General features: G+C 34.7%; 2 protein-coding genes across 7 annotated transcripts; both read left to right on the top strand.

Annotated features, from left to right (window-relative positions):
• The first annotated feature begins 8,404 nt into the window (after positions 1 to 8,404).
• Positions 8,405 to 14,221, top strand: calca (calcitonin related polypeptide alpha). 6 transcript variants are annotated; one of them, XM_088934784.1, is made up of 5 exons: positions 8,408 to 8,487; positions 9,468 to 9,559; positions 10,285 to 10,419; positions 12,230 to 12,414; positions 13,056 to 14,221. In XM_088934784.1, the coding sequence occupies exons 2-4, from the start codon at positions 9,474 to 9,476 to the stop codon at positions 12,387 to 12,389; spliced, it is 381 nt and encodes a 126-aa protein (XP_088790910.1). In that variant the 5' UTR covers positions 8,408 to 8,487; positions 9,468 to 9,473; the 3' UTR covers positions 12,390 to 12,414; positions 13,056 to 14,221. The 6 variants fall into 6 exon arrangements, with proteins under 6 accessions (XP_088790906.1, XP_088790910.1, XP_088790908.1 ...); XM_088934782.1 differs by having other exon boundaries at positions 10,282 to 10,419; XM_088934783.1 differs by having other exon boundaries at positions 8,414 to 8,487; positions 12,227 to 12,414.
• A 9,257-nt stretch (positions 14,222 to 23,478) lies between these two features.
• Positions 23,479 to 89,014, top strand: insc (INSC spindle orientation adaptor protein). Its single transcript, XM_088935088.1, has 14 exons — positions 23,479 to 23,579; positions 37,358 to 37,406; positions 46,713 to 46,807; positions 62,569 to 62,914; positions 67,074 to 67,126; positions 67,593 to 67,716; positions 70,266 to 70,379; positions 75,749 to 75,874; positions 82,641 to 82,812; positions 83,211 to 83,389; positions 86,395 to 86,461; positions 87,216 to 87,371; positions 87,765 to 87,841; positions 88,676 to 89,014. Exons 3-14 carry the CDS (start codon positions 46,752 to 46,754, stop codon positions 88,802 to 88,804), a joined length of 1,599 nt encoding a protein of 532 aa, XP_088791214.1. The 5' UTR covers positions 23,479 to 23,579; positions 37,358 to 37,406; positions 46,713 to 46,751; the 3' UTR covers positions 88,805 to 89,014.
• The last annotated feature ends 38,305 nt before the right edge of the window (positions 89,015 to 127,319 follow it).

Below are 127,319 nucleotides of genomic sequence, written 5' to 3'. Positions count from 1 at the left end.
ACAGTATATAGTTTTCCAGTGTATAATATTGTAGGTCTTACAAACTCCGGTACTTCAGACCTAACACTGCACTATGAAATATTAAGGCATACCTGGACTAGTCTGGACTTTACCTACTACGAAACAAGAGTAAACAAGTTAAAATCTGCTATTTAAGAATTATTACTCACTGAATGTGTCCTAAATAATTGCATGGATTTCATTTATCACTGTGATACTAGATATGATAATTTGGGTAGACTTGTACGTTGCTTGTTTTTAACAAAAAATTGTCTTTTTTGTGATATGCTCTTGGCCTAACTAAAGATTGGAGTTGTTTGCCTATGTCTTATAGCCCCAAGAGTACTATTATAGAGTCTCTGTTTAATGTCAGGCGGACAGATTAATTGCACTAAACATTGACTACCAGTGTTGCTTTTTTCCATGTCAAGTGTCTTTAACCAGTCATACTGTATTGTGTACTAAACATTTAATTTATAGTTTGATTTTTAAATCTTCATTAGCTGAAAAACATAAATAATCGCAGTGGCTGGCGACAGGTCACATGTTTTAATTGCCTTCAACTTAACCTTCTAAAAGACCTGCCAAATTTGAACAGCATTAATAAACTCCTACACAGCCCTTGAAATTATGCCAAAAGATAGAGTTTAGTAGAAAAAAAAGTACTTTCTTTATTCTCGTTTCACCTCACTTCCCTTTCTCTCAAATCCTGACCTATTGTGTTTGATTGATTCACTATTCTCCTGGGTGGAAATGGTGGAAATGTTAACGAAACCCCTTGTTGAATGTAAGCACTACAATGTTCCCTTTGGCATGCAAACAGATTTTGTTAAATTTCCTGTTCACTGACTTTCTTTGAAATTGTTCCTCATTAGCACAGATGACTATTTACTGTGCTGCATATCCTTAGAACTAAACCAGCTGGTATTTAGCTTTCATATCCAATACAATAGTTTTCCATGGGTTTCTTTTAATGCACTGCTCATCTAAATTCAATATAGCATTAGACTTTATTACAGAATGTATTTTACAAAAAAGAAGGTGTCAGGATCATGAAGCAATATTAAAATCAATATTCATCAGAAGAATCATGCCAAAGTATAAGCCACATTTCAATAGGGAATAGTGAAAGTACCACAGAAGAGGTTTACAGACAGTACAATTGAGCAATCAACAAATTTTAAATACCATTGAGCTCAGACCCCACAGATAATGGACTCAAAGCACTTTCATGCATTAATGTGAAGCTTCTGAATTTACACAAAACTAAAAATTTCCCAGAAGACTACAAAACAAAAAGACAAGAAGCCCTACTAAATGAAGAAATTGCACTGTAAGGGGTAAGCAAAATTCAATCACAATCCTAACCTGATGCACGTTTGCAAGCAAAACACAACAGATTATAACAGATTTTCTTAAAATTGTTAGTGATTCACTATGACTTCATTGTCCATTGTTTATTTACTATAAATCATAAGCAGTACAACTTACTTACTGCAGCTACACTTATCCTGTTGCCTTAATAATGATACAGCTATATGCCTGCTTCTGCTACAAATTCAATTTCCTGAGATACTGATAGAGCTAATAGTAATAAATGCGTCTCTTAACCCATAGCAGTACTTTTTTTTCCAATCCAATGCTTTCAGGAGAGCCTTCATTTCATTTTAGTAAGTGTTCAGGTGTGATGAAAAGTTTTGTTTTCATACAGAAGGATAATCTAATAAATGCACTTGAGACATGTCTCTACTGCTTCATATTGAATCTGTCAAATTTAAAAATGAAAAAGGGTAATTCTTAACATTCAAATGAACAATGAACATGAATCACGAAAATCTTTTCTTTTATACTATCATCTTCTACCATTTATACATCTGGTAGCCATGGAGATGTGCTTATTTTAAATATATAAAATATTAAATAGCAATATTAAGTAAATAAGTAAAATATTTTTATTCTTGTATACATATGTTAAAATAACACTTTTTAATTCTTTAAGTGGCAAGCCATGTCATTTTTTAAATAGCCAAATTATTTTTTGTAGACCATTTTCGATCTCTCCCAATATGGCAAGACCAGCTGCCAGTCAGTATTGTTTGCTGCAGTGAAGACAATTTACAGACCTGAGAAGTGAATTCTTAAGCCATCTGCCTCTCTTCACATTGCAAAGCAAGTTGTCTATTTTGTGACATGCAGTTCTGCAATTTGTGGGTGTATTTTCTATGTGTGCAAATGTTTGTCATACACTTTGATCTAAATTCTCTGTTTTGTTGAGTCTTTTAACCTGAGAGAATTAGGGACAAGGCACCTTGGTGCCTCACCTTTTATATTATATTTGGCAATCTGTCATTAAGTGCATTTAGCTCTTGAAAATGTAATAAAAATCACTTGGAATTGTATGCCATTTTATATTCTTTTTTTTATAATAATTTGTTGCAGTTTTCATCCACGTTTTTTTATGTCAGAGATGCAATTAGTGAGAGCAGAGACAGACACATAAGAGTCAGGCTTGGCATGGATTTCTATGAGTATCATCAGCATAGACATGATAATTTAGACCAGGTGATCTTAATAGCTGACCAAGTGGGAAATTCTGAAAAGTGGGGGTCCAGGATTGAGCCCTGAGGAATGCCAGACTTAACGAGTCCAATTTCAGAGTTAAAGCCATCAAGAGAGAGAGAGTGACAGTGGTCAGTGAGGTAAGACTTTAACAAACCATTTAAGAGCAGTGTCAGTAACACCAAACACATTCCCCAGACAAGAAAGTGAGATATCATTGTTAACAGTGTCAAAAGCAGTACTGAGGTCAAGAATAATTAGGATAGAAACCAGAAGAAGATCATTAGTGACTTAACCAGAGCAGTTTCTGTGCAGTGAAGTTGTTGGAAACCAGATTGGAGGGGTTCAGAGAGGTTTTCTGCGAAGAGATGGTTATTTAACTGAATTGTAACAGTGTGTTCCAAGAAAGTTTAAGTTGGAAATATGGCAAAAATTGTTTAGGATGTCCAGAGCCATATTTATTTTTTTGGCACAGGGGTAACAGCAGCAGGTTTGAAGATCACAGATACCACACCAGTGCTCAAGAATTCATTTATTATGGTGAGGAACAACGGGTCAGAGAGTAGTGAACCAGGATTGAAATAAAGCAGTGGGAATGGGATCTAAAAGGCAGGCGGTGGATTTCATATGCGAACGTCAGTTAACTGAGGCATGCAGAGTCAAGCAGAGAGAAACTAGAGAGAAGAGAACCAGTAAAGCTGGACAAGCAGGGAGGAGTCATGGAGAGAATGTGATGCCAGATGTTGTCAATCTTGGAGCTAAAAAACTCTAAGAATGTCTTACAAAAGTTAGGATGAGGCAGGTAATGTGGTGGGGCAGTTTGGCTTTAGCAGTCTGTTGATGGTGGAGAATAGGTGTCTAGGGTTAGTTATGTTAGGTTAGTTTTCAATGATCTACTGTATGAGGCAATCAGAATTAATCAGTTTTAAGTAGTTCTAACAAGGAGCCATTTTATACAGCAGTTTCAAAGAAAAAATACATACAAAATAATCCAAGACGTACAGTTCCCCCCAAATGTAAGCATACCCCTGATGAAATAGGAACAATAAACATTAAATAAAGATTTGCTGGATAATGTTTCTAGTATTAATTAAAAATATTTTATATAATAATCCTAATAGCTTTGAACAGAGCATAGTCATATTCGTCGATGTGACTTAATTCAAGTTCAGAAAATACATTTAGAATCACATTTATTCACACCCCTCTAGTATTGTGTAAATCCACCTCTGGTGGGGATTACACTATAAGGTTCTGGCATATACAGTAAATAAGGAATTGTCTAAATATTCCTCAATGTAAATTTGCTCCAAGTCCTTTAGCCCTTTTGGTTTCCATTAGTGAACTGCCATCTTGTGTTAGAATCACAAATATTCAATTGGACTGGAGATTGAGATTGAGCCAGTCAAAACATCTACATTCTGCAGATGCAAAAAACCCAGAACAAAACACAATAAACATCCAAAACATTTCACAGTAAGCTCTCCTTTTTAACGCCAACCATAAACCTGCTGAGCACGTCCAGAAAGCTCAATTTACATTTCCTCTGACTATAATACAATGTTTCAATCCTTCAAATGTTGTCTGGTGAGTTTGAGTTGCCTCGTTTTTGGTTCATCATGAGAAGAGGTTTCTTTCTTACCAGCCAGCTATGAACGCCACATCCATGCAGGGGATTTGGAGAGGTAGGTGTCAATGCTTTGTATTCTGAAGATGCCAGTGTGCGTTGGAGAGCTCCAGCTGTTGCTTTTGGATTTACAGTCACCTCCAAACCACTTGTTCACAGCTCATGGTAGCAAGATTGCGTCCTCATCCTGGCAGTGTGGTTACTATATCAGTAGTCTTAAATGTATTAGTAATGAAAACTATAGTGGAAAGTGGTAGATTACACGTTTTATCAATCTTTTTACAGTTTTTTCATTTATTACGTCCATCTATAACCTGGGAGAAACAGGAAACCTTTAGAGGTGGAGGCCTCTCTACAGTTCAGGAGTCTGCCTCTGCTCTTCCAAATTATATACAACAGTAACATTAGTAGAGGATACTTTGAGGTGTGAATAAATGTGACCCAATAGGTTTCTGGAATTCAATTTTGTATCACAAATATGAATTTGTTGTCTGTACTGATACTATGGTTAAATTTTTAGTTACTATTATAATGACATTATAACAATTTAAGTGAGGTATTATCCAATCTGGGACCTATTCTGCTATATGAATTTTTTTTCCTATTTAACCAAGAGTACAAATAAATCTGGGAGCAACTGAAAATGCTGCTGAGGACCTGAAGCACATTCGTCTCAGAAAAAAGACTGATGTGGAACATCTAAAACATAATGTCCCAGCACATACACAGATAATACTTTGTAAACACAATTGTTTGTATCTAAAGTTAAGCTGCACTTATTAGGAACCCATATATAAAGTCTAATTACCTCTTGTGCCAGAGAGCCGGATCTGTATAGTATTTTTTTCCATTTTTAAGGTCTGACTGTAGTTCTGGCATATGTAAATATTAATCCCATTACAACTCAAGTCTGCAGGTGCACAAATGTTAAACATTTTAAACTGATGAAAGAAACACAATAGAAAGAGCACATGTACACACAGATTGATTTGTGATTGGTAAACATTCCACTTTGTGACTCGGACTGATTAGATTTTGAGAGTAATTGATCAGAGAGTTTGCTACAAAGGCTTAAGAGCTGAATGCAGCTAGTTTTTGAAAAGGAAATTGTAATTCAGGACCATGCAGAGGTCTTGGGCCATGAGCACTTAAGAGTGAAAGATAAGGTTAATTGCAGCATGCCATCCTCTACAGATGTCACTGTCGTATATTACTGGTTATGCTATATTGTTTAAAACCACATTTAAAAGGTAGAGTAGAGTAGTTCCCTTCCATATCTATCAGTTATATGTTTGATCAATCACAGCTATCTATTGTATATTTATAAAGTTTGCAAAATACACATAGAGATTTAGTCCTGTTTAAGACCACAGGGAATTAGCATTAGATTCCCTACTTCAGAATTGCATTTAGCAGTTCATTGCTGTTTTTAAGACTACAGCACAGCTTACCCACACTGTAAGATTTTTTTATTGGATTTTACCAAGAGCTATGAAAAACAAATTGAATGGATGAGCAGTTACATATTGCATGTTTTCTTTTAGTTTCAAGACACTGTATTTACAGTTCTATATGTACCTATAAGGGACATATACATTTATAGTGCATCATCCATCAAAATAAGCTTACTATGCTTATTTAACATTGGAAAAATGACGTCTGATACAGTAGTTCCATAAAAATGTAAATAATGTATAGTGCTGTTTAATTGACCATTCTGGATGAATCAGGTAAGACTTTAAAGCTTCATTGTTGAATATCTGTGTTGCAAAATCAGGGGTTAAGTGAATATTGTAGGAAATAAGTTTTGAATAAGACTCATAGTGGCTAATTCTAATATAGAATAACAAGCAGAGGTTAAGTCCTTTGCAGCAGCAATGCTCCCTATTTGAGCCTCTGATTCTGATTTAGCCTGTTTTTTCTGAAGCTAGATTTACTGGAAAACCGCTTCCGCTGCCATTTGGAACAGAAAACCTACTGCAAAATTTGTTTCATTGAATTACAGTACATTGCAGATTCAGAAAGTACACGTTGTCTTTGCACACATAGTTAGCATACAAAGATACCACAGAGCATGCTTACAAAAATAAAAAGAAAACAAGCACTTATGTATAAATGCTTTTTTAAAGAAATTATGTAAATGTCAAAGAATAAAATACTGATTATTTGACAAGATGAAAAGATATTCCTCAATAAAAATAAACAAAAAAACCTAGATACACAGCTTTAGCCCTTATTTATGAATGAGGGAAGTAAAATACTTATTTCATTCATAAGACTCTGACATCACTTCAGATCGAGAAAACATCTTTAAGAATAAGGCAATAATGCCCATTTGGGTGGATAGAAAGATACAAAAATAAGAATAGCTGGAAAAGGTTACAGTATTGACTTTAAAAATGTCTTCATTAAATGTATCTTCTTCTTTAATGCCAGATGCAATAGATTTCATTGAGAAATAGTCATATCCATTTCTCCCTCTCTATGAATATATATAATAATTTTACCTCTTTTATCCTTACTTAAAGGACATAAAATTGATTTTTATGTGCTCTATTCAATTTGTATACATACTGTATAACATATATTAAAAATGAATGTATGCAATTGTCAGATAAGGCACAAGAAACAAAAACATTTGCATATGTTTATGTAGTGTCAATATTCAACAAACAAGGTTGTTCACTGATTTATATTTATTGAAAACTGTAAATGTATGTTTAGGTGATGTCTGATCAACATGTTTCATTAAGAAGAGTTTAGACATTCAAAGGAATTTCCTAATGATAAGACCATTATTATGTTTTCAGTTTATCCTTAATAACCTCTTTGTACAACTGGTCACTTACTGAAATCCTAAAGCAGCTTGCAGGAAAATTAACAGAGAAAATCTACTTCATTTTATGCATCTCAGTGAGCTGCTATGTGCTCTCATTCAGGAATTTTATCTAGGCTGAAAACATAACTCTAAAAACAGGTTGTTACTAGTGTCCCTAAAGAATGGGTTCTGGACATACAATAGAACTACATCTTAAATAAAAATAAAGGAATTAATTTTTATATACCTCCAGTTTACATCACGCTCCAGCAGAGCCTGGATGCCTGCCTGTGTCTAATTCATGTGATTTACTAGTTCTGTCATCTGCTTAGTTCAATAGCACTAAAAGGCTCATCCACACTAATGGGGTTCTTGTGTGACGCAGAGGAAGCCTTTCTGCTGGAATGCTTTATGATACACTCCCCAATAATGAAAAATAAAAGGAATTAGATGATACCACTCAAAAACAGCTTTATAATTGGCTTTAAACTATTCACATTGTCTGCTGTATAGATATGCATTAGAACTACTAAGGATTAATGCAATTCAAGAAGATAACTGTGAAGAATTATAAGATACATTTTTTCTCAAAACGTTAAGTAAATAATAATTCTAGAAATATACTTACATACCACCATTGAAAACTCCAACAAGCACAGAACTAGCTCCGAGTTACACTCAAAGTAGATTATTTCACGTAAAAAAATAATATACTGTTAATAATAGACAAAATATGTTACCACTAATACCATGCTGTAGTTTAAACATACATAAAAGAGCTTAATTTCTATCCACTTGACAAAGTGTGATTTTAACTATTTCAGATACTTAACAGTAAGAACATCCTCAGTTGTGGTCCCATATCCAAAAATACACTGAACAATACAATTTGTGCACACTGCTGCTTCAAACAAATCAGTGAGCAGCCTGCTTGTATCGATGAGTATGGATATATGAATGTGCGTCTGCAGTATGCTATGCTCCACAGCAGATGGCTCTGCTAGCAAGTGCTACATCTAGTGCTTATTGATTTGGCATTTGAAAAATAGCATGCAATGTTACTTTTTTGGAAACCTATAAAATATTTATTGCATGGCATGATTTCCATGGTCGTTTATTTGATTTGCTCCTGTTTAATTAATGATCTCAAGGTAAATTTAGATATCAAATGGTTCAAATGACTGGCAGATTTTGTGAATGGAGCACTTAGTGACTAAAGAATGACGTAATCTGAGTGCCATATCCCTTGTTAGTGTGGCAGATCCAAGAGATGGGCGTCGATTGGCTGGCCTTTGCAGCCGAAGGCTGTGGTTGGCTGATGGATGATAATTAAACACCTACACAGTGGATACACAAACCTTTGTCATACATATATAGGGATGTACACCTTAACTGCAAGCAGCAGAACCAAGAGTTGGTCTACCACTTGAAAGACGTCAACCTTACCAGTTTTCTCAGAGGAAGATCTGATAATCAAGACAAGGTAAGCATTTTGTCTTAGCTTTTCTTTATACTGTGATGTACAAAGTATAATACACACCATTTTTGGTTCTATGACTTGATGTTATGATAGACAAAATGCTATATGACAAGCCACTTTCATTGCAGGTGTATGTTACACAGAGACAGCAAATATTCACGTTGTGTGCTATACATTTCAACTGATAAAACAGAATTAAGTTTCAGATTTGAAGAGTTTAAATTTGTAGGGCTACAGTCAGTTATTGTGTATCTGTGGAAGAACATCTATTTGTGTGCATTTGGAAGAAGTATTCTTCAATACAGCACATGTCCTGACAAAGCAGCCTGTAGTTCATTAGAGTAATGCACATAATCCCAGTGGGAGGCTTAAAAGAATCAATAATCTTGATGATACTGCTAATGCAATATTCCACTCTTTCTAGCATCAAAACCTGCAAGAACCATTTGGTCTTGAAAGCTGTTAAATTTCTCTTTCTCTCAGTTATGGAGAAAAAACCAAGTTAGAAACAATGCTGTACTCTATAGGTACTCTCTGCTTGTCTTTCACTCGTAAAGCACAATTAAAATACTTTAATGCTTCAGCTTTGAATTATAAAAAGAATACAGAAATGATCATACCATAGAGTAACAGATTGTTTAACATCAAAAAGTGCCAGCCTTTCTTTAAATGGTAAGCACATACTAGCTTTATCCTAATGTAGAAATGATAGATGACTTGATAAACAGCCAACACTCTAGAAGACATTTTTACAGATAAAACTGTTTAACCAAGTTCGGTTGCCTTGCTTGTACACTTTCCTAGAACTGAATAAAGCAATTGTGAGAAGTAAATTTCTCATTTCTCAGTATTTCAGGAATACCTGTAAAGCTAATTAGCAAACATCTTTATCTGCATTTATTAAAGATCCTGTTAATGACCCATGAAATTCCAAGTGTTTTTTTTTTTGGAATATATATACAGTAACTGTATCTCCACTATAGGGAACAATGGTTATGTTGAAGATCTCTGCTTTCCTTGTCACCTATGCCTTGGTTATATGTCAGATGTACAGCTCACAAGCAGCTCCAGCCAGGTGAGAATCAATGTACTGAAATATACACATTCAAGAACAGCATAAGCATTATTGAACTTAGAAAGTAAGTAGCCTAGATCTGGAAAATGTTAAAGGAATTGCTTGTCTGCTTTTAAATGTTGAACCTGAATATAAATTCTGGGATTCACAGTTTGGCAGTATGTGTTTGACAATTTCTAGATAAAAAAATAATTTTCAGATTGTCTTATGGATACACCTACTTAGGCTTGTACCCTATTCAAGATCATAGACATAGACAGCAACTATCGACCAGAGAAAACTTGAGAAAAAATGATCCCCCTAGTCATGATTTAGTACATAATGTAAATTACTGTAGAAGACTTAATCATGTAAAAAATGAAAATAGATTTAAGTGAAAAAGAAAGCCTAATTATGGCAAGGGCATTTTCACAGAACACATTTACAAAATTAAAAAAATGTAAGTAATTTATTCAGCAAGGTTAATAACATAAAACAGAATAAGTCACTGCTCACTCATAGTGCTTGCTACAATATTGATTTTCCCATAAATTCTAACTTGGCTACCTTTCAACTTTTTAAAATGGAATACTTTTAGCAGATTGTTGTGTTGTTGGCTGAGGTCCCTTTTAACAGGAGCCAGTTCCTTTTAGCATTAACAATGTTATATCCAAAATTGCTATTTTTAATCTTACGGTGATAATGTTGAGCCATTCTAATCAGCATCATTAACTATTTGCCAGCAGACCTGGTTTAGAGTCAATGACAGATCGTGTCACACTCAGCGACTATGAAGCTCGGAGGTTACTCAATGCTTTAGTAAAAGAATTTGTGCAAATGACAGCAGAAGAACTGGAGCAACAAGTGAATGACGGAAATAGGTATGAAATTTTTTATAGCTCTTTGCTAACTTTGTTAACTTCTTCATACTAAAATACATAATGAGCATAAATTCTGTTAAGATCATATTTGCAGTTTCAAACCAATACAGTATATTTGCCTTTTTGTTTTTGCGCAAAATAGCTGGAACATTAACTTGACTAAGACATTTTCAACGGTCAAATGCTATTTGTTTAACTTTTATTCTTTTCATGCTGTTAAGAAAAAAAAAACTGCACAGCTTCCTAAAGCAGTTTGTGCTTCAGATTTGTGATTAAAATGTTCAGGATGTAGAGGTATGTGTTCATAATTTAGATTGTTGGATAATGCACAAGGAAGGAATAAAAATAATGCCATATAATTCTCTGTCATATTCTTTTTTTGTCTGCATGGAATAATTTTATTTTACAAACAATTTTAGAGAGCTTGTTTGCCTGCTGAGAGCCTCAAGTATAGAATGCCTAAGGGAATGGATGCATGATCTCATTTATTCCAAGAAGAATGGTGTGCATGATAAAAGATATGTCAATGTTCTTGAAGCCAAAAAAAATTAAAGGGACAAAGGCATGATTATTGTAATTTTCCCTTCCCTTTAGACATGCATTTTGTAGGATAGAAGCCAGAGTTACGGTGACAAGGAGAAGGTGCATGATACTGTATTTGCCTGTGATGAGAGAAGGTGTCTAGCTTTAATGGAGAAACTGAGCATGCATGTGCATGCACTTCTTTTTTTATTATGAGCTTGTCTCTGCATGTTGTCTTTTTCTACAGCCTGGATAGACCTATTTCCAAGCGCTGCTCCAATCTGAGTACTTGTGTCCTGGGCAAACTGTCGCAGGAATTGCACAAATTGCAAACTTTCCCTCGCACTGACGTCGGAGCAAGCACGCCTGGCAAGAAAAGAAGCGTTGCGAGCGGGCTGGAAAATGAACGCTATGCAAACTATGGAGAAACATTTGACAGCATCTAAGAATCTTACTTTCCTTCTTCCCGCTCCCTTCCTTGTTTTTTTAATCTTGATGCATGTGGATCGACCCTGCTTGATTGATTTAAAGCCCTGATTGCATACCTTGTTAGTTTCTTTTTGACCCCCTGTTGATTTGGCAGAGAATCTTACTAGAAAGATACATCATTCAATTAAACACCAAACAGTATTAAAAAACAAACAAACACACCGAAGATTAGTTTAAAACAACTGTTTCCTTCAGGTCATATTTTTTCTGATAACGTAATATTGCTTGACTTCTCTGGTAATAACAATAGTCATAACAACGAGAATCTTAAGAATAATAAATGCTTCTTTCATGCGTGACTATGTTTCTTGTTTAATAAACTTATTTTTCTACCAGGAAAAATTCTTTCTCCTTTATTCAAGTGTAAATAATATTAATATGTTTGCAAAATGATTTTACAGTTGGCCAATTAAAAACAGGTAGTTATTCAAAGTCAAACTATGATCTTATAGTGGTATTTAACTGAAGTAGCAAACAGTGCACCTCACAGTAAGCTAACAAATTACAGAATAGGGTCCTCTAGATCCTCAAGATGGCTTTCAGGTAAGATTTATGTATTATATAAATAATTTGTTTTTAAATGAATCCCGTAAATTTTAAAAATGAACAAATCAATTTAAACATATATGTTAGTTGTAGTACATGTGCTGACTCTTATATTTGATTCAACATACTTTATACAAGGAATGTTTTTAAAAGTTGGCTTGGTATTGGATTTCATCATTTTGAAACTGTGCTTGCATATGTTTTCCTCTCAGAAAGCAAACAGCTGATCCTTGTTTTCCCTTTCTTAAAGCAGCGTTACAGCACAGAAACGAGCCTGCAATACAGCCACATGTGTCACTCACCGCTTGGCAGATTTCCTGAGCAGATCAGGAGGCATGGGCAACAGCAACTTTGTACCAACCAACGTGGGATCCAAAGCATTTGGGAGGCGAAGGAGAAACATTCAAATGTGAAATCCGAATGCTCTTCAGGGATATGGTAAATGGATGGCACTATGGAGTGCTAGTCTCCCTTGCTTGCACTCTCTTCATCAGTGTTAGTGTTTTGCCCTTGCTTGGTTTTCTCCCTTATCCTCTCTCCTACTCCTCTGCATGATGCCTGTTTCATTCTGTCACTCACTCTTGCTCTCCCTGTGCTTACTCTTGATCTGTGTGCACCATAGCCTCTGCTCGTAATTCACCTTACTTGGTGAATCCATTATCCGTCTCAATTGCTCAGCCACAAGAACCATTTGCAACGCACATGCTGTATCACCTTGTATTCATAAGCCTTCTTCTTTAAACCCATAGGTTTTTGTCCCATTTGAAAACTGAATAAATGTGATACAGAGCCACGATTTTTCATTCAGGACCCCACAGAGATACCTTTAGTTGCTGTGCTGAAACAGGAAAAAAAAGATACTAAAATCACAACCTCATTAATGCAAATGCGAGATCATGCAGAAAGAGAAATACAACAGGAATACAAGTTTTGTAGATAACTCAAATATTAAAAAAATATTTCAAACTATAACATCTAATAACCCTGAATCAAATATGTTAATGTTCGAGATGTACAGATTGCTCATGTGCAACCTGCTGCTTGTTAATTTCATTACATTTTGTGTTTTTCTTTTACAGATCCACACTCTCAACAAAGCAGCATTACATATCTTTTGGAAAAACGAAAACCCTGTCTTCAACTCTCATACTTAATCGAGGAATGGCCTAGAGACCATAGGATTGACTTCTCATCCTCCTGATGTTCTGAATATATTTGCTTTTGGCAAAGAGATAAAAAAAACGAGCACTTCAGTTCTGTATATTACACGTAAATCCTGAATTCAAAACTATATTCATTTTTATAAGCAACTCTATTTCAAATAAAAACAAAATAGCACTGGTTATTTATTTAGTTTTTGGCCTAGACTGCATTTGTACAATGTGATCCATGCTACTCAAACATGTCTCAGCAGTGCTCTATAGAACCTCGGGGACTACATTAAACTCCTCCTTCTCTTGGCTTCCCTGTAAATGGCTGTGTCTTGTGCCTTGATGTAAAACACTTTACATAAGATGATTGTACATTATGTTAAAAAAATCAACTCAATATTGTAACAATTGTGAATTTCGGCAAGATTAAAATGTATTTTAGATACATTTGGGTTGGGATACTTGTTTTATTGCAAAGACTTAAAGTGATTGAGGTTACTCACATCCAAACAAGATCACATCCCAGTGTAGTCCTCTAACCAGAATTCTTCACTTAGGATGATTATTATACAACCAGTCCAGAATAATAGATATTTATACACTGGGCTTTTGCCAGTGCATGCACTGGAAAATCTAAAATGCCTCCAGTAGAGTTGGTGCTATAATTAGATATGAAAGCTATCTAAAATAATTTCCTTTATAGGGCTGGCAGTCTGAGCTTAGACTCTTTTAAATTGTAAAACTGGATAAAGGTTTTAAATGTCCACGATGCACCTTTCTAAATCCATATTTTGCTTGATGCAATTCATTGGATTAAATACTTTAAGGATATGAAACATGTATTCTACAGATCTGTAATATCTGTAGAAAAGGTTATTTACATCCAACAAAATATGAATCATAATAATTAGCTCATATTTTGAAACAGCTTCAGCAAAACCCTTAGAAAAGTTGGCACAGAACTTCATTTCTACTGCTGATCTATTAGCTTATGATTAATAATGCTCTCTGTGGCTGGCTTCTGAATTTGAGAGAAACATAATGTAAATGTAATTCTCAAGAAAAGTGTAAATAATAAAGAAAAAGAAAGAAAATGTTATGATATTCTTTGCGGATACTGCATCTTGTACATGTAAATTGGGAAAGGTGCTATATAAATATAAGATATTAACCTGTAATTCCAAATGACTACAATACAGTATACAGATGAAGAAAACTAAGAAAGCACAATGTATTCTATTACCTATAAAATGCAGGAACCTGTAGATCAACCTGAAGAAGAACTGACTGTTTTTAAGCTTTCTTAAACAGTTTTAACTTGAACTTATTAGTTTAATAAAAATATCCATAAACCCCAATTGATCTCTCACTCATACAATTGCAGAAAATAAAAAGTGTGAAGACAACAACAACAAAACATTCCTCTCATAATATCGGATACCACATTACACATTTCCTTTAAATACAGTCTGAGGAAGAAGCTAAAGTGTTAAACTTAGGTTGTTACCTTATTCTGTTCACCGCCTACAAATGCGCAAACACATTCATGCAGATTTCTGTAAAAACCACCAAAACAAAAGTTGTGGTTAGAAACCTTCAGTGTGGATCCAGAAGACCATCACGAAGGAAGACATTCAAAGATATTTCCCATGTACAGGTCCTTGGCCTCTCCAGATTTTTTTGCCCTGCTTCCATCAGCCTTTCCAGAAAACATAAATGCCTCATTTATGTCATTTGCAGGAAAGTTAAAAAAATAGATACAAAGACTTTAAGTCCCACTTGCTTTACAGGGTGTTATCACACGTCAGAAGACTGAAATCACTGAGGATTATTCTAGAGAGGGGTGTAATCTTTTAAGTAATTTATTATAGGTTTTTCTTGGTACAATATCTTTTGTCCTGTCGGAATGATACTTCAGAATAACATTTTCACATGTGTTGTAATAAGATCCTAATGCTAATTAATGTTAATTGAGGGATTGAAAACAGAATTTAAAACCTACAACATGATAATCATAATCATCAATGTAGCATTTTGTAAAAGGCAGTGTTACATGTATGTCTTGAAAAGAATCCAGTATATTAAAACTAGGTTGAAGAGGTATCACTGCATAATGTAATGAGGGCAAATTGGTCAGATACTTATTTATAATTAATCACTTTTTAATTGAGTATATTAGAAACTTTTTTTCTTGCAGGCCTGATTACATCATGTACCTACGATTGATTTAAAAATGTGAACTATATTTAGACCCCAGAACTGATCAAATCTGAACTTTCATGCAAAGTGTGAATGTTACATTAAATGGCTTCTTCATGGAAGCTACAACAGTTGCACTGGGAAATTGAAATTACTGTAAACAAAAATCTTTGATAGTTGATAGCCAAGGAAAAAAATGATAGTGATAGTGATAATGATAGTTGCATCCACAAACAACAACAGCTAACATTGGACCGCCTGACCAGGAGGATGGAACATCTTTTTATCACCACCCCCCAGGTCACTGAAATCACCCCAAGACATGGGGCAATGATGCAGGAAAGAAAAACCATGGCAACACCCACTAGTACACAAAGAGCAAAACCCTAGATGCATCTTGACACAATGTCCCCAGTGCAGTGTAATAGAATAACAGTTCTGGAACAGGGAACATTAGAACACAATAATAAAACTGGACATGCAAAAAATCGTTACATTAACACAAGAATACGTAATTATTTATATAACACGAATGTGTACGTATATATTAATGTATAGTTGCATGAACCCATTGTTATAATAAGACCTCCTGATGCTCAGTTATCACTTTTTGACTCTAGGAGATACTGCGAAGTATCATAGTCTTTGGTCAAACACTGGCTTAGGACAACACGCTGCCCCACTAATAACATAGGACACCATTGTGGGACGGTTCTCTGCACTGTTTCCACACCACATCAATTCTGTAGAGCCAACGTGCAGTGATTGCGCAACTCTACACTTCTAGTAGGACCTTCTCACGTCCCAACATCAGCTGTTTTATGAAGAATGGTTTATACTCTCCTTTCATGGATATACTGTAATTGTGGCTCAGCTATGCAGCACTTCTCTCTCTAATGCTGAATGACTGGAAACCATTGGTAGCAGAGGCTCAACCTTCTCTCCAAGGAATACCTATAGACTGGATCTCTATCTCTATTGACATTCATTGCTCCCTCTCTGCCTATACTGCAGGTATATTGACTACCCTGAAGTTATGGTTGGTGTTCTGATTTGACTATCCTAAAAGTTCTGCCTGTTCTCCCTCTTGCTATGGCAGAGATGGCCTCCATGGCTCCCCTCTAGTGCTTCTACAGCTGCAAGCCATGCTTTGTGCTCTGTCCATTGGCAAGAACGCTGATAGAGGGACCACTCTCACTGGCATTCCGACAACTTCTGCCTAACATTCACCTGAAATTGCCTTCCAACCAGATCGGAGTAGTAACAAATTCTCTTTCCTATGACAAGTCCAGAGTCCACAGCCCGTAGCCACTACTCCATGCTGCTGCCCACAGTATTGCTTGAAGAGGGACATGCTCCCTGGGCTTGTTAATACCAGTGTGAAAATATAGAGTGCCTGTATAACCACTTGTGTGGGCTTGGATTCAGAAACTTTATAAAAAAAGATTAAAATAAGTCCATGAAAACAAGCCACCTGAAATTGTATTGTAAAAGGGTAGATGTGTGTGCTCGGGTAATTCGTGCAATTATCCTACACAGCATTATTTCTCCAGGGAAAATTGATGTTTACACTTCAGGTAAGCCTGAATGTAGGCGTTCTAGTATAACCTTTGATTATTCAATCTTAAACAATGAATCTGTATATTGTCATTCATAAATAGTACACAGAATCCTCCAAATTTATTCACACCCTTGATGAACTGTAATGAATCGCTTTAGAAAAGAAAATGCTGGTGTACATAAATATTTATCTACATGTGTCAATTAACATGGATGAAAAGGACTAGTGAATACAATAATAGTATTAGTGCAATCCATATCTAAATACACAATGTTCAAATTTATTCACACTTTGAAAATGAGCTAAATAGAAGCGCAACAAATGTGATATTGTAAAGAATTTTATTATCTAGTAGTTTTTCACAACTCCTCAGGAAGTGCCTATTGACGTTGTGGGCATCACAAGTCAGCTTGATTGTGACTATGTACTATATTAAAACAGAACTATTTCAACATGAGGAAATGTCAGAGAACTGCCCCAGGTTAGAGGCGAAAGACTAGAAGATTTCTAGTGATAGCTGTTAAAACACCAAAAGACATCCCAATTTCAAATGCAGTGTCCATTACCAAGATGTTTAAGGCTAATGTGATGATTACTGTATACAGGTTTGCAACAGCGATAACTGGGCATCAGTGAAATCACAAGGATACAACAAAACCAAGATAATGACAACAAAATCAAAGACGGAAAGGTAAAGCACACCTTGACAAAGAAAGTTAAGTTATATAGGTGGGTCTGATTTGCCTTGGGGTCATTCTACATTCTCTGGTCCTGGTTCCCTTGTTAGAGGTGAAGGATAGACAGATGTTATTCAAAAACCTGGTTCCCCTCCAACTAAGACGTTCCAATTTAATTGCAAAAATCGACTTTCACTCAGTCACCAGAATAATCTTAAAGTTAAAGTTAAAAGAAAAGAAAAGGAGAAGTGTTCTTTATTAAAGTGAGAAAATGGTGAAGTAGGAATTTTGCAATCTAATGACTAATGATGTCAATATAGGAAGTATAGAAAGTTTATTGATTGCATTAGATGCAGTCTTTACTAATAACTTTCTTTCTTCTGCATGGTATCACCACTAAAACAGTACCTGACAGACCACTGTAGTTAGACAGAAAACTCACTTGTCACCTTCAGCCAACCACTCTCCTGCCTGACAGTGATGCAACAGACAAAGTCTGCAACAGTAAGGACTGGTGATAGATATACAGTATATATACTTGTAGAAAACATCAGGCTATAAAAAAGAAAACAGACGCTTCCATCAAATGAGACTCATAATATGTGAAGGATGATATCGCACATTTGCATGAGAAGTGGACAAGAGGCTAATAAACTCGTTTTTCAGTTGATAATGGGTGTCATTTGAATTGCAGACATTTTTTTATTACATATGGTAATAACAATGTTATTTTCTATAAAATTTTCTATAATGGAATAATAATTGCTTTTATTATATATAGAGTGTGCCTGTACACAGCATGACATTATTTTTCTGCTTAGTCTGTTTAAAAAATGTAATCAGTTATCCATTTATTTTCCTCTGTTTTATAGCATAAAATGTTTAGTTCGGGTCTGTTAAAGTGTAATTGACATATACAGAATTTATTAGTTGTGATGGTATTTCATATGAATTAAAGGTTAGCACATAACATTCAATCTGTGTGTAAGTAATGCATACATTTTAACAGTACACTTGAACTTCTGCTATTAAGGCTTCTGCTATTAGGCAGCACTTCAGTGAAGTGTTGCTTTTTACATATCAGTGTGTCTCAATGACAAGATGAGGACTCTAGATTAAAACCATAATACTACTTTTTCAGCTGCCTATAAATGGATGATTTTCTAAATGTTTATTGCCACGTCCTTAAAAACAAGTTTCACTGTACTACTATAAAATTACCCATAAAATAATTTTTGGAGCTGTTTGAAATGACCATGCTCTGAATTAGTTCTACCATAGTGTGAGGGGGAGGTAAAACCTGTAATAGATATAGTGTCTTTTCTATGACGGATGTTAACTGCGTTTCCCTGTGTAGTGGAATTCAAGGAGCTGTAATCACTGCGGAGGGTAGATCTGTACACAGCAGAAAATTAAGCCTGTTTTAAATTCAGAGATTGTTTTTAACTAAAACTGTAGAATCACAAATACAATCCAGACATCTCACCATAAGATATTAAATATATCATATTATATACTAAAAGGCTCATACAAATCCCGTAGGCTTGCATTGAAAATTGTTACCTGAACAGGATTCCTACTTGTATTAATATCAACCTATTTTCTTACCATTCTATATTCTACAGTCTATCTCGGCAAGCAATAGGCGCAAGGCAGGGTACACCCTGGGTGTGACACTCATCCAATGCAGGGCACGCCACAGACACAAACACACACACTAACACTTGGGCTAAATATCTCAGAAGACAATTAAACTACCAGCAAGCCTTTGAGCTGTGGGAGGAACCCAATATGAACATGGGAAGAATATACAGAACAAACTCCATGCAGATAGCAACCCAGGCCCAGAACTGAGCCAAGGGCTCCAGTGCTGACAGGCAGTAATAATAACCACTGTACCACCATACCATCCCAGTATTAAGATCCCTGATTAGCAATTACACTGTAAATTGGAATCTGTAGGTTTAATTTTCAACAATGCTGTATTATAACTTCCTTATAAACTCATGGGGTCTTTACAAGTCCATTAACCTTAGATTAGAATCTAATATGTTAATGTTCCCTAAATATGACAATGGTTTTATAACTGAGTTTGTTGCATTATTAGGGGTTATTTCTTCATTAAATCTCCCAAAAGACAGATATTACTTTTGTTATGTATTCAGCATAGGGATTGTTAGTATTAATATTATGAATACAGCAGATTTTTTTAAAAATAGTATTAATGTTAGTGGACTTACAGAATTATGTCACCCAAAACTCTCTTGAAAATGAAAAGTACATAATTTTCAATAAAAAAGTTTTCTTTATTTGAATGTCTCACAATAATAAAAGTACTGCTTTCCAATAAAGGTTAATAATGTTTTCAAAACTAAAGCCACAGTATAACTCATTTACAAGAATGCAACATTTGAAAGATATATTTTATCTAATTTGTTCGCGTGAGTCTGTCACAGCGTTAGTAGCCATCCCAAAGCGTGTTTTAGTCTGGGTCTGAATATAAACTACTATAGCTTTGCAATCTCAGAATTAACTGCGTTTACACTATTCTAACAAGAAACACTCTCTCCAGTAGATGGCAGTATCAAGAAAATTTAACTCGGATGTATTCTTGTTCTGTGTACTTTCAGCAATGTGGAAACAAATCTTCATTGTTATAACATCATCACGCAGACTGTAAGCTCCTGATGAATTCTGCTTTAAAACATGTACGGAAAAGACAGTACATTACTGCATGCATGCAAGCGTGCAGAACCTACAACATTTGTAATTTGTAAGGTTTGTGAGATGTCCGCCAAGCTTTTGTAAAATGTATTACTAACGTGAAAATTAGTATTTTTTATGTGCAAACGTGCCGTGTTAGGGGAGTGACTCTCTTGATTCCAACCTCCACTTTCAAAAAAAAGTCAAAAATCTCCTTTGCAATAGGAGACATGTCTTGTTTAGAATTCATTCAAAATCAAAGACAAAAGTTATCAACTTCTTCACATGTCCTCTTTTTCACACAGAGGTGTTCGACAAAACTTACCAAGCTCCGGACTGAAGTTCTCCGGTAAGAACTTCAAAATACACTTTTGGTTTCAACTGATTCTAGCTCAACTCCTCTTGTCCTCGTTTCTTAATTCTCCAACACTACCATCATGCGTTATCACCGTGCCATGTTAGCCATCTTGGCTCCACAACAGTTTTTGGACGCAGAGCCAAAATGGTGGGAGGGGCGCTCTGTTATAATGTTCTTTCCTCGGATCCTAAAACACAGTGGGTTTTGCGAATGTACGTTAGATACAGTCCTCCAAAACTATGGGTCTCGTGGGACAACTATTTTCTCCTTAATTTGCTTTAGTAAAAACAAAATCTCTAAAAAAGCTGAATGGGATTTAAACATGATATCAATCCTGTACCATTTTCTGAGTTTCCAGAACTGCCCCCATTCAGGAGTTAAATGAGATGTAACCAGCTGAGCGTCTGGAAAAATAGAGGCAGAACAGAGGAACATACAGTGATACAGTGTTATTCCCATGTTTCTGTTCATCACATATTGATCACCTACAGTATTCAAAGCAGTTTAATTAAGGAAAACAGGCTTATGTCTAGCTGCTTAAAGTTCTGTGTGTTGAAGCTGTTGGAAACAGTTCCCTTGAATAAGGGTATTTGTGAAACTAGAAATCTAAAGCATGCAGGTCACTATAGGTCATCTATTATTTTTTTTAGCTTAGAATGAAAACCAGCAGAAACCTTAGAACAAGGGTTAGAATCAAGTATTCTAGAACAGTGGTTTTTGGTACTGATGAACCCCTGTCTCTTCTGGTTTTTGCTCCAGATGAGGTCTTAATCACAGACTAATATATTTCATTTTCTATTTCAGCCCTATTTTACAATGTATTTCAGTTCTTTAAAAAAATTCTCCATTAAATCTCCCAAAAGACTGTATTTAGCATTTATATAACATTTATATGCATTTAGCATAGGAATTGTTAGCATTAACACTCTGGGTTTATTAACCCGCTCAGTTTCAGAGTTGCCCTAATTAAGTTGTGCTAAGTGGAATTAAGCAAAAGGAAATTGTGGTGTGGAAATTGAGTGTCTGACACATTGTCATTCCCACCTGTGTGTGTTCATCATAAATTGATTGCTTCTTAATGTTTTTTTTAGATAAAAGTAAAGAAGCAAATGCTTAATTAGCATGTTGAGGAGAGATCTTATAAAACTGAGTGTAGAAATAAAAAGCTAAACAAGCAAATATATCCATTACAGGCATCAATTCGCACCTGTTATTACGTGTCCATTTGGAACAAGAACTAGCGGACACAAGGGTATTCCAGGACATGGACTGAGGAAATTGAAATTGATGCGTTAATTTAAAGTCCAGGTTTGTTTGGACAAAACACATACGGTACCACTTACACACAATACAAAATACATAAGAACTTGTGGGGATATTCCCAGCACATTTAACTAGAAGAATTATAGACACGAGTCTACACCGCACTCTTGCTATGCTTTTGAAGACACCACCATCTCCTTAGCCTGCAGTCCATGTCCTTTTTTCATTTCATGTGATAGAAGGAGAGGCAGTAGAGCTAGGCAAACAAAGTAGTGAGCAGCTCAGTGGTACTAGTACTATGTAATTTGTATTATATAACAAGTGACTTATGACTTCCTTTGACTGAAGTACTGATCATTTAAGACAATTATCCATTTGCCAGGGGGAGTCAATTAATGGGCTGTGGCTCATTCTTTCAGCTTACATAGTTAAGTTAATAGTGAAATGTAACAGAAAACTGAAAACTCCTCATACCAGATAAAAACAATTTTAAAACCCCTATTTTGTTATTTCCATTGAGTCAATTCTCATCAGTATCATTATTCATATTGCTTGCAGACGTAAACCCTTTTTTGTCCTTCCATGTTATTACAAGAAGCTTGTATGATAAGGGGATATGGTGCAGTTGTTCTTCCTTCTTCAGGATGGTACTGTACTGTATTTCTCCTTTCCGTATCTTGTCTTATAATTGTAACTTAGGGTTCCCCTGAATAAAAACTATATATACAGTAAACAGCATGTATTAATAATCGTTCAGGTGGGGAGCTGCGTCAGCATGCGTAGGCTGCAAAGGAACAAGTAATAGGTTTATACCATGCTGGAAAAAGAAGAAAGAGAACACGTTTCGGCCTCACACCTGAAGAAGGCTCCACGGTCGAAACGTTGTGTTTTCTTTCTTCTTTTTTCAGCATGTATTAATAATGTCTCATCAACTAATTAATCATATGAGTATGTGGAGCAACCTCAATGCCACCCCCTTAAACACTTCATGTATTTCTGAGTAATTCAAACCACACACAGAAGTTTCAGCTCCTTCAGTTTTCTAAAAGATAGCCGTTTTCAGGACTGCCCTGAAATAAGACACCCTGATACTCATGGGTGAAAATAATAATAAAACAGTTTAGCGACCAAACTTCTTTAAAGTTTTGTTCTGTAGAAGAGGTTCAGTACTTTTTCACAGCAATATAATTCACGCTTAAGATCTGCTGTGGTGGCATTTCTGCATTTTCTCCCCCTTCTGTTCCACATCTGGATTTTAGTTTCAAAATTATTTATGTGGTTTGTTCTTTTTTTACACTTTAAAGTTATTTACCTTGCACTTTTGGCAACTTACTTAGATCAGATGAGGTCTACAATTACACTTGACCATAACTGGTCACTGTGCAATTACATGCTTGAAAACAGAATCTTTAAAAATACCGTCTTACTACTCAGATGGTTGACAAAAATAGAATAGTTTCATGTCTGTTTGGACGGCAGCCCAGCTGAAACTATGCACTGCTTGACTGACAGAAGGATGTGGTCTTTTCTCAAAAGAAAAATCCTAAGGTCATTTTAGACTTTAAGTAAACTCCAGTATGTTAGAGAAATCAGACGGATCTGCAGAAAAATGACTGTGCTAAGCTAGGTTTGCGTGGCTATCATGATATGAATGGGAACATTTAATCTGTGAAACCAGGGCGGTTCTTTAGGTAAGTTTACCAAATATCTTGTTTTGTCTAAAAACCTGTGTTCTTTTAAAACAATTTGGATTTTTTTCTTAAGAATTTTTTTAATGTCTTTCTCACTGGGCCAGAAACTACTACATCATTTGTGTACACTGTACAAATAAAATCAGGTGCTTGCTATAAGCTGCCAACACTTACTGTAAATACTCAGAAAGTGAGGTTTGTGATGTGTTATGGTAATTTTTAATAGTACTTATACTACTGTAGAGTTGACTTAAACAGCTTAAGTTCAGATTTCCTGTAAATCAATCTTGCACCACATGATAACTTGATTTAAAGTAACTGCTATCTCATTGTGGCTAAGGGTTTATGCAGTCAGTCAGAAAATATTGTCTGTTTTAATGAAATACTCTCAATTTTTGGATGGAAATAAAATATTCAAATGTAAGCATGATTGTTTATTTCTGATACATTAAAATAATACTCAACATTTTGTCTCATTAACTGTACAAGGTTTACTTTCAACAAAAGTCTGCCAATGTTAAACCAAAGCTGATTGATAATAAAGCAAAGGAATGTATGGTATACTGTACATGGTATAAGAATAGGAAAGCTGCAAAAATGATAGAAGCTGCAAGACGAACATACAGTACAAGTGCCTAATATGATGGAAGTAAATATTTAATAGTCTCTGGTGTCTTTGTTTATTCTATTTGGCTTTGTTTTACACAAAACAATAAACCCAAACCCAAAATACTACACAGCCAGTCTCCATTTGCATTGGGATTTGTAAACATTTGCTTCTTTGAAAACATAAATGCGATGCATGCTCTTCACAATGCACAGGCAATTGAGTTTCTATTCAAAGAGAAGTGACTGCAGTTTTTTGTTGTTGTTGTGACTACGGTTGTCTGGTTACCTGCAGTTGTCTCTGCATTATGATATCACCTTGTGCTTACATGCACAGGTTGCAAGACGTTCTGCTTCGTTATCATGTAGTCAGCAGGACTTTTAATTATTTCTGAATAAAGTTGCAGATGCCTGAAAACTTGTTTGTGTATGTGGCACTCCCTTACAGTAAATGTCCTGGAATAAAGATACACCACTAATGACATGTGCTGAAGTGGGTGAAATCTAGATGGGAGGAGAGCCGTTCCTCTCTGAATACAGCACTGTTTGCGGCTTACAGCTGAGCATATGCATGAAAAGAGCTCGTGGTATCTGGTTTCCCTTTTGTGTTCATTGAGAAAGACTCTTTGTTTTTCATTTTGCAGCTTAGTACGAGACTTGCTTCTGGTTGGGCAACAATGTTTTTCCTTAAATATATAAAAATCCTATTTGCCACATTGGTCCCTGCACACTGATGTTTCTGTGAGGCTTACATTCTCACCTGCAGAGCTGTGTGGCCACGCTCTCTACAGAGCTCAGAGTTCTTTACTTTGTCGCATGTTGCAAGCAGCTGGGAAGTTCACATTTAAAAGGCACCATTATGTGCCACATCTTGGCATTCCAGTCCGGTTATGGCGTATTGTTAAATTATACATTTTCTGCAGGGCATTAAATTAAGGACCTCCTCAATTAAACTGTTTATTTTTACTCACCCATAAAGCACTGCTAAGCTCTGTGTTTTGACTGACAATATTCATTCTAAATGATCTGAGGAAGCCTATAGTTCTTCCCTTCATAGAGCCACCAGTCCCATTCTCTAGGAATGTCAATTTGATTTAAATAGTGTTCACTGTTTAGCTGTGCATTTCCACAAATTAATGCAGCACCCCAGTGACCACTCCACGTTATTAGACTGTCAAGGCTGAACCATGAGGTGCTTTGGCAGTAATAGTAGTCTGGAGGCTAATGCATAGTTTTATAGCTTTGGCTAATTTTCAGCAACAAAACAGAAATACAGTATGTGCGAAATCTCCATAGCTTTGTGTATGCACTGTAGATCAGTACACATAAAAAATATGAACCATTGATGTCAACAGTGGTGTACAGTATATGCAACTAAGTCCATTACACAGCACAGATACTGTATACAGTATAAACCTGTAATGTCTACAGAAGTTCCTTCTTTAACAGTAGGAGAATCATATTTTGGTATAGTGAGATTTGTTTTCAGTTTAGACAAGTAGATTTAAGTTTTTAGAAGTATTATTTTTAGAACAAAGATAGTTCCAAAATGTCCACGACTCTCAAGTTGTTCTTGATTCCCTAATCTTAGTATCTCAGAGTGAGGAAATGTGGATCAAGTTCATTTCAACAGATAAGAAGTAATATTTATGTGTGGACTAGCACTAAATATTAAAAAAAATGTGTAGGTGTCCACAAAGTCTTTGTCTATTTAGTTAAAAGGAATTTGCTGCTTACTGCTTCCTGAATTTACTTTGCCTCTTCAATTCTGAATAGAAATATGACTATTAAATGCAATGAAAAACTGTACAAGAAATGTTCAACGGAAAGGATTTCAAATTCCCGCTGACTGAGCTAGTCAGAATTGCAGGAAAGCACGTTTAGGCTGGTTTAAAATGATTAATAACACATTCTGCGACAGTTTCAAAAACATTCCTTTCTGTATTGCCATAGCAACATCCACAGCCAGTAGCCACGGTACGCAGACTCACAGCTGTTGACCCTCATAACAGGAAGAGCTACATAACATAATACTTGAGAACAGAGGTGTATTATAATTCAGCTAATGATTTATTAAACAAAATGAGGTTTGGTCTAGAGGTATGGCTTAATTACATACTGCATGCAGAGACATTCCCTTCACGTTGAAAGTTTTTAAATTTAGACAAAATAAATTTTAACTTCCTTGGGGCACCTCATGCAGTTTTTAAAGCACATTATGTGAGCCTTATACTCACTCATGAGCTTCTGTACTTTTACTTTGGACACTGATCTGTAGAACAGTGGTATTCAGGTACTGTACATTTACTGGTAATCTGGATTTAGCTAATTTCAAGACTTCAGGAGTCAAGTCCTTTACAGTATATTATTGCAGCAAGTGTGGTAGCATCTAGACTAAAAGGGAACTACTGTATAATTGTAAGCATATTAATTATTTAGATCAGTTGTGTTTAAATACAGTTTTTTTAAATAAATACATGGCACAACAGGAAACAGAAGAGAGAAAAAAGAAATTCCAAAAACTGCACCTTTTGGAATACCAGAAAGCATATCACATAAGATCCATCACTTTTATAACCTATCTCATGAAATTAGGTGTGTGCCTCGCTACTTACTGTATATAACAAAACGAGATTATATACTTGTTTTTAGGTTACATAGATAGATATACTATATATATAATTCACATTTTAATCTGCAAACAGAGCAGGCTAAACAAATAATAAACGTTGCACATATACCTTGGTTCATTGGAGTGTTACCCAACCAAAGTTTCAAGCAGCTTGAAGTAAAGTTGCGTTCTGTCCATGCTGTTTTACTCGCTTGGGTTTTATACAAATGTCTGTTTCATTCTACTAACACTTGGGACCTGAACGCCGAAACAGGGCCAGTGTGTTACAGAGTAATGAGTGCGTTGCTGTCAACATGGAATATAACCCAAAATGCTGCTTCAAGAGGAAGTGGAATCCAGCTTCTGACAGCAATTATGCTTCAGACTTGGAGCACGGAAAGGAAAACAAAGGTTGGATCCCTCAATGCATCTTATAACTACAGAACTAGAGATGACGTTCTGTATCACAACAACAAACGGCTATAGTGACATCGCTTCATGTGTCCTTTATTTTGGCACTTTACTGATTTTGAAACCATCAAGGACTGTACACTACAAAAGCTGTTCTTGATGAAGTGATAGCTGACAAGAAGATTAAAGCCACTGTCGTTGGCACTGTTGGGTAAACGTCCCTGTCAGACAAGACCACAATGCAGGGTGTCCAGAATTTGAGAATTTGAATGATTAAAGTGTTTTGTTCATTTCGGATTGGTTTGAAAGAAGCTTAGATTCTGTCACCAACTGTCAGCTAATCAGCAGACTCTAATGAAATAGTGGAGTTTTTTATGTGTGTGTGTGATACACACAATTACCAAGTCTTCCAGGTTTCAATGTTGGGTCTGATTCCTCTGGAAATTAGTGTCAGCGATAATGGTGTATTTGAGTTTAAGGACACTTTTTAATCAATAATTGCATGTTAGTGACGGAAGAAACACCTGTAAGTTTTGGACAAGTGAAAGGCTTTTGCCACTCAACTGATATAAGTAGTACCACAGGTTAAAGTCCAGCACTGCATAATTCACCAAAGCATGCTGGAATTTATTAGTACAATAATAATAAACCAAAAGTTGCAGGCAGCTTTAATGCTTCCATGGCATCACAGCACAGCAAGGTATGGTTTCACTCATGAAAACAGAAAATTATTTGAACATTTTGTTAATTAGCATTCTTAAATAATTAAATTTTGTAGTATTTTGTAAATGATGATTAACCACTTGTATAATTGTACTATTTTGTAGGTTACAAATATCAGATATGACCATCAAGACCTACAGTATCATTCTTTCTTTCACAATCCAAATATTCCTAGAGCCTCAATCATCCTGAAATATGAGAAAATAACACTCCACTAAAGAAAAATAGACAGTATAGAAAGCTGCAATTTGATTAGCTGTTGGTGGCAATAATTTTTCATGTACTGTATTAAGTTTTCTTAGTAACACTAGTAGCAAATAGTACAAATTTAATACATATCAAGATTCTTTTCCATTTTAGTGTATAATACAAAATACAACATAGATGCAACATATATAACCTACCTTTTTACCAAAAATGGAAAATGGATTATGTACACGAAGTTTCACAGATGTACTTTTTACCATTTCTGCTAAGAAAAGTCTTGAAAACCTTCAACATATTACCAGAATCCAAAATAGCAGTCATACCATGTGACCCAATAGCATGATGTTCACGCAGATACAGGTCTGCATAGGACTTTCCCAAATTCTGAAAAAGTATTTTGATATCTGATTTTTGCTTGTCCATATTGTCCATCTTGGATTGACAAAATGAACACTGAACCTACTTATGTGTAATAAGAAACCTACAAAATATGCTAAATCAGCCCAGCGGTTGTAGAGTTGCAGTTTAAGGCAAATTAAATGGAATTCCAAAACATTGGAAATCTTTGTCCAAAGAGATACTGCTGAAAATAATTGAGGTCAGGCAGCATGTCAGTGCCTTAACCACTGAACTTTACAGTGCTCGGTTTTGAAAACACATATATAATTTTTTGTGTAGGAAGAGTGGAAATGGCAGTGTTTCTCATGAGGGGATAGAGCAAAATAATCAATGCCAATGAAAAGGCATTAGAGACATGGGATGTCACGTGCCAAGTTATCTCTTCCTTTAATTTATTTCAAGGACACAAACCAAATATACAGTACTGTGTCATTGATATAAAGTACATTCTCTAGAATTCAGCCTTGTAGGAAGTTTGAACTTTGCATTTTGAGAAGTGATGATAGATGCCATGAATTAAAACTTACCAAGGGGCAGGATGACAACATGTGATGTATATTGTTCAAGCTTATCCACTGTGGTCAGTGCTACAGTATATGTGCTATTTTAAATGTGTCAAAACTGCAGTTCCTCTGCAACAGCGTAGATGTGCCTCAATACTTCAATACTACAGTGGATGCTCTTATATACTCTAATTGCCATATTAACAGTTCTCATTATTTTGACCTATCTACCTTGGCTTCCTGTGTTATCCGTGTTTTACTTGCTTCCATAACAAGTACAAAATAATTTCAAGTAATTCGCATCCATTCCAGCCCTCCGGGGAGCAATACAGATGTGTGTGTAAGTCATTGTGTGTGTCAATTTCATTTTACTGTTGGTGGAAAAGCCTTTTCACTTCAGACATTCTAAGTGAGAAGTTCAAAACATATGCTCTGTGGTGATTTTTAGAGTTGTGTAACAGTCTATATCATAGTAGTTCAGGTGGGTAGCTGCGTCAGCATGCGTAGGCTGCAAAGGAACAAGTAATAGGTTTATTTCATGCTGGAAAAAAGAAGAAAGAGAACACAACGTTTGTGTTCTCTTTCTTCTTTTTTTCAGCATGGAATAAACCTATTACTTGTTCCTTTGCTGTCTATATCATATATACAAATATAATCGTTAAATACAAACAATAAAATTACAAAAAAACTTATGGAACTACAGGGATACTTAGTTTTGAAGTACAGTACATGGTATAAAGCTAGCAAAGCTCAATGGTTATGTGTATGTGGGCCAGTTAATATCCTCAGCAGGCAACATAGTGACCCAGTGGTTAGCATTGATGCGCTGGTAGACCTGGGGGGCTATCTGCATGGAGTTGTGTATTCTACCTATCTTTGCATACAGTAGGTTTTTGCCAGGGATGGAATACTATCAGCTGAAAACCAAAAAAAAGCAATGGACTGGAGTGCTTTTGGGAGTTGAAGTATGATATTAAAAGGGGAAAGCATTTGTGTGTCATCTTTGAGTTACTGTATCAGTAAGCTTGTTATCCCAGAGAGGGAGATGGTAAGCCTGAGGATATCCTACAAGCGTAGGGTACAAGGCAGGGCAAGGAGCCTGCAAATCCCTCTCACTAGATGGGAGGGCTATTGAGGAATGGGGGATATGGGGAAATGGGGGTCTTTATGAGATGGGAGAAACCATGGCAAAACCAGACAATCAAACCCAGAAGTCTGGTGCTGTGAGACAGCCGGACTCATCTCCATACCAATCTGCTACAGAGAGCGGCATACTGTATGTGTGGGAGCATAAGGATGGCATTGCTGTTGAATAAAAGTTGCACACAGGAAGCATGGAAAGGTGCATGCTTGGAGTAACTAGAAGAGGCAGAAGACTAAGTGAATGAGCTAGAGATCAAACCAACTGGAAGACATGATAGTAAGAGAGAAGAGACTAAAATGGCACTGACAAAAAGACGAAAGGGAGGGAGTTGGAGAGAGTGAAAGAAGTTCTGAACTGAATCTCAAAGGACAAAAAAGTGTTCAAAAAGAGGGCACCTCATTAAGTGGCACGATTTAATCAATGGGTCTGTATGAGTAAGCTGGATAAGGGGTGCCAGTGACAGTTCATAGGAATAATCTAGTGTAAGCCTTCTTCCAGCACTGAATTCATTTGTTAAAGGCTGTTTGTGATGATTCATTCTTAATTTCATACAACTTTGATCTTTAGGAAACTTAAACTAGGGGGAGTGGTGAGGAACATGGATTTCTGTCTTTCTTTTTGTTATTGCTGGACTAGTTTTAATTTCAGACGCTCTCCACTGCCTTTTTTATTTAAAGGTGAATATCACATCAAACTTCAAATGTTCCATTTGACTCTATGCAATTTCTAATGCAGTCGGCATCATAACAGTGCAAATGGAAGAAACTGATTTTAAGACACTTAAGTCCAGAAGAAGATGAAATATGTATAGATAAAAATGATCCTTAGTCTCTGTGGTTTGTTTACTTACATTAAGAGGGCTTCATTTAATTTACGGTTATGCATATAGTCTTACAGAATATCTAAGATTTTCACTACAAAATATTTGAAGCAAACCAGACTGTAATAAAGGAATAGACTGAAATCTGATATGCCCAATTATGTTGGTAGGCCTAGATTTCTTCTAAACACCCCTGTAATTATGAAAAAAAAAATCTCAATCTAAGTCACTCTTAGTTTGTGAAATGCAGTGTTTTTCTTAAACCCTCAGAATTATCAGACAGATCTGCATTTTCTTCCTTTGGTGGTGTACAATAACATTTTAGAAACAAACTGCAGGAATTCTGGACTTTTCTGAAGTTCTGTCTGTTGAATAGTTTCATTTTTTTTAATGCGAAAGAGCTCAGAATCTGGCACAAAATTAAGCCAAAGGGTATTAAATGACAGAAATTTCACCTTTAATTCTAACCATATGCTGTTCTAGTCAACACAGGATACTGTAGGTGTGCCTTCCTTTCTAAGCAGATGCTGTGGTGCTGTAGTCACTTCCTCAGGTGGATCGGGTGGATTCCTTATCTGAGGTCTTTCAGAGAAATCCTTGGGAATCCTTTCATGAGTTTCAACATTTTATATATACCTAACAACCAATAAATACCTCCATTGTTTGGTTTCTAGTGCTTCCTCCCATTAGTAAGGCAGCTCTGTTGCTCAGTAAAAACTCAGAGAACTGGCTAATATTATGATGTGCAAATAAGAAGGAAGTTAATGGCAGGAAGGGGAGGACATATGGGAGACAAAATCCTTTGACTATTTGTCAATAGAAAAAGAATGATTACTGTGCATATAGTTACTTATAAATACCTCACATGTTTAGTTTTATCCTGGATACATGTCGTTTACATTGGGTAGGGCATACTCAACGTTTTGTCCCTTAACTGAAAAGACATGCTCATACCTGATTTGAATGAAGTTTTCAAAAGCTGTATGTATATTTCCAAGTATTTTAAAGGAAGAGGTGTATTCTAATATTTTCAGTTGGATGTCATTTTAAGTCAGTATGTACAGTATGTCGGTGTTAGGACTACGTTTTTTTTTTTCATGGTTTGCAGTACAGAAATTCAAGGACATTAATGAACACCATTATATTGTACTTTAAATATAAATTATTGAAAAATAGATTTTTTAATTATTTGTTAAAGCCATACTCAGTAAAATGTGATAAATGAAGTGAGCATGCTAAAGAAAAATGGCTAAATGTAGTGATTGCTATGTTGTAAAAATGTATAAAGAGTAGTGTATCAAGACATCCATCAAACAGTGGAAAATGTCTCATGATTTAAACTGGAAAGTATACAGTTATCTTTTTTACATCTAACCAGTTATTATGGATAGATACAGTATAATACATGTACAGTATCCATTTTCAGGGTTTTTCTTCAGGCTATGATTTATTTCACATGGGATGTTTGAGCTATGGACACTGTCTAGAACGCAGACCTACAGTACAGATAAATGAAAGGTCATTTTAAATGAAGGATTTGCCATCTTCTAGCTTCATAAGTACAGGATTTACAAGGCTGTTCATTGTGACAATAAATATTCATTTTTGTGTCCTGGTAGAAATAACCTAATAAGAGTATTATTATTGTTATTCATTATTGTTTTGCTTGCTAAGACAGTTGTACACCTTTCAGAAACACATATTTTCTTATTACAGATGATTAATGGCTTTAATGTGCAAAATGATCTAAGACACATACCTGGACACATGCAAGATGGTTTTTCTTTCTAATCCTTTATTATTCAGCAGCTCCTTGAATAGTTTACTAGCATTCCCAGGAGGAGATCAGTGTCAGATAACCATACTATCACTTTACAAGGCAGAGAGCCAGTGGACTAACCTGCAGAGTGGGGAGCCTTACCTTTACTTAAAATTGTTACTAGCCAACAGCAGTCTTTTTGAGCTACAAGGTCTATGGAGAGGATTAAATTATTGATTTTATTAAAGTCTTTTTTTTGTCTACGAAGTGTGTGACTTCTTCCAGGAACCTGCATGTGAGGACTATTACTCTTGCTCTATTTACTTGTATAATGTGGTAGGAAAATGATTATCTTCTGCAGCTCATACAAAATCCAGTTGGGTTTTAGTCTTTGTCACTACATAGGGATGTTGTGAGGTCTTGTACATTCCTATATTTTTGCAACTGTTACTGTTACTGTTATAATTCCTTCTGCTGATTACTGGATAAACATCTGGGCTTTAAACTACTGTGATAATATTATAAATTGAAAGATGGCATACAAATTGTGTGAGAGAGCTACAGCAAGTATTTTGGTTTCCTTTTTGAAGCCACTGTGTGTGGAAAGGGCTTTACTACGCATCTTTTCTGCAGGATGTTGATTGTACCATTCATAAAAAAACGCTTGTTACACTTATTTATAAGCTGAATTGAGATATTTGATCGATAATTTTTTTTTGTAAGAAATATGGGCTTTGAGGTTGTATTTTTAGAACCTGCTGCTTATAAAGGTGATTCTCAAATTATTGTTTCGGTAGCACAAGAAATAAATCACTGTGGTGTCTATGTAAATAGTACTTCATCCTGGAAATGGAGGTTACTTGTGTTCATGTATTCTGCAGAGAATGGAGCTTCTGTAAGTTTTCTCTTCTCATGCTATTATATAATAAGCATTTCTGGTACTGTATTTAGAGACACTGACTTGCAAACATCTTTACCCAAATGGCTTATGAAAATATAACAGTATCGTACCACAAGCAGTGAAAAGCAAAAAAGTTTCATGTTCCACTTTCAACTTGACATACGCAATTGATTGCAGTTTGTATTGGAATTCCCATCTCTGTTAATTTTGGAGACTCTAGTTGCGAAATAGTTTGATGTGAGAGAAGTACAAATATCTTGTTAAAAAGAGCTGAATAAACTGCAGGGTATGTATTGATGACCCAGAAGTGGGTGGATAGAGGTCTAATGACAGGGGAACGATGGAGGTGGTGAGCTGTACTGTTACACGTTACCAGTCTCATCATTAAAGCCTCTAGGGAATGGACTGTGGGCATGTATTAATTCGTTAACAATACATTTTGTCCATTACTGTACTGTACTTGCTAAACAAGCTCTGGACATAATAACCATGCTTGGGTTTATGTTGTATATAAGGAAAAAAAATATAATCAAACACTTTCTAAAATGTGTCTTCCTTTCTCTAATTACAATTAGAGAGCCAGTTGAATTAAGAGCTTTCTCTGTGCTAGTGTCCAATAACATACGTCTCTATCTTCTGGCTCTAATGAACGCACTACACTGACATTTCAACCACATGAATTTCATTGTTGCTCTAGTTTTCTACCTCATCATGTTATTAATTTTCATAAGTTACTGAATATTTTCTATCCATCCCCCTCTCTCTGTTTTCTGCATCTTCACACCTCTTGCATTTTTAACCTTTTTATGGTTTATTTTCTTTCCCTTCTATACATTATGCCTTTAAAACAGTTTTCTTTGGGCTTCCTAGACCCCTATATTTCACAATTCACTCCCATTTTATGCTCCTACATTATAGCTTTTCCTTTAAAATATATATACACCTGTACAAGGCATTCCCTTTCAGTATGTCACTACTGTTCTCACTTCTTTCTGTTTTTCTCATTATCTTTAGCCTTTATACCCACCAACATCATATTCTTCAGCATCTAGCCCTGATATTTGCTGCATTGCACTATGTCTTCCTTTCCCATGGTTGAAGTGCACCTTACTGTGTAAAAGGATTTTTTAATTAACCTCTCTGCACTCATTGCTGTGATTCATTTCACGTTACTTTGTCTCCTTTCTGCTTCTGATGAGTTTTTTTCCCCTAGTTTTCAGTGATTTAACAGCTGTAGCTAATGGAAGACAAACAGTCCATCCTTGTCTAAGCACTCTCAGTGGTGTGCGTACTGTGTAATTGTTTTAAAACGTTTCTAGTTTATCTGAGCAATTTTTGTCATGTCCTGGATTCTCAGAATCTGACATAATAGATCAGTTCTCATTGTGCACAAACAATACTCAGAAATGTTTACGTAATTTTAGGCCAGCAACAACCAGTTTTTGACTGAAGCAAGACTGGCCTTAGATTATAGTGATGGCTATGAAATAATCAAACATCATTCTCATGTTAACATATCGAAATGTTTTTTAATTAGACTATTATCTACTTCAGCGTATGGTTAAAAAAAAACCATTTTATATGTTTTCTGTGTCTGTATGCTGTCATCTTTTCCAGATGTAACCATCCTCTTCCACAGTGATGTCTGAAATGATTGAGTTGCTCTTTTATATTTTTATGACGACCTGACTTCAAGACAAGTGGTGGGTGGTTAAAAATAAATAAAACGTACTACTGCTGCTATTTTAATGCCAATTTTATAATACAGTGAAACTGGAGGAGTGGGTATTTCGTGTGGAAACCTACACATCATTTAACCCGAGTTCAATTAATTTTGAGTGTTTACGATACATCTTAAAATCCATTTCGTGTATTGTTTTTTTTGGACTGCCACTTTTTAAAATGAAAACAATAACATTAAGAGTGGAACTAAAGATGAGGAAGGAAGCTGATTCCAGAGATTGCTAGTGAAGATTTGTCATTGTTTTTTACGCAGGCTGCAGTCATATAATATAATTGATATTTTAAAAAAAACATTACATGATATTGAAACAGGGAACAAGCATTGTTTGACATAACTGCTTTTTATGCTTGGGGAGGTCTCTACATTCTTTAGAATGTCACAGATTTTTTGTTGGGCACTTGATTAAGTGATTAACATTTCCTGTAATCAGGAAATTTTCCCCCTAATTCATTCATAAGCTGTATTTGGTTTTTGATATGTCATGGCTGGCTGACCTTCTGATTGTAATGTAAAGGTTTCCAGATTTATGATGTAATCGACACTGTGCTAGCTTGACTGGGCTAGGTGTTGTGCTGGACTCGGAAGTTGAAAGTTGTGAGTTCAACTCCTGGGAGGGACACTCAAGCTCTACCCTTGAGTCAGATTGCTCTAGTAAAACACCCAGCTGTATATTATAAATGAATACCAATGTACGTTACTTTGGATAAATTCATCAGTTAATTAGGTAAATGATACAAGTAAGTATACCAATAAATATGCTAACAATCACTAATATTCTTGAAAAAAGATTGACTGTATTCATTAAAATAACACTGGAATTGTGCTATGCTGGAAAGACCGGTTTCACCTTAGTATAATATTTATATTGTTTTATTTAATTTGTTCTTATTTGGTGTTGCTTAATCTGTCAGTATTCTGTCAGTATCTGAATTTCAAACTTTAGAAGCTATTTTATTAGCTTATTATTATTAAGAACCATAAATGCCGAGGTGAAAATATTCTTAATTTGCTGCTGTTGCTTTTTTGCAGGGCTTTGCAGGCCTACAGTATGTAATTTAAGTTTCCTGACATTTTCAGTATTGACAGGATTTTAATTATCATTACTGAGAAGTTTTTTTGTTTATTTGCGTGGACTCTTTAAACAGTGTGCTGTCGAGAGCTGTTGAGGGAGGCAGTGATTATACTTGAGTTTCTGTCTAATGCAGATCTCTCCTAGCATGTGGAAAGGCTGACTTCTGGCTGCTATGAAGACAGTGCCAACATTCAGCCTATCTGAAATGTGTAGGATTGGAATGCTGAACATGAGCATTGTTTCCTATACATTCAACTGGCTTCTTCTCACACTCTCAGTTAACTCTAATTATGTACTGACTGAGGCTGAGAACACTGCTTCTGTATGTCAGCCCACTTCTGTGGAACTGCACTAGTTTTTACAGCAACTTTGGGAATTACCTCTTCGGTCAATTGATGGGATAAATCAACTAAATTAATATTAACCCAGAGGAAAGTTCACTGGCGACATAAGAGAAGTTTGTATGTCTTGTTTTATTTGTTGTTCCAGATTAGAAATATTTTCTTGCTATTGAGTGGCATATTGATATGGTGGTTAGCACTGCTGCCTCACAATTCCTACCTTCAGTTCTATCCCTGGGTGCTTCTTTGTGTGGAGTTTGATTGCTTTGCTTCTGTACTAGTGAGTTTTCCCCTGGTAAACCAATTTCCTCCCTCCTCCCAGACAGGAGGATTTTACTGGCTTTTTAAAAACGGTCCCACGTAGACTTCAAGCCCTGAAAGGGATCTGGAGACAACACCTCAGTCCTGTGCATTGTGATGAGAGGCTCTAGCGTCTGTCTACACTACGTTTGCAAGCCTTGGAGAGATGACGTGCAGTGTCTATCTTTTCCAATTAACAATCTAACAATGGGGTTTCTCTTTGCTTCTCTTTGCCAGGTCCAGTAGAGCTTGAACCAAGCTGAAAACATAAGAAGGTGAGGAAAGGGTGAGTTACTGTACATCCTGTGACAATGGTACAGCTAACCAGTTCATCTGAGACAAACCTAACCTGGATAGAATGCAAATCCAAAAAACACCATGTGAGATGAAATATATAGATTTACTATAGAAGTCCTTTTCCATATCCTTTTAATCCAGTGTGTAATTGCATAAACTCAGAAAATATAGTATTGTACTGTACATACTGTAATTTAATAACGCTATATAGGCAATATATAATTAAACAATGTAATTTCACAAATGCCTGTTCAAGTTGAATTACAAAAAAATATATACAAAAAGACAACATGGTGGCGTAATGGTTAGTATTTCTGTCTCACAATGCGGGGACCCTGGGTTCAATTCCTGGCATGTTATCTGTGTGGGGTTCGTATGTTCTCCCCATGTTCACATGGGATTCCTCTGCGTACTCTGGTTTCCTCCCACTAGCTAAAGAGATTCTGGTAGGCTAATTAGTTAATTAATTCCTGGGGTGCTAATAACAGATGAATGAGAGTGAACTTTTACTTAATCTCACTGCATTGCAGGTTTAAAACAACTTAAAATTTGTTATGGAAAATTCCTTTAGTTAGTTAGCTCTTTCACCACATACAGTACAGACTCACTTTTCATATCAGCTGTGTGTGAATGGTTTTTTTCAGTATCAGAAAAAAGGTGATCTGAGTTTTTACATTTTTAGTGGGCATTTTAGGCTAATAGTTGATTTTACTGCACTGCACTCACTGCCCCATAGTGAATGTGAAAAATACAGTACGTTCTCATCTAAGGGTCTCATCTTGTGTCGTCTCTATTCCATGTAATAATCCAAAGCTGTCACTTTATTGCATTTGAGAACCAAATGTTAAAAATGGAGCTTTACTTTTTTCACTTGTATTTTTGCCTCCCAATAAGAGTTCTGTGCCTAGGCAATAATTTACAAGGGCCTGTAAAACTACTCTAAAATATATTGCCCTATCTTATTAAAATGTATTTTAAACTTTGCTTTGTAACATGAGCACTTAAATTGACCACAGACAATGTAATGTCTCATGTATTGTCTGGAACTACTGTACGTTAAATTTTGTTCACTGCCTCTCTGCAAATATTTAGCCCTATAAACTATGTTGAACTAGTGTGAGTTGGCAACATTGTTTTTTTGCCGAGATGTCTTATTTGTACTTTCTGCCATCACAGATTTGGCTAGTGTGAAACCTTTGTACTTTTGTGCTTGTATGAGCAAAATATTTAGGGTAGTTTGTTTGCTTCAGTCTGTTTTCAGTTTCTGCCAAAGTGAAATGCATCTTGCCAATAGATGGTCAGCAAAATCTCTGGTTTTAATATTTTGTTCTTGGCATTTGGGATATTGTACATTACTTTGTATCTGCTTTCAATTTGATTTATAATTTCAGTGCTCCATAAGATCCTACAAGATATAGGATATAATTAATGAATAGAAAACAAAGGGGGCTTCTTGAGAAATAAATGCAAAAGCTAGATAGCTTATGGATGCAAATGTAATGCTTTTGGCCAGTCCTTTTCTTTTCAAAAGGAGGGCACTCAAAACCATCATGCTCATTTGGTTCTTTAGTAGCTACAGTAGGTAAAGCTAATATTTCAACCAGCTTTTTCCTCAAAAAGCCGAGGATTTGGGCCTCAACCACCATGTTGATGGTCTGGCAGGTACAGTAGTTCTCCGAGGATCCTGTGCATAGCCGTGAACTCTGTGGGATGTGGAGGCAAACAATCCAAAATCACAACCCAGAAGCAAGGTCGATAGGAGAAGCTAGAGATCAGTTAACCAGAAAGAGCTGAGACAAACCGAGAAGACAACCCAAAAGGCGAAATCCAAGATACGAGGTGAAAAGGGAAAAGTTAAGTCCAAAAACCGGGAAATCCAACAAGAAAATAACGCGCGCTAGAAAACACTAAAGGAGGCTTTTCTATAGTGAGCAAGGTGTGGTGCGTGAGGGAACTTTAAATAGCGAAGGGAGAGGAACGTGGTTGGATAATTGGTCAATTGGAGTGAGAATCTGTGGGATCTGGTGCCTGTGAGAATGTGATGGGTTCAGTCAGGAATGAGATCATGAAGCAGTGGGTTTGGGAATGTAATGGCATTTGTGAGGGTGAGTGCGGGGCGTGACAGGGGAGAAGCTAGTTTCAGATATCCAAATATTCAGTGAAAACTGTGTATTCTACTCTCAATTAATAATGAATCCCCCTTAAATTTCCTCTTGTGACAGTGTGTTATTTTCACTACTGAGTGTGAAACAGCTCCCAGGGTTGACTCTGGGATTTTATATGAAAGATATATAAATATATATTTACTGTATATTATTTTAGATTAAATCTCCCTTTAATGTTTTTTGCTATAGGCTGAAGCAAGTTACAGTAGCTTCCTTAATACATTTGTACATGATAATCCTAAAGCTACAATATCCTTTGTGTGGTATGCTGATCAAAACTGAATATCATATTCTGTTTGAAGATTTATTAGAACATTAAAAATGTATTTGTATTCTATGCTTTTTGCTATATACCCAAGCATTATCATAGTAGACCTACATTATCTTAAATCCCTACATTGTACATCCTGCAATCTAGCCACGTATAGTGAATGTCTATACTTCCTATATGGATCTCTTTGCACTTATTTTGGACTTTGCACTTATATGTATACTTGTAAAATTCCTCTTGCCAAGTGCTACCAAATCCACGTCTTTTTCTCATTTCCTAGCTACCTGTTTCTGTTTGCTGTTCCCTGTTTTTTGTGTCATCTGGAAATGTAATTAATTTACTTATTACCCCAGAATTTCCTAAAATGGATACCTGATGCACACCACTGATTACATCTGTTTCATTTCCTGCTTGTTAACCAGTACTTGATATATCCAGTATGCATACTGTACATTATCTTGGATTTGTATTGCTTTTAAGTATTAAGACCTTTTGTGAGGCATATTATCAAACGTTGTATGGAAATATATACTGTATAAAGTACAGTATGTCTACACACTGTTGTCTACAATGCTTGTTGCTTTTCTGAAGAATTCTAGAAAAGGAATTAAACACCACCTTTCCTTTCTAAATGTTGATGGTCTCTTGACATACAGTATCACTATTATATAATTATTCTTCTAATTTAGCTGTTTTTTCAATATCCTTACAGTTAACAGAAATAATATTGATTTATAGTATCCTGGATTGGGTTTCTTCCAAAGCACAGCTGGCGGTCTATGAATACCATCAGGGCCTGGCTATTTATTAGTTTTTAACCATAATTAGTTTTGAAACCCATTAATATGAACCATTAATGTTCATACTGAATTAAGCCTTGTTGTTTGAGCTACTACAGTTTTCAGGAAAAAGTCAAACTAAGGTGAGCAGAAGAATTTTGTTTGTCCTTTTTTTTCCAAGCTCCCAAAATCAAGGTTATTGTGCTTTGAAGTTCAAGGGAAGAAAAATAAGATTTGTTTACCAGTGCTTCAAGAATTTTAGAAATCTGACTGCTTATTTACCACTAAGTGGATTGAATTTTGCTGTAATTTGATAGTGGGTAGCAGACACTTTAATTAAAGCAAAACAGCAGGGTGGAGTGCAGGAAGAAAGATAAAACCTATAGTTTCTTAAAGGACAACTGTAATTTTGCAGTAGACCTACAGTACTCTGACATCACTTCATCCTTTGTTTCATAACACGATAGAAGCTTGATGATTTTCAGCATTTGAAATGTTTTGCTGCAAACACTGGTGAGTAAGTCAAATACATATTAATTATGATTTTTTTTCTGTGTAGCTGGAGTAATTTGCTCTTCCACAGACCTGTCACCTATAAAAGAGAATTATTAATGGATCTACATAATGCAGAATTAATTTGTATAAAAGTCTAAGATTATAATGTAACTGTAACCAGACTTACAGTATAAGTGGAAGACCAGAAAGGTTATCTGGAAAGTATTTGGTTCAGGAGCCTTTCAATTAAAGATTTCACATTACAGTGAATTAATTACCTTCGTTTGATAGCTACTCTGATATGCAGCACAATAGGTGTCTGACCGATTGTGATTTGTAACATAGATGAGAAAAAGGCCACCTAAACAATTGATCATATGCAATCATAATGGATGCACACTTCAAAGCTCACCAAATGAAGTCATATTTAAAACTGGCTTTAGTGGAGAGCTATATCAGTGTGTAGGCTGCAAAGGAACAGGCAGAGGTTTGTGCTGAAAGTAGAAGGAAAAAAATGTTTTGGCTGTTGAGCCCCGACACCTGAAGATAGGGGTGAAGGAGAGAGAGAAATATGAAACAAAGGGGCACGCTGACAGAAGATGTGAGGATGGGTAAGGGAGTGGGAAAGGTGACTACAGAGATGGAAATATGAGAGATTTTCCTGACAGATGGAAATTCCAGAGGAAGTGTGGAAAGCAAAAATGTATAAATCAATTAACAGAATTATTAGGATTTCACTCTATCATTGAGAACTGAGTGAAGGTGTGAACGCTTTTCAGAATAATTTTAGCTTCTGATGATTTTCTGGTTTAGGAGACTTTAAATCCCTGTGAAAGGATAAAGGCCTTGTCAGGTCTGGAATAAAGCAACTACTTTGAACCGTAACAATGAATCTTCTTTGATAATGTTTGATGTTTTTGCGAAAATACTTGTCATTCTTATTAGAACTGAATTGCTTGACAGAAGCACATCAGACTTTTTTTAAATTCCAGATCATACAATTTATACATAAGCAAAATAATTTATTTTATTTACTATTTCTACATATTTTATGAATTATTTGTAATTGTGTTATCTTTAGAAAACTAACCTCTATGATTTAATTGGTGCCATTCATTTTGATCTTTTTAAAATCAAATGTAAACCACTACACCAAGAAAATAATTTAAAGCAGCACTGCACTCAGGAAAAACACACACAATTTCAAAAGGAAAAAATATATATATGTGAAAATAGTTTTCTGAGTATTATTTTTAAAACCATTTTTGCCCACCATAGATTTTGGCAACATTTGCAGAACATTAAATCAACAAAGTCAAGACACTGGTTTCAAAAGATAAGTGCAGCCAAGTGTAATGGCCTTCAGTAATCCATAAGCACTATTCTTACTCCACAACGGTATGTGGAAAATAATTTTGCTGTTGGGTTTGCTTAAAGAAAAGATGATTTGCATTTTTATATGGTTATAAGCTTTTTGAGTGCTATTGCAAATCCAGATGTTTGTATTGTGTTAAGGCAAAGCAGATGGCATTTATGTGCTGTACTATACAGTATACTGTAATTTGCCCTCATAAAAGTAATTTTATGATACTGGTAGATTTCCATTTGTTCAGACTTCTTACATGCAGTTTTTTTAATTTCATTTAGCTATACACAGCACAGTCAACACTGCTGAAACAGTAAAGCATAACCTAAAACACCAAGCAGATCTCCACTTACAGTACTTCTGTAGGTTTGTCTTCTATAGGTAACACGTGAAAAATTAAAATAGTACATAAAACCAATTGTAGTCAGAAGGAAGAAAATTATGACTGACAATATTGTAAATGTAAAGTGTGTGGACGTCTATCTATCACAATGGAAGAGAGATTAGTGTGGACAAATATATTTTGTGATATGTGTAAACAGAGGTGTACAAAAACAATGACAGATGACGGTTTGAATTTACTGAAGCAAAAAGAGATTGCAACAGTAAATTCCAAGAGTGCTTTATGTGAAATAGGAACAATAAAATGCTAGAAGTTTTCTTGCACTATACAGTATATTCATTCACTATACATTTTGCCAGATGAAGAATATAATTAACCATACAAAACTGAATACAGTATACAGGACATTCATTCTGCTGTGATACAAATGGCTGATCAATCAATCAGGAATGTGCATCACACCATGTGCTAGAAACAATGCTAAAATAAATGTCATGACCTCTTATACACACGTTTTGTCATTTGTGGATATCCCTATAAAGCATTGTGCATGCTATTAGAACATCCTGCATCACAGTTATGAAGGTATATAAGCTTACTGTATATGCAGCAATATTCCAATAAATTGTGACCAAAATGGTAACAAATGGTATCTAAATGTATTCCCCCAATAAAATGTACAATCCATACTGAATAATAAGTTACAGTACAGTACAAGTGTTTTACTATTTTGCGAATGTGCTGTAATTGTCTTGCCTGGTTCTTGCACTATACATTCATTCGCTCTATATACTGTATATTTGCCAAATGAAAAGGTATTCCAAAAAAGAACACAAAAAGTTTTATATCCCTATGTTGTTGATTGAAAAGTTAGTTATTATGCTCCTCTATGCTAATTGAATATTTTACTGTAAATAGTAATAATTTAGCTTCACCACTGCAGGGAATCATTAGCTAAATGGATGAGAATAAGTCACATCCCAAATGCTTTGGAGGTTTTAAAATGAGATAATCTAAATGGGACTCATCAATAAAGAATGTAGAATAAAGTCCCAGGCACTTAAGAGTGTTAAGCCTTTTTTCAAAGTGTACAGTCATTGAATGGCAGTTGTCCAAGAAATTAGAAGATAAGAAATAACATTACATTGACTTGTTAGACACTTGCTGTAACTATTTTAGAAAGGCTTATTAATAATTGAATTGGAAGAAAAAAACAAGAATAGACCTTCCTGACACACCTCATTTGTGGAAGATGTTCAGTATATCTCATGTGGGGAATCCTCAGCATTTTGTATTATTAGAAGTAATTTAAAAAAAAAGGCTTGCATTTTAAATAGCGGCTGTACAGGGTGATACAGTACTGTGTATTTATTCATCTGCCCACTATATAGGGTTATAATATTTGAAAACGAATTAATTAGTAGGATAATAAGTATTTAAATTACCCTTAAACATTGAAAAATCCCTATTTCAAACCATGCTGTATATGTAGGACTCTCTGTATGTCTGTTCACATTTCTTAAGTGTACAGTGAAATTCTGTAACACACCATCTGATCAACATTTGTCTCAGTATACTGTAGGCTGCTATTAAAAGAATGGTAAAGTCTTAAAGAGAATTCATCAACAGCTGTGTCTGAGCCTTTTCCGTTCCCAGGGAATGTGTTTTGATAAGTGGTTAGCCTGGCAGTTCCAGTGCTTGTGCACCCTGGCATTTTCTGCGGAATGTTGAACTAGTTGCAAAATTGTGTTCTCACCTGATCTGTCACAGATTTCAAATTCGTTAAGAAAGCTTCTTTGCACACTGGCAATGTTATCTGCACTGTGATGATACACTGATTTAATGATGACATCAAACAACAGGATCCTCTCAATCTTGGGCTGCACATGGCAGTCCAATGGGAATATATTAATTGTACCCCATTGCTGGGGTTAATTTTTACAAACAGCCAATAGCTGCCATGCTGTCTGCTTAATTATTTTTCCGATGAATTCCCTTGGTTTTCCATTAGTTACCTGACATTTTGAACTAATTGACAGGTTAGTAATTTGTGTTAATCCTCTAATAAATTTCACAATACCTCAGATATGATGTTTAGAAAAGACTTTTACATTTATTTTTATTTTCACATTATTCTTATTTTTTGTTGCCACATATCAGTTGCCTCAACCTCCTCATGAACCTGAAGATTGAAAGTCCTTATCAATCACTTCTTCTGAAAAACACCCTCATCAGGGCAAGTTTTATGGTATAGAACAAAAAGAGTAAATCGGCATTTTAGAAGTCATTCATCTTATATGACTCTTTATTAATTTCTGTTGTTTTTATAAGGGTTTTGTGTGAAAAGCAGTGGCATGTGTTGTTTTAGTGACCCTTAAATTAGGTGAATTTGCTTCATACACTGTGTAGTCACAGTAAATACTATAGGGGTGTGGTTGTGCTCTTCAATCTATAGTGTCTCAAACTGCAGCATGTGGTGTGTCCCCACTATCAGTACAGCATGCTGCAATCACCTTGTAGATGATAACATTTTAAGGCACATCATTATAGCATATTAATCTGGCTAGATATGTTGAAGGCTCCTTTTGTCCACTTACTGTAAGCAGGATGATCATAGTGTTTGTGTACAAAAAAAGCCTAAAAAATAAATTCAATTAATTTGAGAAAGTGTTTTTAAAAACATTTGGGCTTTTTTATAATGGGTAGATGATGTAAGCTTTTAAAATAAAAAAATATGATGCCAAATTTCCCATCTACATAAACATACAAAAACAATCCTGGGTAGTTTGCAAAAGATGTTGTACAAAGGACCTAGAAATCTGCAGACTCAGAAAGTCTTGGTTTGTCCCAGGCCCAAAGGAAATTCCTTTGAAGACATATTTGAGGAGGTCTGAGTTAATGTTTTTGAAAAGCTAGACACAATGTTTGAAAGCATTAGAGTGGCCATTAGTGGATTCCTTGTTTAAATTTTTATGCTTTTAATAACTTGTATGTATCACAGGACAGCACAACTCTGTATATTGCCATTTTGGTTTGCAATCTGTTGTCAGCATTCATAAGCTGTGGTAAGGCCTATCCTAAACACCTCATAACATTTACTGGTTGTTCTTGTCTGGATTACGATAAGGCAGCACAGTTCCAGTAAAATCATGTATATTCTATTACTGTTCTTATAAAGGCTACACAAGATATTTTGATATCAAATATTTATTACAAGTAGTAAATCATGTACCATATAATTATCTTTATTGTCTAATAAGTGTGCCTAACAATAATTATTGTGTCCCTTTTATATATTATGTGATGTTATATTTGTGTGTGAATGTTTTTGGTCTATTAATTATTTCTTAGTTCTTATAAAAATCACAATTAGTTGTTCAGAAGAACAGTGAAGAGACTTTATTTTAATAACTTTTGTATTATAAAATGCCTGTGGCAGGAATTTGTAGTATACTGTATATTTTCTGTTTAATTAATATATTGTATATTAAAACTGGCATCCTGTGTTATAGCTGAGGTGCTAAAATAACCTCCTCTTACTCTTGTCACAGGACTTTTGAAAACATTTTTTAAAAGTAGTTAAATATCTCCTTAAAAATATTAATGCTGAAACACTTCAGTGATCACATGAACTCAAATTCTTCTTTTTTGTGTCTTTGAGTTGTAACATTAAATCCTAAATTTAAATCTGTTGTATGTTAAAGAAATAAAGAATGTATGCTAACTACAATCACACAAGAAAAATGATTGTGGCAGGGAAAGTTTATGCACAGAATTAGTCAGCTTGGATATACAAAACACCTTTTGGACTTGTGCTGTGTGTGCATCAATAGTTTCTAATAATGCCACTGCCATTGATAGTATCAATCTTTTCAGTTCTAGGTACTATGTTAAAGTGGTCTACACACAGAAAGCATGGCAGCTTCTCACAGCAGCAGTCGTATTAATTCTCTTTCATCACCAACTCAGAGGTAAGTAGTAATGCACTTCACTTTTACCAGCAGACTGCATGCATGCAAAAAATTTTCTCTGATAATAACTGAACAGCATTAAAAATTGACTTCCATCTTGCTAAAATGATGCATAACACACATCCATGGAAGTGGTTGTGACAGTCAGTGAAGCCAGTCAGGAATTTATATTCAAAATATATACATAGGTTTTAAGAGCTGGTTTAACAGCATTGCACAAATAAATTAATGAATGAGAAAAGGATGTTTTTGTGTATACAAGGTTGAAATGATTAAGAATAATTTTTTTGAAGATGATTTGGACAAAGATCTTTTTCCAGCTGTTTAGATTTAGTAAAATGTCCTTTCGGTTGTCAGTTACCGTACCTGTATGTACATTAATGGCTATGTGAATACTACTTGCTTTGTCCATTTCACATCATGACCCTAAAAGGTGTGACCATGATAGACAAGTACTGTCCGTCATGTACTATATATGTATCTGTTTCACTAGTAAAAGTTAGTAAGACAGCTGTTCTGTGCTGTTGGTGCTGATGATGATGTTGGTAGTGGTAATGAAAAAACAGCTGTCTGTATCTAGAAAGAACAGAAACTGTAGCAGTAATATTTGATTTAGTCTACACATACTAAATCTGAGTCATTAGCCGCCAAACCCAAATGATCTGGCAAATGATCTGACCAAGAGGCAACATGTAAATATTAAAAAGTAAAGGTCCCAGAACAGAACCCTGTGGAACATCCCAAGTAAGTGCAACAAACTCTTCATTGTCAAATAGGAGCCAAACCAATGAAAGAACATTAGTGATCTATAGATAATTTCGCATGTAATTAAAAAATGTGCTCTGATTGAAAATAACAAAAGCTGCCCTTCAGTCCTGAATGAGAAGACCATTAGAAGAGGAAAATTGCTGGCTACTACTTTCTAGTAAAGAAAACTGTAATAAAATAGTTGTCTTAATAATGTACAACAATGTTCCAATTATGTTGCAGGTGGTTATCTGTTTAATGGTTTGTTTTTTGCACTTTCATTGTAGGTAGAAGGACAAAACATACTGTATATTTGAAGGACTATACACTTATCCACTGTATATGTCATTCCAGTGAAAGCCATCCTAAATCTTAATGTGGTTTTCACTTTAATCTAGGATTCTATAAATTATGGATCTTTTCTCTTCTTTTATGTCGTACATACCTAGCTCACAACATTAGGAAAGAACATTAGAAATTGCCCTTTTCTTTCTTGCCTTGTCATCTTTTCATGGCCTACTGCAGGACCTTCTCTCTCCAATGAGTAAGTACCAACATTAAGGGAGTAAAACCACAGAGGCAATTACAGAAGCTAAGAAAGGATTTTAAGATGAAGCCAGAGAATAAAATAAAGAAAAAAGCAAGACAGACACTGATTCATATGTGGTAGACCTGTTGGGTCTTCACAAGGGATAAAAGAACATCTGGACATCAGATGTTTTTCTGCTTCCAAGTGTGAGATCTAAAACTGAAACTTCTTGTGTTGACATTTTTAACATTCAAACTGAAGTTGTTACCTTTGGGAAAACATAATGTTTTTGCTAAAAGAACATTCTGCTCCATACTGTACGTTTCTGCATATAAGAAGTTAAACGGCTTCATACAGTATATCACAACTTTGCAACTATCACAGTTTTAAACTTTGTGACATTCTATCATCATTGAACTTGTTAATTAATAACAAAAACCCCTGTTCTATTTGTGATAGTGAGAATAATATGGTACTTCTTGGAATGGTTCAAAACAGAGATTATTAACAGGTTTTACATTGAAGCTGTCTTTATTTCCTATGATTTACATTACTTCAGTTAATCAAAATATGTAAGACGTGATAAAATAAGAAATATGAACACAAATACACAAACCAGAAATTTTGTATCGTTCAGAAACAGTAGTTAATAGTGTGTGTGTTACGTCCCAGTGTGTGTTCTGTGTGTGTTTTTCTGTTATGTCCACACTGCGGACCCTTGATTGTTCTCCCTTCCCCATTGGCCCACCATTACACCACACTCTCAGTATGACATCATCATCAATCAGCCTCTCAGCCAATCAGAGTGCATCTTATTCAGTATATAACCTGGAGGTTTTCAGCAAGGAGGGGCCTTTCGTTTGACTTCGGTCCCGTTTGGTTATCGCTTCGCTTCTGGTTATTGCTTCGGCTTCGTTTGTTGGTTTGTTTTGCTTTGTGTGTGTGTATTTTCGTATAGCTTCGGCTTTGTTGTTTTGTTGGTTTTTTGTTAGATTCTTTGTACTTTCGTTTGTTAATGTGTTCATCCTTGTTTTGTCATTACCTTGCCCCAGTGTTACATGTTCAACTTTTGTGTTCTTTTGTACCCTGCTCCTGTTTATTACTCTTGTTTTCCCTTATTTGTCTTCCTGGTTCACTTGTGTTTTTGTGTGAACTTTTGTATATAAGGTTAGTTTAGGTTGTTGGGTACACTTACACACTTAGTTGATTTTGTATTAGTACACTAGTTTAGTACGGGTGAGTGCCATTTGTCCTGTATGGTTTTGGGTAGTCAGTGCAGGTCAGCTAGGGTGTTGAAGACGCCGAAGACCGTGTGTTTCGGGTTTTCTTTTGTAGTCAGATTAGCTTTCCCTCACTGTCCTAGCCAGCTCCATTTTTGTTTGTTATTTTCTTTCCTTTGGCACCGCTCTAGTTCCTTACCCTTGTTATCACGCTTCCTAGTCCTTCACCAAAACCCCCCCTGCTTCCAAAAGAATTATCCTAAATGTTACACCCCTTTTCCCCTAGACACTTGGGGTCGTAACAGTGTGTCATCCATTTGTTAAATGAAAAAAATGTTTTGATGGTACTGTAATTCTCTATGTTTATAGCACTCTTTATTTTTTAGTTACGAATAAATAAATAGGTTATTAACCTATAAGAAATAGGTTAACACTTAAGCTCAGAGGTTCCAAATCACATCATGAATATATTACAACCAAGCTATTTATTATGCAGTAGTATTATTTCTAAGATCAATATGACTTTTGTTAATAAACATGCATATCATCATTAGCAGAGGTCAGTTATTGACACTCAGCCAATGCTCTGTTAATACTGTATACTATGGCCTATAAAGAATTCATATATGTAATTTAAAGGCTCTAATACAGTGCTGTCCAGTCCTAGTCTCAAGAGACTCAGGGTGTCTGCTGGTTTCTTTCCAACTCAGCTCTTAACAAAAGCTAAGTCAGGTAGCTGCTGTCTTAAGTGGACCGATTTAATACCTTCATCCAGCTCTTCAGGTGCAACAGCTTTAAATACAGTAGACCTAAAACACTTGAAGACACAGCCCTCCAGCACCAAGATTGGACGACCTTGCTCTAATTTGCTAATTTGTCTATGCCTGCTGTCTTATCAAGTGATATCACTAAAATGTAGACATGTACACATTATCTACATAATATATTATATTATGTATATTATACAGTATACTGTACATAATATATAATAATATGTCCGATCTCCTGATCTGAACAGTACTGTAAATACAATGGATTTACCGACTTCAGCTTTCTTCATAATTACTAGAAGAACGTCCTTCAATTTTGTTTTTTTACTTTTCATTTTTTGCAAGGTTCAATATTAGGTATATGGAAACATTGGATTCTTTTTGGAATAGTACTCTGAAAATACTGTTAAATGAATGTTGATTAATTAATTATTCTATCTCAGTAATGGCTCAGCAGTACATCACCAGAGCACTTTAATCCTTAGTCCAAAACCTACACCCATCTGAATTTCCATTAGAAGGTATTAGCCTCACTTCTTTTCCAGGAATCCAAAAGCATTATTTAATAGTGGTTCTTAAAGTAATATGCTTTTTCTTTTGAGATATTTAATTCATCCAGTCATTAGACGAGCCCACACTCTCTTTTTCTCATTGTATCACTTATCTTCAGACACCCAGATACTGTGGGTGTGTTCACTATTATGTGAACTGTACTGTAGGTGCCATCAGGCATAAATAATACTATTTATATTATATTAAGGTATCCAAAAAAGTAGACAGAAATTAATAGGAAAAAAGGTTAAAAGGAATATTTACTAGGAAAGTTATTCAATAATTATAATGGTAGTAAGTACTGTAACTACATTGTGAGACTTCCTAGAAGAGTCTGAATTTTGGTTTGGTTTTTTATGTATGATTATGACCTTAATTTGTTACAATGCTGTAATTTTATGTAATAGCTGACATTCCTGTGATAAACATGCACTGGATCACAGCTATTTTCAGACAGCTGTGCATTTTCATTTGAATCACTTTTATGAGAATCATTTTTACCATTAATTAAATTAGACTCATTATTTTAGTGCAGAGTATTTATATGCCTGATTATTGCATAGACTTGATTCTGGTCCTTTTAACTTCTACAGAGGGACAGTCTTCATAACTGCCTTCACTCAAATTGCTAGAGACACATGATATGTTACTTTAAATGTTACAATGGCTCAAACATTTTAGAAACTGTCACAGTTATATTTGTCTTCTAGTCATAAAGAATTTCACAATGATAAATGGGACAGTAAATGCTGTTATGACAGAGTGTTTCATTGAATCAGATTGGAGACTTATCAAATTAATTCTACTGTCAACACTGTGTTAATTGCTAATAACCTGAAGAATAAATTAAACCAATTGAAATTAAGAAAACTAAGAAAATAATTGCTGTAATTCAAATATTTAAAAAGACCTAATATTAAAGTTAGAAAACACTGCAGGCTTCAAGGACTTATCAATACAGAACATAGGTATTTTTTACATACAGTATACTGTAGTTTAAATGTACAAGTGGATGATAAATCATGATAATGTTAATGATGTTGATATTTTTAATATATATAACATGTTTTTTTTATTTATATATGGTTATACTGCATACAACCATCTCCTGCCTTGAACTTATTGATGTGGTTTTGCTATTGTACTGTATTCATTTCCCAAATCCATCAGTTTTTGCCTTTACAATTCAAGTATCAGGGGAGTTGGAGCCAATTGAGGCAAAAAATGTCGGCAAAGCATACCCCCTGGACAGGGAGCCAGTCCATTGTGGGGCATGCGCAGATACAAACACGCACACACTCAGGGCCAATTTTCCCAGAAGTAAGTTCACCTTCCAATAGGTCGTTGGACTGGAACACCTGGAGAAAACCCATACGGACACCAAGAGAAAATACAAACTCCACGCAGATCACACCCCAGGTCCGACATTGAACTTAGGGTCCCAGCATTGCGAGGCAGCAATGGAAACCACTGAACCACCAGGATACCACACATTTGTCGTATAATGATCTATTTTAAAGAACTATTGAAATACCTAATACAAAACATAAAATGCTCTAAGTACTCCTACATCCTAAAGGTGTTGAGATTAAGGTCCCATTACAATGCTGTTTTAACAAGTGCAGAAGAGTTAATTAAAGTGACTGCACAATAATGCAGGTCTTCTTATCACTCCTTTCATTGGATCATTGCTTCAGATTGCTGTAAAAGGCATTCAAGTTCAATTAATGGCAAATATATTAGTGTCAGAATCTTGCTGAGATAAGCAGCAGAATATAAAACACTATATTTACCTCTTTCCTTAAACAAGACTTACTGAGTTATAAAAAATCAATTTTTCACATTGGTCTTTTTTTGCTGCTTGTCTGTTTATAGTAAATGAAATGGGCGCTTTGGCTTTTAACCAGATAAAAGACGTCAGCTCAACCTTATAAAAAGTAGACATTTCAAATTAAATTGATCTAAAGGCTTATGTTTAACAAAGGCTAGTATGATGAATACATTTGCTTAAACCTAAAAAAACAAGGAATTCTTTCTTAAGGTAAATAAAGGTTAATTTTATTAAGCTTCTTCTTCTCTTTCTCTAAGGATTGATGTTTTTCCATCCATTTGTACATTTTTTTACCGCTTAATCCAGTTCAGGGTCCCAGGAGAGCCAGATCTTGGCAAGCAATGGGCACAAGGTGGGGTACACCCTGGATGGGGCACCAGTTCACTGCAGGACCCGCTGACCCACACACTTAGACTAGAGCCCGTTTTCCCAGAACCCAATTAACCTACCAGTGTCTTTGGACTGTGGAAGGACACCAGAACTCCCAGGAAAAACCTGCATGAGCACAGGGAGAACATATAAACTCTACACAGAGAGCCCCCCAGATCCAGAACTGGACCCAGGGCCCCAGCACTGTAAGGCAGCTATGCTAGCCAGTGCGCTAGTGTGCTGCTCCTGATGTTCTTTAAGAATGTCAAATACAAATGTATGAAATTCACAGAGAACTCAAAGGAGTATATTTTATTAATCTAAGAGGGGACTGATGTAATACCCTTTACAATTATGTGTAGACAACAATCCCTTTCACATGTTTGATCAGTTATTGATTGTTTTCTAAGGTTTACTCTGAGAGGCGTTTTAATTTTTTTCTGCTTCCTACAGTGTACTTGCTTTTACTGAAGAAGAATTCCCACTGTGTGTAACATTTACTACATGTACACTATCATCTGTAGCTAAGTTGGGGTTTTTTTCTGAAAAAGAAGCACAAGGAATTGATCCATGTGGTGCATTTTCAGGTGTATTTATCTTGTCTGCTGTTAGAAGAAACTGCAGTAAGAGAGGAAACCTTTTCATTCTGTTTCTGAAATGCAGGAGTGTTACTGCATTTTTTAAGACTGAGTAAGTCCTGTAGGGATTTCAGTTTTACTTCTGGTTGTTGTGTGACAGTAAACAAATTTACATTCATGAGGAAATGCAAATTTATCACTAAATATAAATAACTATTAACATTCCTAGCGCACACAGCAGGCATTCTGCATGAGTAATGACAGGTGGTCACTCTGCATGTGTCCTCATAGACTTTTCAGCAGTTTCATGTCTGTAAACTATCAGGGATTTCATGCTCAGTGGATGTTTCCTGCATCACAGTAAAACTATACTGGCATTTATATTTTGAATTCTTGTTTTGAAGGATGTTTTGGAGATGTTGTAAACAGATTGTACAGTATTCTTTCAAATACAATATGATTTTCCCAATGTGCCTTTACCTGTGATTTCTTTATGTTTCTACAGTAGTGTATGATGAAAATTTACATCCTAGTCTAAAAGAGTGTTTTGGTGGTATGGGTCTACAAAAGCAAAATTTTCCACAATTCCTATATTTCATCTTAATTTTGATTTTAATAATCCCATCCCTCTTAAGTATATTGACATTGAAAATGCCAGTTCTTTCTAGGTAGTCTACACCGCTGTGCTAAATCCCTTTAAAATATATGTTACATACTGTAGGCTATATGCTCTTTCAGTTTACGCAAAGACTACACTTGAGTTTTCTACTTTTAAAACAAAGATTGTTATTCCTATTAAGAATTTTGGCAACCCAGTGCCTATTCCAGAAGAATGTGGCACAAAGCAGGACTACACCCATGACAGGACATCAGTCTATAGCAGGACACACACACAAATACAGGGATTATTTCAAAATACCAATTAATCTAGATAGCGCATTTTTGCCAATCAAATCTAGCTGACTAATGTTGAGGTTATTCCTTGTTTTTAACATAATTCACTCCTCTCTACACAATGATAAAGCTGCGAAAATATATATATTTTTAATTACATAACACAGAGCTACTGTATCCAGAACTTATATATTATAAAACAATATGGCTAACATTTCAACAGAAGTTCACTGTAGTTTACATCAGACGTGAAAGTTTACTTAGTATTCTTTTGGGAATTGTGAAGAAGGTGTTTATTGTATTCACAAGACATGCAAAAATGACTTTTGCATCTGTATTGCATGAAACAGGGAAAGTTGTTTAAATAGACTGGTTTAGTCAGTGTGTTGGCTCATTCCACATCACAACAGAGATCTGGTTCTCTGTTATTGTGTCAGATTGCTTTAATATGCTGCTGGCATATCAACAGCTAGGAAAAAGGGTTTGTTACATTAAAGCAATGACAACTTTCAAAGCCTGATTTTTAAGTGGTAGCGTATGGTGTATAACTCATTTCTATTAACTGTTAAAGGGCATTTAAGATAAGTGCAGCTGCTGAAAGTCAAAATTTTAATTACAAAAATGTATCAGTTATTGCAATGTACTTCCTTCCCTCTGGAGATAAACCTACTGTGTGATACTCTTTTGGTGGAAAAATGAACAAATAAGTGGAAAAGTGGTCTATCTCTGATAATTATGTGTATGCAATCACACACACAGTCATTAATGTAACATAGGGGACACTGCCACCTGCTGGATAACAAATTCTACATTGCAGTCATGTTACAGTATTTGACCTCACAATTTGGAAACTTTCATAGAGTAAAATACTGTACTGTATGTCACTGTTACTCATATAATGAAGTGTTTTTTCCACATTAACTCAATCCACTGCTTTATAATTAAAACCCATCTGTTGTAGCTCTTGAATAAAATGCATTTCCTTAATAGAATCAATAATCATGTAAATTTTCTATTAAAACGGTTATACTATTAATATACACTATATGAGTGCTATTAATATATTTGAGTGGATTCATTTAATATATACATTTACAAATACTATTTACAACTAAGAAAACATGACATGTTCTGAATGAGTGAACATACAGTATGAAAACTATTTTAAATTCCTAGGAAATTTAAAATTATTTTTTAAAATACGTTTTTTTTTTTGTAATTGCTATTGCTTAGATCTTCAGAACCTTTTAAAACAAGAAATTCCTGGTGCCTGTTTTGCATGGTTACATCATTACCTTTACAAATTACCCTAACTTGGCTTGTTACCAGTGAAAGTCATTAAATGGAATGAGCCCTGGCTGGAGAATGTGCAACAAATGATAGGCAATTAAGACACATGAACTTTAGCATCCTCCAGCCTGGATAATAAAGTAATTAGTTTTCATTGTAGGGTGAGATGCATTGGCCCCTATCACTTGAGCACTGCAGGTAGACATAGGTAGTTGGCTTTTAGCAATTACTGTTCTTTGGTTCTTGTGCAAAAACACAGTCCGCGCCAGCAGAGCAAGAGACAATTATAATCACTCTGGCTGCTGCATCATCTACCTCTTGGGAATAAATTGTCAAGCTCTTGTCAGTGGTTCCATCAGCAAGCATCACTTTGTTTTCATATTCTTAGCTGTCCATACTCTAATTACTGTATTCTTTTCTGTGGGTTTAATACTTTGAAACAAAATCATATTTTAATCATTTTTAGGAAGATCTTTGATACACCGAATGCGAACGTTATTCTTTATAAATAAAGTATGACCAACATTCAAAGGATAATACATTCTTCTAATTGAACAGTCTCAGGTATCACTTTTTTCAAGCACTGTTTCAGTGCTTCTCATGTTTCTCATTAATGAAACAACTCTGAAAAGCATAAGGAAAATAAAGATGCTTCGCATTTAATGTGTTTGGAAAGACTTTCTTTGCTCTTTCTACATCATTGGTCAGGTGTTTGTTCTCTAAACTCTACACATTTCCTAAAGCCATTTTCAGTTCTTATTACAGTAAATGATGCTAACATTGTACTAAAAAATAATTAGATCTCTATTCTGAAACTATTTTCAAATGATTTCCATATACAAATATCAATATAGCATTATTCCCTCTAAAGCCTTTAATCTGGGGTTAAATACTGCCTACTAGAGCTATGTTTAATATTGGAGTGTTATCTAAATAATTTGATAAAAAACAAATTATTTCAAACAATTAAGCTAATGAGAAATTATGGTTTCTCTTATTCAATTAATAAAACAATAATGAGCTGTAACCCAAAACAAATTATCTGCATAGTGTAAGGAGTGAAAGATCTAGAATTTAAAATAGAAATAAAACAAACAGGTGCCAGCCTGAAACCCATCAAGTAAATGCAGATTGTTAATGCTGTTATGATACCCTGCGTTTTCCTAACAATTATGGTATTCAATAATTTAATATCTTTATTATGATTTTGTGTAGCATTATAATGATAAATAAATAAAGTGCTTGAAATGAAAATTATACTAGCTAAAAATACTGTAATAGAACAAAATCGATTTAAAATCACGACCTTTAACAGCTGCAATTATGTGGGCTACAACATAATATAAAATCCACTCAAAAGACAAGTTTTCTACAAACTTAATTCACTCACAAATCTAAACAGTGGTAATGACACTAGTTTAACATGTTTTTATTTTATTATAAAAGATCACAATTAACTGAAGGTTATAATGTATGACTTCCTCCTCAATAGGTATCATTATTTTAATATTTCAGCTGTCCCATTGTTCTTTTTTAATTTGATATTTTTCAGCCAACAATACAGAGTAGGAGTTTGTGGAATAGGTACTGTATTTGAACCCCTGAACCAGAATGCCCTCGTGAATCATACATCAGGTATTTCACATCAACATTTAATCAGAAGTGTTCTGAGTGTCACCCTCACACAGCTCTTGGTAAATGAAAAGCAATGAATAGCACCATAGTGTCATCCTATTCAGTGCATCAAAAAGAGTAGCTCTGAGATGGATCTTTTGACTAATGTCTGGTCAATTTCATTTTTTGTGTTTGTTAACCACTCCTCTGCTTGGGTCATGTATCACACATGGCAAGAAAAGTGAAAATAGCAGCCTTTTATGCAGTTAGCCTGTTTCTAAGCTCTTGAGAGATATTGAAAATATCAACACAGAGGTAGAACATGTGATAAAACTTTCACCTCTATCTTTTTTTCATTCAGAATCAAAGTAGTTCTTTCATGGATTATACAGCAGATCTTTTTAATATGAGCTTTTCGGTGTCTCGAATTTAACCATGAATGGAGTTTCATTTCTTTTTTTAAATTGTCGCTGAAAACTTAATCATACATTTACAACAGCATACTTTTACAGTCTTGTGTATCTGACATTGCCTTATGTTTTCTATCAGGAACATTTTAAACATCTCTCATGATCTGTGCTGAACATGAAATACAGATATCTTTCCTTAGACTATTAATTTTGATATACAAGGAATCTGTTTTAATGGACACTGTCTCCTCTCAACCTCATAATTAGGTGTGAAAATGTAAAAATAATGATTTTCAAATAAAAGCAGGAAACGGATTTTGTTAATATATATTCTTATACAGTACTTTAGCTTTCTGCATTTATTAAGATACATATAAGTGTCCACAAGAAGAGATAAAGACACACGGGACTGTCACACAACAATCCAGACTGCATTTTTAAAAATAGAAGATAATTTATATTCAAAAAGTACACTTTTTCTGTGTTAAGACATCTTCAGTCTACGGTGTATGTTTTTAACTGTCAGATATAATTATGGCCACCTTTTGCTGTTACTGTACCTTTCTAAATTAGATAACTGTTAAATAAGGAAAGAGGCACAGATCAGAGGGCACCTTGTTAGAGCTGATTACTCAGTCACACTAGGCTAATAAACACAGCAGTGTTTAGAAACAAAAATGGTTTTTAAAAGTATTGGATATAGCTTCCCTGAGGTCACAGCACAAGTGAGAGTTGCAGTTTGACCTCTTTAGTAAGGTTCTATTGACTCATTCATTTATTAAATCACAGATCTGAATGTGGGAGAGGAAGGGTTGTAATGGTACAGTAAGTGAATTTAAACAAATGGGCAAATAGTGATTTTTTTTCTTCTCTGTCTTCAGTGTCCTCTGCTATGTTTATGTGCATTTTATATACAGTCTGTATTTATATGCAGTATATAACATTTTACTTTACATTTTAAAATAAGTTGTAGAAATAATGTTTAATACTTTTTCTATTAATGTAAAAATTGCGACAAATGAGGTTCTGTATAAATCAAGAATCCATAGATACACAGAAGTGAGGAGATTACCACTGTAGTTCTACAGATACTTTACAAGAACCTCTGTTTATAGTACACCACTCATTAATAGAATGTCTTTTAAAGTGTTTTTATATAACTTAATTTACTGATATGTCCATTATTCTATATGTTCATATTCATCTAGAGGTTTGTATATTTATAAAATGCTTTCTGTCTAGTAACTCTGTGGAAATCCATTTTTTTCAAGCATCCCTCCATTTCCTATCCTATTCTTCCAATAGGTCAGGGTCGCAGGGGAGATGGGCTGTATTGTGGCAAGCAATGGGATCAAGGCGGTCCATACTCTGGACAGAACACCAGGCAATCACAGGGCACACACAGACACAGACACAAACATGGACACACTCGGACCAGAAACCGGTTAACCCACCAGTATGTATAGACTGTGGGAGGAAACCGGAGCACCTGGAGGAAACCCGTGTGAACATGGGGAGATAAATAAACTCCACACACTGTTGATAGTATCCCAGGCTCACAGTTGAACCCAGGGCCACAGAGCTGTGAGGCAACAGTGCTAACACCTGCACCACCTCTCCACCCCTGTTTCCAGCTTTGAAATAACTTTGACATGTTTTTGTTTCTATTCATTTGCTAACTTTGCACTGCAGAGTAAAGATTAGACCTCCCAAGACATCAGACAGCCTTAGCTTGAAGCCACTTTGACCAAACACAGCCTGTTAGTGTTGAAAACAATTCAAAATACCATGTGTTGCCAGCTCCTTTTTTTAAAAGCTGTAATTGGATAGCGGAAATGTTTGTAGATAAAAAATAAGGGATCTATGTTTGTTCCTCTAGCTTATTAAAACATTGTATCTACAATGGTCATAACTCATTTCACAAATACATGAGGTCATTTCTGTGATAAAGAAGAAACAGCACATTGATATCCACTGAAGAAAGGCCATGGTTTGCAGTATGAAATAACAGAATTTAGCAATTTAATTGTTTACCAAGTTCTATTTTTACGACTTTTGTGTTAGATACAGATAGTTGCTTTTCCAAGAGTAGTGTTGTCAATCATAATAAATGCAACAACTTGTTGAAATATACAGTAAGTGTGTTGGAAATACTAGTTTATTATTTTCTTCTTAAGTTTTAGGTTCAACTCAATCGTGAAAGTTTGGCAAGCAATGAATTTGTAATTTAGAAGATGTAACTTAGTATCTCAGCCTTTAAGATTAATATTAATACTATGAAAAAAAATATGATGCCTCAAGCTCCCTACTGGTATTAACTAGTGCGGAGTTCTTTCAGTTACATGATAGTAATTGTCTAGAACGCAATGGATTCCATTTACAACAAATTGTTTTCAAAGACCACTTAAAAGCCCCTGCAATGTGCAATGTGCTTCCCATGAATAATGTAAAGGACTACTATTTCCTTGATTGGCACTAGTATTCAAAACAAACACCACAAAACAGCATAGCATCTTTGTCTTTCATGATATTGGTCTGATGTGTTATACTGTAATAAGACTGATAACAGTGATATAGTACCGTATATAACCCCTTATATGCTATATATACCACTATGGAAGATCTACTATACTGTATTTTATTTCATAAAAGAGTTTTTCTTTTGCTTCTTTATGCGACATCTAAGTGATGATATAATAACCATTTCTTGTACTTTCTGAGGTAATTGATCATGTGCTGCAGTATGTCATCTTGGGTAGCTGAAATGCTCCCCCTCAACCATAAATCCTAAATCCACAATGTGGCAAGAGTAATGATAAACATGTGCTTCAGGAGTTGTTACCATTGAGAGTTCACTTAAAACTGAGGCACAAAGTGCTGCTTTCAGACTTTTTTCAGAGTACTGGGAAAGAAGAAAAAAGATTCTCTTTAAAAGCAGTGGTCTGTGAAATTCAGGTTTCACAAATTCCCTGTTCTGTTAAAAATTCTCAGATGAAAAGCTAATCAAGCTTGTCAAACTACAGCGTGGAACACACAAGGATTCCCATATGCTACCCCAGAGCTGGCTGCATTGCGATATCAGAGACAATAATTGTCTTCCTTGATAAACATATAGTTTTTCTTTTCCATTCTGAAATGATTAAAAGTCCGATAAGAGCTATTATGCTTATAGTGTTTATGTACAGTAAATACATCTTATTCTTTGCAGCTGTCATGAACTTTTCTGTTTTCTGGTCCATACGCTGTATGCAGGAAGTTAACTTATCCTTTCCAGTCTTTTTCAGTATATTTATGTAGAAATTGTACTTTGTTCAGTGTTTATTTTATGTAAATTACCTGGAAAAAGGCATATAATATTATCTGCAATATGAATAATAATTGTTTTAAGTACTTCTTTAAGGTACTGCCACACAGCTATTTCTAAGTTATTATGATGATTTATTAGTTGTTCAGCTTACCTAGATGAGGATGTTCAGAATTTTATTTACTTAAATCCATGTCTGTAGCACATAATAAAAGAGGATACTGTTGTCTATTCAAGATTATACTGTAAAGATATTTTTAAATTGAAGGATTGTACTGAGGAACATCCATTCAGGAGACTCCATTCAGTCTCCTAAACGTTGAATGGTACTTAACACACTAGAAATTAAGCTTAGTAAATTAAATTATTTGATAACCTTTTTTCTATGTATTACTAATGAAACACATTAGTTTATAATTTATAGATTTACTTGTCAGAATTCTTATTTACTATATCTGTCTTCTTCATTGAAGGAAGGCACTGTTTTTCTCTTTACTGATAATATACTGTATATATATTCCTGTGATTTGCTACCATCTATTCAGGAAATTTCTTTTACTGATCTTTGACAGTGGATCAAATCTTAATTAAACCTTTAACTTGTTTAGTTCAGTCTTTTCTAGAAGGTATGTTTACCGTGGTAACCCCTGTAGGATTGCTCCTTTGGTTCCCAGTGTTTGCTTTTGTGATTCAAATGGGTTTTCAGTTAAAAATATTTGCTCCTTTGTCCTGTCCTCCATGAAGTACCTTCAAATAACCTTAGATGTATTGACAAAGGATTTCAAGTTTTCGATTCTTTTTAGAGGCTTTTTTCTTTGTTATTAGTTCAACATTCTTCAGGATTGTCTTCCTGGTGGTTGAATTTCTAGCTATTGGCCTTCCAATTAAACGTCATTACCAAATGAAGGAATTTAAACTGAACATGTTTGGTCAAAATGAACAACAACTATTTTCCAGCATTTTAACTCTAATTTCTGATATTTGCTCTACAACTAGAAAAATATTAAACTTTTCAAATCTATTCATAATGACAGTGAAAGGGACTGTATACTGTATATACTGTATACAGCAAAGACAAAGATAACAAAATGAGAGTCTCTTAGCACATCCAAATGTTACTATTTATTTTTAATATAGTTAATATAAATTAATATTAATATTTTTAACATAATTATATTTAATATAGTTATTAAAACTATAATGCTGTGTTATCCATGTGCATAGTAGATGCTTGGTAGATGTGTTTATACAGTATGTCATAAACCTTTTAGATAATCTTGTAAAAATTGCAGCACAAGGATTTACAGAAATCCTGCTGGTGACATGTCATATCCAGACAACAGAACTCAACTTGCGTCTCCCAGCTTTTTTACTGGTTCAACCACTCCTGCAATTTTTAAGTCTCTTATTACTGTCCAATGATTGAGCTTAGTAAAAATAGGTTGTTAAAAATAAAGGGGTAAAAATATATTGCCAATATAGAAAATACTTCCCACTAAGATTTAAACAAATTATACACACTTTGCTGATTTAGTTTGCTTGATCTTATACAGTACGTGCAAAGTTTCAATTCTTCTCTAAAACAATTCACATGCGGAGGACAGTTTCACAGTACTTGCTGAATCATGTAATCATGTCTCTTTGTTTTTTTAGAATGCACCTCATCCAGATTGATTCTGTGCAGCGCTGGATGGAAGACTTGAGGTACATGACCGAAGTGGAGTGCATGTGCATTCTCCAGTCGAAGCCCATCAGCGTGGACGAGGACGTCCACAGCGAGCTGATCATCAACCCGGAACATGTGGTGCGGGACAATCTCCAGACGCTTCTGAAGAGAGCTTTCATCATCAGCACAGAGCTAAGCAAGATGTCCCAAAAGCTGGAGAAGAACAGGTGGCAGAGAGTGCACAGCACAGCTGTGAGAGCCAACTGCCACGTCCGCTCTCTGGTCAATGAGTACAACACCTTTGCTAGGAACTCCCCAGCAGAAATACAGAAGGTAACCTTTTCTGCCGCAATTAGTTTGAGAAAGAAGACAAGCACCAAAATGACCACAAAATACGTTTCTTTTACTTTTTGTACATAGAACATCCACTGTTTTAAAGAATCTGATAAGGAAATCATTAAACAAATAAATAAAGGTTTAATATTCCCTGCGAACAAGCTACTGGATCTAATGAGTGTACCGTGCAGTGGAAAGTGTCTCTACCGTAACAATCAGGCTCCAAGAGTACATATGACTTTATGTAACAGAGCTCATCTGGTGTGAGCCTGTCACAGTAACATAACCTGGAGAGCTTGAAAGCCACTGCAAACAAGCTGGGTCATCTAACCGGTCTTCTTGCTCACCGGATTTGTCCACCTGCCTGTGCCAGCCTTGGGGAGGTGATGGCAAGTGCCCAGGAGACTTTACAGTACATCATGTCTGTCCTGTAAATTAACTGCATGTGATACTGGTGCAGGGACTCAGAATCAATGAGACTGATGCCTGTCAGTCACTGGGGTTGCTTTGGAATTCAGAGGAGGGATTTAAAGATGCAGAATATAACACAAGGCGAATTCAGAATAAACCTGAAACACTTAACCTACTGTAGCTGGACCCTCATGTTGGCCTGCCAGTGAGCTACTGTATGTACAGTATCTTTTAGGTGGCAGGGAATAGCCTGAGACAGGCTCAAATCCTTAAACACATGACAATTGCTTTACATAAAGACAATGCATTTTAATCTGAAATGATCAGCCTATTTTGTTCCTGCTAAAAAAGGAATTTATTTTTTCTTTGCATTATTTTATCTGTACCATAGGTGTGGAGAGTTTCTACTTACAATCTTGGTACTTCTATCAAGCTGATAGACTGACAGTTTATTTCCTCTCAGTAACTCACTTTCTTGGAATCCTGGATGCAAGATTTCTTTTTTTTTTTACTTGCACTACACGGGCTCTACACTGGGTCTAGACATTAAAACATTCTAAATAACACAAAGTAATCGTATAGTAAAAGTATAGTAATCTCATTCTCAAACAACGAACTAATGCCCAGAGTTTTAAATGTCCCCAACAACCCATAGACTGAAATATGTCCACCTGTGAAGTTACTTGAACTTCTACTTGTTCTTAAATTTATACAAATACATTTTTGTTTAATATACAACTGAACACATGCCCTAAACTTAAATCTAATAAATCAGCATTTTGAATTTAAGGTATCTTGTTTTGTCTAGAGGAAAAAGTAATAAAATCAAGTTTATTTTTTATATCTACTTGTACCTCTTGTTTTTTTTCCAGACAAAAAACAACTGATAAACAGATCCCAGCAGGTTTTTTCATAAACGCAATTCATATTTAGAATAAATCTCTTTATCATTTTAGCTTTATCTAACCAGAAAGATGTAAATAATGCGAATATGTTTATGAGTAAAACATTACCTAATAGTTAAATTCTACTTCTTTTCCCAGATGTCACTAGGGCATGATTAAGAAGAGTTTGGCGTGGCACATTATTTTTAAACATCCTTTAGGACTACTCAATGTGCTGAGCTGAACTGAACTCATGAACCATTCAATTGACAAAGTGACTCATAGTTTATCCATCGCCCTTCAGTAACTCATGTTGTAATATCAATAAGCTATGAAATGGAGGAGAAAAAAATGGTATACCTTAATCACAGTTTCCCCCAGAGTATTTCCTACAAGAATGAAAGGTTACACCTTGCATGAAGTGCAAAAGTTTAATACAAAGTTTCCTGAAAAAATACTTATTTAGCTGTCTGATTAAAAACATCATTGTTTAAAAAAAACAGTATAAAAAGAACATCACATACTTGTAATATTCTGATTAGATTCTCCCAGTTTTTCAAACAAAATTGTTGTGTATTATCTTTCATTGTAAACAGCTTGCTTTGTGTTAAAGTGTGTTTAATTAATTTCACAATGCAGACACACCTGAAGTAATGAGACAATGAAGATATAGTTTTCTTTACTTGAACACAAAACGTTTGAACCAAAGTTCAGGAGGGATGACAGCCACCAAAGTCTCCTTCATCTCCTTGTAATCCTCCATGACCGCACTTCCTGAAAAGTCATACTGTATACCTGTATACTATAGTAAACCTCTCTCTTTCTTGCATTCATCTTCCTGCAACCCTCCTCTACCTTTCCAGATACCCCTTGGTTTCACCCCACTCTGCAAGGGAGCCCTAACTGCCTTGTGAAAGTTCTCAGTTAACATTCCTAAAGGCATTTTCTTATTGGATAATGTTATTACTTATATTCTCAATACAATTAGGAATGCTTGGAATATTCTACAACATTACGAGCATTCTTTTGCTTTGTGTGAACAATTGCCCCGATGAGCAATCTTCCAAATATATAAAATTCTAAAGGAGAAAGAAGCTTAAATGTATAACTTTTTTCTTCCCTTCAGACTGAAAGCACACACATGACATCATATAATGATAATTATATTTAAACAGAGAATTATACGGTATATTTTTAAAATATCAACATCATAGCAAATTCAATGAGACATTTTGTGCTTCAAAGGGTGGAGCTCAACAGTGGAAATGAGGTCCCCTTTAATAAATATGAAGTCAGAATTTGTCTTGTGATAAATGGACATTTTGTGTGTGGCAAAGAGGTTTGTACAGAGTGGTGAGCAATTGATCTAATGAACACAGGAAGTTCGGAAGAATCTGTTGTAGCCAAAAAGCATTTTAACAGAGCAGCATAGGGACCTCAAAAACACCCACTGAATGCTATCTCTGAATGGAAACAATTAAGAAACAGAGGACTGCAATTCACAGAGTATTAGAGACAGAGAAACATAAGAGGTATCAACAGTGCCTTGCATATTGTGTAGCTTTGACTACATACAGTATTGTAGTAGTTGAGATTTGTTCTCTTGTTCTCTTGCCAAAAGTAAAGATATGTGATGGATACTATATGAAGAACAGTCAGTTTTTTTTTTAGCTCTGAACACAGTGCCATACAGGAATTGCAGTAGGAGCTTGGAAATTGTTATGTACGGGTCTCTATAATAGAAGCAGTGTAGCATTAAGAGTCAACAGTAATTTACTCTATTGTTTTGTTACTGTACATTTACATTTTGACATTTTTTCAGCTGCAGCAAAAAGGTCATTTTATTTTTATTGGTCAAAAATTCACACCATCACTAAAACTTTGAAGGTACTGTAAGGCAATCAATGTGTTGTGTTTTGGAAGTCACATTATGGGCCACACATTGCATTTTGTCAGCACTATGGGAATAACTTTACATGTTGTTGGCACACCTGATATTCTCGATTTCTGAGATTTTATTTCCCATCCACATGACAATAACTGGGTTTTTCTATTTTCCAATATAGCAATTTTGTTATAGCTAGAACATTGATGTTTTCTTATGCCACATTCATAGACGACATTTACTTATGTACTGTAAAACTGAAATGATTACTTAAATGAGTCACACAATTAGTTAACATATGATTGAATATGGATACATTAAAAAAATGCATTATGTTCATTCTGACCTTACTTTTCTTGGAACAAGTGTTTTTCAATGGTCTTGAGCTGATTTAAATATTTTGATTTTATTATAGCTCTAATTTGGTTTAAATATAGAAAATGCATTCTGACCCTCAAGCAATATTAGAAAAAAAAACATGTAAATGTAATTTCTGCTCTGTGTCAGTTTTAAACTTTTAGTTCATCTTTAAAAATAAAAAAAGAAATGTGAGCCTCAGTAGAAGGGCTTTAATACAATATTACACATTAAACTTCCAACTCTAATTGGATCTCAATAATTGTACTATATAGTATGTGTGTATGCCTGTGATGAACAGGAGTCTTGTCCAGAGTATATTTTGCATTGGACACATTGTCTACTAAGTTAGGCTTCAGCTCAATGTGGCCTTGAATTGGACTAAGTGGTTATTGTGAAATGGATGGAGTCCTATTCACCAGTGACTCATAAGAGCAAGAGTAGAGCCCTCTCTAATTTGTAAGTTTGTTTTATTTCAGCTATTTCAATATCAGTTAATTTTTGAAGTCCATGATGTTCTGTCCTGTCTCCAAAAGTGACCACATATCTACAGTATATTATTATGTTTAGTTGCACAGATTATACTTATTGTAGGTTTTCCCTATTTCTTTCCCTTTAGTATGAAAAAAGCCTGTTGGAGAAGTGCATGGAGCTGACAACCATCACAGAGAGGTATTTTCTTTTTGACAAAAGGTGAAAACTGTACACTGCAACTGCAAGCAAATCTTAATGCTGTTAATAGCTCCCAGAAAATGGCAGTAATACTGTAGCTCTGTGCACCTTGATGAGAAGTAGGAGGTAGATTTATTTTAAGGAAATATTATACTGTTTTATAGGTAGGATAGTAAATACATAAAATGCATTTTTGAAGGGTAACAGTTCAAAAGATATAATGCATTTAACATTTGCAGACAAACAACATGAAAAGGAATGATTAAGTTAAACATAAACCAAGGCAACTTTTTTAGATGGCTACTCATGAGTTGCAGCAAGATACTAAAGCCTGCTTGTACACAGTCTACTTGCACAGTACTTGTATCTACATACTGTATAGACAAATTCCGTATCCTTTTAAATTTTCAGTGTCCTGTATAATTCCAACAAAATAATTTGATATTTGTTTTACTTTCTTCCAAAGGTGCATACACACCGAAGATGATTTTTTTTTAAAGTCTATGAAAGAAGCCGTCCATGAAATACTGACAGATGTCAGTGAATCCTTCAGCCAAATGATTGATTTGGTCTTAGCTAATGAGATACAGGTCAGTAAAATGACCACCACCTTTGTTTGGATGCTGTGGCAATATTAAGTGTTTCTTACATTATTGTATTAATTTTCTTTTACAAGGTATTTATTTTTCCTGCATGTTACAATTCATATTTTCATCCTCTTCTAGTCATGCACAAGTGAAGGTACCTGAATGAAATGTGTACAAGACACTAGAGCCCATATTAAATCAATGGTTATTATGCTGTGGTTTCTATGTTTGCAATGGCTGTGGTGACAGAGTACATGTGGTGCAGAGTTAATGGACATCCTCTAAGTTAGTACAAGTACTAAACATTCATCAGTTGAGCTATATTCTATTTCCTTTATTCCGAACAGATAATGCATTTAAAATAAATATCATGTTATGTTTTCTAGATATGAAAGCTAGAGTCAATAAAATGAATCAGAGATTGAAAAAAACACTATAAATGTCTGCTTCCATTTTTAATACATATAATAACAAAAATACCATTCTCTATTTCACAGTCAAACACAAACATGTTTTATTAAATCAGCAAGTAGAAAACCATGAACTGAAAATGAAGGACTGAATGCTATAGACATACTGTAGGTAATATACATGGGTGATATTGTATGTCAGGATTAAAAGGTTTCATTTAAATAAATTGTTTAAATCTTTTTTAGTTCCCAAAATGTAGATTATTCTACAAGATCCTATTTGATTTGTGATCCTGAGGTTCACAAGTAACAATGATTTAATAATTTGTGTTCCATACGCGTTCCAATTCTTATTTTATTTTTAATTTTAATTTAATCTTGGATTGTCATATGAAGTGTTTCAGAAAAAAAGAAATGCAGTGCAAAAATGTCAAAGCGGTTGTGGTAATACAGAAAAATGTAACAAGCCACCCCACCATTAGGCTATATTACTAAAAGGTCATTCATAAGTCTCTTGGTGGTGTCCATGGATGAAAAACTAAAGACTAGAACTCTGGCCATACAGTCTCCTGCTGTCTCTAACCTTTTTGTTATTTTTAAATATGACAGAAAATATATTGTTAGGAAGAATATGTTTTCCAACTTTGTATAATGGCTAATTAAGAAAGATAACAAAATCACTCATAATACATACAGTATTAAAATACATTAAAATGTCTGCTGTTTCACCTTTTCCCTTTTGCCTGGGTACAATTTCTTAGACACTTACCAGGTCTCACGTACTGTAAATCATTCTCTAGACACACTAGAAAGCATGAGATAATATACTGTAGATGAGATCAAGGAAATTGTTTACATTAGAATTCTCTGTTGCATTAGTAGGCTTGTGGTGTGTATTCAACACTGAGACTTCAAGTACACTCTGCTGAAATTGAAAATGGTCAGGCTCATAAGAGCATTTATTTTTATCTAAAACACGGGGTAATTAAAGCTTTAGTCTCTTTTGCTTTTGGAAATTTAGGCCAATTTATGGATAGAGCAATAATGTTTTTTTAGAAATAGTAGAGTAACAGTATTATGATAAAATTACAGCATTAGTCTTTCCATACAAATGAGTGGCAATTAAGTTATCTTAATATTGTAAGTAGTATACATACTGTACATATACATACATATTGCTATCATTTTTACTGCCATTCAAAGACATTTGTACTTTACATTCTAAGAATAAGTTGTAAAACGTATTTCAGTAAATGACTAGATAAATTACTTTGTCACTTTGATTACATAGTGACACTGATTACCCTTTAAAACAGCAAGATTACTTGGTGTCATACATGCTTTTCTGTAGTTTGTTAAAAAAATAAAAGACTACTTTTATATAACAGAACACCACCAGTTTTTAATTGTTAAAATCATGGGATAGCACCTAAAAATCTTTATAATTTAATTAAAAGCTATTCTTAGGTAAACCTTCCAACTGAGTTTTTAAAATGCAGTTATTGGAGAGGTGGAACATAATGTAAGGTGGCTGATTTCTATATTTAGTTTGAAAATCATATTACTCAAGATATGAATACTCTATTAATTTGAAACCTAAGATGTTGAGTTTATTAATTTTGTTACCTGGAATGTTTCTGCAGCTGGCCTGTTTAGTTTTGTCCTTGAGTGAATTCTGATCTGGTAACAGCAGTTTTCACTTGACATTATTTGGAATAAAATTAGATTCCATTTATGTAATTTTCCAGGTCTTACAAGTTCATCTTTGCCTTCACTTCGTTGAATAGTATTTCATTGACTTTTCACCATTATGAATTTGAAGAACTTTGGAAATATACAAGAGATATACTACAGAATTTATAGTAAGAATGATCAATTTAGTTGTGAATCTAGATGACTATAACTAACTTGAATTTTATCATTCTTTTATGTTAACTTGAAAAAACTGTATTTTATATTCTGTCCTTTAAAAGGTATTAATACTTTAAATATACCACACCGTCTCAGTAATGATTAAAACTTCCCTGTTTTCTGACTGATGGAAGCATAAGGTCAGTAGGAGAGAATCGATCCAATGCTATTTATTGCTGTTTATTTGGATGCAAGGATTTATTTAATGAACACATCTGTTTGCCTTTACAGATCTTGGTGAGACAAATAGAATCTTCAGATAACATATATACCATAGGTTCAGCAATCAGCAGTCTGCTCACTCTCACACAGGATGGCGTCCAGTTGTGCAGCCTCATAGCAAAGGTGAGTTTACTGAAAGCAGTCCTTTCCCTTACTTCTTAATGTTCTCTCTGCCATGAATTGTCCTATTTCATTGCTCTTTCTGTTGATGGTGCCCCTAATAGCAGGGACTTAAAGCACAGCAGGCAGGGATTACATCACTTCCCTGTTTAAATGGAACTTTCAAGAAAGCTTCTATTTCATACAGACAGAGGGATGTAATACAATTAAAGTACAAGCTCCCATTTCTCTACACAAATAATAAGATTCTTTCCTTGTTGTCATCAAACACCCCACACATTCACCACCAAATCAATAAGAGTCAGTCCCATTAGGCATGCTCAAATCAGAACTGTTTTGCCTTTAGGGTTAATGAATATAAGGTCTGTTGCCATTGATCCTCAGATCATGACTTCTTTGCCTTGCAGTCACTTAAGTTGTTATTTGTACTTATTTTGTATTAGGAAGGAAGCTGGCTTAAAAGTTTTGTGAAGGGCTAAAAGCCTTAGACCTTTAGGGACTAATTTGTATTGCACAAATGAGTGTTCAAACAAAAATGGTGTGTGAACTAAATTCATATGGGAAGTAAAACATTTCAGAGCACTTGAAATCTGCCATTTACTACAGTATATATGGGGCAGGGGACTAACCTGTAACACTGGTGTTGCAGGTTTTTATTATTAAATTAGTAGATTCCCTCCTTAGACCACTTTTTGAATGCATCACTAGGAACATTTAGATTCGGTGCATTTTAAATGTATTTAAAAATTATTTAAATAGTTCTTATATTCACATATTTGCCACCAATGTATTTTCTGTACATTAATATCTTTACATTTTTAGCAGTACTGTATAATATTGGAGCTTAGATTTTTATGCTTGAGTGAAATACGATATTTACAGTATGTCTTTATACTCTTCTTGACAGCTTTGCTTGCAGCTTGTGGTGTGCTGTATAAAAAGCACTAGATGAAGTCCTGCAGCAAGATAATATTATAAAATGAGGTCAGGTGAAAATAACCCTATCAACAGCACACATAACAAACCGCTTCCAAGAGACATAATTGGGTCTCAAGATTTTAAAATGGGTTTATCCTTGGTTGTGGATATGCTGATTATATTCCACATTCTGAAGTGCAGGAGGTAAAAAGAGGGGGATATGGGCAAAATCATAATAATGAGGGAACACAGGAAGCTAGGACAGACAGTTTCCATTCTTCTAGCCAAAGAACTGCTGATACAAAAATGGTGGCACTACCATAACTCCATATTTGCGAAAAGCAAGTAGATACCAATAAACCTGTTGTTCCCTGACAGTAAGTAACACATTGACTGTTACACTAATGTACCTGCAAATTTTGAGGGATCAACTTTTGGGAAGATAATAAAGGAACAATACCTTTGTCAGCCATTGCATGAAAGATCAGCTGGGAAATAACACTAAAATATAATTACTAAAGATACTGAGTTCTAGACTGGCATACAGTCACTTTTTAAAATAATGTAAGAGAAGTGGCAGTGGCTGGGATTGTCTGTGAAATAAAAACGTCTTATACTGTATATATACCGTCTTATATATATAAATTTAAAACATGTCTAATGTGTAAAAACTAAAATGTTTTACAAATATGATAATTATTGTAATACTATCATGCACTTTGAAACGTGCTAGGGGTGATGCCATAAAGATCTACAGTATTAACCTTTTTCAGTCTTGTGGATTTTTTATGCATTGGTGATACATAATCATTTTAGATGTTTTCTATATTTCGAGCAAGTTTTACGGTTTCATTATCTAAAGTGAACAGATTGAAATGAACATGTATGACGTGAAATATTTTCTTAAACAGAGAGTTCAACGAAGAAGTTAGGAAGTCTTGCAGTTAAAGACCCATGGAAAGACAATCATCAGTGCCCTCTGAAGTTAATAAGTGACGAGGGGCAAGAGCAGTGTGAATTTTTCAAGTTACAATTCATCTGAGTGAGAACAAGCTTAGCTGGCTAAAAACAAATCTATATTTGTGCTGGAGAGCCACTTTCTTTTGTCATTTTTTTCACATATCTAGGTTCAGAGTTTCTAGGTTTTCCATTAAACTATGTATTTTGAATGTAAACAAGTAACATTGAAAATAATTGCTTCTTCTATTAATTAGATTCTGTTAGAATGAAGGAAGGAGACCAAACATTTGCTTTTGAAAAAAAAAGTTTTCAATAAGACATACAGTAAGTTGTGATTTAAATTGCTTCAAGGATATCAAATGAAATTATAGTGTATTTCTATTTTGTAGTTTCACTGGGTTTACTTGTTTTTCTTTTCTTATTAGCTTTTGGTCAACTGAGCTTTTGCAGAGCTTTCTGACATGAGAGACGAAAAAACTGCAAACAGAAAATGTTTTCTGTATATAGTACTGTACATAGCCTGTGAGAGACCTAATGCATCAAAACAAGAATAAAAATTAATGTTTTAGATATCAGTGCATTTTTATATGTCAAGCAATTCTTTTTGAGATTAAATTTAAAGTACCATTAAAATACCATTAAAAAAATATATGTAAGATAATGCATTCAAAGGGAAAACAAGCCCCTTTTCTTCACATTGAAAATCTATGGGTTTAAAAATGTGTTTCGGAAAATTCTTTGGGATTTGTTTGCAAGACGGTAAACAGTGTCTAACAATCAATTTGCCCTGCCACTCATTATTGAAGTATTGCATTTAACTATAAAATGTAGTCTTGAGATTTTTACCGGGCTAGGAAATTCTTTAGCAGGCATAACACAGACCTCTAGGTACAGTATGCTTCTGAGGCACATCACTTGAACTGCACATGACAATCTGAATCATTTTGAGAAAAATGTCATTCAGTCAAGCTAATAAGAGCAGACTTTCCTATAAATAATTTATTCATTGCTCTACAGAGAAAGAAAATGCCAATACCTGAAAAAAAGATTTTTCCCCCCAAGGGAAGCTGAAGTTGTGTGTGCTGTTCATGTAATCAATGAGTTTCTTGAGTTTGTTAAACATATTCCTCAGACAAGAAACACAACAAGAAGAGCTCAAGTTTCATGCTGCCTATATTTTAGTATTCCACATGTCATATATACATATATAAGGCATTGAGGGTATATAAATAATGCACTGACAAATTGTATTATACAATCAAAAGCAATGGTCTTCAAAGAATGAGCTAAGAAAAACATCACTACACTTTCCTCACAAAGAAAACAAAATACTTCTGTAATGAGATCCCATTGGCTAACTGTTAACCCCAGGAGTGTCAGACACAATTTAGGCAGATTTGGTGATGCCTGACTGTGTGACAGCTCTTTATGACTTCCTGTGGCACTGTAAAAGGAATGAATCGCAGGCACTTTTTCCCCTGTTTTACAGAAATGGGAAACATATAAGAAGCAATGCCTGCCTCCAGCTTCCACACAATTCCACATTTGTACAATCACATTGCTGCTATTGCGTTTATATAACAAATGTAACAAAACAGAGGAGGCCATAGGGCTCATCTAGCTTGATCTTTGCCTTATGAGTTGTTGTGTTTGCCAATTTTAGAAAATGAAAAAAAAAAACATTACAGGATAAGAAATGATTTACAGGATAAGAAGTGAGTTAAATTCATAGTTTTGTTTGTTCTATTAATTGATGAGATTCTATTACTTCAGATGCTAATTTATACAGATTCAATCAATACTTTTTCTGTTTTCTATATTATTGAATAAATGCTCTTCAATATTTTACTGTAACTTCAATGAGAATTGGAGCATGTTTTTTAATGAAGGGAAACCACTGGCCAACAGGTAGAACAGGTAGAGCACATAGCAATAATTCTGTCCCCATGCCTGTCACTCTTTCATGGTGAAAGAGCTTTAAAATAAACCAGGCTATCTACCATATACGCCTGGTTTATTTTAATGCTGGATTGTGTGTATTAATGATATAGCCTCTGCACAGTTCTGACAGTGCCCTGTGAGCCAGCCTACAGCATTGTTATTTAGAAGGAAATGGGAGAAATCTTCCTTCAGGATAAAAAAGAGTCATCCTTCTACCACAGATTATAAAGAGTTTTTGTTTGCAAAAGTATTCCTTAATTTGATTTTAGATTCAGAATGCTTATTTAGAAAATGCAGACAGTGACATTTTATGGAGAATCTAGATCATAAAGCTGCTGAGCTGGGTTTCGCATCGGATTCAAGGTCAGGTATTGTGTGGGCAGAGTAGAATTAACTCAAAAACACTACAAAGCAGAGTCTAACCATTAGCCATTCCATTCTTATACCCTATAATCTCTGTCTGTGTGGGCTCTGTCAGCTGAATAATGGATCATATTAAGATAATGATAGTAGTTACCTCATGTTATGGGTAATTCAACCAAACCAAACACGGAGGGACATTTTATCAGCAAGTCCTGTGATATTGGGGCATCTCTCCAGATATAGTTTTTACCTGTTGAACTGAGGATATAAAAAACTCAGATACCTAGAAAAATTAATCTCAATTACATTTATTTACAAAAATAGATACTCATAATACTAGGCCAAAATAGTGCCAACATTACCAACTTGGTATTTCCGACATTTAGCACAAAGAAAGGAAAGTTTGCAAAATAGTTCATTTTTAGTAGGTGAGTGTTGTAAATACTGGCATATAGTTGATAAAATTGTATTTTTTAAATTAGATTCTCAAAGCAGTTGACTTACTGTACTTTCTTATTTATAAGACTGATAAATGTTTTCTTTGTAAAACATTGAGTTAACAGTAATTACATTTGGTATTCAAATTGAGATTTTGAACTTTGTGTACTATAACATCTTTGTAATCATACTGTATATTTTTTTACCATTTAACTGCCACGCAAGTGCCCATCCTGGAGACAACCTGGGGATGGATAAATCCATTTTCTAACTGCTTTATCCAATACAAGCAATGGGAGCAAGGCAGGATACACCCTGGATGGGACGCCAGTACATTGTAGGTTATTAACAGACATAGGCATACGGACATAGACATGCACTCACTCACACCAGAGCACCTTTTTCCCCAGACGCCGATTAAGCTACCATTATGTCTTTGGTCTCGAGGAAACTCACATGAACACAGGGTGAACATACAAACTCCACACATATACTGTAGCACCCCAGGTATTGAACCCAGGGCCCCAGCACTGCAAGGTAGCAGTCCTAACCACTGCACCCCTGTGGCACTTCCAGGGAACAGCTGTATTAATTCAACTTTTGCTTTTAAAACATACTGTAACCGTAACATTCCAAAAGGAGAAACCAGAGCTGTAAAAACGTTAAGCAGAGAATGTAATGTATTATTGACTGAAAAGATCATTTTGCATGGCTGCTTTTTTAATTTCTTGATCTTGTTTGTCTCACTGTAGGAAGGAGCTGTGGTTGCCCTTTTTAAGATCTGCAGGCAAGACTGCTTTAGCTGTCTCTATGCACATGCTTTGAGAACCCTGGCATCTATCTGTTGTGTGGAAGAAGGAATAAACCAGCTGGAAAAGGTACTGGAATGTCAGACACAACTCTACTTAGGGATTTATAGGTGATTTATCATAGTCATTGATGGTGAGTGTAAGACCTGATTTCTACAGTATCTTAAATATATCTTTATACAGTATAATGATGTTTCTAATGAAATTATTTTACTCTTATTTCTTTGATGTCATCAGTAAACCCCGTAGAAAGAAAGCAAACATAGCAAGAAAAGAGCAAATTTAACCTTATTTTTTCTAGATTTCTGACAAGTACATCTTAACATATGTTCATAAGTACATGACCTGCAGCTGTAAATAGTGACTGTAGTAATATCAGGTTTAGTGGCACCTATGTCCTGAGTGGCTTGCTTTGCATTGCAAGTAAAACTAATTTAATGAGTTCATGTTAGCCCACAATGGACTACGTCTTTCAGGTTGTAGTGTAGAGTGCTTATTAGAGTTCCATAGGAATTCCCTGATGTCAGTGCTCAGGCATGAGGATTTTGGTGTGGATGTTAAGGTGAAGGATGAGAAGAATTAAAGCATCATCACCTTACCTGTTTAACAAGCACAGAAAATGAAACAGAATTCAATATTCAACACTAGTACTGTCAAATTGTAATGTCTCAACATTTTGATGAATCAATAACATAATCTTCTAGGATAATGTTTATTCATGGTTTAAATTAATGTCATAAACATTGCATTCAGTATATCTGTGTAAGTGAAGTTACAAGTACTTCAGCTTTATTCCTTAAGCTTTCTGTGATTGTCATGAATTATGGTATTTTCTGTAATGGTATGTCAGTGCATTACAGCAGATTTTCAAAGGAGATCTTATCATGTTTTGTTAGCACGCTTTAAGCCTTGTGACTTTTGTTTTGAAAAATATTCTTAGGCCAGAACTTGATCACAACAAGAATATTGGGGTATTCTCAGTCGCATCTGATGCTGTCTGATTAATCTAGAAAATTATTAAAAATCAGCACAGCTTCTCAAGGCAAATTATTGTTTTCCTGTGCCTCTCTGTTTTCTCACAAGTAGCTATAATTGGATACAATTTAATGTTAATTTTGTGAAAGGAATCAAGTGCAGGAATTCTCTGTGGATTGTATTTCAAACAGTGCCTGCCAAGAAGGAAAATTCCCATGATATGTTATGTACACAAACATTTTTTTTAATATTGCTGCATTCATAGCTTTGTTCTTTATCGGACTTTAGGGGCATTTACAACAGAAAATATACCATTGTGTTTTGATACATATGGCTAAAAAGTATGCTTCAGTGCTCTGGGTATTTTAATGCCAAAGCAAATAAAAAAAATGGTACTAAAGCACCAAAAACTCAATTGGCATGAGATTTTTAAAACTGAAATATGTGGCAGTCATGTTTAAATAAAATACACACAAATTCAATTGTTTAATAAATTACAACTGACACTATCCTAATGATTTCTTTCAAATCATAAACACTAAGCCTAGCTATGAATTCCATTACGCCTTGTTTCCTTTCACTAAAAGTGACTAGAAAATAAAAGCCTTTATATTTTTTGAAAGCATGGCACATATTTTTCACATGATAGATCTGAATCTGGCTTTTATTATACCACGCAGAAAATATAATGAATCACTGACAAGAGGCACTTGAAATAGCTTTCATATAAAAGCTTATCACACCACACAAAAGAAAAAACAATATTGATTTACCACTTACAGTATAGTTATCAGATATTTCAATTGAGATATTTCACAATTCACATTTCAGTGTTCTAGTGAAGTCTGCCATTGAAATTAATTTTTTTAAAAAGGAAGTTCCCTATGTAGTAACACGCATGACAACAGCTCTTAAACGTTGTTAAATCCCTTACATTTGTTTTATGTCTACTGCGTGTACTACAATAAATATTTGTCAAACATACAGTATTGTGTGTACATTGTCTTAGTTGCCCCAATTTACACGATTAGTGTAAAAAACTTTCTAACTGACATTTGAATATTATGCAAATAAAAGTAGCGAATGATGGAACTGCACAGACATATCTGCTTCATTTATTAAGGAACTATTAGGGCACTTCTCTGTGGAGTAATTTAAAAATTTAAACATGATTTAAGAATCAGATCTGTACAACTGGAAAAAGATTGTCTGTTATATTTGGATATTCCATTAATCTTTTCCTAGATTTTTTGTTTCTCCAGAAAAAGAAAAACAAAGGACTTAGATCTGACATTAATCTATAAAGCATGTACAGTATAGCTGTACAAAGTTACTGTATAATACATTACCTCTTAAAAGCAATTTCCTCCAACTCTGTATTAATTTAAAATAATAATCCCTTAAGCAAGTTGATTCTCACTGTACTGGATTATAGAAGTACCTTTCCCCACTGGTGGTTCAATTTCACTCACGCTAATGTATGACAAGAAAGAGGGAAATGGCCAAAAAAAGGCCAAACACCTTATATTTAACGACAAAGATGGTTTTCTCTTACTGAAGCTTCTTGTTACAATAACGTATGTCAGAACATTACAGCTTCAGGCAGCCGTGTAGTTATAAAAAATGAAATAACACAATGCTGCTTCTTTAAAGAACTTTGCACAAAACCGTCTCAGGAGAAACTGTTAGAGAAGGCTACAAGTAGAACATAAGTGATCAATGAGCCTTGATAAAAACACCTGTCTGTGAGGAAAAAAGAATAGCAGGTAGGGCAACGGATGAGGTAATAAAATTAAAATGACTGATTCTTCTCTTTTTCAGTTCACTGAATTAAAACTCCCTAGCTGTCTCTGTTTGCTAAAATTTATGTTGCATACACAAACAAAATTACCGAAACATTATTGTACTGTATAAACATAACTAATAATTATGTTCTGCCTAATTCCTTTACTGAAGGCAAATGTATGTAGGCAGATAAGGTGTGTATGATTTGATAGGTATTTCTGTAATTTATTACTGACTTTTTATTTATTGATGAATTACTGATTTTTGTTTTACAACATAACATGAATTTTAATGGTATATGAATGATATAATTTTGTTTTGGTACGGATATTGAATAGTTAAAACCTATGTTCCTCAGCTACTGTACATAGCATGTTCAAAACATGGCAATATGTAGAGAAATATACAGTATATGTTGTTGAAATAAAAAACAAATATTGTATGAAAGAAATTTACATATCAAAGTTCCTATAGAAGTTCGATAACAGAAAAAAATGAGTCTTCAAGTAAGTAATCATGCCTTTTGAAGATGGGTAGCCAGTTTCTTTAATGCCATTTTATGACAAATTCTCCAAGGTTTGAGAATCAGATGATGTATTGAAAAAAATCCAGAGTGGTTTCAATGAAATACTAGCCCGAGGTGTGTGCAAGTCAAATAAACCTAGCCAGATAATCTAACAGCCTTGAGTAGCTTAGAATTTGATTTTCAATAAGTATAGTAATTACTTCACTAATGAAAAATATGTACTTTGTATATAAGAAAGTTAGAAAAAAATCCCCTACTCTTCTTAAATTCTATTCCTTAACATGATAAGTTAAGGATGCAAAATGCAGCTTAAAAACAGTTATATATTAATTTTTTATGTGAAAGAAAAAAAATTATCTGTTTTAGAATTGGCTCTTTTTTACATCCTCCCCACATAAATCTGTAGGTGTCAGCGTGTCAACAAGTAATGGAATCTGGTTATGTACAGTAAGAAAACTACCGAAACCCTAAAACACAATAATTTTCATTAGCAGAATTTCTGGTAAAGTGGAATGCTAAAAATGCATAATAACTTTTGTGCTGATAGAGAGATAATAGAATTATATAACCACTACAAATTCAGTTCATTATGCACTATCTTATAAACACAAGGCTGAACGTTATTCAGAATTAAGATTATTCAAAATACAAAGGCTAGCAAATGAGAAAAATACCCATGAGGCAGATGATGAGAAACTGGTGCTGTTAATTGTTTCTTAAAACCTGCCTTTGGGAGTTACAATACATTGATGCTTTTTCATAAGGTGTACTACAGTATTGTAAGTGTACTACTGGAAATTCCATTGTGGTACAATGCTACATTTCTTTAGTGTTGTAGTTAAAAAATGTTCCTGCTATTCTGTTACTGTACCCTTTTATGATGTAGAGCATATTCTGGTGTGCATTATTCACTCATAACCGTCAGCTTCTGTTCTTTTGTTGTGCTGTACAACACTGCCATCATGTGAAAAAGATGGTGAAAAAGTTCTCTAGAAAGAAACGTGTTCATTACATACAAATTAACACTATAGAGTACACTGCATGTTTTCTTATTAAAGTTAGCTTTCTTCCTTTAGTTTACAGCTTACATACAGGTTTACAGGTAATTCCAGACATTGAGTGCAGCCCAGCAGGGTTTCCTTCAGTGCTGCTTGGTGGTCTACACTGCCTGTATACAGTACTCTCTGTACACTGTTTACCGTTTCGTTTTGTACGTTGTAGTACTTGCGTTGCTGTCGCACTTTGCATGATGCATAATTTGCTGGCTTTTTGTAAATGTACTGTATCAGCTAATTTCTCTCCGAATTTATAAACACATTTACATATTTCCCCTGGAACTTGCCTCCCAGATTTCCAATTCATTTGGACGGTCCATATCACCATCTTTACCCATTTTCACATTCTTTTTCTCTTGCGTTTCTTATCTACCCCTAAGCCTCATATCCGTGCTCCTTCCTCCATTCTCCCACACACCTGAAGAAGGCCCTACTGCTGACTAGTCTCACTTTTGTGTGGGATGCACGTTAGGTTTTCTATTTGGATTAGTACTGGAGGCTAATGCACAGCTCTTTTGGCTGAAATCAAAGTTTAGATAGGACACAAGAAGAATTCCTATACATTTCTAAGAAACCAAATAGATGAGTTAAGCTATTGTATTGAATTTAAGATATAAAAACTCTGCTTGCGTTTGAATGCAATTAATCAAACACAGGCTGTCATTCCCAGTGAACTGTCTTGCAGTACCTGATGCCAGGTTTGTCCCTTGTCCTTCTGACATTTTAAATGATGTGCAATCAGAATTAAAATAAAAGGCTGGCATGCTTCCAGAGTTCTTTTCATTGAGTAAGTAATTATAAAAACGCTTGTAACAGCAATTTCTCTGGAGCTATAAAACAGTTTTTATTAGATTACATTGCTGTCTTACTTAAATATATTATGAGACAATTAAAGATGTCGGCCATTTGCCAGAACAATGACAGCCAGCACTTTGGATGTGCCCAAAATTTCATCAACATGTGAGTCACCTCAATGGTGAAGTTGGTCGCTTACATTTTTGTTTCACAAATATCATGTTACAGCATTTTTCTAAATATAATTATTATCAAGAAAATCACAATTAAGTAAAAAACTATATGATTGTAAAAATATACTGTACTGTATGTATTATGTGTTGAATTGTGCTATTGCATTGTTATTGCACTGTAGCTCATGTTTGCCTACAGTACTGTATGTACTGTATGGTCCTGAATACATACAGTATGTACAATTCATTTCTGTGTATACAGATAATAGAAAAAAAAGAAACACAGTAAAATATGCTTCTCTTGAGCTAGCTTCACTTGAATTTTTTCTGAATGTTTCCCTCCAAGAAAAGAGTGGTTTGCTTTCAAAAAGCTGCATTTCCTGTAACTGAACGACCCATTTTTCATGACCCATAAGTTATGCCCTAACAGCATAACTGAGGTATTGTAATGTTTACCAAGATTTTGATTCACATAGACCTATGTGCAACAATTCTGCCACCACTGAAGTTCTATTTTATAAGCATGGAAGCAGGATGTGTTTTAGACATTCTGCCTGTTCAGGAAAAAATATTCTTTTCCTACTCCAATAATCCATTGTTTAATGCATTCTTTAAGGATTCATAATCTATAAAAGAATACAATATTCTGTTTAAATTTTCCATGAATTTGATATTCTATACCAGGGTTGGACAATTCCAGATTTCAAGTCCCATATACTTACAGGTTTAATAGATACTTTGTATAAATTAGAAAAAGGAAGGTGATTTCTTATACTTGAAGTTTCCAACCCCTTTTTAATAGTTAGTGTTTTGAATGTGTCTTCTTTGGTATCTTTTTTCTTGTTTTTCTTACTCCTTTGTATTTTTAACCACAGTGTAGTAAAGTATAAAAGCAACCCTGATAGGCTGATAGAGCACAGAGGAACATTGTAACATGAAAATGTGTCTGTAAACTTGTTGGTACAACCCAAATGGATTTTGGTTTCTCTTTCAAAACAATAAGACATGTAGAAAAAAGAAGTGATTTGGCATAGAACCCAAACAATTAGTTAAATTAAGTAATTAAGATCAGTGGTCGACTGAAGAACCAGTAGACCTCACGTGCTGTGGCTGTCAGGCCCTCCTCTTTACGGTTACGGCATTACTTGACTTATCGAATTCATGGATTTGCTAACAAACCTGTTACAGATCTACAAAGGTAAAAAATAATGTTGCTATTGCAGATGATATTTGGATGACAGAATTAGGTCTTTTTACTTGAAATTGCATTTGCACGCTTTTCCAACATAGAAAAATGAACATAAAATCAGTAACAGCGCTACAACAGTATTATACGTGTACAGCACACTTAAGTGAGCAAAAAGAGAAAACTGTTGTGTTGTGAAAGTTGGTGTTTTCTTTTTTTTTGTGTTTGTAAAAACATTTTATTTAGTGATTGATTCTAATGTAAATGTGTGAAACGGACAGTTTGTTATGACTTTCAGTGTCTAGTGACTGACGAAGTGTTGAACACATCTGTTGTGCAGGTGGATGGAATCTTGTGTTTGGCTGATATCCTCACAGATGAGAGCAATGCTGAAGCAGCACGTGCTGAAGCTGCAGCTGTAGTGGCTCAGATTACGTCTCCACATCACAGTTTCACACAGCATCTCAGCAGCTTTCTGGAGAACATGGAAGACATTGTGACGGCACTCATCAGTGAGTTAGCAGCTCTGGACTCATTTTTCTTTTTTTTCTGCCCTGAATATTGCATGCTTGCAAACTTTGCTTGCAAGGTGAAAGGTTAGATTTATGAAGTGCTGTTCTGCCTAAATGTACGTAAAATATTTTATTATTATCTCAAGAAACATTTAGTGGTGTTTAAGATTTTTTTGATCATACAAATAAAGCATATAGAAAGAATTATTATTATTATGGCACAAGTGATGATTATTATTATTATGGCACCAGTACTACTACTACTACTACTAATAATAATAATAATTATTTTTATTATTGAGAAATCAAGTGTGTGGCACTTTACTAGATTAAGACAAATAAGAGTAATAGAACATTTTAACAAAACTAATAAAATGATTGATTTGTTTCTGTTCCAGAACTATGCCAGAATGCATCCTCTGGAGAGGTGTTCTTATTAGCATCTGCAGCTTTGGCTAACATTACCTTCTTCGATACCATGGCCTGTGAAATTCTCATGCAGCTGAATGCTGTTCGAATCCTGTTTGAAGCTTGTCGGGATCGCAAGAGAGTAGATACACCTTACTCAAAAGACCAGGTAAAAAGACATCCTCATGGAAATAACTTTTTTCCCCATTCTCTGGAATGCTTACAAAGTAACGTAAAACTACAGTATCTGTGTCACACATAATAACTATATGTGGAACTCACATTAATCTGTTAACATAATATAATAATGTAGCATAATATAACATTAATAATAATAATAATAATAATAATAATATGTACATTTTCTTATATTTTGTGTTAACATAACTTTATATTGTATATACACTTTTTATTCTTACTTTTTACTGTTATGTTTAAAGAGAACATTTTAAAATATGCATTAAAAACTTTTTATTAATTAATTTAAACTTTATGGCATTGCATTAATACAGTAAATTACTGTACTTAAATGGCACTGAATCACGAAGCTGCTTCTTTTTTTATTTTAATGACTAAAATGGATGAATGGCATACAACAAAGCAACACATATAAAAATTTTCAAGTTTAAGACATTTATGTCCTTTAAGTAACTTCAATATCTTAAAAGGGCCCTATTTCATTTTTACATTCTCCACAAACAAGATCTGAATACACTTTTCTTTCTGGATCATTAAATTAAATGTAAAAAAACAGTTATATGACAAATGAAAATAAACCCATCACTATAAACTACTGTAATTTAGTGAAATTGGCAAGCATTAACACACTCAGAAAATCACCCTTTTATTGCCACGTTGAGAGGAAAATAATCCACAATATAGATCTCCAAAATGCCGAAGGTTAGCTTTTAAGTAGGTAGCCATATTATGAGACAACCATTCACAAATGGTCTTTTGTCTCTTCCACAGTGAAGTGAGATTTTTTACTCTCAGCATTGTGAGACATTATACAACACTTGAAATCCCTTTTGGGGTTGCGAGTTTTCTTATTTCTGTTTGACCTTTCCATTTAAAGCTTTTGCATTTTTGTCAAATGTTATTTTTCTTTGAAAGTAATAAATCATTCATGGAGCACTCCATGTTGTGTATGCTCGCTTGTTCTTTCAAACTCTTTCATTATTTAAGGAGGAAAACATCAATCAGAATCAACATTAATATATGATTCAAGGAAGGAAAAAAAAAAAAGAAAATCATGGTTTAGCTACCTTATTTTGTCCCTATGAAGATTTCAGTTTTTAGCGTTTTTTCTCACGGGGACTTGAAAAATGATTTTCTTTTTATTTTATTCTTGCTTGATTTATGGAGCTTTAAACAAAAATTTTGGTCCATTTGGCTTCCATTTACCTACTGTACGTATAAATATTCCATTTCCATCTTACCCACTTGCACAGTTTGTTTTGCATCCCTCCCTCCACCCCAACTTTACCCTTGTGGCAGTTTCTTGGTTTATGCCTTATATAGAAAGGAATTCCAACAGCCTTCCTCATAGCTGGATAGCCTTTCACTCGCTTAAGGTGAGTTACGCCAAGAAAACAAATTCCTCTACTCCATCTAACCATACAGTATGTTTGACTGAACTACTGTACCTAACAAGGTCATAATCATATATTTCGGATGTGTTTGGTTCCTTGATATACTGTACAGTCCATGACCTGCTCTGTGAAACCTTCAGAAGCTGTATCTTTGCAACTTCAAAATCAAACTACTGATTCACTTTCACGAAGCGGTATTCTATGCACAAATTGCTGCTCTAGTTAACAGTGCATGTCGAAGCCATTGAGAGTACAGTACTGGGAAAAATGTAAATAAATATCTTTGAAGCACAGATGTTGCAGGAAAATATGATAAACCTGCAGCTGGGTGTTAATGTTCTACCATGCTTGTACATGGAGTGAAAACTGAGGTGCAGTATGTTTGCATACTAGCTAGGTGCACTGCAGTCAACAGTTGTTAGCTGGCAAAGAGATCTTTCTGTGAATATACAGTATATTCCAGTAGCAAAATGCAGCCAAATTGTTCTCCATGTGAGGAATTTCTAAACTGGATCTTTGAAACTCCATTTCAATGGGTTATTTTGAATTATTTGCACTTCTCAGTTGGATATTTTGTCACAAATGTTTATAAATTACTTGAAATTAAATTAATTTCAGTTTGATGAAAGTCTTAACTAAATAACTAAGCTGTTAGACCATAATAAAAGTTGCAAAAAGGGAGGAGACTATTCAGCCTATCTTGCTAGTACATCTAAGGATCTCATCTAGAGAGCAATCCAGAAAACACTTAAGTTTTGAGTTTGTGTATGCAGGCCTGGTTCCAGCTGATCTCTGGCACTAAGTCTTAATCTCAATTCATATGGCCATGACATCACAAACCCAGGCAGCTGTGACAGAGATCATTTGAAGTTCAGACTGACAGCAGAAGGGTAATTCACCACATACAGTAATACAGCACATATGGAGTGCAGTGCCCAAGGACACGTCTGTGCATCTGTCCAACAATCAGGAGAATATGTCCTGGGTACACTGATGTTTTGGGGTCAGGAAATGTCAGATGTCTAATGGAAAGACATCAAATTTTTACACTATTATGTCTGAGAGTTTGTTGTGTAGTTTTACTTTCCTCTCAGACAAACAATTACTGTGTCCAGGGTAATATTGTTTGTAATTGCACAAATGCAATTACTGATGAAGTTAATGGAACTGTGCGCAGTAATGCCTTTTGGAACTGACTCAACAGTGGAGATTAACAGAACAATATTGCAAAGACTTATAATTGCCTTTCCTTGTCGTTGGCCATAAATGACAAAAAGGATAGGCAATAAAGCAGTGTTAATGAGCACTCTTCACAATTATGCAGTGAGGGCTAGATCAACACACAGGCTGAGCATGCTAAAAGAGGGGAAGATTAACTGTTGACTACAGATACAGAATTAATTTTATATGAAATGGAGCTTGCTCTTGAAAACACCTGAGTATCACTGCTTATACAGTATGTGAGAACTAGAGCAAAGCTTCCACCTTAAAATCAAGCTCTGTTGAGAAGTGTGGACACCTGTTTTGTGCCCATGTTACCCGAGCTTTTAAACCTTTCTTTTTGTGTCTTCTCTTTCATCAGGTTGTGACAATACTGGCAAATATATCTGTTCTTGAGCAGGCTTCATCAGAGGTCTTGCAAGAAAAAGGTATGTATGGTATTCACATACCTTTTTGTGCTCTCAGACTACTACAGTGTTATTCATCCAGTAATAATGAGTAAGGTGCAATGCTGTGTTAACTGTGCTTGCAATCTTTCTATGTACCTCAAGATGGTGACAAAGAACTATGGATTTCTCCTACTCCCTTTCCAGTCAGAAACACTGTCAGAAATGTTCAAAACAAAAGACCAGTTTCACCAAGCTTATTCAAAATTTGCACATGTGTTACAAATTAAATATTTTATTCATAAGAACAAATGTCAGGGTCAGTGGTTAACATTATTAGATGCTCTTATAAAGGTCCTGTAGTCCTTGTTCTGCACTATCTACTCTAGATTGCATTTGCACAAAACCATTTGTTCCTTGAATGGAAAGATTCAATACAGTGCAATTAAACACAAATCCAGAGCTGTACAATTTCATTCATTACCTACCAAACCTTGCATAATGTGGTTTTTCACAGGAAGAAATTATTATAAAATTTAAAATGTTCATGTTTGGCTATAATTGCTTATTCAGTTTATCACAATAGCAATCCAAAATTTCCTTTTTAAATGTATTAATGTAAATTACTGTATTAGCAGTAATTAACAAATTACAATAATCAGTAGGCATAGAGGACTAGAATATTGTTATGTTCATTAATGTTACTAATTATGCATGCATCAGAATGTCTTAATTTATTCAGATTACTTTTGAGAGAATGAAAGGACAAAGACCTGTTTTTCTATTTTATGTGTAGGGATTGAGCATCTGCTCCTACTCCTGTCTGAAAAACCTTCCTCTTCCAGTCCAGCAGAGGTCGCTGCCTGCGAGCGAGTGCAGCAGAAAGCTGCTGTTACTCTGGCCCGTCTTAGCAGGGATAATGATGTAGTCCAGACTGCCATACAACTCAACTGTGAGCTGCTGTACTGTGTTTTCTTATTACAAATACGGGAAAGCTTGCTATGCATAGTGTAGACTAAATGGAAAGGGAGAAGAAATATGACAATTCTAACTTTAATACTGAGTAGACATTGCAGATACAAATAGTAAATTGCAGATCAAATAGTAAAAATAATTTAAAATCATAAAGAAACAGAATATTTTCTATGATTTTGTTCATATTAAGAGTGAAATGTCATAAACTTCACTTTGCTTTCATCACATTATTAAGCCTGTATTTATCTAGTACATATTGTACAGCTTTCAGTGTTTTTCATTATGGCTTATGTATAAACATAATCTAAAATAATTTACAAGTAGTCTTTATCATTCAGAGCTGTAACTTGTAGAAACGTTTTATTTTCAGGTATCCCTCGTCTAATAGAGCTCTGCCGTTCACCTGCCAAGAGAAACAGCAGTGATTCTGTGTTAGTTGCCTGTCTGGTAGGTTTTTACATCTCTCTATAGAAATTTCATCTGATTTTGTGGATATTCCACCTACAGTATATAACATTGGCAGATTTTCATATTTAGAGAATGAACAGATGCTCATAGAATAGCCTAACTACACTTCCAAAGCATGTCACTGTAAAATCCTAGACTTAGCCAATTTTCTTCTTTTGCTGTATAATCAGAGTTCATTAGTGTAAATGCAGCTGCATTTTATATTATCATGTATCACAAAGGTTTTGTCAGTGCCTTGAGTGCTAAATTGTGGTAAAGATGCAGGTTTAACCTGCATTGTTTTTGTTTTTAACAGTATTTGTCTGTATTATTCTATGGTTAAGTACAATACTACTAGTCATGCAGTATCTTATAGCTTACTACATGATTTCAACAATGAGACTTTTTGTAGATCATTATCTTTTTTGCATTTCCTTTATTGAGAATATGTGCCTGCATCCACTCAGTTATTATCCAGACTAAAACGTATTGCATCAATCACAAGTACTCATGAAAAACATACAGTATGTCAGTTTCAGATTTTGAAATCACACAAGAAATAGAAATCAAAATCCTGATTTCTCTAGGCAATTGCACTTTCCATTCTGTGCCATGTAGTACTGTCCTACAGAAACAAATTACAGGTAATGTAAAAAGTACAAATGACCACAGCCTTCTGCCAATCTGCACTTGACACGTTACACAGAGGGCAGAAAAGGCCTCTTCTGAGAGAGTGCATGTCTCATCAATTAAAACAATAGAACTTCTCTCATAATGCAAAACAGCGTCCGCGCCTGCTCTCTCATAAGTGGCTGCTCTTGTCCCGATTTGCAGGCTGCCCTGAGGAGACTGGCGGCTGGGTGCCCAGAAAGCATTGAAGACATCGACTATCAGCAGCTCATAAAACCAAGACTTGTGGACTCGTTTCTGCTTTGCTCCAACATGGAAGAAAGTTTTGTGTAGCAGGGGGTCTTGGACAAGCTCGGTGGTGGAAGTACAGAGAAAGATTTGATTTGATTCAGTATTACTTTAGGGGTAGCAAATGGCACTTTGCAAAAATAAACAGAGAAGATATTTGCACTCATTTATTCATTGATAAAGCATTTATACAGGAGAAAAACCTGACTTTTGTTTATAGCATAATATTTAGAAAAGGTTAGTATCTACCAGGGTATCAACACTTTAATGTTCTTTTCATCCGTTACTATTTAAAAAAAGAATTGAATCTCTTAATTCCTTATATAACACATTATCTTTGATTCCATGATATCTACATTCAATACATACAGTCAGAGATACGATGAAAGTCCAGCATACGCTTTATGACACTGCGGTATTGTATATTTCATTTTTGTACTATGAATTCAAAACCAGAAAAACCATCAATGGTTTGTAAAACAAAGAAGCTGTTTTTTTATAAAGATTATGTTATGCTTCCTCATCAATTTTGTTTTTCAGATAAATAAAAAATGTTTTAATATCATTCTATGTCATGTTACCTAGTAACTAAATAAACAGTGCATACACCACAGTTGTTTTGTCACTGAACAATCTATTTCAGCTTTAAGAAAGTAAAGTTGTTGAAGATGTTTTTTCCTTGAAGACAGTGCTACTGCACTTTATTCACATTCTTATATTTTTCATTGTGTATCCACATGATATGCTCCTTAGCTTAACAGAAGGACATTCAATTAATGGTATTTATTTTTTCCAACCTAGATTACTGGTATAGAACAGCCACAGCCACATGTTTAAAAATATGAAGCTGCTCATTACCATACCAACAGGAACTTTGAGTGTTGCTAACCATCTTTACCCAAGGAGGATATTGTGGAATATTAAATTATTTTCTTGGACCTTCAAGCAAATGTGAAGACAGATGAGCTGAATAACCTTACCCAAAATTCACTCTTCAACCTGCTTTAACTATCTCTTTTGATTCCTACGCTACCATTCGAGGCTATTGATCCCAGGATCACATTCACTTATCAGACATTAATTAGTATTAGATGAGAAACTGCAATGTTTTTATATTTATTGAAAACCATTTGGAATACACCATTTAATTTATAAGGTAATCTTTTTGCAATTGATCTTATGTTTCACTTCACAGGGGGGCACTTTAAAAAATCCTCTACTGCAAGTCCACATTTGTTCTCTTGCGAATGACAGATTTAATTTGTCATTTACACTACACTACACTACTCTACACTATACTGAGAACAAGCTGCAATGTATATATACTGTATATGACACATGTGTTGAAAACAGAAAATACAAAAAATATTAACCACTTCTCTATAGGTTGAATTCTGGGAGTACAGTTCAGTTATGTTCTATGCAATGAAAACACTATTAGCTGTCTCTCGGTCCTACCTTATGTTTCAGAAAGCACTCCAGAGATTTTGTGGATCACAATTTTTCTGTATTGTCTTCCAGCCACACTTTTAACTTCAAAAAACACCCTGCCCTTATGTCCCCTGTGATACGTGAGTACCACTAGCCTGGCTAGTGAATCTCAGCCTCCCTTCTCCACTCTTTGACATGTCTAACTATTACCTGAGGCAAACCCCCTCAGAGTCCTGATGGTTTGGATTCCTGTACAGTACATATACAATGCGGCCTTCTCCTCTTTGTGTCTTACTGGTTTACCTGTTACTACAAGAACTGGTAACCAATTTGAAATTCCCCTTTTCCAAATACCTTCCCATTTCCATATATATTAGATAAAAGGGCTGGTAGGAATTAGTTCCATTATAAACAATAAATTAAGTTACTGCATTTTTTATGATGAGGAAAAATACACACAAACTCATGAATAGAAGGTAGCAATATCTAATGGCCAAATCCTTTTTACTGCGACAGGAAGTCACAACAGTGGTCAATATGTATAATACTGTATATATGGTGGTTATGTAAATTCCAAAATTTTAATTTTAAAGCAACAGTAGAGTTCAGATAATGTATATCAAAAACAAGGCATTTCTGTTCATTTTAAAGATCTGTAATATTTACTTGGCAAGGATTTCAAAGACTACAAGTTTAAACAATTTGCTGAAAACTAAGGTACAGTAATACAATTTTAGGAACTCAAAGTTGAAAAAAATTAAGCTTTCAAATATGTTGTGTGATCATCAACGATTTGAGCATGATACACGTGCACATTTTAATACATTTACATGCATACATACAATTTACTCATTTAAATGTTTTGAATGATTACAAAATATTTATGTTAGGGATGGAATTTACATTCAACTATACTGCATTTTCTTTATAATTTTAAAAATGTACGGTACTAATTTACAGTACTATTTAATAACCAGTGCACTTCAAAACAGAAAAATATTTCTTTTTAAAATATTTGATGTTACCACTGTAATTATGCTTTTAGTTTAGAATATACATTTTAGAATTGATTTATGATATTACACAATCTTATGCTTTTCTGTTATTGTTCAGGAGTTGGAAAATCTGGTTTATCTTTCAAAAGGAAGTTATTTTTGAAATTATACTGTGATTTTTTTAAAAAGGCAACCACTATAAATGTGCATGGAACAGAAACTGAAGGGTAACTCTTTATAACGCCCTGCAAATTTATTGAAATGGCTTTTTAAAAGTATAAGAGAAATGACTAAAGAATACATTATCATCAGTTATAACTTGCAAAGAGTATTTGTAATTTCTTGTTTGCAATATTTATTGCTGCCATAAAAAACTGTCAAAGAAAGGATACCTGACTTGAATTCCTTCTGAGAATTTATATCCCAAGAAGAATACGAAGAATGTGCTGAAAAAAGGCACTCGCAAGCATTTTTAAACTTACCCAGTATCTTAAGTCTTGACAAGCCATTCTTTTTTTCTCCACAATATTAGAAACATCACTGAGTATTGTTAGAACTCTTCTTTTTGGTTTCATGACAAACATGGATCTTTTTCCAGTTGCTTACATACTGTAGATAAGCTGAACATTTATTCACTACAATCCCTACAAATGAACATTTCTTAAAAACACAAACATGTATTGTCTGATAAGTGAGTTTTATTGCAAATAATGAATAATACTTTTTAAAATGTGTTTAAAATAAAAAAACAAGGAAGAGGAGTTTTTGTATTTGAGGTACTTTTTAAGATGGTGCTGGAGGTACAGTAGCTGGATGTTGGAGAAAAGACAGTTTGTACTACAGTATAATGCACAGTATTTTTAAAATATATATAAAAAACTAATACAGTGTTTTATTATCTTAAAGGCATGCCCTTAAGTGCCTTTTAATACAGGCCATAATAAAATAAACTATTTTAGATCAGAAAGAAATATATTTATATTAATGGAAACAATCAGTATAGTGTAAATATACGCTCTAATCATTTGGCTGATTGTTTCTGGTAATACAGTTGTATACAGTATACCTTAAAGTTACATCAGCAGCAGCAACAACAGAAAAATAAGATGTTGTAGAATTATAAGTGGAAAATGGACCTAAAAGATGTCCTAAAACTTCAAAAGGTCTCTTATCTTTAGTATTTTCCATATAAATTAGGCGACAGTATTAATCTGTTGCATTGTTTTGAAGTTTGGAATCACATCTAGAGGGAAAAAATTCTTTGTTATTCCATGCAGGTTTTTTTTTGCTGTTATGCAGGCACTACATATCTCTGAGGAACAATGTTGGAGTTTTATTTTATTATGAACAAAGAACACACGAACAAAGCTTTTGGCAGAGGCATATACTGTACAGTGAAGTCCAGAGGTCCATGAAAAGCTTTGAACTGTGAGGTCACAGACATCAGAGGGCTATCTGCTCTGTTGCGTGTTTAACATCCATGCAAAAGGCTTTTGAGCTTGAGGATCATGTGTTTCTGCTACATTGTCATCCCTTTTAATTAAAGCTTGTTCAATAGAAACAATAGTTTTGTATATCCAGTCTTCTTTTGTTTCACCTGAGGGTACCTATGTTATTATAAAATGATTAGTCCAGTTGCTAATATGTTATCCCACAAGTTTCAGACAATTGAAATTCTACAGAGTTTCCAAACAGATGCAAGAAACTTTAAATCCCTTTTAGTTCACTGGGCTATGTAACCAGGTTTCTGCACATATCAATGGGAGAAAAGCATAGATCTGTACCCGATTCCATAAAATATGCAAAGCGTACGCACCATACAGAATAGCTGAAAACACAGGTCTTTTGATGTTAAGTCCTTTGGTTGTGCATGTCTTCATCGAAGTAGCCTGTGGATGTTTTAACCTTCTCTAAAACTCTCTCCAATGCCTTTTTCTCTCTCTCCATATCACAGCAGCTGAGTGTAGCAGCTCTCTCAATTATTTTTATTTTATGAGCACCCTGCTTTTCTTCTCCATGGTTCACCACCCTGGCCCATCGCAGAGATACGGTATCTTCCACCTTTCTGATGGGGATCATTTGCAGCCTTTGTTTTTCCATGTTTTAAAGTTTAAAGAGAAAATCTCAACAAGGACATCCCTGTGTTATTTTCAGGTACTTTTGGTTGCAAAGAAATACTTTTCTCCTGAGTCTCGGGTTAATAATTTACGAATATCTCTTTCACATGACTGCCTGCTTTGTTTTCTTAAGACATCTCTTGGGGGCCTGTTAAAAATGTGTTCATGATTAACATCATGTGGCTTAATTCTTAATTGAGGTGATGTAAGTTTAATGTATTTTCCCTTTAGATCTTAAAAATCCCTTTATAGAAATTTCTTTTGGTAGATGTTATGGTCTGTAATATCCATATGGTCCAGTTATTATCATTGGTGCTTTTGAATTTGTATACTGATGCACACTGAAATTTCAAAAGACTAAAGTTTAACTTAATGGCTCATTGAGAATATGTGTGTTATTTATATTTTAAAATATAAACGTTTAAGTGAGTGGACAAGGTGGTTGCTTGAGTATTAGTGTTGGTCTCAGGGCTAAAATACTGTGTTCAAGTGATATGATTTTCTAAAACTGCCAGGTACTTGGTGTTCAGTATTTGAGTTTTGAGTTATGCTTGTCAAAATGAGTTACAAATCTCATATAAACAGCCATTCAACAACAGATTTTAAATAGGGCAAGAACATCAAAAGATGCAGCCTGCATAAGTGATAAAGATTACCTGGTTGCTGTCAGCATGAGTGAAGGAAAGAGGACACCCAGACGCCAAAGTACTGTAGATGCAGCCAAGGTACTGTAGATAATACCTAGATAACAAGACCCTGCCTGCTTCAACAATCAGTGCTCAGAGAAACCTGGAAAACAGCTTTGTGAGGCACGGGTCACCACACTGGACCACGGCTCTTCACATCTGCCTGACCCATTGGTGTCAGCCTGCTGTGGCTACAGAATGAGAATTTCCAGGAGGACATACTGTAACCTGCAAATCAGCAGAATGACTTTTCGTTTGGGGATAACATGTTGATAACAGGGAGCTTCCTCCATATAAAAACAGAGGTAGCTGGAGAGAGAATGGTGGTGTAATTTATTCATTGACAAATGTATTCATTATCATTTTGCCCTGCACAGATATGAGGGAAGACCACATTTTTTGTGGCCTTTCGATGAGCCCTATGCTGACTGTTGTATTGTTTAAGATGTATTGAATTGTGATGATTTGGAGAGGAATTTCCTTTAACACAAGAACACCTCTGGTGCCTATTGAGGGCAACCTTATTGCTCACTGATATATCCATGGGGCCATTAAACCAACAGCTTTTTTCCTTCCTACAAGCCATTTTTTCTTTATATCACTATTTAAAATCTGTTACTAAATCCATTAGATGCAAGTTCATGTTTATGTGCATCAGTATAAGAAATAACCCTAGCAATGTCCTTGCATCAGGGGTCTCCAGTCCCAGTCCTGGAGAGCCCCAATGCATTGAGCCTTACAGGGTCCACATGACCTGTTATTTAAAGATGAGGGACAGTTCAACTGTGCCATGTCTTCTGAAATTAATGAATAGAAGTGGCTTAATAAAACCCTCTCGGATCAGGCTCTCCAGGACCAGGTTAAAGATGCCTGCCTTACAGGTTTAGACTGGGCAGCTGCAGGCTGCCACTCTGGCATGAGTGGATCTAGCTGAAGCTACTCTGTTGGAAGGCTGAAGTTTTTTACCCAATTAATGAGCTATTTCTTCTATTAAATTAATGATTCTGTCACAAAAACGCAGAAACCAGGTATAACATTGTACTTTGTTGAGTGAAGGAATTTAGCATACTGTACATACAGGTGAAGCTGTGGGGAGCATGTTACTGTAGACAACAGCAGTACCCACTGAAGTGTGCTCCCTAGGCTTGTCGTGGCTGCCATTTAGTCTTTGCTGGCTTGAATGTGTGGAAGAACATGGAACAGATGCACGGACCTGTTCTGTGCTCATTTTCCACTGTCTATGTCCATGGGAATAAGCTCCTCTCAGCACCATTTGTAGGCACTCCATGAATATACATTTACTTTATACGTACCGCACAGGGCCTGTCTGTCCCTGCAGTACACCACAATACCCAGGCTATTAGTAATAAAGCATTAGTCTCCTACATTAGATGGCCTGGGTTCCAATGTGGAGTTTAAGAAGGCTATTTGTATTGTTACTTGTCAAATTTGTTAAGCTAATTTCTAGCTTTGCTGTTACAACAAATTAATGATAAAATACATTCAATTTGTGTACTGTATGTGTAACGTTGGAGGGTCATTGGCAGTGTGGATGCATAAAGATAATATAGACAGTTTTAGATTAAATAACATTTAGATTCAAATTTTTACTAGTTTATTGTTCTTTAAACAGTGAGTGGCAATTGTATGACCTGTTAAAACATAAATATACACCCAAAAAACAGTAAATATTGTTTATATATGTTGGCAGAACTACAGTAGGTGCATTAACAGACATTGTATGATACTAATATTGATGAATGAATAAATACGATAAATGAATGTATTCATTTTGGCTGTGTGGCAAGATGTACTATTTCCTGAGACTTTAAAAAGTGGGAGGAGGTACTTCTGTAGAATACTTATGTACAGTAGCTAATTGAATTTAAACAGCCATAAGCAAAATGGGTGGATGGTTGGAGCTGAATTACTGAATTCAGGAATCATCAAAGAAGAGTGCTATCTTCCTAAACCCTACTGAATGAAGACAGCTTTTAATATTTCAGGAAAATCCCCATCTTACACATGCTGTACTCACATGCTTTTTACTAACTGCATGTCTTGGGGTGCAGGATTTGAAAAGCTGTATAGAATTAAATTAAGTATATTTAAAGCTCATGCTCATTGTTTCTACAGCATCTGAAACATTCTGGTGATCTTTTTGAATTTACCTTGTCTGTGCCCCTTCGTAGCAGTGCGTAATGTTTGACAATCAGCCAGGGTGATGGCTGACAGTTGTAATGTTGTTATCATTAAATTGTGTGATGGTGGCATGCATACAAGAATTTGACAGGCCAAGAGCTTGTGGAATTACTCTCTCACTCTGAGCACATTGAAAGCCACCTACTACACGATCACTCATACAGGTTGAAATATCACAGACACCAATTTTGTGTGGCATTCAAAATGCATTGCAAGGCAGCATGGGCAATGGGAAGTCATCATTTTCAGGGGTGTTGACTTTATTCTGCAAGGGCACTATACATGCATAATATTTCTGCTTAAAATTCAGGAGTGCAATGAGACGAGATTGTCTTCAATCCTGTCATCTCTTTTTCCTGCCAAACAGAACAGACCAGTAGAGTCAGCTAGAGACTGATGACAGCTTGCTATGAAAATATACAGTTCTGGACGTATTCACTCAGCAGCAATGTTTGCATGCCCTTTTCCATTTTAAAAGCTACATTTCTCAGATTCATTTTTCAATGCTTCTTCTGTTTTATCTTCACACCTTTACGTATATATTTCTCTTAAACAGGCCTATGCTTATTTCAGCATTTTTCAGGAATGTAATAAAGTACAGGTTTGTTTAGAGCAACGTTATGATCCATCTGTACTTCTAAACCTGAGTGTACAGATTCTCAAAAACATATTAAAAAGGCGATAGCTATTACGGACTATACTGTACATGTAATTAATTTAGTTCTGACAAAACTATAGGTACTGTATATGTATCATCGAAGACGTTATTATTTCATTTACAGTATGTATATTGATTAAATGTTTTTGGTATCTTTTTGATTACTTGATTGTTCATGGCACACAAGACATTTTTCAATATTGAATAAACATTGAAAGACCCCATTAATGAGAGGGCTGATTTGGGACAGGTGATTAGGTGATTTGACCTGTTGATTGTGAAGCCTGGAGAAAATCAAGAATGGAAAACACAGGAAAGAACCAATATACTACACTACTATAGAACAAAGGTTCTGTGCCGTCTGTAAGATGAAAGCAAAACCTCAGTCATGTTACAGTAGGTGGAACCAGCAATGGAGGAGACAAGTTGTTTTTAGAGATGGGTGTTAGCAGACATGCAGAACTACATGCTAATTGTTGTGAATAACAGAACAAACCATGGGTAGATCCAAGTGTGATAGCCTAGGCTTGGGCTGTCTACAGGACTCCATTTTATACAGTAGTGACTGATGGCAACCTGACTGCATGACACCATACTGATCAAGTCCTGAAACTTCCCATGCAGATGGGGGTAAATAAATATAAATAAAATGTTACAAAACTCCTGGTGTCGCCTTGCCCTGCCTACAGGCACATTATGGATGTGACGCCCCATTATTATAATACACAGCAGCATAATAAAGGAGAGAAAGGCCCATACCAAGCCAAAATACTAAACTAACCATCATCACAAATGACTGACCAGTACATGATAACAGGTCCCCAGAAGGTAAAACCAGGAATCTCTGGACAAAGATTGATATCAGGTTCTGAGTAAATGAGTGTTTGCCCAGGAGGATAGAGATAATTGATTTAAGTTAAAATATCACTTCTGATTTAAATGTGTGGTACTAAGAGGTCCCTGCAAGTGGCAAAACAGATAAGAATATGTAAGAGTTTATAATACTATTAAAAAAAGCATACGAACAGTATGTAAGCATACTGTATGGAAGCGCCAATTGAATATTAAGGCAATGTACTGTATATAGAACCCTTCATCAGGAGGAATATGTAATGAAAGAAAAAAACAAATATATCTTGATGTTGAGTTAAATATATATCCTAGTACTGTATGTTTGACTTTTAATATCTAACAGAAGTACAGAGCAAATTAAAGAAAAAAAATCAAAGAAACATATTTTTCTACATGATAAAATTATGATTATATGAGTCCTTACAAGGTGCTTTAAACTGTATTTTGTAGTGCATTTTGGCTGACACAGCAGAATGGCCTCCCTCTTAAGCTGAAACTGTTTGCTAATTCTAGGAATTTGTATCAAGTCCCAGTTGTACTCATTTAGAGATAACTGTAAATGAATTAATAATCTCAGCAATGATTTATGGATATCTTTCGATAATTGGTTTTGGGATATTTAAACTATTTTGCAACATCTTATTTTTCCTTTCCAAAGTGTTAACATACATTCTTAGTGAAGTGTTCTTAGATTGTAAATTAAAATATTTAAGCTATTATCAAATACAATGTTAAAAACATTTACTACTGCTCTTCCTAATAATAAAACTACTTTAAATATTTCTATATATGAAAAAGCATGTACTTTATAAGGACAAAACATAATGACTTAATGACTACCGATGATAATTCACCACAATGCTACTGATGTCCTTTATTCTTATTCTGGTAAGCAGAACATCTTAACTGTTCCTTTTTTTAACTTTCATAAATAAAAATATATGTTTATGCAATTAAATTCAATAAATTATTTAGTGTTAAATAATCCTAGTTTAAGTTTAATTAGCGGGGAACTGTTCAGAGAGAACACTAGGGGTCACTGCGTACTTCATGGCCCGAACTTTAACAAGCAAGGTTTCCAACTCCTAGTCCTGGCATCAGTGTCTGCTGGTTTGTGTTCAAGATGAGTTCCTGATTATGCTGAACCCATGATTTCACTAATTATCATCTTTCAATTGTCTTTTTCTGAAACGGTCAAACGTTTTAAAAGAACTTAAAATAACTTTCCAGTGCAAATTTAAAACTGTAGCTGTCATCATCAGGTTAATTAGCCTAGGCTCCCTTTGTTTCTTTTTTATTTGGGGGTTTTGTTGTTTTTTGTTGTTTCATTTTTTAAAAATCCCATAAGAAAGTTGTTAAAAAATTCAGTTCCTGAGCACTTGGAAGAAATGCCTACAAGCATGTTGTAATTTCAACAAGCATATACATACATGAGATTTGTTAGGTGTAACCCTGAACTCAGAACTTTGTCCACAGAACACAGTCCACTGAATGTTCACCTTTGATCTTTTCATTATTTTAAAATATTTTATGGTTCCTTTCAATGTCTTACAAAATAATTGTACAGTTTATGCTAGGCGACTGATACAGATTATCTGAATGATACAATAGTTTTCAAGGTCTTTATACAGCATTTTTAAAAGTGAAACTCCTTTTCATGTCAGAAGTTTGTAAAATGACCAGGTATAGCTCTATTAATTAATAAGTTAATAAGTTGAATTCTAAGAGACCACTCGAGAGGGAGAGTCTAATGTTTCACTCCTTTGCCAGGTTGCATGATTTCATATTTAGTCCAATTAATAATACAAATTTCTTGCATTTTTAATAGCACTTTTCTTCTTTCACCAATGAAGTGCAGGAGCCTTTAGTGAAGTATAGCAGCTGTTCCAAACCAGCAGCTCGAAACATGGCAGATAAAGTGGAGAAGTACGCAATTAGTTTAGTTTAACCATTAAACCAAAGGAACTGGATTAGATCCTCTGCTCTTATGAACAATGCCATAGGATCTTTAAGGTCCACAGCATGCCAGAGATAGAGGTTTAATGTCCCATTCAAAGGAAATCACCACAACCACAGAGTATTCTCTGTCCATGCTGTAACATGAAGGTTTTGGTAGAGAGAGAAGGGTGCCACCTATTGGTACACCAATGTCACTGTCAGAAGCACCTGATTTTCGTCAGAGAACTCCTCTCTGTTCTCTTCCAGAGCCAGCCTTTGTTCTGCTTCTCCAAATCTCATATCAATACACAGATGGTAGGGATATAGAGTATCGGGACTCTAAATAGTGCAATATAGAGTTAACAGTATGCTGTATAACATTATTTATGCTATACTGTATGTTTCTAGACACAGAGTTTACAAAATTCTACTGAATCACAAAAAAATCAATGAAGGAGTGAGCATGGTTATATTATACCTTCACCTCATAACCCTTTCCAATTTTTAACTAACTGGTAAATTACTCTTTTAATGATTCCCATAGTATGAGGGAGCTGTGTAAAGGTCACTGCCAAGAATATTTTCCCTGAAATACCAACAAGAATAAAAATAACAAAAATACCTGTAGCTCAACAATTAACCCTATCAAAAACCTTATACAAAGTATTTCATATTTCCTCACCAAACACATGAAATTTCACTAAAGAAATCTCCAGTATTATCTGATGAGTATCTGCTTTCAAGAACACAGCTGGCCTGTATAAAAAAGACCTGAAAGCAAATAACCTTGATGCAACACTTTTACTAATTATTTTAACATCAGTATTAATGATGCTGGATGGTAGTTAGGTCTGTTTTCATGGACTCTAGCAGTATCTTTGAAGTATATACATGATTATCTGTTAAAAAAAGGGTGGAGAGATAAGACGATATGTAAATTTGAATTGCAAGTACTGTACAGTATGTATCCTGGCCAGATTTTTGCCATTTTAAACGGACTGTTTTTTAAGGGATCTTTTCAAGAAGTGTAGAGTTGTTGGTTTACCTACTGTAACCAAGAATGCAGTGAGCAGGTGTAAGATGTTTGTCAAAGTGAATGCTAGCCCTTTGTTTCCCTGTATCAAGTTTTAGAACCTTACAGTGCAATATTTAAAATAGGAACGACCAATAGATACAGTACATTTGCCAAAAAAGAATGTAGGTTTAAGATTTTTTGACAAATTGGTTTCAGCTCATACAAAGGAACAGCAGGAAGTGTAAAGCTTTTCACTCCAGTGTGAGAATACAGTGTAATGTAATTTGAGAAAGACGACACTCCGGAGGCACAGTATTTATTAGTATTCACTGGACATAAGTCTTTGATGTTACCAGTGTTCTTTTCACCCACAAGGTGCATCAGGATTTAATGAGACACGATATTTAAGGTTTTAGAAATGTTGAATATTTTAAACTAAAGTACAGTATCTTAACAATATAAACAGACCATCTTATTGCCTGAATCCCTCATGTGCTTTCTATGATACTTGTGTGAAATTCCATTACACTCTAATTATCTCATATCAAGATCTGTTTTGTCATGCAAAAGATACAGCTTAAAGCAATACAGTGATGTATAATTCAAGGATCTTGGTAGTATTTGTTATGTGTTTGCATTTCCTGTTGTATCATATAGTAAAGTTAATTAAGGATACAACATCACTTTTGCATGAATTAATAATTGCTGACATGATTTCTCCTATAAAACCCCATGCAACTGACTGTGATTGAACTTAAAAAAAACTTTTCAGAAATTACCCAAAACTAAAAAAATCATTGTTGTAATGGATGCTTTAAATTAATTTAATTACCAAAATTCCACATGAATCTAAGATGTCCAATTTCCAAAAAGTTCCGTACAGATTGAGATACTGTAGGTGTTCAAGCTGTGATGATGTAATTGGTCGCAAGAGGGAGAACAGACAGGAGCCCTTCAGTCACTGATTTGATCCCATGATTATTGATTGCTCTGCCTCACTGTAACTAAAATAATTGCCACATGTAATGTATTATTAAATTACAAGCCAGTTCTCAAGTTTGGGTTTGAAGGTCCTTTTTGAATTGCAGAGACCTATAGATTATTAAACACCAAACCCCATTAAAAAGCACTGATATTAAATGCTCATGTTAAAAATCCATATTTTTTTCACATTGGTTCCTGTATTAGGTTGAAATTTCCAACATACATTTCTTGTATATGTTCTGGCCTTCCTATAAGCTTAGATCGTGGGTGCTACTTTTAAAAAATATAAATTGATTAAAAGTATTTTTCCTCCATGAATATTGGACAAAATGAATCTGTACATTTTTCCTGTTACAGGATTACAACATGAAAAAACTGATGGGGTCAGGCTGCTGAGTATTTGGCAAACAATGACTGAATAAAGTTGTTATTAAAACACAGTACCAGTTTTGTATTGCAGAACACCGATTCTTTAAAAAACACAATTTCAAATTTCTACATCACTTGTGAATTCAACCCACATGACCCTGAAAACGCAGTTTTCTCTACTGGTGTTACTTTAAAGAAGTTTCAAGATGGTATGCCAATGATGGACTTGTGCACACTTTTATAGCAATAAAGTCCTATGATCAGAAGAAGCTGGCCGAACCCCAAAGACACAGATGCACATTATTTGATCAATTTAAAGACAACAACACTGTACATCAGTTCCCAGGTTTTCTCTCTGAACTGAGGTACAAAGTAAACAGGACCCCATCCACTTAAGTTAGTGCTTGACAGGCAGAGGCAAAAAAATAATAATTTGTTGGATTTTTTTGGTGGTGTGGGGAGGGAAGTTCAGAGATTTATTTACAAAATAAATTTCACTCTTCAGAGTGTTGAAAAGAGAACTTTAATGTATTTTGGGGAATGATCAACTTAAAGTAAAACCTTCAGTAACCTAGTTTACATGCATTGCTTAACTTTAAAAGGTAAAATAAATCTAAGATATGGAAATCCCCGTCTCACTACATGCGAGAATACTTGCACAAATCATTTGTTGTGACAGTATTTTGTGACATTCAAGCAAGAATATTTATTGAATAAATAACTTGATAAAGTTTTCTTAAAAAAAAACAAAGCTTATGTTATCTTATAGGGTCTTCATTAAGATCACATTATATACAGTAAATACAATCTCTGTATAAAGATACTGTTTGGTGGCAGAGTAGTGTACAGTACTTCCATAACGAAATTAATTAATTTTTGTATGGCCACTGATTAGGAGGTACTTGCTTCATTGAAACTGTGGGTTCTAGTCTGCAGAAACATTTTTACTTCTAGATTGAAAGGAGGCATCCTGAGTATGAGCCTGAGAAACACTTGTTGCTAATTAATTCACTTCCATTTCTCATACTATAGAAGTTAACAAGCCAAACAAAATTGCCTACAGACAGCATACTCTCAATATGTATCAATGTGACATTGATGTGATGTGACAGAGTTTATATTTGTATTTTATTTGTTCATTATTTACAGAATATTCTGCAACATACTAAACATCAGCCTATTCTTTGCAGTTTTGTAGATGATAATGAGTGTTGAATGTCTGGACAGTAATAGTGTATCATGCCATTGATACAAATAAATACTAGTGAAACAGCACCATTCACATACTGTAGCTATTCTCCATTGGCCAACTGTATCTGTAATTTCAATTTCCTCCTAATTTTACCCCACGTGTACTCCACACAAAGCAGCTCATACTGAAACCAATGCCATCGCTAAGGTAAGATTATACTTATATTAAACCCTTACTATATTTAGCACACTTAAGTTTTGACCACATATTTCTAGAATACACTACAGAAATGGGAAACGGCTTCCCTACTCCAAAAGAGACTTAAAGGTAGGGAATTTTCTTGCATTTCTAGCATTTATGAATGACTAATTGACAGGTTCCCTGCAATTTCAGGGATGGTTTCAAGTTTAAAAGGATTCTTAGCGTCTACAAAACTTTTCGGAAGTTTTTAGAAGAAAATAAGAAAGTACAGAGGTATCTTCAAACAAAATATAAACAGACATTTGTTTAGCTGTTTATTTCTCCTATCACAGACATTACAAAAGTGTGCTCAGTTGTTTGGTATCTCAAGAAACATCCAGTGATAGGTAAAGTTCTACTTCATGTTTTCAACAGTACATTTTAGTGAGGTACTGTATGGTATTCACTGTCCATGGGAGGGTTTGCAGGGTATTGTATTATATACCCTGCAAAGTAGAATTATACTTTAGTGGACCTGACCAAGGTCCACAAAATCAGAATCATGTAAAACCTATTAATCTTTTACTGGACATTAATACCAATTGGGATTTATTTAATAGCTGTGAGATCATTTCTTATGTGCCCATGAAGTGTTTCAAATTCTTTGATTCCCCTGTTAAAATTAATATTTGATCCGTCTCTGACATTACTTTCAACTTAAAGAATCTTCTTTTTTTTCCTTGATGCCACAAAAATATCCATTTCAAAAAGTAAAACTCTGCCTTCTTTTACTAAATAAGGACTTCTGTTGCAAATCTTCCACCAAACCCATATATGCATGTTCTTCTAGGCAAAACATTAAATTTAACAAGCAGCTTGCTTATATTCATAACATTATCAGTTCTTTAAATAAACATAGCAATAGGATTTAAAGCTCCAACTCGAACTTCAATTAATATTTTATATAACAGACGTTAAATATGTTATGGAAAAAAACTCCATATGAACAATGACAATGAAGCAGTATTCATGCAGTGGTTAAGGTGGAAAATTTCTGCTTCAAATTTTAACGCAGCTAATAAACAAAGTATGTTGTAAATGAGAGTCTTTTTATACTGCAGTGGTAGAAAAAAGTCAGAAAGGTTGCCTGCGTTGTTCCTGCTTCATTAAATAATTGAATTAAATTATTTCAGGCCCTGGCATGATTCCTTGGAGAAAAACAAGATGAGATGAGGTAAGGTGAACTTGGGCTGAACATGAACTGATGAAGTGATCAGAGCTGTCTGTCTTTCATGCCTCCAATCACTGAATGATCCATTTAACCTTTTTCTTTACTGAGTGTATTCGACCCCTTGTAGACTAAATCAAATGAAGCTACTCCTTAGTCCTAGTCATTGTACATTCTCTGTTCATGACGCATCATTTTTACATGTTTTGGGATTGTAAAAATGCAGTTTTGGTAACAGGTTTATTCTTCTTCATCTATTTTAAAATGGCCATTCCTTTTTCTCACTCACACTGCTCCTACAGTAGTATAGATTGCGAGTCTAATCTGGGCTTCATCCCGAGGAAGAAAATGTTCTGGTGGGCTTCTTTGACTGCACCTAGAAAGATTCTGGTGCTACTGTATGTTGAGAGCTTCTGTATTTTTCCATCTTGCATCCCTGGATCCTGATCTATCTTGATATCATATGGAGCTTTCCACTGCTCATTTCACTTAATTTGCTTATCCTGAGGTATGTTGCCCTTTTCCTCCTTGGTAAACACTAGAGTGAAATGGCATCTCTGAGATACTTTACCCCATCCTTTACTATTGATTTGCTGTTGTAATAGTGAAAAAACTGTTTTATTATGTTTAACCTCCATTGCAACATAATCTGAGCTTGCATTTCATTATACTATTTTCCAGTTCTTTTTTGAACATTCTCTAAAGTGCTTGCTTTCACCTTATATTCTTTATGACTACCTTAACCAATTTGCCACTGCTTTCCTGACACTGATTTACTTACTTGCATGCTAAATACTGTTTATTCCATGTTTCAATCACAATACCATATTTATTCTGTCCCACATTACTTCTTTTAAGCTTTGTCCTCCATTTTCTGATTTCCTGAAATTGTAAACCTGTGAAACCTTTTTTTTAAATCTAACTGTATACTTTATTTTCAAATTATACTTCAAAGCATACAGTACTATTCTCTAATGGTTCTCTCACCTTTGATTTTCTCACTCTATTTTCATTGCTTCGGAAGACTACTGTAGATCAATTCAGGTATTCCCTCTACTAGGTACTCTGACAAACGGATTAAGTAAGCAGGCATTATCCATGTATACCACGTCAATTTCAGCTGCTGGCATCCCTATTGATTTTTCCCAATCTATGTGAAGAAAGCTGAAATCTTCCATGAAAATCTTTTCTTCCTTTACACATTTACCCAAGATTTTGTTATATAAGAAAGCCCTATAATTGATGATGAATTAGGTGTTCTGTAACATAATTCTATAACACTATGCCATTTGAATTAATTTTTATAGGTCTGACCCAAGAAGAACTCTGAGACCTTGATATGTCTAGAGTAGGTTTAAGTTTCTGTTCCAGTGTCCTCAAAGACAAACTTTTTTTTTTGAAAGAGAAACACTTTGAAACAAGTAACTTATCATAATTGAAAGCATTCACACCTGCTTCTTTCTGAATTACTTAAGTTCAACAATTTTGTCTTGAATTTAAACATCAATCCACATGCCAATAATTCATGATCAATAATACATGTTATTAAGATTATAATGGGTTCAAACTGGACAGAGGAAAGTAACAAGTAACAGAGGGATTGAAATTCTGATGTGATCAAGGGTCATGAACATGTTATAGTGTTACAGTCCCCTGAAAAACATAAAAGTATTGAATTCTCTAGAGAATGGGGGCTTCCCTATTTTCATAATGGAATTCACAGATTTTTTTGAGTGAAAAGGTGCTACATGGTTTAAGACACACACCCAAACCCAGGGAGGTGACTGAGACAAGGTGAGTGAATGTCAATGGGAGACAAGCTACAGTATTTGCTACAGTAGTGTGATGTCACTATTGTACACTCAGGGGGCGAGTGTAACACAGGACTTGTGCAGTAGTTGTGCCTGGCGCACTGATGCTGCCCCTAGGAAATTTGACAGAGTGTGGGGTGGAATAATTCACGCCTGCATTAAAATGGGAACTGAATGGTTTGAAAATAGAAGATAACAGGCAGGTGGTGATCAAATCTTGTCAAGGGGTAAACTGCACACTTCATTCCAAGTTGTATGTCTGTTTACCACCAACTATTTCTAAAAACCAAGGAAAATAATGGCTTACAAAATACACAGTGCTATTAGTTTATTTTTAATGTAAAAACAGTTTAAAAGAAAGCCAGGAATAGATTTAGAATTGGAACAAAATTGCATTGATATTTTTCTGCCTTTGCATAAAAGAATTTGCATTCAGAGAAGCTCTGTAAATTGGTTGACTCTCATCAGTTAGTACAGAAGATCCCATCATTGGAATGTCTAACAAGAAAACCTCATTATCGTTAAATCGTGGAAGAAAACAATTACCTCTTGATAATTCTGCAATAAAACACCTTTATGCTGATGTGAATTAGTCATCCTTCTTCAAGTGTAAATCGCTGAATCTATTTTATTCTTCCTGGCCTGTAAATGAATGGTACCCTTTGATAAAGACCAATTAAACCAGACAAGAATGTTTGTGCTACAAAAATTATTTCTGTTTTCATCAGGAGATAATCCAAAGTCCAAAAAGAGATAAGTCATCAAATTATTTAAACAACAGGTGGTAGAGGATGGGATTCTTTCTTGACATCTCCACATTTCAGTATTCCGTTATTTCATTATATAGTACATTGGGATACAACTCATACAGTAGTAGACCTGAATACAAGGACTCCATAAAAAGATACTGTGATATTGGAGCACCTAATGAAAGTTCTGGAGAAGAACACTGAACATCAGTTCTCACTGCCTGTGGCTAAAGATCTGCGCCTGTGGCTGGAAGGATGCCGGTTCGTATCCTGCAGCCGGCAGAGGAATCCTACTCCGTTGGGCCCCTGAGCAAGGCCCTTAACCCCAGCTGCTCCAAGGGTGCCGTATAAATGGCTGACCCTGTTCTCTGACCCAAGCTTCTCTCCCTGTCTGTGTTTCTCATGGAGAGCAAGTTAGTGTATGCAAAAAGACAAATGCCTAATACAAGAAATTGTATTTGGCCAATAAAGTGATATTATCTTATCTCTTATTCACCAGCACTCTACAGTATGTAAATACAGGCTTTTAGACCATATTTTCCAGCATTCATCACTCTAACAACACTCTACCATCCACCATGACTTACTCAATTTCTATGTAAAGGTTGTCATCTCTCAAACCAAGCAGGTTAAAACCAAGTATATCAATAAAAGTACTTTATTTATCCCAACTGAATTACTGGGATCTGCGAACATCTTCTGAAGTAGGCAAAACAAGATCAACAGATGAAAATTAATACTGACGTATATGTCTATATAACTTACTTTAAGAAACAAGACACAGGGTTAGAGTCATTTAAATTAATGGCAGTCAAAATAAACTACATTAATTTGCAGGTCAAATAATTAACCAAATGTTACCTTATTTTTTACAGAGTAAGCAGCAGTGGAACATCACAAATTTCCTAGTACAAAACAAGGAAAAGGAAAGAATTTGTAGGCTACAGTGTGTCATTAAAGCCTTATGGAAAAAGAATCCACTGTTTAGTCTGTCTCTCACAGATCCTCCCACTAGATCTATGCATGCAACATAAACTACCAACAAGTCTGTTGTTCCCTTTGTCAGGGAGAAGTAAAATAAATAGTTAATCTCCTAAAGGAGAAATACAGGCTTCCGGTGACAGATTCACTTTCACCGATCTTGCCTGATGAACATACTGTAGCACTTTTGGATCAACAGTGTAGCTAAAATGTTCGGCAGCATTCAAGGTCCTCGTGGGATCTTTCCACTATTTGTTTATGCACTGGATCTCAAATCTCTCTGTCTGTCATCCAGCTTTAGTAATATTTCTGAAATGCTGCTGAGATGCACAGTAGGTTTTGAAAACACTTCAGTACCTCAGGGAACCCAAAGTCTTCATGTTCATGTGTAAATGACATCTCCTGTCTGTCAGACAGATCATCTGAACTCAGTTTTAGTGGTTCCTTTTAGAAACACTTGCCTTTTCTTTCATAAGTTACTTAAGATGCTGGAGAAAATATCTTCCACAGATATCCCTGAGGATTACGCTGTGTGATTTCTCAGAAGATGAAGAATCGGTTTTGTTTGCTGTGGGTCTTAGAGCTTAAGCCACAAATGATTTGAATTTGCACAAATACCTTGAAGAATTAAAGGGGAAAAAAAGAGTTCAGAGAAAAACTTTTTCTCCTTATTTTTGGCTGTTGTACATGAAATGTAAATAGACACTTTGGGAGACAGTCTGGAAAGAGAAACATTAATACACTTTACAAATAAGGGTAGTTTTTTTAAAAAAAGAAATACAAGTTTGAATTGTCAATCTTGTTAAAAAGTAAAAGAATCAGAATGGTTTGTAAGGCAGCAGGGCCTTAATCACTCGACAGTATAGATAAGAACTTTAGAAGGAATGAAAATGAGAAAGTGCTGCTGATGTTAGTGCTCGTCACCAGTTTCACGACTCAGTTTTGTCCCCCCATTTTCTAATCTGGTGTTATAGTGGCAAATTTCCAGTTTGTGGGCACAGCTCCCATCCTTACAGAGTTTACATATTCCAGTTAAGGGTCTACGAATGATATGCCTTATTTTTCTAAAGTACAACTGGGAAGATGTTATCAAGCCTTGGGAATTTATTCGTTTTAAGTTGTTGTAGCCCTTGTGGAACTTCAGTGTCTGTTATGTTAAAATGATTCAATTCTGATGCAAAGACTTACAAAACACATTCATGTTATTGACACCTTCAATTGTAAAAACTTGTGAAGTATTCATTCAGCATGTTTACTAAATTTCTTTTTCATCTTCTATTATCAAGTTCCTATTGTCTCAAAAACTTCAACTTTTATGTTTTTATTTTGCCTTTATAGTGCTGAGATAATGCTTGGCATATTTTTCATGCTTCTGCTACAATATTATTTTGTGTATCATGGTGATTTTATTTTATTTGTTTCAGCTGTGCCTGCAGCTATGCATACTTCTTCTGTTTTTAAATCTTGAGCCTTTTTTCTTTCTCTTTCTCTAGAGTGTTAAGTTCCTTCTATTTTTTTTCTCCATTATCCAGTTTAAGACACAATCTCCTACATTTGGGCTTATGTGGTTTAGAGAAGAATATTTTTTCAGGATTTAAAAAATAGTGTTACAAACTTGGGTAAGAAGCAACAATTGACAATTTCAAGCAAATCAGCGCCAGCTTCTTTATTTCCTTTGGCAATATCACAATTAAGTGTGAAAAACTGAACCCTTACTTACTACTTACTTCACAAGTACTGTAGTGTGCCCGTGCCTATAGCATACACCTACTGTTAGAATTTGTATTTTCCCGTTTAACCCATACAGAATTTAAAACTGCCTCTGCTCTCTAATTTCCATTCTGAACTTGACTTTTGTTATACAGTACCTGCCTATTCACTTCACATTTATCAGCATGGTCTTCCCCTAGTCATGTTTCAGTTATTCCTAATGTCATAATTACCTGTTAATGCATTATTACTTATGTTTCAAGCATTGAGGGAAAAACACTTAAGAATGGATGCATCACAAAAGTAAAATAAAATGCATTACAGGAAACAAAAGTATTGTACTCTACCTTTGGTCTGACTTGCATTCGGATTTTTATTCACATTATTGTAGAATGTTTTTTGTATGAGTAACACCAAACAATTTTCCAGCATTCCACTCTCTTAATATTGATTTTGTATAGTACGTACAGTAATTAACTCCACTTCTATTGGTCTGGAGGCCCTATATAGAATTAATGAGGGCTTTGAACTGGCTGGGTGAAAGAAATACACTTATTCATTTTGCCTTATTTCTTTACTATCTTTATTATTCTATAGTTTATCACTTAAACACTTAACTATGAACTAAGTACTAGCTAAATTGTTTTATCACTGTTAAAGTCATCACCCAGCTGAACTACTGTGTTAACTGTATTCACACGAGAAAAGTTATTTGTGCATTTTGACATTTTTTATTTCTTGCTCAAAGCGAGTTTCAATAATAACTGTTTTCTAAAACAAAATAACTTATAGTACAGTTTGTTTAATTTGTTTTTTGCTTTTCTACTGTTGACCAGTGTTCCACACTGCAATGAACATGTTTTTAATGATGGTATCTTCTGGTAAAACACTTGTTTACAGTTATGATTTTTAGCCACGTTTTTTGAATATCCACGTGTGTTAATATTCATCATCAAGCTTAATTGCTTTGATGTCACTACATGAGTTTAGTCAGATGCTTGTTGAGTTGGCCTTGGTGTTGTTTCAAAGTCTTTATTATTATGACAGTAAAGTCTTGTTCATTAAAGTTTTACAATCCATTTTCATTAGGATGAAACTGATTCTGTAAATGAACAGTTGCTCTGAAAAAAATCAAACCCTTGCAGCTATCACAGGGGAGGTACAAAGTCTGTATTAATTATCAAGAATATGGTCCCGATCGAAGATGTTAATTGCCCTGATGGTTAGTTATTTGGGGAATTGTCATGCATTTCATGCAGGGATAATAAAAATGAATTTTTAAACAAAGGGATCTTAAAATAATATCTAATCTGCGGAGAATACCAACATCAAAGGCTTATCTCAAAGCTTTGAAATTTATCTTTGTGGTCCGAAATGTTAAAGATGAGCTGAGCAATATTTCAGTCAGTTCAAGTTTGTAGGGGAAAAAACAAAACAAGAGTTAATTAACAGTTATTACAAGCCTTTTCAACTTTAATTTGACTTTCAAATATTAGCATTTATATATGAACTATGCTTCTGGGTTTGGCAAATTAGCTTTCACATAACTCGTTTAATTAGGCTTCATTGTGCTTTTATGTCACCGTTGAAAGCCTTCACACAATGACATAAATAATTTATTGAAATCGGATGTTTAAGAATATTTTTCCACAGATCCTTTCAGCGAGGATAATTTCTGTGATGTGCCTTTACTCTATGCTTAACTTAATTTCCTTACTTCATATCCTTATTTAAAACTGTTTGTGATACAGTTTTACAAAATATTTTAATTGTTTCAATAGGTCGCCTGATCAGTACTTTGTTCAGTGACCTTCAAAAGAGATCAAATTACGCATTTTCTGCATCTCATTTACTTATAACCATCATTTGGATAAAAGATAATTAAAATTGGAAAAATAACAAGAGAAAATGAACTCACGGGTTATTCATGATCCTGATTCTGTATTATGGTGAAATATTTGTGCTAAAGAAACAGTTTATTTTGTAAGTGTCTTCAAGACAGCACAAAATCATTTCATGTTACACAGACATACAGTATAGTCATTCATTTGGAAATCTCTTTTGTACTTGAGTTAAAAATGCTAAAATGATAACCGTTACGTGAGGAGTCAACGTTTCCCACCCCCCACCCTTGTCAACACAGACTACATAGCTCCACTGATCAAAAGTACCTGAGAACTGCAAGCAACATTCAGGGATATGTTTGCTAATTATCTTCAAAGCTTGAAATATTTTGTTTTTAATGGGAGAATTCAGTCTTATTTAACAGTGGGGCAGGACAACCATACAGTACAATGGTATTTATTTACTCATTTGAGAAAACCTCAGGAGACACTGCTGCTATGAATTATTAAACAGAGATCGAAAACTTCCAATTTCAAGTTCACGTCAATAAGCAGCCCCTATTGCACAAGTGCACATTAAAAATATTCAGACTAAGCTCCTTTATTATGGTAAAATATCTGAAATGGATAGTGGGTGGTGTCATCATATTCATTTTTAACCAAGGAACTAAAACCTTCTGATTTTCATTAAATTTAATGACAATTTATTATGTGAAGGCTCTTTATATTTACATCAATGCACATAACAAAAAGGCAATTCCTGATTATCATTTTATGTTACAATGTAATTAGACAAAAGTGTTTAATTCATGTACATGTGGGAAAACTGGAGACATTAAGCACTGTACAAACTGCCAATTATGAAGTTTAAGAAAATGGTTTATAAAGTGAAAATTAAGAATAGACACACTAAATAGGATACTACATACTGCACAGTTAAGATATATTGACCAATGAGGAAATGAACAGTTGTAGGAAAAAATAATATACTCTTTGATTCTCATAAAGGGTTTAAAAATGTAACTGCATCAAAGGGATTTCTGTTAATAAAAACAGCAAGATGGCTGAAATATATGATTAACTTGTTTTGTATTCTGTTTAAAGATAAAAATATCAACAAAAATGGTTTTAACAAGTAATGTTACCACAACAATTGTAATGAATATTGATGTGTTAAGAATCATGAGAAAAGCATATGGAAAATGCCCTATCTTACAATAATTATGAATAATTAAGCCATTTCACATTTTTCCTCACATGGTTCAGTGAAAACACAGGGAATTAAACAACTCTTAAATAACTCAATAACTCTTAAAATAATGGATCTGTGCATGTATACCAATTTTACATATCATTACTAAGAGCAAAGCATCTGATAACATCATCAATTAGTATAATAACTCATAGGAATATACATTCTCACAAACACAGAAGAATCATGAATTACATATTCAACTGAAAAGTCATTTTGTTCTAACTTTGTCTTAAAATAAACTATCTGACAACTCTACGACATAACAATCATATTTGGAAGAACATGCTTTCAGAAAACCAACTTTGTTTGCCAAGACAGCTCTTCATTAAGACTGATTAAGACAGATATAAGGATTTTGACAACAAGACTGCATTTTTTACAACAGACATGAGATCATTTATGAAAGTTAATGCAAGAGGTTTTTTTTCCTAAAAAGGTAACAAAACTTCTTAAAGCAGTGTGGAGACTATAAAATGTCCAGAACTATAATAGCAGGAATGTTTTTCCTACTACAGCAATTTTTTTTTAATTCATCACCTCTGATCATGAGAGCAGGATTAGAATTATTTATTTAATTACAGGATGGCATCATATATTCATCATCTTGCATTCTTCTTTGGGCAACGGTGAGGCTTAGTTCATATAGCAATTCTGTTAAAAGTTATGGAAACTCTGTTTAGCTTAGTGGCCTATATTTTAATTAGTCCATATTTGGGCTCATGAAACTTAAAGAAAATACCTACCAAAGAAATAAAGTGCTTACAATTTGTCTATCAAATGAGAAGGTTGTGGGTATTGTTGATTTCTGCAATATTGTGGGTTTTTTTCTACCTGGTACTCAATTGCACGTCTTAGTTTATATTACCCATGGACAAAAATATACTTGCCAACACCAAGATTGGTTACTGCTTGACCACTGGGTTATTCTATCATTCCAGTTACCTTTGACTGCTTTCATTAATAAAAAGTGCACATCGTAAAGTCCAATTTTTTCAGGAATCATCCATGCAGAAAACAACTCAAATTTCAGTATCTAGTTCCCTATGTTACAATTGCTTGCATGACAAATGATCAAAACAGAGTAAACAAACTACTGTTGCTGGAAAACTGTTAAACAAATTAACTCCAAGCTCAGTAAGTATACTGTAATTATAATAATTTAAACACATTTTGATAAGGATTTCTAAACTAAAATGCACTATTAATGCAAAAAATTTGAATGTCTCACAGTATACAGTATATCACTTAAATTCCATGAATATAACATTTGCATTGATCACTTAGTGTGACAATGGTTATTATAATGATAATTATTTACATTTGTCTTTGGAGTCCTCTCTGATTGTTATTAAATGCTAACATGGCAGTCTTTGAAAACATAGCAGACATTTTTTTTCTGATCTGATGGTCAACATTTCTGAACAGATACAGTATCTGTGTGTTTACAATTTCTAATAGGTACAGAAAACGTTTAATTCATATTTAAGCCAATATCAGGTAACTGTAGCTAAATGTGATCAATACAATAATGCAGTGTATTTGTAAGGGCTCATCAAACACCAGTCATGTCAGGATAATATTTTAAGACTATGCAAAATGTTTTCATGGTTGATTCTATACCCCATTTGGCAATAAAAACAATGAACAATATTAAAAGTCTAAAGTCTATTTAAATCACTGCTCAACATCAGCAAGTAGTGTATTTTTCACTGGAAATATTTTGGTCTTGGATGCAAACTGTTCCATTTTCTCTTGACCTATGCATGTATTTCCTTCCAAACTGTACACACAGTCCAAATTACATTTCAGCTGTTTTATATTGTTAGGTGCCTAGCTGTATATATGCGTTGACGTATATTTTGGACAAAAACAAGTTTGTTATACAATGCCACAGATCAATTAATAATATTAGGAAACATTTAAGAAAAAAGAAAGTCATTTCAGTTTTCTACACAGCATTATTTAAGATAAAATACAATAATTCTCCAGATAGCCAGCAAACAATGTCAATGTTTTAATTGGGCCAGCATAATTTTACTAATTTGGCTAACATTAGCCGATCACTATATAAAATTATAGTGCATATATATTTCCTTGAGGAAAAATAAACTCAGCAAAAGTTTATGAAAAAGAGATGAATATTGAAAATACTGTAGGCCATGTACATGTACAGTATGTCAAAACTGTTAGAATGTCCAATAAAAGCTACTGCCATTGTTGAATTCACTATCTGAAAACTAGCTTCAGTACAGTATATGCCTCGCCCTTGGCCTAGTTCTTTGTGGGAAAACAATATTATGCTCAATGTGATTCTCAGGCACTCAGCAGACAGGTGGCTGACCTGAAGTGATGGTTCAAGCTATAAACTCACAAAAAGAACAAAAATGCGCATTAAATTAGCTTTTTGAAATATATCTACAGTATCATATGGACAATACACCAGCTATATAAAGAAATCTAATTTGTTTACAATTAAAAACACATGTGATGAATGGTAAGAAAGGGATTTTTAAAATTACATTAAGCAATCAAACTTGTTACACCTTTTAAACTCACGTTTTCCAGCCTCCACCTGCCTGCTATATTGGTTTATAAAGACATTTCATTGCCAGCAACTACTGCTGCACGCCGTATTGTTGTGCATTTGATAAATAAACTTTGACTTGAATAAACTTTGACTTTGGTTTTCCTCAACAAGGTGAAGTAGCAGCTCACTATTTCTCAAGAACTTGGATTGCTGTTGGTCAGGCAAGGATGATCGCCTGGATTGAAGGATTAATTAGAAATCAGTAAAAATGTACCTCATATAAGAGGGTCTATGGCTACTGAGCCACAGAAAACAAACATACAGTATATTTGCTCTTCTGACTGGACAGATTTATACAGTAAATCAAAATAGTTATTAAAATGACAAAACTACAGTTTCAAATTTCACTACACCTAAACAGATGATGAAAAAAACCCAACAAGTAAAAGCATTACAGATAAGATTATTGAGTATTTTAATAATATGTTACTATACAGTATGTACAATTCAATTACTTTGCAATGGTGTTTCCATCTGAATTGCTCTCAGCTGGTTTCCTTTACTGAAGATGCCTTCTGTTGTCTCTTGCTTACTTATGAATGCCATCTTTCCATGATGAGAAAGAAGTCTTCATTTTACAGGACATCTTTCCTTACCAAAGGAGAAAGTGTTGTTGGCGATATCCTATGCATATTAAAGCTGAGACAGCAGGAGGTGACAGTTTCATTCCTCCCACTTCATATAAACCTTGTTGTACGGCTATAATTATTTAATCTGTCTGTCTCTCAGCTTTTTTCACTGCCTTTTCTCCTGGCAAAGCTTGTCTCTTATGAGGAACCCTGCAATTCTTGACTGCTTTAATGTCATTCTACTCCATCCATGTTCAATTTTTCTGTCCTTTAAGACCCGTCTTATCCATGTTTAGTTCATATTTCCATGTAATGGGTGACATTTCATCAACAATATCTACAGTATAATGCTTTTGTTTAATTTTAATTTATACCTTAGGTGGGACTTCCAAGAAATCATGCATGCTCAAATATATTTCATTATGTTAACTTTTTTTCCTTGGAGAAAAGCATTAATATTTTAGAGTTAATCAAGGCTTACCTATGATAAAAATTACTGTACAGTAAATAATTTGCAGTTTTCCTCACATGAACTGCACCTACTTTTTATTAAGTGCTGCAGAATAGTACCTAGAAAAGAGCAGTTTACTGATACTGATGGTGTCTAACAGGCAAATACTGTATAAAATATAGAAGGCTATTCTCAAATTTCCTATAACTGCGGCAAAATTCACAAAATTATCAGGAAAATAACCTTTCTTACAGAAGATTCACTGGTATTTTACTGAACATAGATACTGTAAATTCATAATGCTGATTAATGTTTGTCATCAACAAAGGTGTTCAAGTGGGAGACTGAAAAGCAATAGTCTAATATAGTTGTGTGCCCACTACTGGAAGCAATACAGACTACATATCTTTGACACATACTTTGACAAATGTTGTCTTGTGGGATTGTGTCCCATTTCTCTTGTACTGACTGGACAAGCATGGGTCCATTTACAGTTCTTTGAATCTTAAAATCCATGTCATTCCCTCTCTTCTTACAAATGTTCCATGGAGCTTTTTTTCTAGAGGCAGAGCTTCCAGAGAGACATTCTAATTTAAAAAGACATTGTTGCATGAGTGGCGTGAGGACATGTGTTGCTCTGCTGGAATATTTTCAAGTTAGGTTGAGCCCAAAAGGAGGGCAGCAGGCAAGGATCCAGAGCTCGATCAATAGAGATAGCTGTGGTCAGGTTGCCATTTATCACTACCAGTGAAGTTGTTGTGATGAGATTCTTCTGCCCACACCATCATACTTGGCCCTCCCCATCCATCGAGCTGTTGTACACACAACAATTAGAGCATAATTCTGCATGCCTCTGCAACAGTCACTGATATTGATTACTGTGGTCTTCAATGCTAAAGACTAAAGACTCAAGACTCAAGAGGTCATTGCTGAGCACTGAGCATGTGTGGTCTTTTTGGCCTGCAAATGATGAATGTTTAGCTGCCTTTTCACTGTTACTGCAGGTGTTCGGGGTGCTGTTCTGAGGTCCTGAAAATGGCAGGGTGAAAACAGGCACTGCGTGGCATTCCCAATAGCAACTCATCATTGACAGACTGTGCATGGATGTACAGTACTGTATGCCAGGTTAGAGATTGCAGAGAACACCCCAGGCAGCGAACAGCAATGTGCTGGATTGTCCATCCTCCAACTTACCAATGGCGCAAACGTGCTATTCTCTTGAAACACTGGACATACTGGTTATTATGCTTGACTTCTAACAGGTTAACTTGCCTCCTCACCTGTGCCTAATCAGCTTGCTCATTAATATGTTTAATGTTTATACAACAATCAAAGTCAGTCAAGTGTATCGCCGGCAGTCATTGAAGTTCAATTAATCAAAATGATGCTAACAAGTTATCAATATCCAAAATCTTATACTTTATTTTTCTAAACACATGCATGTATAAATCAATTTTCTTTTGATACTATGTACTGTATATATGCAGAGGATTGTGAATGAATCTAAAAAATTGGAAGTATCTGCCAGAAAAAACGAACAAGCAAACAAATGACAATTTCTTCAAAGTGGAATGTAAATTAATTGCACAGATACCACAAAAGAAGCACACGTACAAAGCTGAATGTAATTATTGTCATTGTTTCTTTTTAAAGTTGGCACTGCTCTGTGCTTTAAGACAATGAAATTGACTACTTTGCACTGTACAGTACATTAAAAAAACATTAGGATCTATTTTTTTTGTTGAAAAAGACACATTAATATACATAATTTCTGGACCACGTGTAGGTAGCAAATATATATTTTCCACTCTTTTTATTTCTTTACAGAGAAAACTGCACAGGTATTTTTTGATTATTACTAAAAGTTTATGCAGTACTTTAAATACAAGACATATTTCCCCTGGTAATTAGCAACACATACTCTACTCTATTCTTTCCTTCAGAAAACTAGGGTAACAGATAACTATCAATCAATTTCAAACTGAATAATTATACACAGCACTTCAGGGGGAGTATTGGTTGACACTCATTTTTGCAAAATCTAGAATCATTTGGTATATTCCAAGACAGAAAATATCAGTGAATAGTAATAAAAAAAATATTTATACTGTATGCATTGAAAATATTGGCTCAAAAGTAGGATTTTCCACTAAAAAATCCTAAAATCAAACTTCTAACCTCTTATCACCCAAATTCAAATTATCATTCTGTCCTTTAGATTTCTGCAGCAAACCGAATTTCACACCCTTATTTTGTGCCTATGGTGCTTCCTGAAATGAAGCCTAATTTCAGTTCTCTTTAGACTTAGTCCCAGAGGCAGAAATTATGACAGAGATATGAAACCCCTCAAAGCCCCTATGACAGGATCTCCACAGTATTAACAACAATGGGAAAGTAAACGCAGACAACAACATAAATAAGTAGACTTGTAAAACAACAAAGACAACATTTATTTTGTTATAAGATAATGTATTTAGGTGTAATTAAATAGAAATAAATTAATAAAAATAGTCCTAAAGTTCATTTAAAATCTGAGAAATGGAAAATTATACATCATGGTTTTTTTTCATCAGGTTTTTCTAACAAGGAATATTCATGTGGAGAGACTTTTCTTAGATGATGTTTTCTTACAAAAAGCAATAAGCATATTATTTCTAAGAAAACATTTCCAACATGGCACAAAGTCAAAAGCTGAGGATTTCATCTATTGTAGTGAATTTACATCAACCATCAAGAGATATTTCAGTTATGAGAAAGCAATCACAAAAAAAGGAAGTGTTCAATGTTCAACCATTTAAAAAGTATAAGATTTTTGGGGGGCTTTCTGCATGACTTTTGACATTTACAGAAAAGAGAGTACTTTAATATCAGGATGAAATACTGTAGTAGCATGTAGTGGTGGAGGAAAACCAATACGTTCTTCAAAACACACAAAAACTGCCATTTCCAACTGAGCAAAGAAAACAACTGCAGTACCTGAGATGCTAGCTAGGACAAGCCCACGTTTAAGTCAATTTCCCATTTCATGCATACTGTATATTTCATCCACATACCCTGTGGATCTCAAGTAGAGCTACAGTACAGACTGTCACAACGGAACACCTATGACACAAGCAACAAGGTACTGTAAGAGAGCAGCTGTTGGCTTTGTTTTTTTATTAACATAATTCCTCGACAAGAGCAAATCGGCAACAGATTCATATAATTGTATAGAAATAAACAAAGCTTGTGATACTGTAAAAAAGTTGCCATCCTTCGGATGAGTCATAAAAGCGAAGTGCTCACTCTTTGTGGTCCTAGGGCGTTTCTCAAAAAGAGTAGGGTTGTTACCCCGGTGTCCTGGCCAAATTTCCCCCTGGTCTTTACCAGTCCTGGCCTCCTAATAATCCCCATCTATGAACTGGCTTTATCACTCTGTTCTCCTCCTCTGGATGTGTGGCTGATGTGTGGTGAGCATACTGGAGCACTATGGCTTCCATCCATTCATTCCTGTGGGGGCTTAACATTGGTGGAGGGGAGTCCCCATTACCTGTAAAGCCCTAGAAAAGTGCTATACTGTATAAGTGTAAGGAACTATTTATTATTATTATTATTATTATTAGATTTACTGATAAAGCTGGTTGACTATGAAATGAGAATGAGACTTGCTTACACTCTCATGCAGTTCAATCTGCCTGTTAGACAACTTTAGGGACACCTCAGCTACAAATGTAATTAATTCATTAATCTAATTATCTAATTAAAGGTAGGGCAGCTCTTTGCCTTGCCACATTTCTCTTGCAGTGCAACTAAACCACTCATAGACTAGTGCTTGGGTCTCAGATTCAGTTCCTGGTGGGCTACTTTTTTCTGCATTGCCTGGCTCTGCCTAGCTCTGTTACATAGTTTAATTAACCGTTAGACGAATTTAATTAACTGCTTAGCTTCTAACCAGGTGCTGAAGTGTTTTACAGACTTGTAAAACAACTTTAATAAAATTAATGTTCTGAAATATCAATTGTAAAAAGCCTTGTGAAAAAAAATGCTATATATTTTTAAAACTATAAAAATAATTTGGTTAATAACTTAATTCTTGGTTCACTATGTACCAAAAACTATAAGACACTTGGCCCTCCAGTATTTTTTTCTTGAGAGCCCTGGTCTAGTGTTATTTTGCAAAGTACACTGCGCTTCAGCTGGACTGTTTTCATATGAATTTAATGCTTTGGATGCACTGTTTAATGCAAAAAGCTGGGGAATGAAAGACGAAACTGACACCTGAATCAATCAAACTACAGTAGTAAAGCAGGGTGGATTTTATTTTCTTCAATTTGATTAAAGTACAGCTCTTGGCTGAGTTAAAATTCCCCATTTTCATGAAACAATAAAACATGGGCCTATAGTGTAACACTAAACCTCAGCTTAATACTTCTTCTGAAAGATGATCTATTCTACCACTCTGTGCTTCTCTCTCTGAGAATCTCCTGGATGCAGCAAAGGTCATAAACTGCATGGAGGCCAAAGGCTTACTTTTAAATCTCACAGAATAGTCTTCAACACTTTAAGGTAAATAATATTACAATGCGCTATTTTGACAGTTGGAATAAGAGGTGATTTTGTGATTCTGTGGCACTGCTGGTAACAGACTAAAGAACAATTGTGAAGAAGCCACGGTCTGTTTGCAGCAGAGATCCATCTTGATCCCCTTGCAAGGTGATGCCAATAGTTGAACTGATCTCAGATATGTGATATGTATACAGTATATCTTTAGTTAACCTTTGAATGTCATGGAAAAAACGCCCATCAGGAGGAAGTCTTTGTGGCCTGCTGAGACCTAAGCTTTTTTTTGCCTGGAAGACACAGCCTCCATGCTGTTAGAGTTTGACGCTTCACATATTTCATGCAAGGAGGAGCCCACTCATAAGAAATCCACAACTGAACCAATGACACAAAGACATAATTGTGTAATCGTTTTATGTACTGCAAATGGACCACACATTACTGTTACATTCAATTCATCTCCATTGTGGACCTCAAGTCATTGATTTTGAAGACCACATTCTGTCTATATTTCTTTGGTTTACAATGTGCTATAAATTATTTCTAGAAAAGTGTAACATATTTCAGCTTTTCAGAGTTTTCCATAGACAATCATCAATGAAATGAAATGTGAAGAACAAAATATGGAATTATGAAGCTTACTCACTTAACAAGTATTTTATTTGCTTCTATTTGTTTTTTCTTCACCAAATGCTTAACTGTTTCACTCTGTTTTATTACTGAAGTGGCAGGAAGAGGGTCTCACAGATAAGTCCCAGCCAGCATCTAACAACACTAAGGCTGCACACTGTCAATTATGACATGATGACAAAGATTTTTTGGAAGGATACCACAGACAGGAAAACAATAAAACAAAGTGTGAGCAGTTATTTAATTAAAAGAATGTACTGAGTTCCATTCCGAATATCCGAATGCTTTACTACCTGACAGTCTGTACTTTTTACCAGAGAACATACAGTAACTGTATCGGCCCAGAGTAACACATTCTAAACGTTTTTTTTAACACTGGATTTGGTCATCATAAAAATGATAATGCATTATGAAAACATCTGTAATATAAACCTGATTACAAAACCTGCATAATGAAGGGAAAATACAACATTACATAATAAACACAGTATTAAAACCTCAAAGAGATAAAACCACCCTAAGGATTCTCAAAAACATACATGTTCTATGCACTATTAAAATCTTCAAATACCTTTCAACTGTTTCTCATTACTTAGCACGTGCTTTGTGTTAGACAAAATTGTCCCTGCCCTGGATAGACCTACTGTAATCCTCTTTTTCATTACAGTAATTCATAAATGTTTAATATGCCCCTCCAGATGTACTGACTTATGTTAGCTCAATGAAAGCCCACATAGTCAGTGCAGACAACAAGAACAGAGTAACCCACCACGCTCTTCTTTTTCAGGCGTAGGACTAAGACAAAACATGTAATTCATCCCTTTAACCAAAATAGTGTTTTCCAGTGAGCTACAATTATTAATACAATTAGCATATCTAAGAAAAACATACTTTTCGATGCTTTATTTTGGAAACAAAATGACCAACCCTTTTAATTAAGTTATGGCTGTAACAATTGCATTATCCGTCTGCAGTTCGAAAACAAGCAGTGTTATAGGGTAATAAAAAATAAAAATAAATAAAAAGAATAAAATACAAAATGTTTCAAGAACATTGGAAATAATTACATATCATATATAATTTATACACTGTATAGTTTGTACTGTATATACTTCAGATGTTGATGTACATTGCTTCACTAAATTTTCAGTAAAGCGGATAATGTGCTAAAAACGAATAAGGATTGCAATGTATGATGTGAAGGAAAATACAGTTAATTTTCTTTCATTTACCAACCTACTCTAAATAAAAAAAGTCTTAGATGTCAGACAGTAACTGTCTATAAATGTACAAAGTGACACCTGACACGTAATTTAATTAAAAGAATAACTAAAATCCAATTTTACTTTGAATGCACACAAAAATAAATGACAGGAACCAGTGAAAATGGGTATTAGGAAGATCCTGTATCTGCTATCGCAGATAAAATTATTATTCATTACACACTTGAAAATGCCTTGTGCAGAACCTGCAGCCTTCAGTAACTTTAATATTCTGCTGTGGTGTATAAAGAGTATTTCAGTCTGTTTTCACATCTGTAAAAGATTTAAATAAAGGTGCTTAGATAACGTTTTGAATGTAATTCCCTTTCTTGTTTGTACACCTCTTATCTGACCAGAAATCTATTTGTTGTGTCTATTGACAGAAGGATTGACACCGAGTTTACAGATTACACATTTTTTGTTCGGAGGTCACTGTGCTGCAGCTGTAACCAGGGAATTGCACATGACAGAAAGCACTTTAGAGGAACAGCTTTCCATTTTATTCCTTTGAATCCTGAGAACTCCAAATGTTAAAAAAAGCTTCTGTTCTGAAATGATACATACTTATAAAATGTGAAAATATAAAAACAAATTTAAGTATAAAAATGAAAATTTTGTTGAAAACAGACCGACACGTCTAATTCAGACACACAAAATGCATAATCATAAAATGATGGGTCTTTCAGTTTAACAATAACCTAAAAATGTTATTTGTGATGGGGAATTGTGAAAAGTTTCCAGAAAACATTGAATTAAGACTTGAAAAAGTAAAATGTACTATAATATTGGCATGGATGGGTGTTATGAATCTAGCTGTTACCAGTCTGTTTACACATGATTAGTCATGATCTTTTATTCTCAAGTGTCTTTTCATCTGATAGGATTAACACCAAGATTGTAGATTTAAAATGCAACAGATCCAGTAAACACTATGAATCTGTTTTTACTGTACTGTACATGAGCACACATCACAGAGGCCTTCACGAACAGGATTAACTTTTTCATGGCAAGTTACAGATGTGAGAAAACAACCCCTTTTCAAAGCCTAGCCCTAATGGGAAGATGTCCGACTCATTTCCACAAATCAATGATACAGTACTTGTATCCTTAGGAGTCTTATTCCATTGCATTGTAATGTTAGTTTTTTTTCAGTTTCTTTAAGTATTGGATGAATTTTGTATTTAACAAACATTGTTGCAACAGTAAAACCCTCCAAAGAAATCAAGGGCTTTACTGCTGAATCAATAACCTTAACAATTGACATTTCCATGGCATTTCTGTACACTGTGAATCAATAGCTGTGTTAAGCCAATTACTCAGGACTCAAGAACTGCCACATAGTACATAATACATGTTAAAACTGAGATAAAATAGCTGCGTGTATGTTATCTATAAATGACACTCAGAAAAATAAGGCTGATTTAATAATTTTGTTTAGTGCTAAAAACAGATAATAAAAGAAAATAGGTTAAACTTGACTAATTTGTTAATCGAAAACATGAAAATGATATTTGGTTTTTTAACTCGGGGCTTCTGAAAATGAAAAACATGCCATCCTCAGTCTGCCAGCCCACACTGCAAGAAGCCAAATGAACTGAATACTCCTGTCATGTTGACCTTATTCTCAACAAGGGACACTTCCAAAACAAAATGTACTGTTCAGTTACTTTCTGAAATGTCCATTGCTGGGTAATCTGAGCTTTGTTTGTAAATAAAAGATCTCAAGTTTTACAGTACAGAATTCTTATACCTTTTCTAGGCTTTTTACTTGAACTCATTCTCATTTGCTTTTGAAATGTACAGTACAATAAATAAACAGGTTTGAAAATATTCAATATGAGTCAAACAAATCTGCACAGCAAATTCGTACAGCAGGGCATTTTTTTTTAAAAGTTAGGTCTTTAAAATAAGTGAAATAAGTAAAATAAGTGCATTTCAGACTAATTGGTTTGAGATGCTGGAACATGAAACTGTTAAGTTGGTTTAGGTTCCTTGAATACTGTTACCTTAACAGATGATCACAATACCTGGATTGTTTTACAGTGATTGTTCCTAATGGGTTAAAATGTGCACCTTGGCACAGCCATCAAATTCACTAAATAGAACAGATGTTTCTAGAACATTAAAGATTTCTGACATACTGGAATTCCACTGGGGTAATGGAGAAGGCCAAGCACTACATTTTCATCTAATTTTGAAAGTATCTATATTAATAAGGTTCCGTGGCTCTTTTATACCTTTTTATATTATTACCTACTGTAACTCACATACTGTACATGGAGATGTGTAGTTTTCACCACCTTTCCTTCACAGTATTACTCTGTTTTTGAAAAGCAATAACTAAATCACTGATGACTGACTGATAATGAATTCAGAAATAATCTACTGTGTGTTCACAATATCAGAAAATTTGCAATTGCTCTTCTCCATTTATACAGTGATAAATTATAACCAAATGCACTATATATTCTTAATGAAAAAGTGAATAGTTTGAAAAAGTGCAATTACTGCATACCGGAGAACACTTTCTGAACTTCTGCTGAATGCTTGTACATTTGAAGGTTGTTTAAAAATATTTACAAATAATTTTCTGGTGAATGGAATACTTGTGACACCGAAAAAAAACACATTTTAATCAAGGGGCATATACATATAGAATTTTCTTTTCAATATTTCTGAATTGTTTTGAATACACAGGCCATAATGTTAAACTATGCACTAAACAGGAATCTCTTAGGATTACAAGATTTATGCTCTTTTCAAAAATGCTAATCATTAAAATGCAACTAAAGCTTATTTTTTGACAATAATAAATAATGTACTGTAGAATACTACAGTACATACCAATACAACAAAATGGAAAATAATGCCTTTTTTGCCTTTTTAAAAGCTTTTCAATTAAAAGGACTGCATTTTGCACTCAGATATATATTACATATTTGCTGAAAACAATTATGAATAAACAGATTATAGACTAAAACTACCTGTATATGAAAACACTATTTCTGAATTAAAGGATGTACCTGTAGCAATTCTAGCTTATTTCATTCAAGATAACATACGGTACTGAAGACTAACAGTGCTTTTACACAAATGAGCAGATGATGGCGCCAAAAAATAAGTTGAAAGTGGAGAAGTGCTACAGAAAAAAGTAATAAAATAAATAAAGCACATTTTTGCACTTTTCATAGGTTAATCTATGTTTTATACATACTAAAAAACACTTACATTTGAGGAACAACAGCAGTCAAGTGCAACATGTCATTTTCGGGATCCTCCACTTCAAAGATCCTGAAACATAGATAAATGATATCTTGAATTAAACTGTGTATAAAATGGCAAAAATAAACATTCAACAAGATGCAGCAACACACATATCCTGCAAAATGACACCATCAAATGCGAAATTAACCAGTAGTTTAAGCATTAAGTGCAAGCAAACGAAATCCTGAAAGTGAATATTATGTCTAAAAGTGCTTACTTAATTGAATATTTACACTATACAACAAAAACACTCTTAAACATGAATGATAAACATTTCAAAGAAATATAATTTTGTTTAATTTATTTCAATAAATATGTTTATTAAAACATTGGAAGCATTTTCTCTACATTAGATACAATGAACAATTTAAACAAAATGCAAAGAAAAGTGTGCTGTCCCTAAAGGTGGGAGTTTTGGAATCTGGTTCCTGCCAGGTGACACCTGTCATGTCATCTTTTGTAATCACACCCAAGGAGGTCTAGAAAAGGGTACTCCTGTGGACACTCTCCTGCATGTGGAGAAATCATAAGAGTGACCTCAGTCACTGCATGTCTGTTTTCATTTGAGTTCCTTACTCTCTCTCTAGTCCACATTGCTTCTTTTGGTGAATCAATCCTACCAAGTACCAACTTACTGTATCCTGCCCATTTCACTATAATATAGAATAGTTTCAATACTGTATTTTTCTTAAACTTTATCATTTGGTGATTTACGTGATTATTAATCTTTTTTCATAGTTTATGTTGGTGTCTTTTCAGTTCTGATTCTGTCAGCTATCAGTACAGTACATAGCTTACATTTTGCATTAAGAATTGTAGGTTTGACACAAAAGATAATAGACACGTATTTCTTTAGTTTTACAGTATATGACCTATACAGTATATTGCAGAAATACTATGATAAAGATACAGGATTTTTTATTTTTAAGAAATGTTTCTTTTCAACAGAGATACCAAACCAAAGTTGGCCAAATGCAACATGTTTCACAAGGGATGTAAAATATTTGTATAGTTCAATGCATACATGTAAAAAAATCCATTAAATTTAGCAAATATTTCCA

The sequence above is a fragment of the Atractosteus spatula genome, chromosome 16 (assembly GCF_055471065.1).
Source record: "Atractosteus spatula isolate fAtrSpa1 chromosome 16, fAtrSpa1.hap1, whole genome shotgun sequence".
NCBI classification, from domain to species: Eukaryota; Metazoa; Chordata; class Actinopteri; order Semionotiformes; family Lepisosteidae; genus Atractosteus; species Atractosteus spatula.
Note: the sequence above shows the minus strand (reverse complement) of the source record. Positions and strands in the feature narration are given on the sequence as shown.

Excerpts from the sequence above, each read along its gene's own strand:
- calca (XM_088934785.1), top strand. The coding sequence starts at position 9,474 with ATGGTTATGTTGAAGATCTCTGCTTTCCTTGTCACCTATGCCTTGGTT. Across the intron at positions 9,560-10,281 it reads TCACAAGCAGCTCCAGCCAG|CAGACCTGGTTTAGAGTCAA; the intron begins GTGAGAATCAAT and ends ACTATTTGCCAG. Across the intron at positions 10,420-11,188 it reads CAAGTGAATGACGGAAATAG|CCTGGATAGACCTATTTCCA; the intron begins GTATGAAATTTT and ends CTTTTTCTACAG.
- insc (XM_088935088.1), top strand. The coding sequence starts at position 46,752 with ATGGCAGCTTCTCACAGCAGCAGTCGTATTAATTCTCTTTCATCACCA. Across the intron at positions 67,717-70,265 it reads TCTTAGCTAATGAGATACAG|ATCTTGGTGAGACAAATAGA; the intron begins GTCAGTAAAATG and ends TTGCCTTTACAG. Across the intron at positions 87,842-88,675 it reads CTGTGTTAGTTGCCTGTCTG|GCTGCCCTGAGGAGACTGGC; the intron begins GTAGGTTTTTAC and ends CCCGATTTGCAG.